At 42.8% G+C, this 144,179-nt stretch overlaps 2 protein-coding genes across 3 annotated transcripts; one reads left to right on the plus strand and one right to left on the minus strand.

The window, feature by feature from the left end:
• Nucleotides 1-281: 281 nt before the first annotated feature.
• On the minus strand, nucleotides 282-76,130 carry RRAS2 (RAS related 2). Of its 2 annotated transcripts, none has more exons than XM_029582433.1 (6): nucleotides 75,826-76,130; nucleotides 17,890-17,977; nucleotides 13,777-13,879; nucleotides 12,341-12,449; nucleotides 2,604-2,722; nucleotides 282-1,765 (listed from the first exon to the last, which is right to left on the minus strand). In XM_029582433.1, the coding sequence occupies exons 1-6, from the start codon at nucleotides 75,925-75,927 to the stop codon at nucleotides 1,678-1,680; spliced, it is 609 nt and encodes a 202-aa protein (XP_029438293.1). In that variant the 5' UTR covers nucleotides 75,928-76,130; the 3' UTR covers nucleotides 282-1,677. The 2 variants fall into 2 exon arrangements, with proteins under 2 accessions (XP_029438293.1, XP_029438295.1); XM_029582435.1 differs by lacking the exon at nucleotides 75,826-76,130 and adding an exon at nucleotides 75,020-75,076.
• Nucleotides 76,131-103,590: 27,460 nt separating this feature from the next.
• On the plus strand, nucleotides 103,591-117,247 carry LOC115079331 (uncharacterized protein C17orf64 homolog). The gene is made up of 6 exons (XM_029582800.1): nucleotides 103,591-103,752; nucleotides 109,321-109,419; nucleotides 111,514-111,674; nucleotides 112,589-112,688; nucleotides 115,253-115,446; nucleotides 116,463-117,247. The coding sequence occupies exons 1-6, from the start codon at nucleotides 103,693-103,695 to the stop codon at nucleotides 116,812-116,814; spliced, it is 966 nt and encodes a 321-aa protein (XP_029438660.1). The 5' UTR covers nucleotides 103,591-103,692; the 3' UTR covers nucleotides 116,815-117,247.
• The last annotated feature ends 26,932 nt before the right edge of the window (nucleotides 117,248-144,179 follow it).

Consider the following 144,179-nt stretch of genomic DNA (forward strand, 5'->3'; position numbering starts at 1 on the left):
TGCCCAAAATGCCTCATTAAAAGTGCTCCTTTTTTGTCCTTCAATGCAGCCTCAGCTCCAGTTCTAAGTGGTGAATTTTTTTTTTTGTAGTCTGTCCAGATAGCCATTCACCTCAGCTTCTTCAGTAGCCACAAAAGTAAAATGATCTCCACATTTGTTTTGTTTTTTTTAATCTTAAGCCCTACCTGGTGCTTTCCTCTTTTCTAATTAAACCTAACCATATCCAGCCCCTTAACACACACACAACTGATACATGAAACATGGGACCATACTAGGCCATCTACAGGTAACAATTTGATCATCTTTAATTCTAGCACCTGAAGCTATACAAGGAAATGCTTTATGATTAAAGCTTCATGAAACTGTTAGGACACACATCCAAAAGGGGTAGTGACAATACTGCAATACACTCTGTATTTCAAATCAGGAAGTTTACTTTTGAATTGTTTAAACACATACTCTGCTGAAAACTATCCACAGCCAAATTAGTCATCAGTTAAAAGTTTCTTACAGTTTCTAATTTTCCATGTATTGGGTAAAATCAATAAGAATGGACACTAAAAGTATGCATAGTGGGACACCGTGTGGGTGTATTTGACAGGCAAGTGCCACTTTTGGGCACCACCATGACCCATCTGGCAAAATGAGACTTCCTACTGCAGTTCCGAAACAAACATGATCTTTACCAGCTAAAAGTGAACCCTGGGAATTAAATACTCATCTTTACATATACACAAGTTATGCTTTGAAAACATATCAGCTTACAAACATATAAAAATACTTGTTAACTAGTCTGATAAGAAAATAATGTATAAAAGTATATAGCAAAAAACATTTAATCATCTCTTAACAATGGAGAGAGTAATTCCACCTTTTTTTTTTTGTATATTACATGGAAAAAAAACCTACAGTTTTACTTTTCTTGTATCCCTTACCCAGAAATAGTAATATCAAAGGAAGACGAACAAAACATGGATTCCCCCCCCCCCCACCCACTAACATGAAAACTCAAAAGCCTAAATCCAGAACGACCCCCCAAGTATTTGGCCACACACACAATATCATACCTGTAGCCCTTCTGGATCTATAAAATAAATACAGTATATGTTTTTTGGCCACTGGAAAAAAAAGCTGCAGCATTAATGAGAGCTGAATCCAAATATTCTCACTGAGAGCTGAACCCGGCCTTAATCTTGTAACTAAATTAACTTGGTAGACTGCTTTATTTGATGGATAGAAATGTCAATCCCAAGACTGGATTAAAGAGCTGTGCTGCACCTTCCTTTATACAGGTAGCTGACGTAACATCAGAAGTGGGGAAAAAACATTTGTTTCACAGACGACACCTTAAACTCAATTTGACCACCTTGGGTCCCAAGTTTGTTATTCTTTTAATCTTCATTTCAGGTTCTGAATGGCACAAACCACATGATCGTTAAAATAATAATGGCATTCTGTGGCATCAGAGCAGCCTTAGTGTTGGCAATCTGTATTTATTTGCCCGGAGATGACCAAAGCCCTCTCAAATACTGTACTTAAGCCAGTTTGAAGGATTAAGGCTTCCACGGTGACCCCCCCTTCCTAGGGCATGAACACAACAAGGCTACACAGAAATCAAATGCAATGGGATGAAGGGGAGTGAGCTGGCAGTTGACAGCTGGCTCAGTTGGGGGACAGTCAGAAGATGACACAGTGACAGCCTCTCTTGTCTTTTTCTTTCCGTGTTGGCTCTGGTGAAGGAGGGCATTCTTGCTCTTGAAATTTCCTGCAGGTGTTAAAAAAAAAAAAAAAAAAAAAGTCAAAAGAAAATTGAACAGCAATGCAATTTCACAAAAACGAAGTTGCACATAAGCAGAGCTAAAATTGTTCAGCAGTCCACAACTGTACTCTATACAGACACAGAGCATGTGCCATATACACCAAGAGAGGCACAGCCATCTCAAAATAAACCCTCACTTGTAATTATTTCATTGGACAACACACTAAATCAGGGTGCACACTTCACTGTCTTGCTTTGTATTATCTGAACTCTTCAGTCTTGATAAGCTGCGATGTGTTTTGGTACCAAAAAACACGATAGTGCTAGTACATGAGTTTGAGACCATACAGATCCCCTTCTGATAGATGTGGTCTTGAAAGATCACGATATTATGTTTTTTGCTTTGGTTTTTTTTTTATTGCTTCAACAAGGAGGTACTACAGCCTACAAAAGATTCCAGTTTAAGTGATGTCATTTATGTTGTAAGCTTGACAAAAAACAGAGATTAACATCTTCCATTCAGCCCCAGCAGCAGACACACCCAGATCAACACCAGGCAAGCAACTCCCCTACAATATCAAGTCAATTCATCACAACGATTTTTCATAGAGTCAACCAACAGCCATGACAGATTAAGAATGGAGAATGAGCCAATCTGTCCTTGGACTTTGTGGAGATTGATTTTTGTATCAATACGTACCCAATTATACTTTGATATGGACACGTCTACTGTGAACTGCCATCTCATTCCACAGTACTAGAAATTTGAAATAAACTATATTCTCAAATAGATTCTAACAAAGAGAAGGAATATCTTATTAGTATACGGCACTTTTCCACTCACCTAATAACTCTGACAAGTTCATGAAAAGCTTGGTCTACATTCATTCTAATTTTTGCTGATGCTTCCATATAGGTTACTTTAAGTTGTCTTGCTAGTTGCTGTCCTTCCTCCTGTGTTACCTGAAATCCAAATGACATTTAACAAGTGAGCTTCATATCAAATTCTAGAGAGACGTCAACACATTTTGTTTCAATCTGGGAATCAATGATCTATCTCAGGGTCATCTAACTCCAGTCTGAGAGCTGCAAACTGTATGCAACTCTCATGCATATTCATAAGGTTTATCCTGAAAAACCAGAGAAGTTTGCAGCCCACAAAGACTGGAGTTGAACCCCCCTGGTCTACATGATCAATTACTCAAGGAGAGACACAGTCCCAATAAGACAATATTAAATACGAACTTGTCTGTTCAATCCTGTGTTTTCCCATAAGTATGATTTGGGTAAAGGTGGTTCTGTGGTATTTGACTGCACAAATTCTTGGATGAAATCAGTCACTGGTGCTTACATTACTCTACATAGTTTGCACTCTTTGGCAAGATAAAGAAATGGTTAAAAAAGAAACCAATGTCGGGGCGTTCTAATGCCGCGTTTCAAGATGGATGCTTAATCTGTGAGCTCCCTATCACCACCCTTATAACCTGCCACTTTGCTAAGTTTTCTACCTGTTTTTTGCATGTTTCTTAGTGTCACTACTTGCATACTGAGCTATACCTCCTGCGACTACAGCTATAAGGAAAAAACAGACTTGAAACAATTTTCCTTTAGCAAACATGCTTTGGAATTGCACGGTGATGGCACCGAACAGGCCGTGATACCTGAGGAAGAACCCGGAGGCTTCCCCTGTCACCATTCAGCATGGTATGGACCCAGCTGATTTCCCATCACGGTTGGAACTGCATGAGTGGTTCCTTGAACTTCAGGCTGATATGCGACAGCACAAGTCAGACTTACTGGCTTTTATTACGGAAGTTGAGGATGATCTAGAGTCGATGGGACACAGTTGATGAGCTGGATTCCTGGGTTGAACAACATGGCGTGGCGCTCAACAACTTGACTACCTAATACAAGTCTGTCCTTCTTGAATGCTCTCTCAACAGATAAAGTGGAAGATCTAGAAAACCGCTCGAGGCACTCTAATAAAAATTCAGGGGATTCCGGAAACAGAGGCGTTTAATGACTATAAAATAGCGGCAGCGATCTGCATCTCTATACTTACTGGTTGAGAAGGCACTCCAGAAGAGGCTTCTGGCACCGACCCAGCTGTTAAAATAGAGCAGGCACACAGGGCTTTAGGGCCCAAGCACGACAACCAGCCAAGAGACATTGTTATTTTATTTATTTAGGTTTTTTATATACCGGCATTCATGAACAAGTCACATCATGCTGGTTAACATAGAAACAAGGGGTGCATAGAACAGTAGAACTAAACTTGTGCAAGGGGAAGCAGTTACAAAAAACAGGGGTAAGATAACTGGGAGAGAGAAAAAATAAGGAACAGTGGGGCGTAAAGATTTGTAAAGGGATAATTACTTAATAACAATAACTTAATGAATATTTGTAGTAACATTGTTGCAGTAGCAGGTGATGGTTATGAGTTGTCCGGGAAGGCTTGTTTTTTTTTGCCTGCACAGCTTTGTTCAGACATCCAGCATTGTGGACACAGCCCGGTAAAGAACAGATTGGAGCTGGGAGAGGCATAAATTTGCTATATACAATGACTTGGCTTTGGTCACTCTTCGTCATTGCTACGAACTGTGGGAGGTTACTGGCTTACTTCACAAGGCAGGCATACAATACAGATAGGTTTTCCCATTTGTTCTGTTTATGCATAAGGGGACTTCCAACCGGATTAGATCTCTGACTGAAGTGGAGACCATCTTCAAACAGGCTGGCCTGCCTATCACCTTCTCTGCCTCGTCTACTGGATCAGTTGAGACAACCAACTCCGTTCCAAGATGGCGCCAAGTGGGGTAAGGACAAAGACAGTAATGCCATTCGGAGGACTCACATTCTGTGATCTCCGATCAAGGATGAGGACACTTCTAATTTAGTTTAAGCATTTATTCTATCTGAATGGAAGATATTTAATAAATTGCCTTCTGTTCTAAATTTCTGTGAGTGAGTAGCAGCATGTTTATATCATTGTGGCAACACACTTTACTGTGGGGTGGTGGTCAGTTTTAGTTCATTTTTATTGCATTAGTAACTGGAGGGATTGGGATGGGCGTTTACCTTGATATGCAAACTAGCCCCTTTAGATGGGAGGATTCGCCATGTGGGAAGGGCGGATCAGTGGTTTGTAAGCAGGGTCTTCGGAATTTAGAGTATTGCATGTGCTTGTCTTACTTTTTTTATTCTCTGGGAAGCATCCCAGCATTTTTTCTCTCTTATGCAAGAATGCTGGATTTATGCTCCTTAAGATCCTGTGGTCCTATTATTAATCATGGCTGTTAGGCTTATATCGCTTAATGTTAAAAGGACTTAACTACCACAAGAAATGTCATCAGCTTTTATCAGGAATTGGCCTCCCATAAAGCGGCTATTGCTTTTTTGCAGGAGACACACTTAAGGATATGCTATGAGCGTTTGCTAATGATTAAGGAATACACAAATTCTTGGTTGCAGGTACCCATGGAGCAAAATATACATGAGTGAGCATTCTAATTTCTTCTCATTTGGTTCATGTTTTATTTCAACTTCTAGACCGTCATGGTAGTTGTGTCTTGTTGAAAATTTTTTTTGGGTTCAGATGTCTTCACCCTGGTGTCTATCTACACACCTAACCAGAATCAGGAATCTTTTTTTTTTCAATCTATAAGCCATTTATTGGATTCATACAGGGAAGGCTTCATTATACTGGCAGGGGATTTTAATTTTACATTATGGCCCTCTTTGGATACCTCTCAGTCTCATTGGAATAGCCCACCTGGTACAAGGAAACTGCTATCTATTATGTCAGATTGAAACCTTGACTTATGGAGGCAAAGATTTCCGCATTCCCGTGCTTATACATTTTACTCATCCCCACATTCCACCTATTTCCGAATTATTTCCAGTTAGACAAAACCCTACAATCCCGGGTGACCGCTGTGGCTATCGGCAGCATTACATGGTCCAACCGGTGTAGCTGGATCTACTTTGTGATTTAGATCAGGGGTTACGTTATTGGTGTCTAAATGAAACCTTACTCAATGATGATACTTTATTAATAGTCCTAGGAGATCAATTATGAAGAGTCTTCAGTTGAATAAACACTCAACTTCCAAAAGGAGTAATTTGGAAATATTCCAAAGCAGTAGCGAGAGGAGTCCTCATAAGGCTGTTGCTTGTAGAAGGGCAAAGGAGCAGAAACATTTATCCTTACTGGCCAAAATAGATAATCTTTCCCGTCAACATGTGCATAATCAGTCCCCTTTAGTATATCGCAAGTTACTGTGGACTAAATCTGAACTTCAAAGGTTAGATGAAAATACGCTAGTGTTCCAATCGGAGCTGGCCACCTTTTAGCACAACAGCTTAATGCCAAGGTTGAGCAAAGCTCTACCAGTAAGGTTAAAGATTTGAATGGGAATATCAGTAAACCATCCCCCGATCTCAGTTGGGAGTGTTACAGAGTTTTATGCCTCTCTTTATAGCACAAATGCCTCTATAAATGACATGCACGTTGACCAATATTCTCCAGGAAACAACTTTGCCCTCACTAACACTGGAACAGCAGCAATATTTAGATGGCCCTCTCTCTAAGCCGGAGGTTCTTGAGGTTATTAAATTGCTCAAGTCCAGCAAATCGCCAGGGTTAGATGGGTTTTCTAGTGGCTACTACCGTCACCTCTCACATGTATTAGTTGCCCCTTGACGGAAATGTTTAATATTTTAAGGGATGGGGGGGATCCTTCGCAGAGCATTCTAATGTAGCAGGAATTTCAGTTATAGCAAAGCCGGGGAGGGACCCTTCTCTTTGTGGGTCATACCGACCCATTTCATTAATAAATTTGGACTTTAAGATATTAGCCAGTGTTTTATCTTTGCGTTTAAATCATTTTGCCTTCATAATAAAGTATTTTAAGGACTTTTGGATCTATCTTTTTTCGTTACCCAATCTGTCCTGGTATTACACTGCCTCTCAGCTTAGAGGCTTAATTGATTTCTACAAAAGTCAGTCAGTGAAACAATGGACAGTTATTGAGCAAGCCTTGATTGGTGGAATGCTACTGGGCGGCTTGCTGTGGCAGCCTCTATCTTCCTGGCTCCCTCTGCAGTGTCTACCCTTTTCGTTTGTTACAACTTTGCGGGATTGGGCACAGTGGAAGTCCAAGTTAGTGGGCTCCAGGGCCTATTTCCATCACGCCTTCCTCTTCCATAAAAAGCATGTTCCAGCTGGTCTCCTGTCTAATTCATTTCTGCCATGGAAGACAGCAGTGGGGGATAAGTACTGTGGGGCATTTACTAGGGCATAATGGTTTTCTTTCTAAAAAGGCCATCACATAGATCTATCACTTAGATTCAGTGAATGTTTTGGCTTATACTCAAGTTATAGAGATGACCACATAACTTACGGGACGGCAAATGTAAACTTGAGAATTTTTGCGATCAAGCGGACACTCAAGGGCATCGCGTCTAAATTGTATATGCTTAAGAACATAAAAACATGCCATACTGGGTCAGACCAAGGGTCCATCAAGCCCAGCATCCTGTTTCCAACAGTGGCCAATCCAGGCCATAAGAACCTGGCAGGTACCCAAAAACTAAGTCTATCCCATGTTACTGTTGCTAATAATAGCGGTGGTTATTATATAAGTCAACTTAATTAATAGCTTCTCAATGGGCCAGTAGCGGTCCTTTTCCTTATACACGGAATTGGGATTTGGATCTGGGAGGCCCTCTTAGCCAAGCAGACTGGGAACTTATTCATGTGGGGGGCTCAAAACTGTTCTATTTTGGCCCAACTGCAAGAGAATAGTTATAAGATGGTATACCGTTGGTATTTTACACCTGTTAAGCTAAACCAGTTCTATCCCCTTCTTTCGGATGTTTGCTGGAAGAAGTGTGGGTCTGTGGGCAATTTCTACCATATTTGGTGGCAGTGTGATAAAACTGTGCCCTTCTGGCAGGTTTCAGACTAAATAACTGAGCTGCTTGGGGGTGGACATCACTCCGGATGCCCGCTGTGTCGTATTAATTTTACCAGTTCCTAACCTAAGAAGTCTTTTGTATTCGGGTCTATATAGCAACACGGTGTGTGGTGGATATGGGTTGGAAACAAGCTATAGTACCTCCTCTTCAACAGGTCAGAGAGAGACTGATAGTTCGCCACCAACTGGCTTAACTGCAGTTTGCCAGAGCTGGTTGGCATCTTTTAGGGCAGTGTGGGGTCCTTTTACAGAATTTTGGGCCAAGGAGGGCCGATAATGTAGTCATATATATGGGGGGGGGGGGGGGGGGGTATTTTTTCATTGAACCTATGTTTTCGGGAGAATTCTCTCTCTGTGGTCAGAGATATTACTTCATCTCTATTGCTTTATTTATGTAATTTGTATTTCATATCCAGTATTTTGGCTTATTGGCATGTATTGCTGTTAAGTTTTAGTTTTTGATATCTTGACATGTCTTTCACTAATTCGCTTAACCAAGATATTACACTTGCACAGTTTTGCTATCTTTTTGCAAACTCTGTGAGAGCGCGGAGTGGGGGAATTGGGCTTTTGCCCTTGATTTTTACAATGCGGATTTTGCATCCTCTGAAACACAATAAAATTTCCAAATACAAAAACAAACCAAAACATTTAAATCTCCAAAGCATTCACATCCAATTTAATATTTTTCCCCCAATATCACCTTCATTTCACTTGAATGTTAAAGCCAAGCCAGAAAATTGTCAATCTACAAGACTGCTTCATAACACCCATGTACCCTATTGAAATTCCAATCGCTTTAAGATACTGTGGGTCACACAATCCCCAGTCTTGTTGAGGCTGAATCAAGCAAACCATTAAGGGTCATCAAGCTCAAAGGATACTTCCCTCTCTGTCTGCGGCACGGAAAGAGTGCAGACAGAGAGAAGCAACCCCTTCATTGTGAAGTTGATGAACTTTAATGTTTTACTTGCAACAAAAGCCTTAAAAAAATAAATTGGACAAGGCAGTCTCAGCAAGACTCATTAAAGGTGACCCACAGTATCTTAAAGCGAATGGAATTTCAAAGGCTACATAATGAGCAGTCTTGCTGTATTTTACAGTTTTCTGGCTTGGCTTTAACATTCGAGGGAAATTAGGACGATACTGAACAATTTTTTTAAAAATATGCATGAATGCTTTAGAGATTTAACATTGTGCATTTCACAAATTTCTGACTCAGTGTCCTGGGTAATTTTCAAAAAGAAATCCTTCATCACTTATATGCTGAAATACCCCATGGTACTTTATTAATGTGTTTTTAATGCTACATAACCTTATAGGAAAAAAACACCTCACTCCAATATACACACATTACTGCAACATTTCAAAATTAAGTCCTAAGAAGTTTTGAGATATATTCAAACTTGCCCTCCCATGAGTTTCTATACTCAAAATATTCGACAAACCAGACACTTGGATTTTTATCAACATGTCACATGGCCTTTGACTGTGTTTTAACGCAGTCGAGATGTTCAGTGAAATCCATTACTACCCTGTTTAGAGCTTACTTGTTGCATCCCGACTGGGATAACATTCAGCCAGGACATGGCGAGTCTTCGCAACGAGATACACCAAGTTTCACCCATGGTCATCAACGGAAGCCCACTTAAGTGCCATCTGCGACCTTGGCAGGGAGGGGAAAGGAGTCTCAGTCCCTGTGTGTAATGGCAAAAATCTAGTGCTCAGATTTAGGATCCATGATTGCTGGGTTCCACAAGGACCCCCTGGGTCATGGCCCCCACTCAATGACCAGGGCTGCGATGACTGGACTATGTTGAAAAGGAATATAAAAGAAGGGAAAAATCCTTGTGTTAGTTATGGCTGAAGGTCAACGGTGCTGGAAGCCCAAAAGCTGCCACACCCCTAACAATGTTCCCATAAAGTGTCCCATCGTGTTTCACAAATTATTCTTTTTTGAAGTTGTTTCCCCTCGTTTGAGGGTGCAGTGAGATTCTTAACCCACTTTTTACAGGACAGTATGTCCAGGCAACTGCAGGAAATCTCACCAGCCTGAGGGCTACTCTCCTACAAGGCATAGTGTTTGTTGGTTGGCCAGGGCCACCACTATAATAGCAATCTCCCCCCCCCCCCCCCCCCCCCCCCCCCCCCCCCCCCCCCCCCCCCCAAGCTAGCCTAAATCTGACCAAACCTCACTCCTATGCTCCTTATATGCTGTACGCCTAAGCCTCAGGAGCAGCCCTAGGTTTACATTTTATTTTAATTGTTTTAAAAACAATTTGTCTATTTCAAAATATGGATGCATATTGTGTGTTAAAAGTAGTTTATTATTTTAGTTTGTTTACATGACATAATGAGGAAGCTAAGTTCTATCCAAACCTGGACTGGCTGCACAATTAGAATTTTCCACAATGTCTGCTGACAGAGAACATCCTGTGTGATAGCTTAAATTGATTCAGGAGCTATCCTGGGCAAATCATTTTACTCTCGTTGCCTCAGGTACAAACTCAGATTGTGCACCCTCTGGGGACAGGGAAATAATCATAGTAGCTGAATGTAATCCGCTTTGAAGAGTCGACAAGCAGAATTTAAAAAAAAAAAAATTTTTAGAAAAAAAAAAGCGTACACCCCCCTTGAACATGGTTCACACTTTGCTATGTGAGTACAGACTTGCATACACAATTCACTCCCCCCACCCCAATACTCCACACCAGTGTCAAAATATGCATATCCAAAAAAATAAAACTGAAGTTACAATTGGATAAGTCTCCACTGCCCTGAAGCAATACTTGGTAGAAGCACCTTCACTAGTCCTTCTGTATGTGCATTCACTGGTCGAATCATCTCATTCGTATTGCTATATACTTATCTCTCACGAATGTAGAGTAGGCGTGCAAAACTGTTGATATGCGTGTATGTGGATGGCCTACTCTATTTGTGAGAAACGAGCATACTGCCGAAACGAACCAACCAACGAATGCACATCCACTTACAGCTGTATTGGGATAGGTCTTCATCAGCTTTACATACCTAGATTTGTCTATATTAGACCTTTTTTCTTTTCAAAATGGTCCTTAGGGAGCAATCTAAATCATGCCACAGATTTTTGATTGGATTGATGTTGGGGCTCTGTTTGGACCTTTATGCTTCTTAGTCAAGCCAGTGTAGTTTTGGCTGTGCGCTTCGAGTAGTCATGCTGAAACTGGTAGTTTTAGCTTTCTTGCAGAGGGCAGCAGATTTTCTTTAATGCCTTTTTTTTTTACCTTTCCTCCATTTATTCTCTTCTATCTTGACAACTGCCCCAATCCCTACCGATGAGAAACATCCAATAACATGCTGCTGCCACCACGCTTCACAATAGAGATGTCTGAGTGATGTGCTGTGTTTTGTAATTTTGCCATAAGGCAAAAGTATGCCTTGAGTGTTCCTTTGCATATTTCAAATGGGATTCAAGATGGGCTCTCAATAGCTCGCTTCTTGCCTCCATACTACACAGGCCAGATCTGTGGAGTGCTTGAGATTGTCACACGCACCCTTTGACTAGTCTTGGCCAACGGAAGCCTGCAGCTCTTTCAATATTACCATTAGATTCTTGGATGTTTCCCTGATCAGCCTCCTTGCTCAGTCACCCACTTTTGAGGGATGGCCTGATCTAAGCAGGGTCTAAGTGTCCCACCCTTTCCACCACTTAATCAACTAACATGCCCTGAGGGACAATCAAGGACCTTATAGTTCTTCTATGCCCATCCCAAATCTTGCCTTCCCACAACTTCGTCCCAGAGTTCTTTTGACAACTCTTTGGTGCTCATGGTTGGACTCTTGCTTTAAAATGCACTACCCCAGCAGGGGGAACCAACAGGAACTACTTCATTTATCCTATATTCATGTGAATCAGTACAATTTAACACAGGTGGGTGCCACTTCACTTGGCATGTGCTTTTTAATGTTTTAATTATTTAGAATTGCTAAATATGTACAAGGGGGGTGGATATTTATCCAACCAAGCTATTCCATATTTTGATTTCTACTTCATTTTCTAAGAAATTCTGAAATATATTTTTCCTTTAGCAATTATGGGGTTGGATGTATTGATACTGTACATGAAACAAAACACTGGTTTAATGCATATTACTTCCAGGCCATAAGGCAACAAAAGATCATTTTGAAAGAGCTTTAGTAAACAAGTATAATTCTCCTAATATTAATGTCACTGACCAACTAGAAATTAGCTTGTGCTTCTAGTATTTATATTTCTGCAAGCCAGAAAAAAAAAGCAAATAAAAAAAAAAAAAAAAAAGAAACCACACACACTGCCCTCTAATATCTAGGATATTCTGGCAGAGTTTAGCTGAATACCAAAGATGCTCAGTGTTACAGGATGAAATAACTCCTCTACTGTTAATAAGCAGTCAAAGTCCAGGTAGTGATAACTTAAAGATGCAGAATTCACATAATGGCTGAAGATTTGTTTCCAGAGATCCAGCAAGATATAAGATTGCTGGATCTCCGTTTCTTTAAAGATAATACTAACCAGATTTGCACACATTACACTTACTGCACGTCTCTACAAGTGTTAAGACCTCCCTTTATTGTCCTTCCTTACCTGCCTCTGATGATCGAGATCAGCTTTGTTGCCCACTAAAATCATAGGAAACTCATCACGGTCTTTCACCCTCAGGATCTGTCTTTGAAACTTGTAGATTTCTTCAAAACTGAAACACAATAAAATGGAAGACCATCTTCAAAACCAGTCGAGTTCACACTGCCTCGCAGCTTCACCCTCCCCCTTTCCAATGGAGTACAACACCATCAAGGTACAAACATTGCTCTGTTTGGACAGGGTTCAGAGACCATGGAATCCGTTCGTTTTTACACTGGTCGCACGACAACATGATCATGTCACACTTCTCATTACAGTCTTTTCAACTTCTGCATGCAAACCATGGAAAACCATTCAGGCAGCTGCTACTTCATCGGTAGACATCCTTCACTTGCATCTCACATGGTTCCAGGTTCTCAGCTGCTGCACTGACTTCCTCTCCAAGTCTATCTCCAGTGATGAAAATGAAATTGCCACAATTGATCTTATTTGCTCACCCATATTTTGTGTGCGAGTAGTTTCCTAAAGCTTCTTCTTGGGTTACAGAAGTTCAAAGGTTTGCATAGATCGCTGGTTGTTCAGAGTTAAGAATTTTCCTGAGCTTTCCATCACTACTGCAAACTCTGCTGTATCCCAGCATGCACGGTTTACGGTAGCGATCCTACCCTGGCCTCTAGGGTCTCAACGTCTTCCTTGTCTATTTGGGGCGTCTTGCGTATTCCACACTATTTTATACAGCGAACTAGACCCTTTAAGTCTCTTCTGGGATTCTGGTCTCCTCCATACACTGCCTGTTGCAGTTTTTTTCCATTGGGTTATTTATTTTTTATATTACGCTTTGCTGTTCTGCTTTGCACGAAGGAAAAGCTTTAAATAAAAGACATTTAATACTTCACTTCCATAAATATGAAGTTTCATTTTGGTTTTTAAAGAACAAAGCAAAAGTGGAATTTTTAAAAATCTGACCATTTCTTTTCAAATTAAGACCGAAATCCTACAGAATATAGTGTTAGGCAAATTAGAGAGCAATTTTGTAAAAACCCATATAATGTCAGCGAATATATACATAAGTTACACCAATTTCCACAACATACTAATGTGCATAGGTTTGCTATGAAAATGATCCACATACACTTACACCTGATATGTAGGCAGAAAATTCAGGAAAAACACTTTTGTATTTTTGAAAATCCAAAGTTACGCGCTCAAACCTAACTACTCTAGTTCCTCCCCCATGAATGCCTCTACTTGGTCCTGGTGAATATATGCAGGTCAAAGGGGCACAAAAGTTTACCTGCATGTCGGGCAGACGAGTTTTAGAGCATTCTTTTCTGTGCGGTTTCAAAAACCAGCTCTCTGCTGTGACACAGAATACGCTACACACGCACAGACACGCGCAACATTGGGAAACCTTACAGTAACAATCAGGGAGGCTGTACCTTCCTCTGTCGGTGACAGAGAAGACTAAGAGGAAGCCTTCTCCCGTCCTCATATACTGTTCTCGCATGGCTCCAAATTCTTCTTGACCGGCTGTGTCCAAAACTATGAGAAAAGAAAAAAAAAAGAGGTCTGAAATTTGAGAAGCATAATAATTAGAAGTATTAATAATAAAAAAATAAAATTGAAGCAAATCCATTTAAAAAAAATGGAGTATTATATGCACAATATTTTAAAGTATCCCCCACCCAAAATATGGAAAATATCTTCCAAATATCAGATAGAAGTCAAAAACAAGCTCACTTTTCTTTACAGTTTGGGGGTCTCATTTACTTCTAAAAAGCATGACAACACTTTCACATGTGGATGCGATGAATTTGACTGCTAAATCTTAAACTATAGTTGAAACCCCCCATTGGAGTGATACGGTCTCCTGAGCAATCAGCTGATGATTTCTAGTGAAGTATTTTGGTAAGGCCCGACTTCTGAAGACACAGAGTCATGTTTTGCGGAGATTTCCAACGCATTCGTCAGCCGCAAGGTTTTTGTTTCTCCTTCCCCTCGCACCAAGAAACGAAAGAGGCTTTTTGGGTTCCCTCATTTCAAGCGGCTATGCTGGAATTCCTCATTCGAAATACTTCAAATTACTTTGTACGTAGACAGTGCCTTCCATCCAAGGGGGGGAGATCCCAAAACATTTCACAATCCTCAATCGGGGTGAAAATATTCTAGGCATCTGCCTAAACCTCTGCATCTGGTGCCTGACACCGGCCCAGGGCAGAGACACTATACAGAAGAGCAGAGGCAGGAAAAAAGAGATGGGAAGAAAGCAGGGAAGATAAAGAGCACAAATTTAAAAAAAAAAAAAAAAAAAAATTCAAAAAATATATAGCCAGGAAAAATTTTCTTGCTATAACACCTACATTTTCTACATATTTTTCACTTCCCCTGCCATTGCACAGCTTTACAAACAAGCATTTTACGAAAAGGATGATGAGGCTACTAGAATTGGCGCCATGTCTATGAGTGAAAAGAAACCAATGGAAGGTAAACCACCAACCTCCTCTGGACAGGCCATGGACTTCATATTCTTACCATGTTCAGAGGGAGCGGAAGGTTCAGGGAGAAGATGGCAGATCACTGGACAGAGGGGAATGTTGCTATTATAAGTCAACATTTACTTTTGGATTGCTTATTTAGCACTGAGCCAAAAAAAAAATGCCTAAGAGGCAAAGATAACAGGATATTCACCAATAACTGGGTAAAGCCAAGGCAGGAGGACTTGGAGGTGCCAGATGTACTAAAGCAGAGCTTCCCACAGCCCCCCGCCCCCCCAGTGATTCTCCATGGTATGCAAACTTATCCAATGCATATTCATTGTGCATATCCGGAAAATCCAAGTGACTGGGGTTCCCCAGGACAGGTTTGGGAAGCCCCACCTTAAAGGGTGCTCATGAGGAAAGTCACTTCATAAGCACATCTGGCACAGAGTGACTGGCACTGAGAGAGAGCCCGATCTGAACTGCTCTGCTCCACGAATACATCCACTCAGCCGAGCCAGGACTTCCCCATCGCAAACATCCACCCTCCCACAACTCCCAGAGAGAAGGATCTGCTGCTTGGACACCCAAAATCCGGTTTTCATGTTTCTTACCATTTCGGTATAAGTCAGCAGTGAGCTGACTCAGAGCAAGGTACTAATTTAGCACCCATCTGCTCAGCTCTCCTACAGAAAGCCTCATCTGTTGATTGCATGTATTGTGTGTGTAGCGTTTAAGCATTTTAATGCTCAGAGCTGCCATTTACGCTTTAGAGAAAGCCATTCCTTCCAGAGAAGTTCAAGGCTTATATAACCTTTGTTACTCTACCCTCAAGCCTATACGGAAACAGGCTGCTCTTGCTACTAGTATATCCAATTACTAAAATGTTTTAATAACGGTCAGGCAAGCCATTCTTAGAAAGTAACATTCAGCAATTAGAGAAGCTGTAGTGCACAGTGACAAATGGCAGATGGCATTAGGGTTGACTTTGTGTATCCCTCTTAACATATGGTGCTAATTACTCACCCTGCATGCAAGAATAGTTTTAAACCTGGTCCATAAATTACTATATCAAACATGGCAGGGGCAGTGAAACGGTAAGAAATCCATGGCCGAACCCTCTTGGAATTGGAGTCTGGTCTTCCCAAATATGAGACCATCAGAGACGCAGTACTACCGCACAGCCTAAAGTAAAGCAGGGTTGCTTACCTGTAACAGGTGTTCTCTTAGGACAGGAGGATGTTAGTCCTCGCATATGGGGGTGACATCAGATGGAGCCCGGCATGTGCCCCATATGCGAGGACTACAGTCCTGCTTGTCCTAGGAGAAATAATACGTCCTACTCTACCCAGGAGCAAGTTTCACCAACCCTTAAGTAATTTGATCAAACCCGATCATTTGTTTACTGTAATCTTCAAAAGAAGCAGGAGTCCAAGCTAACTGAACACTGAATGTCTACTATGGGGGGTTTTTTTGCACAAGACTGAAACATGCCAAAACCCAGGACAACGATGCACCATTTGAGATTCCAGCAGAGAAGCGAGGTGGCCCTTCCAAATAGCAGAGAGGTGTGTGCAGGCTTCGGTGGCAACGTTTCCTGTCCACAGATGCCACGTACTCTTGCCGCTGCAAGCCAGGAAGCAGCTTGTTGCCTGATGGAACCAGCGGGCCATATTTTGCCCACCGATGTTGTACACGCTCAGTTTGTCCCCCTTGTCCTATGGGCACCCCGGCCAGGGAACTCCCCAGTAGACAATACTGAACGCAGCACACATTAGGTATAGGAGTGTTATGCTCAGACACTGTATGTACTACAGCATCCTCACCTGAACACCAAATATAGACTTCACTGTATAATCTGACTATTCTGCATCCCTCTGAGAAAGCACTTGGGCGGGAAAAGCATCAGCAAACAGACCTGTGACTGCTCGTGCAAAGTGACGATTAATGTAAAGAGATAGCTTTAACATATCGTACGAAATGACATTTGTTCTTAAGGGCAGGGCTCCTTGCACTTTTTGTTTTTGTTAGCCGACCACTGGCTTCTGCATCTTTGGGTTTCCAATTCAGTCAGAACCAGGACTGGAATCTTGGCCCATGAGCCTTCACTCACACTTAGCTGGGGGTTTCTTCATATATAACCTTCCTGACTTTTTAGTCCAGCCATTGCAATGAAAGTCCTTGGCTGCAGGATAGGTGGCTCCTTCTGCAAGGCTGCAATCCTGCCTTCTAAAACCCAGTCACTTGGTGTCTCCTTTGCACAAAGACTCCCTCCTCACCAGCTAGTCCTTTTTGCTTTTTCTCAAGAGTTACTGCCTCCAAGAAATCCCTTCTTTGGCTGGATCTGCTAAAACCCTTTCTACAAATCTGTGGAGCCACCAACTAGCTACATGAATGAATGTATTTCCATTATATTCCCTTGCCATAAAAGCATTTCGTCCCATGATCGGAAACAGAGGAAGCCCTCACAGCCCTACAATGGCCAAAGGCTAGAACGGAAGCCTCAGACAGTGAATCCCTTCCTACTTCTGATATGACAGAAGACACCGCAATCATCCTGTCTTCTCTTCCCATCACTTCAGTGAAGTACCTACAACTCACAAGTGTTAGACCTTCCCACCACCCACATATGCCTCAGTGGTACAAGTTTGATGTAATTAAAATGCTACATCATTTAAATCTAACCAGGAGACCTTTAACAATTTATTCATGGTGAAATTTGTAAAAAAATTATATTTCACACACTATTACATTATGAAATGTGACTGAAGACATTGTCTCAAAAAAAAGTGTGTGTTCTTGCTTCAACTGTGGCAGACAATCTTTTAAAAAACTCAACTTTACAGTGAAATTTTATTCATTTTTAATTTAGTACCATATATGAATGAAGGCCCCCCTGCCCTAATGTAGTAAGCTGCACACATATTTCTACCAAGTATGTACATGAAAGAACTAAAATTGCTTATATAGACCCAAAAAAAAAGGCAAGAACCAATGGATTGTCGAGGACATGCCGCCTGGTAATTCTGTTCAAGCCAGAAACGTTTCCCAGCTCAGCAAGGCTTGCATACTTACTGTCCAGCCTCGCCGCTCGGTCATCTATCACACACTGCTTGGTGTAGGAGTCTTCGATTGTTGGGTCATAATCCGTAACAAAGTAGGACTGCAAGAACAAGAATTAGAAACAGTGGCATAAGACTCCAGGAGCAAATGCACCTTCAGATCTCAATTAAACAAGCTAAGTAGCCATGGATACCCAGTACTCAGACTATATTATGGCTCGTTCTGCAGTTTCATAATAGGAAGAGTCATTTCCTGTGACCCATATAGGAGTGAAGTCCATGGGCACTTTATCCACAGTCTTTAGCCCGGATTTTAAAAGCAAAAAAAACTTCCACGCATAAATCCGCTGGGAAAAGGCGCAGGCGTACACAGAACCTGTCTCATCATACATGCACACAATGACACCTGCTTGAGAACATGCATGGGGATTTACACACACACCAAACTGATTTTCTAATGGGGACCAAAGAATTTCTGCACATTTATCTGTTTGATTACCACCCCATAAGGAGAAATGCCAAACTGCAGCTTGTCGGCTAAATCCTATCAGCCTCTAGACTTGTCACTGCAAGCCTTTTCAGCACAGGCACGAAACCTCAGAAGCCCTGCGAGATCAAAAGGGCCCAAGAGAAGATTTAACACATTCTAAACCTGAAGACAGCAACCTAGAACGCGCCAGGAGTCCCGAGTTGTGACTGGCCGATGCCCAACCTTCTGTGCATGTCGCTGAAAGTTATTTTAATTCAAAAGTATTAACATCTAAAGTGTACGGTTTAGAGTGATCATCTCCAGAGTCAAGGATGTCCTAGCAGATTAAGGGCCCTCAGTTTTTCCTATAGGTGCTGAATTCCTCCCACCTAGAGATTAAATGGCTACAAATGCGTTTCACTGTGGGGCATTACTTCTTAAGTAGACATGGCTCAAAAATAAATCTTCAACCCCTTTCAACCAGTGTGATTTATAGTGAACAGTTTCATGTACCTGACCAGAAGACATCAAATACGACCTTATTCCATCCACACAGGAGCACGTGCCAGCTCCAGAGAACCCCAAGTGAATGCAAAACCTGCTGTGGCTCGGGCCCCTGATAGAAGGGCTGGCCAGAAGGAAGAGCAATGAACAGCTACCACACGAAAAAGTAATTAAAAAGACAAATGCAGGGGGCGGGAAGGAGAGGAAGATAAAGAGAATGTGTATTCCTGGCACCTGCATTTTCTAAAACGTTTCAGCCATTTATGACTTCTAATTGCTCTATCCAGCCACCAGATGTCAGCATTACTGCTCTCACCGATACCGAATGGACCATAACAGTAAATCCAGTCAACACTCAGTGCCATCAGCAACTCTGGTGTTTTAACAATATAAAGTAACAAAACATTCAACTGGCTTTACGTTTTAGGTCTTAATCATTTGTGCAGTTATAGCAAGTCGACAAAAAAAAAACCACCCAAATTTAAAGAACATTACATGAACAACATCAATAAGGAAAGCTTTGAAACTGGCAGGCCCTTCGCATGTTTCGTGTTCTAATGATTTAGATGCATTTTTTCACATCACTGCCCATCCAATTTCACACTGCATACGTAAACCACGCAAGCAAGTGTTTACTCTGGGAAAACTAGGATTGAAAATCCAACTAAGCAAATGTAGCAATTCCAGAGATCAGGGAGAGACCAGATTGGAATTCATGAACGTAGAAAAAGATAGGCTTCTATTTATTCTAATTTAAGTTACCAACTGCACGTAAAGACATGGTTATAAACACCACCGCCCCCATACGCACACAGCGGTGGCCCTTTGGGGTGACAAGTGCTAGCCCCCTCTCCCTTTGCCACCCCAATTAAATTTACCCCCCTCCAGGTGGGAAGACAAGAGCAGGGCCAGCCCCAGCTGCCAAATCTTCAGGTCGCGACTGCAGCAGAAATAGCAAACAGAGTGGGAGAACCATTTTGTGGAGTCTTCTAGAGCCCCGGCACACTTACAGACACCCCCCCCCCCCCCCCCCATGCACAGACCTCCCATTAACAGGAAAACCAACGTGAGAGTTGGGACCATTGTGAGCCACTTGATGTCTAGAAGAGGAGACTTAGGGGCCGGAAGTCAACAGAACCCATTCTGCCGGGCACAGGACACCAAAGCAGGCAGTCCAGCTACCGCAGGCAGAAACGTTGAGAGGGGCCATGGAGGATGGGGAGTCAGGAAGAGGTCACAGGGAATGGTGGGGAGAGGAGGGAGAGAGTTAGGAAGTGCCTAGCCCGAGGATGCTGCAACCCTAGCCCCGCCAGGTTATTTAGAGATGCCTTTGACTGCTGTGATTTTTCATCTGTTTTAAATAATTTTTATTCTGAATGTATGTAATATCTATTTTTCATTGAGATGTTTTTGTGTGTGCACATCTGTAATCCTCACTGAAGAGAAATCACTTTTTGAAAAGTCAGAAAATTGTGAAATACATAAAATAAGAGTGTTTGTTCCCTAGAACAGCAAGCTGACACCTAGTCTGTTAAAAGCAATGCTGGGTCAGAGCAAGGTCCATTGAGCCCAGTACTCCGTCTCCAACAGTCTCCAGTCCAGGCCGCAAGGACCCAGCAGATGCCCTGTGGTTGATCTTGTCTCTCACTCCCAGGGATAAGCGCTGGCCTTCCCAAGGCTACCCGGCTAATAACTGCTTATGGACTTTTCCTTCAGGAACTTGTCCAGTCTTTTTTTTTTTTTTTAATCTTTATCGTTTGAATCTTAAAGATCATTTACAATGAAATATTACAGCATTAAACAAAGGCAAAATTAAGCAAACAATTAAAACATTACATTCTCTAGTCCACATTACAAAACAAAGAAATGCACGGACTTGAGGAAAAGATAAGGGAAAAAAAAAAATTAGAGATCCAACCCTTTTTTGAACTCCTCTCTGGTTAGTTGCCGTGACCACATCCTCCAGAAGCAGATTCCATAGCTTGATTGTGCGCAGAGTGAGAAAAAAAAAAAAAAAAAAAAAGCTTCCTATGATTTGTTTTAAATCTGCCAGTTGCTAGATTCATTGTGTCCCCTATTCCTAGTGATGTTTGAAGGATAAATAACAGTTCCCCCACACTCAATTTTTGAAATTTCAATGACCCCAGTACTCTCTTTTCCGAGCTAAAGAGCGTTAATCTGTTTCGCTCCTCTCCATCCCTTTATAATTTTTTCGCCCTTCTCTGTGCCGTTTCTATGTTCACTGTGTCTTTTTTGAGAGGGGGGGGGGGGGGTAACCAGAACTGCACACAGAGTCTTCGAGGTGCGGTCACACCATAGATCTATACAAAGGTATTATGATATTCTCCATTCCTTCCCAAATAATTTCTAACATCCTATTTGACTGCTGCTGCAACTGAGCTGAAGATTTCAAGGTACTGTCCCACAAGGACTCCAAGATCCTTTTCCTGGGTGGTGACTCCTAACATGAAGCCCAGCATCGGATTATTTTAAGATGCATGCATTATTTTCTACTTGTCCACATTAAGTTGCATTTGCCATTTAGAAGCCCAGTCTGCTGGTCTCAAGGTCCTTCTGCAGTTCTTCACAATCTGCTGCTGTTTTAATGGCTCGAAATAATTTTGTATCTGAAAGTTTGGTCACCTCACTTGATGCTCCTTTCTCCAGATCATTTATGAATATGCTAAATGGCATGTCCCAATAGAGACCCCCCTGGGGCACTCCACTAATGACCTTTCTCCATTTGGAAACCTGACCGTTTAGTCCGACTGTTTTGTTTCTTGTCTTTTATCCAATTACCAATTCACAATAGGACACTGCCTCCAATCCCATGACCTCCCGATTTCCTGAGGAGTCTCGTGAGGGATTTTGCCAAATGCCTTCTCTAAACCTAAATACACTATAATCAACTCGCTTAACCTTTGTCCACATTTTATTTACACACACAAAAAAAAAATGTAGTAAACTAGTAAGGCAAGACCCCTTTGTAAAATCCATGTTGACTCTCCCCCATTAAATCCTATTTATATGGCCAGAAATTGTTTAAGAATAACTGGGACCACTTTGACTGGTTTACAGTTTCCCCCGATGACCCCTGGAGCCATTAAAAAAAAAAAAAAAAAGCATCAAACTGGTCATCCTCCAGTCTTTTGGTACCAGGGCTGTTACATGTCACCAGAAAACAGGCCTGCCATTTTGTTTTATTTCCTTTAGAACTCTGGCGTGAATACTATCCGGTCTCAATGATGTTATTCTTTACTCTGTCAGCCTGAGTTATGCCCTCAGGTTCACAGTGATTCTGATCATTCAGAGTCATTACATCAAGAAAAAAATAGTTTCTGGTGGGGATATGACCCTGATATCTTCAGTAAAGACAGGTAAAGAATTAATTTAGTTTTTCTAATTCCTTGTCCTTCCTGACCACCCCTTTTACCCCCCTCTCAACCCACCTAACGGCCCAACTGACTCACAGGCAAAAAAGTTTATGGTTTTTACCTCTATGGCAAGCTTCTTTTCCCAATTCTCTTGAGCCTGCTTAATTACTTTTGAGTATCTAACTTGCCAGTGCTTATATAGTCTTCTATTTTCCTCATTTGGGCCTGCTTTCCATTTTTTGAATGATGCCCTTTTGGCTTTAACTGCCTTCTTTCAATATTTTAGAATGCACGGAATACATTTTGTCTGGGCCTCAGGGATGGTAATTTTAAACCATGTCCATGCCTCCTGCAAGTTTTTAACCTTGTATTGCATCTTTTAGTTTTTCCCAATCAAATTACCTCACTTTTCCCTTAGTATTTGCTCTCTAATCATGTCAAATTTTATTACATTATAACCCTCAATTGCCAAGCAGATTGGAGAAGATACATACCTGATCATTTTGTTTTCCTTAGTGTAGACTGATTCAGCATCCTGCCCAAGAACGGCGCCGAGGGTTCACCCATGGAGTCCATATCAATTCCAAGAGATTACAGGTGAGCCGTGATCCTTATCCTAGCTCAGGGCATCTATAATCTTAATGGGGTTCAGTGTTCCTGTTGTTGAGTACAGTTACGGTTATCCGTTTTTAATCAAGCTTGACAGTATGTCCACAGTGGTTTTTGAAGAGAAAACTGAAAGGCTGAGGTCATTGCAGGGGTGTATCTGTCTCCATCTGCTGGCAGGGGAGCATAAATCCATTGGTCCTGAGTCCATCTGTCTACACGCTAGGAAATCAGCACCTCTCTCTTGCACCAAGTCGTGCGTTCCACTGAGAACTAACCCTAATACAGTTCTCTCATCCATTCCATGACCGACTCTTGCTTGAAGCAATCATTGATGGCATCTATGAACTTTACCTCCCTTGCAAGTCCTGATGAGACATTTACCCAATCATTACTCAGGTAACTGGCCTCACCCATTAATTATTCCATTGCTCATTTTACTAGCCAGTCTAAACTCTTAGCATTTAGAAGTCTGTTTCCTCATCCAGGCCAGGCAGGCAGTAATCTACCCCTACTACTATACTCTTCCCTTTTATCCTTGTAACTTCATGCCATAAGGATTCCAGAGTGCCAAATGTTTCCAGCTAAAACTTTTTATTCTGCTTGACTCTATGCCACCCTTAACATACAGTGCTACTCCCTACCAGTCTTATGTCTATATAATTTGTATCCTTGAATCCCAGTGTCCCATTGGTTATCCTCCTCCTACCTGATCTCCAAGATGCCTATTTTGTCTTTATCTTCCTTTAGTGCTATACATTCTAGCTCTCCAGTCTAATTTTTCAGACTTCTGTCATTCACAGACAGAGACATTTTAGAATAGTTTTATTTCTATTTGTATATGTACCCACAATCTGATCATCAGAAGATACATACAGTTTGGCATCTTTGTGTGCGCTCTGCATTTAAATACATCCTGGGGAGGGTGGGTTAGCTTTTACAACCACCTCTCTCTATCAGGACATTCTAACTTACTTTGTTTACCCTTATCCTTTGAAGATATCTGCTCCAAACCATGCACTGCTGAGCAACTGTCTGCTTCCCCCCACATTTTAGTTTAAAAGCTGCTCTTCCGGGTTGTTTGGTTTGTTTGTTTTTTTGTTTAAGTTAGCGATAACAGCTTGGTTCTACTTTGCTTGAGTTGGAGCCCATCTTGTCAGAATAGGCTTCCCCCTCCCTAAAATGTTCCCCATAAACCTAAAACCCTCTTCCCTGCACCACTGTCCCATCCATGCATTGAGATTCTGAAGCTCAGCCTGCCTCTGGGATCCTGTACATGGGAGGGGGAAGCACTTCTGAGAATACAGCCCTGGACATCAAGGATTTCAATTTCTTACCCTGCACCTTCCTATCTCTCTGGTACCCACATTTACCACAGACTGTTCCTCCCCAGCACTCTCTAAAACCTTATCTAGGTGGCACGAGAGGTCTGCTACCTTCACACCAGGCAGGCAACCAAGCAATCCTTACATCTACCTGGCACCCAGCTATCTTTCTTAATCAAATCATCTACTACAATGGCAGTACATTTTTCCACTAAAGAATTTTTTTAATGTATTAATAATAATATCATACATAATAGTTATGTATGATATTGTTATGTATGATATTATGTTCTAGCAACTATGCATACAAACAAGCGCTAAACCATGTATATAAATTAAGAAAACGTTTACAAATTATCATGAGGACTGCTCCTTGCCTCCCTCGCATTCTCCAATGTATATTATAATCTTTCGTCCCCCTTCTTATTTCCTACTCCAAGTTTACACATCCTTGTTATAATGTAACTTTATACTCCTTCAAATCGTCTGTTTGGTTGGTTATAGTTTCTACTTGTTCGATGTAAACCGAGCTGATTTGATTTGTATCAAGAAATTCGGTATATAAAAGCCTTTAATAAATAAATAAATTATGTATGATAACTATTATGTATGATATGTAATTTGTCTACATGAATATCGGTATATAAAAAAGTGTTAAATAAATATTATATTTACTTCATATTCTATACCACTTAGTCATACCCAAAGCAGAACTAGTTGATATATTTTCCTCGTTAGGCTTGGAGAAACTGCCTCTAATGTATGCTTACAGAGAGTTTGGGACAGAGACTTCAAAAATTGTAAAAGCTTAAAAAACACAAAAAAAAACTTACAGGTTTTATAAAATTTCCAGTCTTCTCTTTTTTAGAAAGCTAAAAAAAAAAAAACCCAACAAAAAACAAAGTGAGGCCTCCGACTGAAACCACGGGCAATCAAGATAATAACTGCCCACTAATGATCAGGTTTATAAATGATTACACATAATTTAACTTGAGTCAGAATTCCAAGAAAACTGCTGCACACTGCCTTATGAAAGTTAGGCAACCCCCTTTGGCTAGAGCTTTCGACAGCAAAGAGAAGCAGAAAGCATTTCTCTTGGCAAGTTCCCTTCTAGTGCAGCGGAGCTCATCACTTCCTGAAAGAACACATCAATAAGCATTAAGCCAGGGGGGCGGGTTCTGCGCCTGTGATCGTGGGTAGAGAAGGTAGACTCACAACAGCCTGGCTTTATGGACTGAACTCTGTCAATGAGTAACTTCCACTGCTGATCATGAGGATCAACAATCCAAGCCAGTAGTGGGACCAGGATTAAACGCTTACACATGTGCAAAGCATGGGTCCCAGCTGCGTTTCATTGAGTGTTCACAGCAGCCTGGGCACTTGAGAATTTATACGTAGTAGTACTATGACTAATCTGTGTCAGAGAGCCATGCTTGCACATGTTAACACTGCAGTATATATGGGTTGGTTTTTGTTTTTTGGGGTTTTTTTTGTGATCCGTTGAAGTTCTGCAGAACCACAGACCCATGGATGGTGTAGCACAGCCGAGAAGTGTGTGCAAAAAGGTTCTCATATATGTAGAAAGTGTGCAGTGTCAGTATGAGTGTCTGACACAGCAAGTGTGAGAAAGGGTGTAAACACTGTGACAGACACAGTAACATGAGATGATGGCAAACCAGAACTAAAATCAGATCACCCAGTCTACCAGACTAAGCTCAAGCAATGATCTATGCCAGCTGCCAGGGATAGAAACCTGGATATCCTACAAGTGGTCGAATCAGATTGTCTCATCTTCTCTCCACACTCCTCTCCCATTCTGGGTAGAGGAACATACAAGCTCCCAATCTTCAACCAACATCCTTCTCCCCCACCTCCTACCAGATCTCATCTCCTCAACCTTGTTCTCACCCACTGCTCTCCAGCAGTCAAATGTTTGAATTCTAAAAAGGAAAAAAAAAAAAAAAAAAGACAAAATAAGATAAACCTAGTGTAGGCATTCAGGTAGGCCAAGGTGGTTTCCAAAAAGGCTAGTGTCACAATCACATCACTGGTCCTTTCAAAATTAAAAAATGAAAACATTAAGATTTTGTGATGTTGACTTATTTTTAAACTGTTCTTACATTACTCTCCCCCCTCAAGCATATATAAAAAAAAATTAAGAAGTTTCCAAATTGCTCCCACAGAAGCCATGGGAGCTGTGTGGCTGTAGCAGCATTCATGCCTGGACCTCCAGCGGCCTGGAATGGAAGTATTAGGGCTACTGGAGACAAATAAAAAGGCATGTATATACCTGGGTGATTAAGACACTGTAAGCAGATCTACGTAAGCTACGGTATGCTCCAAATATCTTTGAGGGTCATGCAATTTTGAAGTTGATATTCAGATGGTATGCTGGCTAAGTTCAAAATAGCGATTTTAAATGCCAATCTGAACACCAGATAAGCTGGAGGCATTCCAAGGCACAGTTAATGTTAGCTGGATAACCGAATCCCTTATCCTGCTCATGCAGGTGGAACAGTCCTCAAGTTAGACAGATGGGTTTATCCAGCTATACTCAGTGGCTCATCTAATCAACAGCCTTCGAGTATCAACTCGTCATGCTATGCTAGTAAAAAAGCTTTTTTTGGAAAATGCTGTAAATGAAATCCATATTCCACCAACGTTGAGAATTGGAAACCCTACGAAGACGGCAAGGCCTGACCTTGAAGATACCATTCCAAACTTATCATGCAAGTACTCTGGACCATCACTCCACAACAGCAAAAAAATAGTTCGTATTTTAACTTTATTCTCTCCAAAACCAGTAACCAACGGAGGTAAACTAACAATGGAGCAGCATTCTCAGTTTACCTTGCTGCACTATTTTGAATACGTTGGATATTTTTGATCACAGCAATTGGCATCCCTAACAATAACACATTACACATTTCGATAATCTAATGCCCCAAGAATTAAAGGTGAAGCCACTGTCCGGAAAGTGAAATCATCCAAATAGGGCTTCAGTTGTCTAACCATTCATAATTGCATGTAGGCACGCTGAGCCATCTGAGAAAAGTACAGAAGAAGAGAAAACCTGGAGTCTAATGTGACCCCCAAGCTTTTAACACTATCCAAAATCTCTAACACAGCCATCCAAATACAGGCCGAACCAACTGGCTCTCCAAACCAACAACCAACCGCCCTATTCCAAGAATTTCGGATTTGGCTTTTACTATTATAGTCAGATAGTAGCTATGCTTGAATTGAGTGTCATCCGCATAAATATATACAGTGATATCCAGCTCCTGAAAAAGATCAGCTACAGGATGTATAAAAATTTTAAACAAGGGGATCCTGCAGGTACCTGTGACCTGGCTTGGGCACTATTGGAAACAGGATATTGGGTTCAATGGACTAAGACTTGCTATACTCAGTCAGACCAAAAGGGTGAAAGACTGGAGCCCTGAGGAACCCCTTCCATCTGCACCACCTGTGTCTTCCTTCCAAAAAGGCTAACACCTCCTCACATCTCTCCAAGAGTAATGTGATCTACCAGATCAAGTGCACAGGAAAGATCTAACAGGACCAAAAATACTGACCGACCAGCATCAAGGTAGCAAAAGACATTACCAATTCTGTACCATGTGCAGGTGTAAAGCCTGACAAACCAGCAGAACCTTCCAAAAATTCTGATAATTGACCAAGGACTACTTTTTCCACAATCTTTCCTAAAAATGGCAAATTAGAACTTGGCCTATAGCTTTCACATTTTGTTGGATCCAAAAGATTTCTTCACCAAAGACCCTTTCCAATTCTCTGGAAGACAACTGTCCCTCAATGACACCACTAGTCAACCTTTCTAATCCTCTTCCTAACTATTATTAAATATGGACTACCTGCAGTCTTCATTTCCAGCAGAATCTTCTGCACCCCATAGCATTAATTCGATTCATCAGAACTCCTACAACTTTTCAGCTACAGATATTACAAATATCCCCCCCCCCCTTCTGCTCCAGCTGTAACTGTTAGAGCAAAACCTTCATCTTGTTACTAAAACACAATTTGGCATTCCCATCAAAACATTTTTAGACAAAAAAAAAAAGTCTACACTACCCCTAAAGATCTCCCCTACCTGCTTCTTCCCTTTCTTATTGTGGATTGGGCTTCTGATTTGGATATATAGTTTTGTTATATTGGATTGGATGAATCTGTTTAACCTTGTTGTAATTTTCGTTCTCTCTCTATAAGCAGCTCTCTTGATTTGCATATTATGTGAATCTGATTGGGACAATAATTACAAATAAAAAAGATCAAAGCGAATTTGACTGCAAAGGGCATGTTCCATTAAAAATTAGTTTATGAAGTAAATTATCCACAGAAAGAAACAGACAAAATTATGAATTTTGCACTCACATCACTGAAATAACCTAAAAGAAATCACCCTGAAGCACTAGATAAAAAGTTACAGGTTACAGTCCCTTTACAGTAATGCATTTTTCTCAGAACAAATTACAATCTGAACAAACAAGGTTGCATGCTTCAAAACAGCCAGCGAGAGAAATGGGCAAGATCCCCTCTAAGGCTGGGCATACCACACAAGACCTGGACCCACCAGTAAGATCTGTTCCACTCTCCCTTTTGTGTCTGTCCTGCAAGCAGGTTCGAAATTTGCAAGGTGGGCACTTCCTGTACGCCAACCTTGCCGTACGCAAGCGCCAAGTCCTGAGAGTTTTAAAAACACTGGCAGGGCTCGCACAGTATGGGAGGAGCGGCAGAACGGGCCCCCACAGTTGAAAGTTTGTTTGTGTTTTGCTGCTATCTGCCCTGATCCTCAACTAGTTCTTCTGCTAATGAACACGAACTCCAGAAACTGGCCCAAACGTCTATTTCAATCCAGCTATGCACTACTGCCCTTGACGATGTCCAACAGTAACTGCCACAGATTCAAATTAAGAAGGGTGTGGGATTTTTTTGGTCAGTGCACAATCACATGCATTTTAAATTTACCACCAGTTTCATGGCACGTCCCCTAGTCCTAGTACTCTTTGCGAGGTTAGATGACCATTCCCTTTTAACTTGTTCCACACCGCTCATGGGGTTTTATAAACTACAGTACCTGTACTTTAACCTCTTGCTTCGGAAAAGTTGAGCAACTGAATCTAAAATCCAAGTCAGATCCCCCCTCCCCCCTCGGTCATGTCTTATCCAAGCTGAAGAGCCCTGTCCTGTTTAACCATTCTTTGTAAGGGAGACGTTCTACCCCCTTTATCATTTTTAACCCTCCTAACTTTTCTAGTTCACTGTAGGTAGGGCAACCAGAACTGCACCCAATACTGAAGATACTGTCGCAGCAAAGGTCTCTAGAGGCAGGATGAGGCCCTAAGTTTTGCTCTCTAATCCTTTTCAGATCATTGCAGGCATTCTATTTGCATTTTTTACCTCTGCTATGCACCGAGCTTTAGGATTTCAAATGTGCTGCCCACAGTGACTTCAAGACCCTTCACTGAGTCATAGCTCCTAAAGTGGAAGCCAGCATCGCTGCCATATAGAGGATAGCTTTCCAGAGAACTCCGCATGGCCCCATGGAAATAACCGGTGTGAACCTGGTACGCGCAGATTATAACACATTATGTCTAGCCACCCAACACATGCGCATCTATGGTTATGTGCGAATACCTGCAAATGCACTAAAAGCATGTGCTTTTCCTACCGATTTTATAAAACAAACATGGACTTGCTCACATAAAACTGATTTATATGCAGAAAGTAGGCATATTTTTAAAATGCACATATACTTGAAATCACCATATTGCCGATACCCCTATCAGTTCGCCCAGTCCGTTCCCAGTTCATCAAGACTCTCCTAGTTCTTCACCCTAAACGCCCCCAGTTCACCCAGACCTGCCACCCAACCGACAATGGACAAGTCTGATATGAATTGCATTAGCTAATTGGGTGTCAGCTTGTGCAAATAGACTGCCGAATGTATTCATGTAAATTTCTCAGAAATTAGCAACTTACACACGTTCCTCTTGACCCCTTAGACCATCCCTTTATCGTGCAAGTAAATGTTTGTGCAAAACCAAAAACACAGCCGTACTTTTGAGGTTCCTAAAATAGCATGTGCACGAATACAAGCTGTGTACGTGTATATGCTAATTTTACGCACACAACTCCTTCAAAAAGTCACCTCTATTCTTAGGATTATTTTTCTCCATGTGGATTGCACGCGTCCACTTTAAATTTCATCTGCCATTTAGGATTTCCTCTTCCCCAAGGCTCTGCTGCAATTCTTCAGTTTTCACTGTTTTTGATTAAGCGTGTACCACCCGCAAATTTGATCCCCTTGCTTTCTGCTCTTTGTTAAGCACTGGTCCCAGTACAGATCCCTGGAGCACTTTTTCTACCCGTCTCCTTTGGGAGACCTTATTCTATGTCCTATCCTTCAACTAGTGACCAGGCCACAATAGGATGTTACCTCCTTTCTTATTAACCATTTAACTTGAGGACTCTGAGGAACTTTAAATGCCTGCTGAAAAATCCAGATAAGCACATGGCTAACGGGGGAGCCATGTTTATTTTATGCCTTCAAAGAACTCTAAATTCATCCTGGCTCTCATTAAACCAGGCTTGTTAAGGATGCACGCGTTTGAAACAAAATCTATTTTATTTCACTTTGAAAACAAAGTTTTCAATACAAAAGCACTCCCCACCACCAATCCCCTCTGCCCCCGTCACTCCTGCCCTAGCAAGTCTCCCTCTCAAAATGGCACCGACTGGTCTAGAGGCTGGCACCATTCTGTTGTACAGAGACAGCATGGGCGGACTGCATACATTTTTCTTTTTGGATTTATTGGAAGGGGCGGATGGTACGTTGGAGAAATAGCAAAGGAGAGGGAAGAAGAGGCAAAAGGAATGGAAGGCTAGGGCAGAGGAAAATGGACGGGCGAGGTAGCCGATAGCCAAAAGATACGAGAGAAGAGGTGCTAACAAAGAGAACAAAATGAGTTAGCAAAAATAATAGAGAAAGGCAACTCTGGTCCCTGCAGGTGAGGCAGCAGCGAACGGCGCCAATATGGTGGGAACAGCCTCTGGCCCCCCACCCTGGATAAATCTGAAGAGATTCTGTTCACACAGACTACGCAAGCAAGCTTCACACACTAGGCAAGGCAGCTCCTCAACTAAGCCAAGAAGTTCATGGACTGGAAGTCTGATTCCTGCTTAGAACCCACTATCATTTTCACTGCAGTCCAATCCTCATCCTACAGGCAAACACATCCTTGGGGAAAAATGATTTTCCTTTCACGGTAAGAACAGCAGGACCATGGCTTTCAATTCCTCTGAATACCAACTAATTGGAGATTTCCATTGTTGCTTAGCAATAAGCAAGGCCCCCTCCATTTACAGTACTTCCTCCTCTTCTGATGGAAAAGCAATGTTATTACAATCCCTCTAGACCAGGGGGAGGCATATTCGTTTTCCAGATATCTTTATAACTGGCTGCAGAAATGAGTGTATAGCAAGAGGAAGGAAAAAAAACCCCCAGAAGGGTGGGATACAGAGGGGAGAAAGCGCAGATGGTTTTCAATAGCCAATAATTTTACACACTCAGCAGAATGTGTTCCCCATGGGTGGATTCCGCTTGTCGAGAGGATCTTTTTACGACAGTGCTTGGATTAGAGGGATTCATGGCCAAAGAGAGCCTGCTGGCTCAGGCTTGTGCAATGGGGGAAACCTGGGTTCCAATCCCGGGTCAGATTTTTTTGTTCTCTGGGCCGGTTGAGGATACCGCACACACCACCTTCAAAATCTAGGGGTGTGGGGGTGAAGAGAGACCTCGCTACATATTAAGTTTTTGGGATATGCTCCTGCCAGAAAAGCAGAAACTTTCTCCAGTTTGGTCTCTGTCCGTCTTAGCTCTCGACTGCTGGAATTTCTCCCTCGGATCTGTTTCATAGCCCACCCATGCAAACTTAAGCAAACTTAACATTTGCTGCCTTTGCCTTCTGATTTTAGCTGTTTATTTCTTTACACACATTGCCTGGATTTTGATTTCAGTTTTATTTTATGTCTTGGGCCTGGTTTTGAATCTGTAGTTTGAGTTTTTTTGGATATTTATTGAATGTTTAGATTTTGGCACTGGCTGTGTTTTGAACATGATTTTCGTTTTATTTATATACAATTTGTTTTACTACTCAAACCCTGTATCTAATTTGTAATGTTTGCAAGACGGAATATAAACATTTAGAAAGTGTGATTTGCTATTCTGTATAATATATTATATTTGATTATTGCTGTACTCCGCTCAGAACTTATACTGAAACGAGGGAATCTAAATTCAATTATAAAGAAAAAAGTAAACACTGCTCAATGGTGACATCCAGAAGGGCCTGACTACTCTTCAGGGAGGTGAAGAGGGGGGGGGACGGATGAGAATACCGAACAGCACAATACACAGAACTCAGCCCGGGAACCCAACTGGAAGAGAAGGAACCGGAGCATTGGCCCACAAGGGTGGGAGGAGGAAGAGGAACGGGAAGTATCGGCCACATGAACGAGAAGAGAGGGCATGGGGAGCCGCACAGGCAGCAAGTGCCAATGCACTCACCCGCGCGGGCAAAGGTGGAGAAAAGCGAGGGAGGGGGGGAGAACTGGGGCAGCAGAGGGGGGGTTTGACCCCCGAGAAGGGGAAGGAAGAAAGGTTGCTGGGGAGTCAGAGTATGAGGGTGAGTGGAAGGAGGGATGGAGTCAAGCCTGGGAATAGATGAGGGGGAGGTGCCTGGCCTTGGGTGGGGAAGTCTGCACCCGAGTAATATCTTAAAATGCAGTAAGGAAATATTTTTAAAAAGATTTAAAAAGGTAATGATTGTATTGTGCTATTTTTGACAAAGTCTGAAGGATTTCCAGAATTAAGATTTTCCTACAGATTTCCCCCAGGAGTAAGACTTGGTCTACATTTACTGAGCTCTGAGGAAGCTGCAGTTTTTGCCCCCCCAGCAGAGGACGATTGTTGGGTTGAGTTGGAAAAGCAATATAAAACGGGGGGGGATTTGTAGAAATGGGAAGTGGTTCTCCATCGATATTAAACATTTTGTAGCTGGAGTTTCATCCCGATTTGATTATAAATCGGTGGAAAAAGCTGTAATACCTCAGGAGATACGTCAGATTGCCCCCTTGGATATGACTTGAGCCTGTTTGATCTAGCGGGGGCTTCCTTGATTCCAACGGTCCTCAATCAATAGTGAGCCAGAGTCATCTGCCTATGACCTTTGAGTGTTCAACGCAGTCCTGTTTTCTCCTATGTTTTGTTTTTTTTCTGCCAAGCAGCCGGTGGTTCAGCAACACATTCGATGGTCTTTTACTTACTTTTCCTTTTTCTTGGTGGACTATTTCAGTGGTTTGATGGTGGACTTCCCTATTGGTAACGAGGGGGGGGGGGGGGAGGGGGAGTTATATACCTAAAAACAAATGGGGGCACTCACTAGCCGAACTGTATCATGGACTTTTGGTATGTTGTTCTTTCTGGTTGTATTTTTTCTATTTGACTGTTCCCAATAAAAGATAATTGGAAAAAAAAAAAAAAAAAAAAAAGCTGTAATAAATGTCTTGAGCTGCATTTATTCACAGAGAAACTGAAACCTCCCTCCCCCACCTTTAAAAATGGATATTTAGAGCAATCCCAATTCTGCATCACACAATACCAGCTTCATTACAAAAACACACAGCCCTCGTTGGTCCTTTTCCACAATGCACGGCGGCAACAGCATCTGGAATTCAGCAAATGAAGATCTTCCGTGCGATGACAGCTTGAACTGAGGGCAACGACTTTTACACAATAGGAGCCATCTCCAAGAGCTCCTATTATGAGCGCCATCCCGTGCAGATGTTACAGCACAGAAACCATGGCAGATAACACAGGCATTGCTCTCAGTAACACAGTTATTGGATATCTTCCGCTTGGAAAAATAAAATTCAAATAATTGTTAGAGAATTAGTAAGGCCACTCCTGGAGCAGGCCAGCATGTGGTGTGCAGAGGGTTATAAGTTAGCATTCATTTTACACTTCCGGTCAGTGATTTTATTATTTCGAGGAAAAGGTGGTGCGAGAGTTCTGCTGCAAGATGGTCCCAGGGGAAGGGAGAAATCAGGGCAACCACACAAAGATCCCCCACCCCTCATGGTGCCCCCCCCTGCAATTAGCTACAGATTGCATTCACATTATGAACCTCCCTCCCGCCAGCAGGAGCCATAAGAGCAGTGCGAGATGCATCACTATTTGCTCTCTCTTCTCCCTCCCCCGAGGCGTTTCTCAGATTTAGATTCAGGAAGCTTGGTCATAAAATGTGTATGTGTTGTCAAAGTAATATATAAAGTGGTTAAAAAGTGTAAAAAAAAAAAAAAAAGTGATACAAGACAGTAACATTAATAACAGTAATTAAAAAGTTACACCTTACAGAATACTAGAATGCAGCTCTGTACTGTCCCTGCTCCCTACTCTGCCCAGCCCCTCCCAGTCAACAGCCTACAGAGATCAGGAGAGGAGGGGCTGAAGCTGTAGTAGATAGAAAGCAGAGTAGCTCTTCTCTGCTCTATTCCATCCCCTCATCTTCTCAGGGGCAGATGAAGGGGGAAGGAGGGGTCAGTACAGATCAAGGATTGGCAGAAAAAAAAAAACCTGCTTTCACTGCTAAAATGTAAGCTTTTTTTTTCTCTTTTGCCCTCCATTCTCATGCCATTGTTTCTTCATACACCTGTGCCAATCAGCTGGCTGTGACCAACAGGGGCTACTCATCTAACTGCTGCTTTGTTCATAAATCGCTACTACTCAGGAGCGGCGAAATTTAACGTCCATATGTGGCATAAAATAGCCAAAAAAAAACAACCTACGGTGTCTTCAGAGTTTCTTTGATTAGGCACAACAGAAGACAGCAACTAGCTGGAAACAGACGGCAAAACTGGCTTACAGGAGGAAAACCAAGCAGTGCAAAAATAAATAAATAAAAAGCCCAGTCATTTAAAGATGAGTAAGATCTCTTGTTTGTAAATCAAATTAGTGTAATGTTCTTCAGCCATAAATGTGCTATTATAAAAGTATCTCTCTTTGCAAGCCTGATGGCCTAATTTAATAACCAATTTCCATTCAAACCATAAGCCAGGGCAGGAGGGAAAACATTTTTATGTCTTAATCAGATTGTGTGTGTGTGTATGCTAGCTTAATGGATCGAGAGAAACGACGTGTATCCTGAAGCAAGCCTTTCCGCCACCAGGAGCCGTTTAAGAGTCGCCATACTCTTGTCCTTGCTAGTTTGGGCATGCAGGGGGTACAGAGCCACAAGCTGGCTCAGCACATCAATGCCAACCTTCTCAGGTAGCCATCACTTTCCTCTTAGGAGCCCTTCAGTTGCTCCATCATTCTGTGCGTTGATCTGCTGAGGCGAAGGAGCCATTTCCTCAGGCTATAAGGCCCCAACCTTTGCAGGTCAACGGCTCCCCCAGTGCAGTTGGGGCGTGCCACACAGCTAGGCCTCAGCCATAGCTACCCAAACACCAACATGATATGGTGCCTATGGCAGAGATACCAAGGGGCACCAGCACTCCCTGCCAATGTTGCTGCTGCTGCTAAAAGAGGTGCTACTCGCCTCTTTTTACTCTTGGTGTGCTAAGGAAAAGGGGTTGTTCCTGCACCCTCTCCTGAGACAACCTGCAGAGCCAGAGTCCTACCACTGTTAACTCCTGGCCCCATGCAGCCAAAAGCCAGCAGCTTCGCACACCCCACTTCTCCAGCAGCCAAGCAGACCCAGAAGCCATTTTTAGCTTCTCCCTCTCCTGCTGTCGGCTCTTCTCCCCTCCCGTACAGTTCAAAAGCTGAATCCAGGCAGGCAGGGAGTCAAAATACAGGGTGAAAGCATGGAGCTCCAGCTTCTGTCTATCCACCATGGGGGGGTGTTGAAAGGTGAAAGACAGAAGGATGAAAAGCAAGAGAGGAGGACAGGGCTGAGGATGACCAGGAATGGAGGCAGCTATTGAGGAAAAGGACCAGAAAGGCAGGAGACGGAGGGCTGAGAAGGGGGTAATGGGAGGGAGTTGGGGAACACAGAGCTAGAGGGGGGAGATGAAACCCAGCTAGTTTATAGCGGGGGGGGGGGGGGGGGGGGGGGGAGACACACGATTCTGGGACTTGCGGACCCATTCAGGTTTTCAGGACATCCCTAATGAATATGCATGACAGATATTTGCATACAACTGAGGCAGCGTACATACAAGCCTACCTAATGCATATTCCTTAGGGATACCCTGAAAACCTGACTGGTTGGTAACCCACCAGTGGTTATAGTGAGGCAGTGAAGAAAGAAAAAAAAAGAGACAGGGAGTTTAGATAAAGGGAAAGATGAACGTCCGGTATAGGGGAAAGACTGAACATTGTCCATTTTCTATTACTATTGTTTCACCAGAGACCCTGGAAAAGGAGTTTAGGAGACCAGAAGAGGTCTAAAGCGATTAGAACAGTGTCCACACAACAGGGAGAAGAAAGCATTTGATTTTTAGCTTAGTGAAGGGAATGTATCAGTTTTAGTAATCTGCATCTTGAGATATAGATAGATATATCTTTGTATTTTGTACAAATATTAACTTTTTTTCCTTTGGCATTACACTGCATGCAAAGCCTTGCTTCTTGTGCTTTCTAGTACCGTTTGTCTGCATGTTTTTCTAATTTGTAGTCACTTATTTTGTATTTGATGAAAGTCTATATGTGAATGACATCATGGCTTAAAAAGGCACACCCCTCCTTTTTAACTCCTACTGTTTAATCAAGAGGTTCAGAATCCCATCCTTACAGACCTAAGGGACCAAGTTCATACCTGTGTCTACTTATATAGTCTTACATTTTCAACAATGCTCATGGTGGTGTGCGATGTATAACGGATGAGGGCGCACTTTCACTGGGCTCTCGTTGCAGTAATCACGCAGCAAGCTTGCGAGGAGGCTACAGGTCTGAGGTCCCAGGTCCAAAGTGACTACTGCTGTTTTTCCTCATGGGACCAAGCATAAATACCAAAGGGATAGGGGGCAGAGGCTCCAGGCCTGAAGGAATAGGCAATAGCCAGTAAGGTTGCCCCCATGTCTGTCTCCTGAAGGAAGGGACTACATAGGAGCACACATACAGTTTCAAGCATCTTGTACCAGGAGCCAGAGCAACAGCCAACATTTCATCTCAAATGCTTTTTGTTATTCTCTCAAAGAAGAAAGGGGGTCATCTGTACCCAGATTGAAAGGAATAGGTGTATCCCTCTAGTCCTGGATCAATAGGCTTGGTCTGTGAAGAGTCAGATCGAGTGAGCAAGAAGTCACACCTGGATGCCAGAGGGCAGGGAGCAAAAGCCACCAGAGACTCACAGGAGCTGAAGTAAATATCAACAGAGACCTTAAACCACATTGTAGGCTGACTCAGTAACCGTTTCAAGACAAATCCTGATCTTCTCAAAAGAGCTCCAGCTCAGACACCTTCCCCTACCAAAGAAAAAAACAACCCAGGAGGGGGTGCTAGGCCTCAGTCTCTCACAACCTCAAACTCCATCCAGAGAAGGGTATCCAGCATATTTCATGAAGCTACCCTCCAAATCAGATAAAGCCAGAAGGCCTTTGTTATTTACATAACCGATGAGAAGGTCGTTAACCAAATGAATCAATCCTGGCACTGGAGACCAAAAGGAGCCCAGGGTGGCACTAGCAAGGCAGATACCATTCTCAGCTGGTGTGTCGCCACACTTCTTGGTCCCCTGCCCCAGCAAAACAGGAACTTAGCTCTCCTGCCGCATTCCGCCCGGGCGGAAGATGAGTCGGCAGCACCAGCAGGGTCTCTACTTCCTGTCGTCCCCCCCTCCTCCTCGCAGCACGGAAGAGGAAGTTGCGTGCAGCAGGCTGCACGCGCGAAGAGACCACACTAGTGCGGGTAGTATCAGCCCGAAGGGGAGAGGCACGGCCTGTAGAGCAAGCAGCGCGGTGCAGAGCAACGTCAGCCCCCGCAGCTGATGGGGCTCCTTTCTCAAGGCCGCAAGGGTCGGAAGTGGAGGAAGCTGCTGCCACTAACTCAGTGGGGGGGAGGGGGGGAAGAGTGTGAGGGAGCAAGCACGCATGTGTGAGATCCTGTGTATGTGAGACAGCATGTAAGTAAATGAGGGACTGAAAACCTGTGTGTGAAAGTGTGTGTGTGATTGAGAGCCTGTGTTGGAGAAATAGCATGAATGTATGCTTGAGAGAACCTGTAAGTGTAAGAGAAAGATCATGTGTATTTATGATTAACAGCCTGTGTGTATAAGTAAGAGCATGAGTTTGTGATTGAGAGCATGTGTGTAAGTGTGTGATTGAAAGGCTATATAAGAGAGAGAGCATGTGTATGTGTGTGATTGAGAGGAGAAAGTTGCAAATAACCATCCTTCCTCCTGTGAATTCAAAACAATCTCAGGGCACCAGGATATCAAACATTCCCAGGTATGCAGAGCAAAGCTTTTTTATCCTTATTTTTCATTATTGGTATATGTATCTGCTATTTTGAAATATTTTATTGGTATCTAGAAATTCTTTGTATGAGTTTAATTGGATATTCCATTCATCAGCTGTTTTAAAATAATCTGTTTTGTTAGTATGGTTTTACTGCTATTGATTTTATATTTCTTGATTTGTTTTATAAGAACTGGTGATTCTTTCCTTTGTTGCACTTCATACAGTCTCTGGCTTGTTGCTGTTTCCAGTTCAGTTTTTGTCTGCATTTTCTGGTTATGCTTTATGTCTCTTTATTCAGTGTCAGGTGAGGGTCAGCACATGTGACTAAGGTGAGGTTTTCTGCTGGCGTGTAGTTTCTGTGTAGGGCTCTATAGTAGCCTGGTCCGTTTTCCTCATAGGCGATGTATTGGTGTCTTAAGGCCTGGTGTAATATTTTCAGTGTTGCCTTTTCTTAGGTAAGGTGATTACAGTTTGAGTGCTGGAAATTGGTGTTTTGTATGGGATATTTACTATTTATGCAACTTCTGTTCAGAATACTTATCTCTCATGTCATTCTCAAGTAACACTGGACCTTTATTTTATTTCCGCAGTGTCACATGAGCGTGGTCTGTCAGATGTGTCACGATGGGAAAAAGGTTGAGAATCACCGCCCTAGAGACCCTTCAAAGGTTCTAAATGCATCTTCTATTCACCCAACAGAAAAGATTATAAGAGAAGTTATACAGTCCCAGTCTACCAGAAAGCTATTCCAAAGCGGAAGGGGTGGAGGAATGGACCAATTCTGGATCAGCATGCACAGCCTTTTTAGAAGGAGCAGTATCCCTGGAGGATAGGATGGTTTGCTGCATGGAAAGCTACTGGAGCAGACTCAAAATGGGACCCAAGCCCTTAACTCTATGACTTTCCATACAAATGCTACTTGAGGTGCGAATTAAGAAAAACTCCAGCATCTCGTCCATCGGAGTGCTACAGGCAACGAAAGCGCAAACCAAAAATGAAACTTATTAAAATTCACATTACAGAGCTGTACTGCAGGACAAGCATTCAGTGTCATTATGGTACTAGAAACAGCAGTACTGACCCACAGACATAAAGTTATCTACATGCAGTAACACTTGTGAACTGTATTCTCCAATCGGCAAGCCCCAGATACAAAAGGAAGCTTTTAAATTGATGCACCTTTTCTATCGTTATGGGAGATCAATTACTAGCAGCAGCAAACATTTCAAGCTTTAGACCCATGCATCAACAGTATATATCACATAAAAATAAAAATAAAAAGGTAGCTCATGTGCCACTGTACAGCTGAACACTGGACATACGTTTAAGGCAGAATATATTAAAAATGCTTTAACATAAGAACATAAGACTTGCCACTCTGGGTCAGATTTAAGGGTCCATCAAGCCCAGTATCCTGTTTCCAACAGTAGCCAAGCCAGGTCACAAGTACCTGGCAGGATCCCAAGGGGTAGACAGATTCCATGCTGCTTAACTTATCCCAGAGATAAAAAGTGGATTTCTGCAACTCCAGCTTGGTTTATGGACTTTTCCTCCAGGAACTTGTCCAAACCTTTTATTTTTAGATAAAGCTACACTAATAGCTTTCACCACATCCTCTGGCAATTCCAGAGCTTAATTATTCATTGAGTAAAAAAAAATCCTCAGTTTTAAATGTACAACTTAGTAACTTAATTGCGTCCCCTAGTCTATGTACTTTTTGAAAGAGTAAACATTCATGTTTACTCATTCTATGCCAATCATTTTATAGATCTTTATCATATACCCTGCCATTTCTCCTCTAATCTCTTTAGCCTTTCTTCATAGGGGAATTATTCTATCCCCTTTATTATTTTGGTCACCCTTCTCTGTACTTTTCCTAATTCTGCTACATCTTTTCTTGAGATGTGGTGACCAGAACTGCACTTAATACTCAAGATGAGGTCGTACCATGGAGTGATACAGAGGCATTAGGATATTCTCTGTTTCATTCTCCATTCCTTTCCTAATAATCCCTAGCATTCTGTTTGCTTTCTTGGCTGTTGCTGCACACTGAGCAGAAGATTTCAATTTACTTTTACAATGACGCTTAGATCCTTTTCCTGCACAGTGACTCCTAATGTGAAACCTTCCTTGTGCAGTTATAATTTGGGTTAGTTACTCTTACCTAAGTGCATCACTTTGCACCTGTCCACATTACATTTCATTTGTCATTTGCATGCCCAGTCTTCCCAGCACATTTATGAAATTATAGAAAAAAAAAACCAACTCAGAAATACTAAAAGTTAACCAAAAGCACATCTAATTAGCCTTTAATTCAATTAAGTGCAAAGTTAAAGGACAGTATCTCTAATTCCAGGCCACTGCCAACAGACAGCCTGTCCGTTACAATCTCACTGCCTCTCAAGTGAATGTGGCTGCAGACGAGCACTTGGCCAGCCTCCATGGAATCTGCCTAGCTTCCAACAGTTCAAGAAGTGGCAGATCCAAGTCAGAGCATAGACTTATCAGCGATGTGTTAACCCTCGACCACAACAATCTACATAAACTATTGTGACACCAAAGGGAAAAGAACAACACAGATTGAAACCTTGCAGAAGGACTAAAATGTGTGACATTTTATTCAGTTTTTCAGGCTGGAATACCAACCTTGCGCTCTAGGTATTCCTGCTTGGACACTATTGGTAAGTGGACGTCCCATTATCTTGAGGGAACTGCTGTGGAGCTTTGCTATATTCAGCACTCTTTTACATCCTACCTAGAAATGCCTAAATTTTGTATTTTGATATTCTAAAATGTTCCCTTTCAAATTTTTGTTGCATTTGCTTGTTAGTTTCTATCAAGAGAATATCAGGTTTTACCAATGACGGCCACAGACACTGGCCTTTATCCAACCTGCCTGCTTCTTGGTAATCGGATTTTATCACTGCACTTGCTGTGGCTCGAGCCCGTTGCTGCATGTCTGTGTACTAGAGGTGTCCCATCACAGACCGAGGAGCAACAAAAACCTCTAGTTTTTGGCAGGTTTGTAACTGTGCGAGCATCAGAGGGCTAGGCTGACATCAAAAGGAACCACTGACCATCTCACAACAATGTCCCTAGCCAAGTCTGGGAATAAGATTGATGGATGCACAGCATGCCCACACATATCTAAACTGCAAACTCTGACATTAACTCTCGCTACACAAAGGGGGCAGTAGAAACATTTTAAAGAAAAACAGGTATTAGGTAAAGTAACTGGACAATATAAAAAAACAAACATCAAGAGAAAACTTAATATGCTCATACAACAAGCCATTAACAGAAGAAAATCAATTGCAGCCAACATGTATATCAGCGTATTCAATTATGGAGTAAGCCCACGTTTTGAAAATTTAGGAACAAAAGCACCCATGAGAAGTCTTCCTAACCACCATTAGGCAAAAAAAAGCTGTGGTGATAAAGTAAACAGTTCCTGTAATTCAGATATAGGGTATGTGAACCCCCTTTCCAAAACACAAATATACTTCATGCCTTCCCAGCAGGGCTGGAAAAATCCCAAGAGCCAGGTCACTTGGGCACTTACGTTTGGCATCTGGTGCCTACAATTCAAAAACCAAAAGAAAAAAAAAAAGTAGCAGCAAAAAAGCTCACGTTTCCCCCCAAACACTACCTTTAAACATAACTCTGAAACAGAGACTAAGCCATACTATTCAGTCTAGCATTTCACCTTACAGATATTTATAAGTGCTTCTGTTGTGCATATTCATCGGCTTCAGCTCAGAGAGAAACCATAAAACAAGCTCCTGCTTTCCCCACAAAGTGGTACATTATCCAATAAAGGAGGATAACTGATTCCATTTACGGGCCTGTGTCACACACACACACCATTTCACCCCTAACTGACCCGGGCTACTTCTGCTGTCCAAGCTGCACCATCACTGCCAGCACAACAAGTGAACAAAATTTAAAAAGACAACACATCATCCCCGCTCACGTCCTGAAAACGCATCCAAAATGTCTCAGAGAAACCGGGGCGCACATGCTGGATTCTCTCTACTCCTCTGAAGGCATGCTCCCAAACTAGATATTTAAAACGCCGTGCTGTCAAAAATGGCTTATAAATTAGAAAAAGAAATAATCAACCCTTGAACGAGGTGGGTTAGTAGCACTACATACGCCCAGGAGAAGAAGCTCGAGCTGGAACACACCATGCCCTGAAAAGACCTGCGTGCAAATCCAACAGCGAGGAACATCCAAAGAGGACGCCACCCAGCTCCCTTGTAGCTTTGACCCATTCCTCTGCTCACTGTGTGGTCACCCTGAGCTCACCGACAATCCATAAGCATTCGCCAACGCCACCATGTATTCCAAGGGTTCAAATCGCAATACTTCCAAGCAGTTCTAGCTTAAGCACACCGTTTCTGTAGGACAATGAATTGTGTTTGATTTTAATGTGATCTACAGTATGGCTTCTCAAAACGTTAATTGAATTACTAAGATATTGGTGAGCATTGCCCATGATTACTTATGCTTCCCCCCCCCCTCCCCAAAATTGCAACAGTATATTGCAATTCAATGTTGGACTTTTACTACAAAAGATTTAGTCTTCCTGTCAGCTAATGGGAAACCTGATTAAATATATTTAGAGACCACTGTGCAGAATGTCTATTTTAAGCAGACTACAGTCTCTATGGGGGGTTTCCAGCCAGGTGCTTTCCCCCCTTGTTCATTTCCAGATCTAATTCACTCAAGTTATGAGCCTAATTTACATACCAAACAGTCTCTTGAAATTAGAAAACCATTTATTTTAGGTACAAATAGAAAATGATCTACATATTTGCTAATCACCGATTCCAGTACATGAATACACCATTCCTGAATGTCTGTTTTTAAAAGACATGTCCACGAGAGCTTGCAAAGTTAGTGCATTTTAATTAACCCTATACAGAGTAATTCTCTGAATCATTAAAAAAAAAAAAAAAAGTGTGGACACCAGCTATTGGCTAAGAAAATTTGACAACTACCATCTTAACGCTGATATTTAATTTAAGGGAAGAGGATCAGTGGAAATCTCCACATTAAAAGAGGAAAAGCTGGTTAAGACATTGGCCAAAGTACTGTATATGAAAATCAAAGGAATAGAGAAGAAAATTGGATGGATCATTTCACTTTTACCATCAACACTGGAAAACCGTCAAGGGAGGAATGGGCATTGTAAATATTGCAGGTGCCTTAAAATAGTCATTAATTCTTACATAAGACTGTCTGCAGAAGCCACAAGATTCAGCTGAAGAACAGCCGAGATAATAGCTCGTGTGTGTCAGAATCACTGGAAATTCCAGTCGTAATAAAGACTGAACAGTAAGCACACGTGATGAAGGGATTTAAGTAAGTATCTAGAGGGTATGATGCCCGATACTGAATTTAAGCCAATGCTGATCATAAAAAAGCAACGGTGAAAATGTTTCGTTACCAGAGCGGGGAGAAGTAATTCATGCATACGCCCCAAGTCTAGTTTTGGGGACATGTCACAATTAAGATATCTTTATGGCTATATCGGTATTGGAGGTCGGTAATCTGGGGACACAATGGTCTGCATACTGTTTGGACTGATTTAGGACTCTGTACATAACTGGTGTTCAATGTATCATTGCACGTCCTCAATAAATATTTCAGAGTACAAGAAAGGGAGAAGGAGGTGAATCCATCTGGTACAGTGTGGTGCCGACAGCATAGCAAGGAGCATGGCACGAGCCCAACGGGACGCCCCCATCTCTGAACGACGACATGTAAGGGAAATAGAAAAAAAACGTGATTGCTCTTGTAGACACAGCCCTCAGAACCTGGAAAGTACATACGTCTTGCCTATGCCTCTCTGCAAAAAGGCCGGGCTAGATGGGAGAGGAGAGCAGGAACGAAGAAAGTGGGTCAAAAACCACCAGCAGTCCTGAAGGAAGCCCCCCCAGCCTCTCAGGAGGACAGGTTCCCATTGGGCTAGAAATCACAGGAGCAGGGGGGGGGGGGGAAAGGAAAATCCCTCCCCCCCCCTCAACTTGAATAACTCCCCGGCTGGAAAAGCATGTCAAATGAAGATACATTGAAAAAAAGCCAATCCTGAATCACAAATCCAGAAATTTTATAAGAAAATATTTTGAATTCTATCTAAAACGGTTAAAAATCATAAAATATGCTTGAGAAATGTTATTTGGAAGCATCTGTTTAACATCTTACACCCATCCAAACATGATCAGCATTAAAGTTATAGCACAAATGCAACCTCGACCCAACACTGACGCTGGAGTTTATGCATCGTCTTACAACGGGTTTTTATCAGGAGTGATCCTTTCACACTGTAGCACTGGAGGAAAAGCAAAAAAGGAAGCAAGCAAAATAAAAAAAAACTAAAATAAAAAAGCCCAGCCCACTTGAACTTCTCAGTTTGTTTACTTTCTGCTAAGGCATCCGTTTCACAGCGCATCAGAGGTGAACTTAACTACTGCCATCTCCTGAGTAGGTCTGCGAGGAAAAAACCCGCAACGGAGGAGAAAACAACCGACTGCAGAAGTTGTTGGCAGCCAGGCTCATGTGCACACACCGAAACCACACCAAAGAGCAGACTAGGTCTTAAGAGAAAAACAGGTTGTTTTCTTGAATTGCAGCACGTCCCCCACAACATGGGCTTGGGGAAGAGCCGGCGAGCATCCACACGCACCTCAAGCAAGCAAGCATAGGAACGGGCATGCTAAAGCTGATTTTACAGCAACGGCTTCTCCAAACATGGCACCCACTTTTGCCAAGTTTGATTTCTACCGCTAAGCTATCCGCCGCGGCCCCAGATAATTAGGCAGTCTAAACAAAGCAAGCTGGGCTAAAAGCACTTTAGATTAATAGCTAGCACTATTATGTAGTGCTGCGTGCCAGCGGCAAGTCATTTGAGAACGCGACCTTTCCTCCGCAGTTCGCCTCTTCGTGGGGGGGGATTTCTCTGGCTGCCCTGCTCACACACCAAGGGTGCCAAGGAGAGTGGCCAGAGTGGCTGGGCAAGAAGCTGCATCATTCCAGCTTTACACTGGGCAAGAAATTACAGAGGCAGAAAATAAAAAAGTCATCTGAGGCTGCACGCTTTCCTTATTATAAACATTCTTTAACTCAAATTAAGAACATAAGAAAATGCCATACTGGGTCAGACCAAGGGTCCATCAAGCCCAGCAACCTGTTTCCAACAGTGGCCAATCCAGGCCATAAGAACCTGGCAAGTACCCAAAAACTAAGTCTATTCCATGTAACCATTGCTAATGGCAGTGGCTATTCTCTAAGTGAACTCAATAGCAGGTAATGGACTTCTCCTCCAAGAACTTATCCAATCCTTTTTTAAACACAGCTATACTAACTGCACTAACCACATCCTCTGGCAACAAATTCCAGAGTTTAATTGTGCGTTGAGTAAAAAAGAACTTTCTCCGATTAGTTTTAAATGTGCCCCATGCTAACTTCATGGAGTGCTCCCTAGTCTATTATCCGAAAGAGTAAATAACCGATTCACATCTACCCGTTCTAGACCTCTCATGATTTTAAACACCTCTATCATATCCCCCCTCAGCCGTCTCTTCTCCAAGCTGAAAAGTCCTAACCTCTTTACTCTTTCCTCATAGGGAAGCTGTTCCATTCCCCTTATCATTTTGGTAGCCCTTCTCTGTACCTTTCTCCATCGCAATTATATCTTTTTTTGAGATGCGGCGACCAGAATTGTACACAATATTCAAGGTGCGGTCTCACCATGGAGCGATACAGAGGCATTATGACATTTTCTGTTTTATTCACCATTCCCTTTCTAGCACAAAAATACCCCCCCCCCCCCAAATCGTAAAATGCTCACACTTTTGAAATAAATTACAGAGATTTAAAACTCTTTAAAAAAAAAGTTTAAAAACATGGCTTTTCAAAAAAGCATTTTACAGTGAGAATGGAGAATATGAAGTCTAAATGAACAAGCAAAAGAACATCTACACACAGCAAAAGTCACCTAGTAGCGTACTTGTATATTTTATTATTTTTACTCAGACTAATTTAAGAGATCTGCAGTATAAAGTACAATTCTTGTATGGTTTTTCCTATCATATAAAGGACAAGATCCAGTTCATGCATCATATACCTTATATTATGAAAACGTTACCGATAAATGTTTTTGCACTTGGTTAGTAAGATTTTAACCAAATATAAATTTACGTGCCTCTCTGTAAAGAGTCGTGATGGTGCATTACTAAACAACGGTATAGAAAAGATTTTAAATAAATCAAACTGGTGCAGCTTGGGGGGGGGCTCTGTGCCAGCTAACATTAGGATAGGTCTACTGGGTGACCAGAGTCAGTGCCCTCCCCTCACCATGCCCCCAGATAAAAACCTTAGGTGGCAGCCGCTGACTGCAAGTGAACATTTAAAAATTCCTACTTTCCGGTCCATGCGCCTGTTCGACTGAATGCAGTTAAGTCTAAGGACAGATTTAGTAGAGTGGTGGCTTTGCTTGCCTGTCCTCCTGTCCTAGCAGTTTGGGCGGACCCCGCACAAGGTGCCCTCGGCCAGAGCGTGGTTCCAGAGGCTGGCGTCGGTTCTACGCATGGAACGTCTGGAGAGCGCAAACCGGACAAGGGGGTACGGCGCTTGCTGGGCTACACGTGTTCAACTGTTGCCTGCGGGATAGCGGATACACTGAGGGGTGAACGTGGGACGGGGGGGCTGAGGATGTATGCGAGGGATAGGGGAGTGAATGTGTACGCATGGCTGCAGGATGAAGATGGGAAAGGGATGCAGGGAAGGGGGGATACAAAATTGTTGAAATGATGGGTAAGAAATGTCCCTGCTGTTGATGTGTTATTTTCCTGTGTAACATGTTCTGCACTTTGCAATGTTCGTGCTGTGGTTTCAAGCAGCATGGTGGTATTTCTTACCAATAAAAAAGTATTTTGATAAAAAAAATGCTAAACTTAGTCTAAGTTGGAACTTAAGTGGCGCTGAATACCAGCCTCAAGGTTTTTAAACCCTCATGTGTTCTCATTTGTTTCATTTGGTTTGGAAAGGCAGTTGGTATCCTGGGAGCCAACGCATGCCAACAAGCTCGCTTTCAAGCAAAGTGGCTGCCCACCTGGCCTGTGATTTCTTTAAGAGGTGTAATGTTCATTTTACGCAGCTTCAACAAAAACAAAGATCCACCTTTAAAAAAAAAAAAAAAACCAAACAAACCGCACACACCAGTTCCAAGACGTTTCATGCATTTCTCCCTTCCAAATTGGTTTGCATTTTAATTATGTGGGTGGGGGTGTTCAGTTTTGTCAGGCCCTACCATAGATCAACTAATAGGTCCAGCCGTCTGTGGCTTCATGCTCCACCATGCAGGAGGAAGGGCGAAGCAACAAGCCTGAGAGAGATGTGCTGGGGCCATGTTTATTACAGCAAATTCTTCCTGATTAATTTTTGAAAAGGTTGAGTATCGAAGCTTCGAGACTCATTACTAAGGCCCAGACCATCTCTTCATTCAGATTTGAAAAGCGTCTCACAGCTCCAAGTAAACTGCTCAAAAACGGAACATAAAGAACACGCTTCCATGCGTGTTTCAACTATTTCTTTAAAAAGTACATACATGCACACATCTGAACTACAACTAGGACCTCTCATAAAGACGCTTGGCACCTCCCCTAAATACCAACAAAGAAGAATTGCCAAATCACTAAATATTTAATCCCCTGCAGGTGGAAAAACAAGTTAAAGTTGAACAGAAACTGCGCCACCATCCAGCCCAGAACAACATGATCGCGGTGAATGGGGTAAAGCAGAAAACTATGCAGCTCATTCTGAAGGCAGCCGCAATGCCAAATGCTTTCGGAGCAGCACCTATTTGTCTGGTTTGGCCCTTGATCTTTGAAAGAAGATATAAGGGGAGCTGACCCGGTTCTGGGTTTACTCCCTTTGCCTCTATGGACCAACACTTATGCTCTTCTTGGAATAAGTCTTCAGAGCCTGTGGCACGAACCCAGGACTGGCTCCTTCCGACAAGGACCTTAACCTACAAGGGTCCAAGGAACGCTCTTGCCCAGTTGCCCAATCTTTTTAAGATGGTTTATTTTTTGAGTCTGCAAGTCAAGCTATTCATGTTAAGCCTGGCAAATCGTTTTCCCTTCTCCTACCTTATCAGTCTTGTTCTCGCTGCAAATTCCATCTTTACAATGAGGGGGAAAAAAAAAAAAAACAAACATGGCCTTAAAACAAATGCCATGTTGACCAGAAAAGGCAAAAGGCTCTGCAGATAAGAGCAAGGGCTTAAATGCGCCCTAACGCCAAAGAGATGACGTCCAAATGCTTAAGAAGAGAAGAGCATCTGTGTGCCATTAAAGCTTCCATCTTTTCCTACAGAATTCAACGGCATATTTGTATTTTGTATTTGCGTAGGGAGCGCAGGTCGGTATTTACATCTTCCGCTTGAAAGAAATTCAAACAAGTAGTCGAGAAACGAAAGGCGTTATTTACAACATGAAGGGTAGAAATCTAAAAGCAAGCTAAGCAACCTAAGAGGGTGGACCACCAAGAGCGTGCCATCAAATATCCTAATACCCTACGATTCCATCCAAAAGCAGCAGTGAAGGTTCTACGGTGACCACAACGCCCACCATGCTACTGCCAACAGTAAGTCACACCGTACTTACCCAGGGCCTTAAAAGTTTAAATAACTTAACACTGAAATTAAGTTACCAAAGGAACTAAGGGTCATAGCATAGTATGCTGCTGTTAAACTAGACAGCGGTGATCGTGTTAAGTCAGCACAGGAAGCCATTACGGTGCACTTGTGTTGTACTCCTACAGGAGACAGCACAGAAAAAAAAAAAGGACATGAAAGATTAAACATCAGGACAGCTACTACACTTAAGAGCACTCATGCAAAAAGATTCTCTTACATCCCTACAAAGCTGTTCATTGTCCTCCTAGCCAGCAGCACTATTACTGCATGTACTACCGACCAGCCCGTAAGCCCTTGGGAGATTTTGAAGATGTTAATAAAAACCAAGATCAGGTGGCTACATCAACTAATGGAAAACTTCCGAAGTAACCTGAAATCCCAAACTGTGAGAACAAAATCAACTGATGGAAACCTGCCTATGTACAAGTCAAAAGTCAGGTCTGCAAGAGATTTGCAACTAACTTTGCTCTCCAGTCTCTTATCTAATTTCAACATAAGCTTGGCTGGAGTGGAATTTTCCTAATTATTGTTAATGCATTTGAGTAGATACTGTATCTGTGACCATAGGTGCCAATTTATCAAAATGATCAGAGGCACAAGGTAACGTTACCCTGCCCCACGAAAAAAAACACACATAAGGATGGTGGTCATTGGCACAATTGGCCAGCCCATATTTAAGTCATATAGAATGCAGTCCAGGACTTGTGACCAAAAGAAGAGCTAGCGAACCATGTAGAGTCCTAACAGTATCTTCTCTCCTCACCCCACCCACACTCTCCATCTCTCTTCACTTTCTCCTAAGCTCTTATCCTATTTTCGCCTCCCTCCTCTCAGCATAAGCCTAGTTTTACTCTTATTTGGGAGGGGGAAGGAGAGTAATACCCATCCCTGCCTGCCCCATTCCCCTATCCTAACTTGCTCCGCTCCCCTGCCTGGCTACTCTCCCCACTTGCCTCTCAATGTACGATTCCCCCTCCTCCATAGGCTTGGATCACTTCCTGCTCCACCTTCCCAGAGCCCCTGGTTCTGGGGCCACGCTTGTCTCCCCATCCCCTGCAGCACTTCTGAGCCTGTCCAGCTGGATAAGTAGCTTTGCCTCCCTAGTGAGTCCTAGTTCTACCTCTGGCCTATTAACTTATTTTGTATTTTATTGATATCTTACTATGCTGCATTTGTTCTATTTATCTTGTAAGCCACTTTGGGTTGAAGTGCATTCAAGGAAGGTGGTCTATACATGTAATGTAACATACAGTAGCAAGAAAAGAAAAAGTTAGGAGGCTGCGGTATTTCAAACAACCTCAAGAGCAAAGGCAAGGGCCAGATAAAGGATGGTCAAGGTAGCAACACTGCAACCAGGTGTGAACCAATACCCTACAACTCCCTAGAAACCAATGGGGTCATGCAGACAGATCAGGGGTGGTCAGGTTTTGGGGGGCCCGTTTAGATTACACAGCTTGATGGTACAGTCTGGCGTGTGGGAGGGTCTGGCTGCAGAAGTAAAAGGAACTCGTGTGCCCATCAACCCAGGAAGGTGAAGAACAGAGAAAGATAATGGAAACTGACTTTGATAAGGAGCGACATCACCAGAAAGCTGGACGGGTCAGTTAGTCATGCTCCTTTATTACACATGACAAGCCCTGAAGACCACCAGAGATAGGATCTTAGCAATCAAAGCAGTTTAAGACTGCTTGTTATCAGCAACAATGAAATTGGGTGGTTTTGTTAAGATGGCATTTTGCATTAAGAGAACAAAAGGAGAAGAGGAAAACAGCCCGCTGATCTCCATAAAATAGACAAAGTACTACCATAATTTATTGAACTGATAATCTCATCCAGGTTTCAGTTCAAGAGAATGATGATTCTGTTGAATTAATCTGTCAGAGTGTCATGACATTTAACAGATCACTAAATGGTAGACAAAGGGAGTAACTACAACATACTAGCATTATTTTCAATACTTGCCTTCACTCCTAAAATACTAGTCAGTCCCACTGACCTTTACTGAATGCAGAAGGAAAGAAAATGCAACGAACAAGGGCCTGGTTTACTAAAAGTTTTCTCCCATTCTGTATCTATTGGCAAAGACAGATTAATCAGGCCCAAAGAAGACCCCCATTAAAGAAGCTTGTGAATGCCATCCTGGGCTTCTAGTAACATTTTACACTGGCCGATTTTTGTTCGCCTGAATTAGAATGGGTTATGCTGCTGTGAGAAAGTCTGTACTTCCATGCCAACCCAGAGAGTCAGCCAACTATCTACCGGTATTATTAGTTGTGTTTTACTATAAGAGGCTCCTATATAGCCTGGACATATAAAGAGATTGGATGCTTGCCAGCAGTCAGAACAGAATGGCTACCTTCTGTCACCTACTAAAAACAGTAATATGATTTTTGCTGTTATGTTTCGCATAGCAATAAAATAATTTAAAAACAAAAAGGAATCATACGGCTCTGTTTATAATATTTATCAAGAACACAGTATATTATGCATAGAGTACATCACGGAGGGCATGCTCCAGTTTGACAATAAATATGAACACTTTAATAGGTGGTCTGACTGGTCATGTTAGGACAGGCACTGACCAAAGCAATTATTTCTAGTGCCAGTCAAAGGGGGTGCCAAGAACAGACCGTGGCAGCTTCCACTCCAAGATGCCAGTTTAGGCAACCTCAAATAAGATCCATCTATAAATAGCATGGTAAAAATATTGAACTATGAGCAGCATGAGATAACCGGACTTTTTCTATAAAGGAATAGTTTTAAAAAGAGAATGATATATATATATTTTTTTTTTAATTGCTTTGGTGCAGACTGATGGTTTGGCGCGTTTAACTTTGAAATCAACCACACATTCTAAACCACTGTATGGCCTGCGAAATGTGCTGGTCAGGCGAGTCCACTGGCCGTGCGTGCCAAAATACCTGAAGGCCCATATTCAAAAGCATGAATATTTAGGAACATATCCGGCTAAATTCTAGCCAGCTAATAAGTTCAGAGCTGACTTCGCTGGCTAAGTCTGATTGGGCCAAATAGCTGCCCTAAATTTAACCGGATAAGTTTTAAGATGGCCAGCTGCACTACCGAATATACCTCCAATGTTAGCTGGGTAAGTGGGATCCGGCTAACTCTGCTATCCAAACTGTGCCCTGGGTTCCTGTAATAAGCTGAGCGCGCTGCAGAGATGGCACCCGCCAGTTCCAACTGATAAAAGCACTCTTAGCCGTAACTCTCCTGCTACCATTTATGCTGGCTCAAGGGCACGCACTTTCCAGGCTCTGAAACGCGATGCAACCCGAGTACCATCACGTGATGCCGACATACAAGCAGGGGGCTGCCACCTTGCATGCCATGAGCTGAGTGCAACGGATCATCATTTGCAACCCCCTTTCAGATATTGGGCACAGACACCCACATCCTCATTTTTTTTTTTAAACTTATAGCACAGGTGGGAGTTATCAGAAGATAAGTGTTTTAAAATGTTATTGGAAATGAGCAGAGTACAATTCTGAAGCAAAAAAAAAAAAGTGACTTCAAAAGAACGGATTTTCAGAAATGGAAAAATTTAAATTAGAAAGAGAACATAAAAAGTAAACTGGCGATTTGATAGAGCCACCTAAAAACGTGTGGGCAGGAGCCAGAGGATCAAAGAAATATGAAAGTTATCACACGTTAGAAAGTGCTGTGGGAACTCTATTGTGTCGTTTGACTTCTTAGAACAGGGGTGGCCACATCCAGTCCTGAAGAGACCACAGAGCAGCCTGGTTTTCAGGGTATCCTGAACGAACACGCACGAGATAAGCTTCTATATTTATTTTATTTATGGACATTTTGATAAGCATTATTTTACAGGTTTGGCCTTGAAGCGGATTACAGAATGGAGGCAGTGCACGCAGATCTCGCGTATAATGATGGCGAATCCCGAAAAATCAGATCCATTTGTGGCTCTTGAGGACTGGAGTTGGCCCACCCCTGACTTAGAAAAAAAACAGCTCAGGAGTATTTTACAGTTACATAGATCTGAAAACTAGAACTCCGATCTTAGTTAGAAATCGCGTTTGTTAAAGGCTTACAGTGTCCTGCACAAGGTTCCTAGTTCAATCAGGCAATGACCACAAGCCCCCTTGCCCCAGCCTACCCTAGGGTCTTCTGCTCCCCGAGTAGCTGGGGGAGGGGAGCATGGTCATTGCCTAATGGAGGGATTCAGGACCCGGGGCCTAATGGAGGGATTCAGGACCCGGGGCCAATCACTGCACCCTGGGTGGCTGCCAATGGAGTATATGAGCAAGAGAAAACATCTAAGGACAAAAGACTGACTTTTTGTGTGTTAATAATCAAGAAGTAACTCAGGATAAGAAGGAAAACAATTTAATATTAACAGGATGGAAACACTGCAAAGTGAAATATCAAAAAAAGGGCATACATAATATATTAAAAGGTTAGGTCATGTGCAGCGGGCTCTGAACAGATCTTTGTCACTTCTGAAAAAAGTTTGAAAACTATTTAGGAAGACACAAGGTAATATCCAGTTTAGAAAGATAAAGTGCTCGATAAGATGGTGTTTACAATCCCAGTAACGTCAAAGCAGCATTGCTAAAGCCTCAAAGTCTTTGCTGATGAACGTCTAGGAAGGAGAGGAAGATTCTTCCTATAACCTGTGGTCACCCAACAGGACAGGGTGGGCTAGGGTGATTTACTGTCTTGCTCCAGCCTCTCCTCCTGCTGACCCCCCCAGGCACAGGCCTCGTGTGCGCCTGTTGACAAACGCAGGCCGGAGGATGGTGGTCCCTGTTTAATGAGCTCAGTTTCTGAAAGAATACAAAATTCACTCCGCCACAGTTAAAATATAGTTAATACCGGTAGAAGACGCGACGTTCCAGTTTGCCTCAGTTCAATCCCCCCCCCCCCCCCCCCCCCCGCATGGGTTTCATACGGGAAAACTGTCAATTTTGTCTCCCCCCCCCCCGTCGCCAAGTCTGAACACAAGAGAAATCCAATGCCCTACCAGGACACCAAGTCCAGCTATTCAGAAAGTGAAGGGAGGCATGGGGGAGACTGAGACACTATGTTCTGTTCCTTAAAAACAGAAAGGTAAAAAAGTTTAAGCACTAAAAACGTGCGCAGCCAGGACCTGCAAGCAATAGCCTAACCACCATCTGGAGTGCAGAAGACGTGGTCTTGCAAAACATCACCACCACAGGGCCTCTTCTCTCCGCTCACTCAGGAGGAGAACGCTTCCTATATTTAACCTGCCAGTTACGTCAAAAAAAAAAATCCTTCCTACACATTCTCTCTCACAAAAGAATTCAGTACAAAGACAAGGATATGGGTCATCAGGAAACAAAAGACGTTCTCAACACAATGTTTATTTTCTGCTATTCCTACTTCTTTCAGCGCTTCAAAAGGAGATTACATTCAGGTACTGTAGGCATTTCCCTATCCCCCAGAGGGCTTACACTCTCAGGTAAGCAACAATTCTTGTTTGAATTTGCTGAAGAAAAACGTCAATATCCCTTGGAAACGAGCCTTCGATCCCAAGAAAAAAAACAACATACTTTCAACTTATGCTCATAGAACACACCCCCCTGCCTTATAAATTGACATTTTCAAAACCATTGTAAAGATGTCAAGGTGCAGGGGATTCTTCCATTACCCCAGCGCAATGGCAGAGCACGACGGCAGACCAGCCGCAGGCTGGGCGCCATCAACCCAAGGGGCCTGGCTGGTCCCCGTGCAGCCACAGGTCGTCCTCCTCCCCCGAGATCAGCCAGGGCCACAGCACCCAGAGTCCTGCTCGCCTCCCTGGGGCTTCGCCAGGCCCTGCCACAGTATCCAGTTCTCCTCTCCAGCATGTTGCTCGCCTTCCCCATGACTGAAGTCTGCTCTCCTCATCTCCTGACTACACACACACACACTTGCAAAAGTATTCAACCCCCTAGAAGTCAGACGTGTGGGATTAGAAATGACACTTACACAGATTGTTCCAGACACTATGCTTATTGCAAACCAGTATGTCCTCAAAGTAAGTTTTCTAAGTCACAATTCATTATTTTTCTCTGCATTTTCTGTAAAATAAAAGTTAGAAATGGAAAAATGTTGCTTGCAAAAGTATTCAACCCCCTGTTCTGTAGAAGCTCCAAGTTTACGCAGATGAAAGATATTGCCCAACCTGGCCTCTACCTATGAATTATTAAAACAGGCCAGCTTCTCTGAATAAAAGACCCCCTAATTCTAGTACCACTGGTTATACTGTGACTGAAGGAAAGCTGTGAAAATAAAGACCAAAGAGCCTTCTAAGGAACTTAAAGATACAGTTATAGTCATAACTGTCAACCAACCTCAAACCCTCTCTCACTAATTCCTGCTGAATATTTATCATACTATTACCATTCACAACTGTGTCATATTTATTCATTTGATTACCTATGTACCGTTTCATAGTCTTATTTTTTTCACTTGCTATTCTAATGTATCAATAGGCTGAAATGTAAATATTGTGCTGTTCAATTTCTCCCCTTCCATCCCAAGTTTATTTTCCTTGTTTTTTGTAACTTTCCCTCTCCCTTTTTCTGATTCACTGTATTTAAAGTTCAAGGTTCTTATTGAAAATATTGTTTTTTACGTTACGTTATGCTTTACACTCCTTGTTATTTGTAAACCGGGTTGATGTGATGCCTATCATGAAACTCGGTATAACAAAAACAATAAATAAATAATAAATAAATAACTAAGATAGGAAAAGGCTACAGAATAATATCCAAGTGCTTGGATATCCCAGTGAGCACTGACTGTGAAGAAATAGAAGCTGCATCACTCCACCCAGACCCTGCCTGGACAAAATCGTCCCTCCAAACTCTGTCAGAGCAAGGAGGAGACTTGTGAGAGAAGCCACAGAGGCCAACAATCACTTGAAGGAGCTACAGGAGTTCAGTGGCCGAGAGTGAGGAGACCGAAATGGAGCTTTTCGGTCAAAATTCAAAAACGCTATGTGCGGCGCAAACCTATCACTGTCTGCAACAACCTGTGTAAGTGTCACTTGTAACCACACAAACCTGCTGATGTTTTATGGGGTCAAATACTTTTGCAAGCCACGGTCTATGTATATAGAATAGATTTCTACATATACACACACTGAAGGTTTAAGGAAATCTACAATTTACTTGTATAATCCTTAGCTCTTCCTACACTGTCCCGATGATGGGAATACAACTCAAAGTATAAATGTATTCCAACAAGCACTTCCCTACAAACTTGTTAATCTACTTGGATACATAGAAAGGTCATCCACCACCACACAGCTTTATTCTAATTTAAAGGAAATACCATATACTTATAGTATTTGGTTTAGATTCCACTTTTCAGGCACCTCAAAGCTGATTGCAATCAGATACTATGGAAGCCTTTCTCTGCCCCAGAGGGCTTGTCTAGAAATGGTCAGAGATGAAGGGAACCTCGAACAGATGTCTACATACACTTGCACTGTACTATAACATGTCAGGTACAAAAGGGGCAACCAGCACGGGCAGCATTTCAGAAGCTGCGGGCTGAGTGTTAAATCACAAGCTCATGGTCTCATCAGCCTGCAGTTCCTTGAAACCTTGCTAATGAAAACGTGTGAAAAGAACGCAACCATCAAAGCATCCTGTAAATAACACTCCACTCCACCTACCAAAGAAAAAACATTTTCAGTTTCCAAATTACATTACACTTTATAGTCTTGAGTTCCCAGCTCTGCATAACCTTGTTTTGGTTTTTTTTCCCAAACGTCCCGTTACAATACAGAGGAATCCAAACGTAGAGCCACGCCATCCACACGTTCTTGCACAAAGCGGGTGATCCTTTACCGTACAGAAGCGCGCTGGCAAACGCGTGCCGAGGTTGCACCCATTTAGAAAGCGGACTTGCACACCTTTGAAAACAATCCCAGCAAAACCACGGGCACACAGTTACACCTGCTGCTTGGCATGTGTGGCTTTGCTGACCAAATTTGCACTCACACTGATTTGAAAGAACATGTCCGTGCAGACCCTGCCCAGACCTCACCCACTGAAACGCACAGTGCCCAAGAGCCCAAATCTTACACCGTGCTATTTGCTAAAGGGTCATTTCTGGACAGGTCCTTTTGGAAGTTACCCTCAAAAACGCAGAACGCAATATATTTCTACACCTTCACTTTGAGCTCTAGCAGGTTCAATCATTTACGATGGGGTCGTAAGTTTTGCCAGAGCTACTATTTTTGCTTGTTTAAAGAAAAATATTAAAATAAACCTTTAAATTAATTTTACACTTAGAGCATTTGATTTATATTTAAACAAAAGAAAAAAAATACACCTTAAGCAGATTCTATATTGTCATTTTGGACAGTAGTCTGAAATGAGAAAGAGCTGCAGTTCTATTTTAAATTTGTTTCAATAATCTTGCCTATAGCTCTTCTGACACATGGCAAGATCCAGTGGGAAAGAGGCTCCACCCACCCGCTTCTCAGTACAGTTTCCCCATTGGCTCACATTGCAGACAACTGATAAGTGAAATTGAGTAGCAACTTCTTTATAGGTCTAAAACATGGACATCTCCCAGATGGGAGGAGAGCCTGTTACCACACGGGAAAGCAACAGTAGTAGCAGCAGCATGCGACAGACCAAGACTACCACCACCCCCCCCCCCCCCCCCCTAGGGTCACACAGCCTGCTCAAAAATGCATAACCAATTTGCAACAGAGCTGGTCATTCCAAGGCAATCATGGACGTCAATCATCCCCGATTGCAAAGGGATTGCCCATCACAATAGGTCTGACCAATACGTGGTTTGAAGCTCAGTGACCTGGTCATTTAAAAAGCATTCCTTGAAACAGGTTCCACAGTACCAGTACAATCACCACGATGCTCCATTAGGAGTCTGAAACTCACTCTTCATGGGGAAGTCACCACCCTCTCGTGCAAGGCCACTCACAAAAGCTCTGCTCTCCCATCCGCCCACACATTAGAAACCTTACCAGCATAACAGAATACTCCTTCGTCTCACATCTAAGAAGCAACTGATCTACTCATCTCATCATAGCATTCTTTTTATTCTGTAAGGCACAAGCATCTTATGCACTAACACAGCCACTCAATTGGCTAAACATTCAATATATGAAGTTTGATACATTTTAAAATGTTGTCTATTTGCTCAAGAGTACAGTAAACTTAAAACCACAAAAGTTCTAACTTCCAAAGCAACGTAATACATTGAACAGTTACACTAAGTCACCTTCTAGAGAAGGTTTGACTTTGTTGAACGTAACTCACCTTGAGCTAACTAATAAAATCAGATGCTTCATCTAATCCAACAGTTCTAACGTTACCATTGCTCCAAGTAAAACATTTATTGCACCAACCATTGGCTAAGTAGCAAAAGGATCCAAGTTAGCACAGGTCTAACTCCTGTGAGCAATAGGACCACAACCCTGCAGATGTTCTTTGGCTAAGTTGCTGGTTACACACAAGTCACCCAGAGGCACACGTTGCTTTCAGGTTCTTTAAAGAACATTCTCTTAAAAAAAAAAACCCCCACACACACCAACTTCTCTGCCAAATACACTTTTACTACTATTCAGGCTGAAGTGTCCTGCACATGATAAAGCCATGAAATGGCAACGGTGCCATGTAAAGCCTCAGAAGTCCCTGGCACTACAACCAAAAGTGGGAAAACTGTCTGTTGCCTCTTTCACAGAGCCTGACTAGTCCGCGGGAATTCTGCGCTACCGCACCGTACAGACTTTTCCCCACAGATTTCCCCCTTGGTGCAGATGTTCATATTTACCTCAAACGCAGGCTGCATCGCGGCAACGGCGGCTCCGCCAGCCTGTTGGGAGAGGAAAGGGGGCTTTATCTGCAGTCCTCCCCAAATCCCGGAAGCACGGGCCAGGACTGCAGGAGAGGCAGCACAGCACCCGATTATTGCTCAGCAACGCGAGCCTGCCTGAAGAGTTGGGTCGGGGCCTGCAGGAACACGGCACAGCCAGGCAGCTTGAAGATCACACTCCAGTGTTTCCCCAACCAGGTACATATTATTCCTGCCCTGTCAGGAAGTAAATAAAACTCCTGTGTGTGTGTGTGGGGTGGGGGGGGGGGGGGGGGAAAAGAGAGAGAAAGCTGGCAACAGGAATAGCCTTCAACCGAACGTTACCTCCTGCTGCTGCTGCGGGGTCAGTCTCACAGCTCTCATCGCAAGACCTGCCCCGCGGCAGTAGGAGATGACGTTTGGTTAAACGTGGCCGCTGCAGCACACGCCACAATCTGGCAGGCCACAAAGAAAGGTTAAGCATCGGTCAAAAAGTAGGCCCCATTAAAAAATCCAAAACTAGATTAAGACTAGAGGGCACCAGTAACAGTAAGGAGGACAAAGATGCTTCACTCCTTTCAAGAAACAGGCCACATCCAGATGAGCTGATGAGAGCTGCCACCAGTACCTTTAAGGAATTAAGGGCCAACCCTTTACTCAATCCATCCTGCAAAAAAAAAAAAAATTCCAAAATGAACTGGACCTTAACCGAACAAGGAAGAACCCTCGATCACACCAAATCTCAAAACACGTGCCAAACCGGCACATAGGCTAAGGAAGTGGAAAACTCTCTCACTCACAGCAAGGTGGCAATAACCGCAGTTGAATATTCATACTTTAGCAACCGAGCCTTCTCAAGGGCCATACATAAGACAAAATAGATTCAGATCTTCGTAAAGAACAGGACCCTGCCGTGAAGGAGAGAGAGAGAGGACCTGGGGGCTGCCAACGGACCTCGTCCCGCTGGCAGCTGATGAGGCGGCCCAGGCTCTGGGAGAGAGGAGCGTACTGTCTGCCAAAAGGAAAATCACCAAGTACCTGATTCACTAAAGGTTTTTCCCCATAGACACAAAGATGGAAGAAAAGCGTCAATGAATCTGGCCTCAAGTGACAAATGTGAAGTACTATTTAAATGAAAATACTGGCTTGCACTGACATGTAGGATGTTTTGCAATACTGTGGGTTTTTTTTTGGGGGGGGGGGGGGGTGACAAATCTGCAGAATTTTGCAAAGTTTACAGAATGTGCGTGCAGAATTTTCAATTTTTTGGTGCAGAATCCCCCCAGGAGTAACAGTAGTAAAGTGCACGGGAGATGGATGAAAAAAAGTTAATGTGAATCATGGACAGCTGGAGAAAGACCGTTTGTTAGCTTAACAGCTGTGTGTGAAATACAGATCTAACCACAAAATAAGTCTCCCATGGACAAATACCTTCGTGCTTAAAGCATTATTCCTTTCCACGCGAACTGGGGGCTGCCTGGTCGATCCAAATACATCCGGCGAGGACTTTGTCTAAACCACGATATGAAGTGTTTAACATACCATTGTACCTTTAATGGCCGCAAGCAGGAATTTAAAATTTCACTTAATCTTTTAACAAGCGTTAGTAATGCTGCACTTTTTTTTTTCACACTTGACTCATTTCTATGCCACGTTACACTTTTAGTACTGTTTCTTAGACCTTTAAGAGACATTACAGATCCATTTTCACTGGCTTAAAAAAAAAAAAGTTCAGTGTGGGATGTTCCCAATTTGTCATTTAATTTGTTCTTAATAAAAGCCATCAGGTTAAAAAAAAATCCTACACAATTACTGTAATTAAAAAAAACCTCCTGTAACCAGTAAGAAAAACCACCATCTGTAATTGCAAGATTTGAGCATTATCTTTGCATGCTCTGTATTAGTCAGTACAGCCAGGGTATGAGAGTGCTGGCTGAAGAGAAGTAACACGCCGCGCCTGTTCACAGGAGACAAATCAAACATTTGAATTCTGTGCTGGTAAGAGCCAGTGCATCCTCTGGTCCTCTTTACTGCAGGAATACTAAGTGGCATGACAAGGAGAAAAGGGCACTGAAAAGAGATAACAGCAGAGAGACCAACTGGCCCCCCTCTGATCTGCCCAGTTACTCCTGACCATAGGATCTTGACTGTTCCTTATCCAGATCCAATTGGTCCTCTGTCATCCTATTCCGAAGCTAACACCCAGCCTTCCCCAGAGCCTACCACCAAAGCTAGGGAGGCTGTCACCCAAACATTCATCCTCCTAGGTCAATGTGGCATTGGATAGTTACCAGCCACCACTAACCTGCTGGCGAGCGAGCTGGTTGGTTTTAAAATGTATGCTGTTGAGGTATTTTAACATCTATCATTACTCCCTTGTCTCTCCTCTAGGGCATACATATTAAGGCCCTTAAATCTCATAGGCCTTTTGGTGTACAACTTGCACAATTTTGGTAGCCCTCTTCAGGACGACTGCCAGCCCTTTGGTGGTACAGCCTCCAGAACTGGCTACGATATTGTAGGTGAGATCTCACCAAATGCCCTATACAGAGCCATTTTCGTAATAGAAATATTTCCCTATGCATCCCTCTACCACCCATCAGCTTATCACACTGCTTCACTATCTCGAGATTTCTCACAAACCAGCAGAGTTCTGGGGGTGAGAAGAGATTTCTGTCCTTCAAATCACAGAGTAGCTCTGAGCAACTGAAGCAGAGCAATCCACGAGAATCTGCTGAAGGCCTGAAGCAAGATCAGCAATCCCACCCCTTGAGGAAGCAGATCGGTCCTCAGCGCTTCTAACGTGGTGCAGGGATGCCAGGAAGGCATGCTCAGCAATCAGATGGTCAGAAGGGCCATGCAGAGAGATCACGGAAAAGAGCCACGAGCTCTGGTATCTATTTTTAAATAGATGAAGTGCTGATTTACTCTGTGACCAGCCCCTGGGCTAGATAACTGTTTTGTGACATTATGGATCTAAGAAAGTGCCTGTTTGAGTTAGTTGCCTGCAGAGTGTAAGTCAAGTCTTGTTTATGTTATTGTAGATACTTGTTAAAAACTATTACACACATACACGTCTGGAACTCTGAAACAGGGAGTATGGACGACACTCCCCCACCACCACATCAGCATCTCACCCTCCAGCCTGTACTGCTACCTCAGCTTTCAGCACCCCAAATGCACAATTTTACATTAAATATTGACTGCCAAGCACTTAAGCATGCCTCAGACTTTTAGATCATTTCTTACTGTACACACCAGTGGAAGTAGACATCATTGCAGATCTTAGTGTCACCTGCAAAAAAAAAAAAGCTAACTTTTCCTTCTAATCCCTACACAATAATCACTTACAAATATACTGAAAAGGACCAGCCCTAGGAGAGCGGAGGCATTCCATTAACCATCCTTCTTTCTTCTTCTTGCACTCTATGTGCCATGACCTTCTGTTGCCCTGCACCCAACCCAGTCTACCATGCTGTGGTCCACCCTAAGACTGTTCAGTTTATTTATGACAGCACCAAAAGCTTTGCTAAAATCCAAGAATACCAAATCCAGTACATAACTGATCTCATTCATTCATTTATTCTCATTTGATAATTTGCTATTCGTATTTAAACATTATAGCGGAGCAATAAATATGGAGAAATTATTACTTACCTGATAATTTCCTTTTCCTTAGTACACACAGGTGAATCCAAGACCAGTGGGTTGTGCACCTCTACCAGCAGATGGAGTCGGAGCAAAGTTGACACCACAGTATATATATGACCCTGCAGTGACATCAGCCTGACAGTATTCTCTGCAAAAGCCAACTGTGGACAAACTAACAAAAAACTTGATTAACAGATAACCATCCAGCACTCAGCCAACAGGAAAACACCAAGCTCAGAGAGTATAACACCACTAATCTATGGAGTAGATTGATACTTATCAGTACTCCCTGGAACACACAGCCATGCAGGAGGACCATAGCACCACCATTTGGTAGCCAAGGGTGGCAAGTTGGTTTTATCTGTACTAAGGAAAAGGAAATCAGATAAGTAGTAATTTCTCATCTTAATGTACAGACAAAAACCAATGGGATGCATCAAAGATACTCCTGAACAGGGAAGGAAGCTGCCTTAGGTCCAGTCAAAACCGCACGTGTGAAGGCTGCATCTTCCTGGGCCTGCACATCCAGGTGATAATGCCTGGAAAAGATGTCTAAGGAGGACCATGTCGCAGCTCAGCAAATCGACGGGAGACAATCTAACCTCCGCCCATGACACTGCTTGAGCTCTAGTGGAATGAGCCCTAACATGACTAGACAGCAGCTACTCAGAATCCACATACACCGCCATGACTACCTCCATAATCCAGCGGGCTACTGTAGCCCGTGTTGCCAGTTCACCCTGCTTACTCCCACCATGGAGTATAAACAGCCGGTCCGTCTTCCTGAGAGAGTCAGAAACTTCTAAATACCTCAAGATATGCCTCTTTGACACCCAAGACCCGTAACAGGTGCTATTCTTCAACATCTCTTTCCCTGTCCAGAGATGGCAGGAAAATAAATTGATTCAAGTGAAAACCCAAAACCACTTTTGGCAAAAAAGGAACAGCATAGCTATATTGCTCCTGGAGTCATGCGTAGAAATGGCTCCAAGCAAGACTGAGCTTATAGTTCAGATACTCAACGAGCAGGACAAATTGCCACAATAAACAGTTTTTAAGGTCAGTGTCCTCAAAGAAAGGTTACGCATCCGTCAAAAAGTAGGCCCCATTAAAAAATCCAAAACTAGATTAAGACTTGAGGGCACCAGTAACAGCAAGGACAAAGATGCTTCACTCCTTTCAAGAAACAGGCCACATCCAGATGAGCTGATGAGAGCTGCCACCAGTACCTTTAAGGAATTAAGGGCCAACCCTTTACTCAATCCATCCTGCAAAAAAAAAAAATTCCAAAATGAACAGGACCTTAACCGAAACAAGGAAGAACCCTCGATCACACCAAATCTCAAAACACGTGCCAAACCGGCATATAGGCCAAGGAAGTGGAAAACTCTCTCACTCACAGCACGGTGGCAATAACCGCAGTTGAATATTCATACTTTAGCAACCGAGCCTTCTCAAGGGCCATACATAAGACAAAATAGATTCAGATCTTCGTAAAGAACAGGACCCTGCCATAGCAAATCCCTGTGTGCCAAAAACAGGAAGGGAGATTCCACAAGGAGCCTTCGTAGATCTGCATACCAGTTCCCTGATTCAGTCTGATGCCACCAGAAATACCATCCCTCTGTGACTCAATCCTCCAAACCATTCTGCCCAACATGGGCCACAGGAGAAAGGCATTCAGCAGCTTGCCCTCCGGCCACTCTTGAAAAAGGCCATTGATGCCCAAGGACTTTGGATCTCCTCTGCGACTGAAGAATAGATCAACCTTTGCACTGTGAAAAGTTGCAAGCACAAAAACAGAAGGCTCTAGTGATCCATTATTAGCTGAAACTCCTTGTTTGACAATTCCCATGCTCTTGGATCCAGACTGACTGCTGAGTTAAGTCTGCTCTCACATTATCTTTTCCAGCAATATGCGAGGCAGAGATCTCCTGAAAACACACTTCCACCCATTCCATAAGTTGGACAATTTCCTGCAGCACTTACTCTTGGTTTCTCCAAGCAAATTGATGTACGTCACTGTTGCATTGTCTGACATTATTCGGACCACCTGACCCTGCAATCTGTTGCCGAACCACAAGCATGGCAACCAGACTGCATGGGCTTCCAGCCGATTGATGTTCCAGAGAGACACTTCTGCACTCCAGCGCTCTTGCACTGTCACTTCCTGATAGTGAGCATGCATCTGGCGAGAGTACTTGCCAGTCCGGTGATGTTAGGGCAACCCCTTCTCAGATGACCCGCTTTTAGCCACCACTGTAGTTGAGAGCAGACCTCCATGGACAGGTGAAGCCAAATTGAATAGTCTTGAGACTGTGGGCTCCAATGACAGAACAGTGCAAGCTAAAGAGGACACATAGGCACCCTCCCCCACAGCACCACCTTCAAAGTCGTCACCATCAATTCGAATACCTGAAGATAGGACCACACTGTCAGGCAAATTGTGTTAGTCAATAGCTGCACCCGCGCCATCAGCTTCTGAATACAGCTTTCCGGCAGGAAAGTCGCTAGAGTTACTCTAGCGACTGTGCTGGCTGAAGATTGCTCTTGGCCAGTTTCACAACCCAACCTAGCTCCTACAACAAGGAGATCTTGTGCGAGACCTGGAGGCTCTCTTCCAGACTCTTAGCCCAAATCAGCCAGTCGTCTAAGTATGGGTGTACCAGGATCCCATCTTTTCTCAACTCCACCACCTTGGAAAAAGTTATGGAGACTGTGGCCAAACCAAAAGGTAGCACTCAAAACTGATGATGTCCCAAAACCGCGAAACACAGAAATAGTTGATGCTCTAGTCAGATAGGAATATATGCAGGTATGCCTTGGACATATCCAGAGACAACAGGGACTCCAGACTATACTGCCATTATCACCAAGCACAAAGTTTACATTTGAAAATAAATCTTTGAGATGCAGAAATGGAAGAAAAGATCCCGCCCCTTCTTGGGCACAACGAAATAAATGGAATAGCGGCATGTATTTTCTTCAGATGTGAGCACAGGAACCACAGGCTGAGGAGTCTTGATCATGTACACTCCCCTGCCCGTCTCTTCTGTGGAGAGTTGCAGGGAGACACCATGAACAAGTCCCAAGCAACACTGCAAAACTCCAGCACAAAGCCATTCCTTATCACCTCCAGAACCCACTCGTCTGTCGTGATCTCAACCCACCTCCAATTAAAAAAAAATAAAAAACCAAGAGGAAACCTCTCTCCTGATCCCGGAGGAGGGTCGGCACACCTTCACTGGGAGGCTCAGAGTGCTCTATTACCTGAGCCCGCGCATCACCTGGGCTGCCTAGGACGAAAGGACTGGGATCTACCCAAAGGTAGAGTCTTCTGAAGAGCTGCTTCTCTGTAGGGTGAAAAACATCTGAACCTCTTAGTACAACCTCTTGTGCTGAAGGGCTGCAGCATCTGTTTCTTATCCTATAGCAATCAAGGAACTGAGGACTCATCCAATTTATTGGCCATTTTCTCCAACTTACTCCCAAATAAGGCAACTTCGTAAGGTTAGACTTCAGTTGTATCGGCAGACTAGTTTCTCAGCCATAGCCAACACCGAGCTGCTATTACTGAAGCCACTCTGCTGGCTGACGTGCGGACCAAATCACAGCCTGAATCTACCAGAAAGGCAACTGCTGGTTCTATCACTGCCATGGAATTTACACCAAATTCAACCACCTCCTGAGAAAGCAGTAAACAAGAGTGAGCCACCAGGGAACAGGCCTTTGAAGCATTGCCATTGCTTCAAAGGCCTGCTTAAGAATAGCCTCAATTCTGCTATCCTGTGCATCTTTTAGGGCCACTCCCCCCTTCTACAGGAATAGCTGTCCGCTTGGTGACAGCGCACTGGAATTGTACAAGGCCTGGTTATTTGTTTTAAGTCTTGATTGGTTGAGATTTGATGGCATTTTCTGTGTATTTTAGCTGGGGGTCTAATGAGTTGTATGGTAGGGTGGTATGTGAGTTTTATCAGGGATGTTTTCCAAGCAGTTGCATGTGTAAATGTAACATACCATCTTAGCAAATTTCAAAAGCCCATTTATGTTCAGAAAGTGCATTTACATGGGTAAAACCTATGGATAATTCAATGGCATATATTGTAGCAATTTTCAAGAGCCCCATTACACAGGTAAAGCGCATTTACACACACACACACAACCCAGTTTTAAGCATAGAAATGCTTTTGAAAATCCGGCCTTTACAGACTGGTGAATCCAAAACCAGTGGGTTATGCACCTCTACCAGCAGATGGAGAGCGCGCAAAGCTGACATCACAGTATGTATACATACTGTGATGTATGTATACTGTATACATACTGTATGTATACTGTATACATACTGTGATGTCAGCTTTGCGCGCTCTCCATCTGCTGGTAGAGGTGCATAACCCACTGGTTTTGGATTCACCAGTCTGTAAAGGCCGGATTTTCAAAAGCATTTCTATGCTTAAAACTGGGTTGTGTGTGTGTGTGTAAATGCGCTTTACCTGTGTAATGGGGCTCTTGAAAATTGCTACAATATATGCCATTGAATTATCCATAGGTTTTACCCATGTAAATGCACTTTCTGAACATAAATGGGCTTTTGAAATTTGCTAAGATGGTATGTTACATTTACACATGCAACTGCTTGGAAAACATCCCTGATAAAACTCACATACCACCCTACCATACAACTCATTAGACCCCCAGCTAAAATACACAGAAAATGCCATCAAATCTCAACCAATCAAGACTTAAAACAAATAACCAGGCCTTGTACAATTCCAGTGGAAGACCAGACCACAGTGATAGTCTGCTTTGTTACACTGGTCATCTGGTACCCTCTAAAACATACTTTCCCCCAAAACCTGCAATGCCAACCACCCCTGGTACGAGGACCTTGGACTCCTTCCTGGTACATAGTTAAAGTATCAGACAAATACCTTGTACTCCCATATATAACCAATAAAGCAAGGAAATGATTTTTAAAAATCATACGCACATATCAACTGGCAACAAATGCAGGCTATGCAGGACTGATGCCTGCTTTTATCTCATGGTCAATAAGCTTGCTGTAGTGTTTTGCACCAACTGAAGTCACTTGGTATTACCTAGAGATAAACCCTAATAGAGTGAATCACAGCAGTGTAACCTAGGTAGTACTAACACATGCACTAAGGTCAATAGATCCTTATGATCTAAAGTGGACTGGCCTCCCCTAATCATTTGCAAGTGATTTTACTACAGCCAACAGCTACAGCTATTTGGTATTGCTACACCTCCTTTCCAATTTTAACATTTTGTACAGATACGATAGAGAAGGTACAGAGAAGGGCAACCAAAATGATAAAGGGGATGGAACAGCTCCCCTATGAGGAAAGGCTAAAGAGGTTAGGGCTGTTCAGCTTGGAGAAGAGATGGCTGAGGGGGGATATGATAGAGGTCTTTAAGATCATGAGAGGTCTTGAACAAGTAGATGTGACTTATTTACACTTTCCAATAGAAGAACTAGGGGGCATTCCATGAAGTTAGCAAGTAGCACATTTAAGACTAATTGGAGAATATTCTTTTTCACTCAACGCACAATAAAGCTCTGGAATTTGCCACCAGAGGATGTGGTTAGTGCAGTTAGTGTAGCTGGGTTCAAAAAAGGTTTGGATAAGTTCTTGGAGGAGAAGTCCATTAACTGCTATTAAGTTGACTTAGAAAATAGCCACTGCTATTGCTAGCATCAGTAACATGGGATAGACATTGTTTTGGGGTACTTGCCAGGTATTTGTGACCTGGACTGGCTGCTGATGGAAGCAGGATGCTGGGCTTGATGGACCCTTGGTCTGACCCAGCATGGCAATTTCTTATGTTCTTAAAGAGCCTACGATCTAACAGGCCAATGCAACATAGTGCACCCAGCCTATGTAAAGAAACATCGTAAACCGGTGTGAAGGTTCACACCAACATCGGTCTAGGAAAAACCAGGAAATAAATAAACAACACACAAATTACGGGTCCAAACCAGTGCGCAGCTAATAGCGGTCATCACATGTAAATGCCATCTCGATGAGGCTATTAGCTAGCACCCAGATGCAAAAAATAAAAGTCACCATGCACCAGACATGCATGTTTTAACCCACAAAAAATTAAATGCCAGCCGAGCTGGCGTTAAGTCTTGATGAGCCTCAAGCCATCAACAAAAAACGCAAAAGATACTGTTTTTTCTATGGTTCCTCCAACTTAATATTGTCACAATATTAAGTAGGAGGAACCACAGAAAGCAGCAACATGAAAAAAAGAAAAAAAAAAAGTCTTGACAGCGCTCAGGTTAGGAAAATGGATGCTCAATTTACCAGCAACCATTTTCCTAACCCATGCACAGCCACGTCTCCTGGCCGCCCAATGTTTAAGAACGCGCTAGGGACCCACAATTGATCTCTAGTGCATTTTTTTGGCATGGCACCTCATTACCATACTGCGTCATGTGACCAGGAGAGATGGATGGGCTCGTGTTAGGAAAACACGCGCTCAATACGAGCGCCCGTATTCTACATGCTTTTATTGAATTGGCCCGTAAATGGGTAACTGAGACAATGAGAGAGAAAGCAGACATCAGTGGGAGGAAGATTTTGAATCCTGGTTTGCTTCCTCAGTCACCCAAAGAAATTGACCAGATTTGCTCCCTCAGGTAAAAACCATGCTGCTTTGAGTGCTTCAACTCGCTGGAGTCCAAATACTTTGCCACCTCCACAGATAGTCCCAGCACAAAATGTTTAGACAGACCAGCCTGTAATCTCCACCATCTGCCCTTCCCCAGTACCAAAGAACCACTCCCATCTCCAAAGACCTTCAGTGGCCAATGACCTGGATTGGCCACTGTTGGAAACAGGATGCTGGGCTTGATGAACCCTTGGTCTGACCCAGTATGGCATTTTCTTATCTTAAAAGCGTTCCCTTTTCAGTTCTGCTAGCCCTCTCATCTGTACATGGTGTGGCATTCGCCGTACTTCCATACTGACCTTCTCTAATCCCCTTCTTCGGTGAATACCGAACAGAAGTATTTTTCGCTCCTCACCCTCCAGCATCCTTTCTTCCTCTTAACCCTACAATCCCCACCTCTGGCCCTCGTACCTTCACTGACACCTGAAGAGAGTCGCCCCCTTGCTTTTCTGCCGTAACTAGCTTTTCTTTGCTGTCCTACCATTCCTGCTTCTTTCAGCATTACCCGGCATTTGTCCCTGTGCTCTTTATTCTGAGATTCCTTCCACTTCTTCAAGGCTCTTCCTTTTGGCCTTTTTTTCAGCCACTTCTTTGACCAGTTGATAGAATGTACCTTCATTTTCAGAAAGCATTAGATAGGAGTCCCTCATGAGAGATTCCTCAAGAAATTGCCTCCTATCCCATGACTTTTCAATGTCCTATTGTGGATTGGTAACCAATTAAAAAAAAATAAATAAAAATCAGCTTTCCCAATGGAGAAAGGTAAATAGTGGAACGCCTCACGCCTGTACTTACTAGTACCGTTTAATATATTCATAAGTGATCTGGCAAAGGGAGCAATGAGTGAGGAGATTACATTTTGTGCTACATGCAAATCTGGAGTTGATTAAACAAGCAGACTACAGAAGACCTTTGGGGGACTGGGCCCTCAGACAGCAGATTAAAGATAACATCCGTAGGGAAAATTATAGCTACGCACTGCTGGCTCCCACATTAGCAGTCCCCACGCAAGAAAAGGATCTTAGAGCCCGTGGACAATGCACTGAAGTCCTCAGCTGTGCGTGTGTGCAAGCAGTCAAAAAGCAAACAGAACGACAGGAATTTGTAAAGAAAAGGAGACAAACCGATATATCCATGGATCCATAAAGTGACCACACCTTGAGTACTCTGATTGCCCTACCTCAAAAGGATAAAAGTGGAATTAGAAAAGGCACACAACAGGACAATGAAAGTGATAGACCGGTTGGAGCAGCTCCCTTATGAAGGAAGGCCACATGGGTTAGAGAAGACATGACAGCTGATATCAGAGGTTTCTAAAACCCTGAATGGGATGAATCAAGTAAATAGAGAAGGGTTAATTACCTGTTCAGATACTTCCATGGAATATCTCCTCATTTTAGTTCTAACAGGTAACAGACAGACAAAGCAGATGCGGAGAAAATTGTTTTGCACTCAATCATAATCATGCTGTTGCCAGAGAATTGTCGTCAAGGCATCTAGCATAGCTAAGGAACTCGTCCAAACCCCTTTTAAATCCAGAGGAAACGTACATAAACTATTATCAGCCAGGGAGACTCAGAAAAAGTCATCGCTTATCCCTAGGGGTGGATCTACTTTTTGGGATCTGCCACCACATGAGGCAGAATGCTGAGCTCTACTCTACAGCTGTTTGCCAATGATCAATACTTTCAAATTAATTGGTTCTGAAAACACAATTCCTTTGAAACACTATACTAGTGTGGAAGCACAAAGGGAACCTTAAAAGTTAAGTTCACGACCTCTTATAAACTTTTTATTTGCAACCAAAAACAAAAAAGGAGGATGGATATATTGACTGACCTAGGATTACAATCATGGAAGCACACAAGGTAAGTCACACACAGTTTATGTGCAATCACTGCATTATATGATGGTCAACCTTTCACACACATTTTTTGAGATATATCATACTAGCTTTGTTTGAGGGGGATCTTTATTATGAAAACCAAACCATTTTTTTTAAAGCCTATTAAAGCCATTTCAGGAAACTCAAGAATCATGTGCCAGTCCCTGCTTAGGAGCAGGGGAGAAGCCCCTTACTCTACAGAAATAAGCAGTGTTGAAGCAGTAACCTAAGTGAGCTCCATTTATTTCAGGAATCCAGAACTGCTTCTTTACCAGCGTGCTCATTCTAAACTTACTTTAGGAGGCAAAATACATAACATTTCACACAAACAGAACAGTCTCTCTATTGCAAAGGATTTAAGAATGACAGAAGCTTGCAAGTTAAAAAAAAAAAAAACCACGACACTACAAAAATGTGTTAACACAGCATTTAAGCACCGCTGTAAGCTACACTGAAATGCTCCCGAGCGTATGATAAATTACTTACGTACACATTCCTTGGATGTAAACGCATTGCCCTGTAGGATGTTTGGGATGAGGAATTACCTCATGCTAAGAACTATTTGGTTTCTCCCCACTATGTTGCCCTAGCATGTGAGTCGCAGCTTAAAAATATCCTCCTATAAAATTCAGTGTGAAGCCAGGGGCACAGGATCCAGTCCATGCTCAAACCCCCAAGAAAGGAACACCCGTTAAAATCCTAAATTCTCTCTCTGAAGGATGCGTAGAACTAAATATACATGGTCACACACACACACACACCCATTAGATAAACCTTTCCCCTTCGGCCATCATAAGCAATGGGCGGAGAGGAGTAAATTCACAAGCAGTGAAGTCCCACAGCAGATCTGGAAATCCCTCCAGCGAGCCATAAATAAAAACACAGGAATGAAATCCAATGGGCAAACAAACATCCTTTTGCTTAAAAAATGCGTTAATAGCTCAAGTTGTCATTGCCGGCCGCTTTAAGTTTGCCTAGGAGTTGCCTTTGTGATGTCATCACGCCCCAACAAAAGGAAACGTCAGCGGCATCCGCCAGCAACAGCCCAACACGCATCAGCGCATGAAGGTTTTACATCGCATGCAGATGTTTACATAAAAGTACTCCAGGAAATGTAAGAGCCGCTCAAAGCTTTTAATGGGAGGAGTATGGGGGGTCTGGTATTCCCCCCAAATACTGTGGTCACCTGGAGTATAGCACGTCCCACCTGCGGATCTTAAGAATAGTTTCAAGGGAATTTTACTGCTAGAGAAAGGAAGCTGCTCGGCTTTCCGATACACCCCAAGCCCGGGAGTGCTTTGACAAGCGAGGTGGCAGCTCCTCTATTCAAGACACTTTGAGTCTCATCTTCCCTGATAGTGAGAAGGGGTTTTTTTTTTTATTTTTTAATAAAGGCAATCACAGCACTAAATTGAGAAATGGCCTGGAACTATCGAGTCCTCTGATAAAGGCCAATGATTACCAGACATCTGCTGTACCAGCTTCTATACCCCCCTCGCCTGGACCAGATACAATCAAAAAAAAACCTTCAGATGCCTTCTATAGCATTTGCAGGTTTATTTATTTACTTATTTGTTGGTTTTTTTATATCCCGTTGTTTGGAGCAAGCCTTCACAACGGTTTACAGGAACAACAACTGTTTACATTAAAACAGAAAAACTGTTTACATTGTAACTGATTACATTATAACAATAAAACTTGGGAAGGATATAATTTGAAGAACATTATAGGTAGGCCAAAGAAATACAGTTATCCATAGAAATACTGAACTATAAGTAGATTAAATTAACAGAAAAATATGTATTATAGGAGCATATGAGGAGATTCAATAAAAATTTGGATACATAGTTGATTGTTATTAGAATCTCTATAAGTTGAAAAAGTGTATTAATTCTTATTTGTCATTGCTGTGGATAGGCGAATCACGTGTTATGTGAAGGGAGAGTTTGGGAGCTTGTGGATCCGTACTGGTGGAAATGTATCTTATCCTATGCCTTCTCCATACGTTGGCTCGAAAAGCCAAGTTTTTAGGAGTTTTCTAAATAGTTTTAAGTTGCTCTGTTTCCTTAAGTTTTCTGGTAGAGTATTCCATAGGCTTGGTCCCGCTAGGGCGCTCTTTCCCATACTGAGGTGAGTCTGGATAGTAATGCTTTATTTGTTGTTCTTGGGTTGCGTGGTGGGGTGTGTATATGTGGATTACAGCATTTAGCCAGTTAACTGTCTTGTGTAATATGGAGAGTGTACTTTGAACTCAATCCTTTTGTCAATGGGTAACACAGCTAAGCACAGAAATGAAGTTTTATTTTTAGTATAAATTACTATCTAATAAGACTGCAATATCTTCTCAAGGGCTGACGCCATCAATTGGTGACATCGGCATCTGAAAGAATCACCCATTTCTGTATTCCTTACTTCACCAGTGGGCAACCGTTACATCAGTTACTTCAAAGTCAAAAGCTTTAAATGAATATTCAGATCTGTGCAGACATTACCTAAAAATGACTTAAAATCATCCATAAGTGATTCCAAATACAAAAATAAACTCAGATTTTGAGTATTGTAAATAGCAACCTTTTATATACTTATGCATTGTAAAGTGCTCCACATCCTCTCCTGACTGCCAAATCAAGCCTCCTGTCTTAATCTCACCTTTGTCAGGGAACTTGTGTCAATAAAACTGACAGTCAGGGCCATTTAGGTGCCAGAAAACAACTTCCACACAGCTAGTTGCAACCATAGCAAAAGCATCAGCTGATGAACAGTACAACACTGGCACATACACACACAAAAAAAAATATGGGTCTCCTTACAAACATTGGTCTGTGTCCATGTAAAGTAAAAAAAAAAAACGCATCACGAGGGCTCAGTCCAGAGGGTTTGAAAATCTGATGTATGCTCTGTTCTCATGACAGATTCCCTTTGGCCTCCCCATTCACCGCCTCCAAAGCTGCAGAGTTAACAAGGGGAGCACTTCCTCTCTTTCTGTCACGTGCCGAGCGTGAGCTCTCAGCTCTGAGTGGTGGGGACCGGGGACCGAGCCGATCCCACGGGTTTACCCGGCGAGGGACGCTGCTCCGAGTCCTCCCCTGCCCGTACTCCTCATCTCGTCTGCTACAAGGCACACCCTGCTCACATTTGCATGTATAACAGTATTTATTCTTTGCACACCAAAGTCACTCAGCTCCAGCCTGCTTTATGTCACACACAATCCCATCCCCCCCCCCCCGGCTCTGTGATCTAAGCGCCATGGGGCACGGCCAAAGTCAACACAAACTATTTAAACACAATGGGTGCACACAAAAAGGTCGTCCGTGCCGTGCCCATTCCCTCCCCCCCACCCGCGACTGCTTTTGGCTCACTCCTAACAAAACTACGAGGGTGCCCTGCACCCAGTGACGATCCCTACCCCCCGGATGAGAAGGGCATCGCAATGGATTCACTTTTTACTGAACCCGGGCAGCCAGACAACATGAAACCGCACATTAACTTGTAGTAAACAATGGCAAGGACTCGCTCTGCGTTCGCGCTGGAGAAATCAGGAACTGCTAAGCAGGGGAAAAGTCAATGCAACAGCAACTGGAGTTAGACAGGGCCCCTCGCAGCAATGAGGCGGCGACCTTTAACTTACTGCTGGGGTCAGCTGCTTAGTGGCGTGGATGGTCAGCCCCATTTTGCACTTTCCAGCCCCCGTTCAATCTTTTTTTATTATTTTACTGTACACTGATGCAGTTTAACAGATTTACGTTTCCCCTAAGGAGAGATCACAGGGCTCACCAGTCCCCCCCGAAGTCTGATCAGCCCAGACCTCGCCCAATTCAACAAACTTAAGCTCGCACGTTTACGGGGGGAAAAAAAAAAAGTGTTGCAAGCAGCAAAACAGAGAAGGTAAAAAAAAAAAAAAGACAAAACCCGCACACAACTGTTCCCGCAGGTCAACAGCGCACGCAGAAAGGGAGCCGGGCAAGAACCGGGCTAATGGCAGCGGGCAGCTCCGCCAGGCACGGGGCTCGCCTCCGAACCGGACCGAGTCCGCAGTCTGGGGCAGGCAGGGCCGGTTTCGCTTCCCTGCCGCGGGAAGGAGTTTTAACTTCGGCTGGAGGAGGGAGGGAGGAAAGAGGGAGAGAGGGGATGGTCTGGGATTTCTCAAAAAGCCACAAGGCAAGCGCAGCAGCACCGCCAACCTGGAAAACGGAGAGGGGGAGGGGAGAAAACTTCGGCTCGGCGCTGGGGGAAGGGGGGGGGGGAGCCCGCCTGCCCGCCTCCTCCCCGATCGCCTCGGCCAGCCACGACGGGAAGGGGGGTGGACGAGGACGGGACGCCGAAGCCCCTCTAGGCCGGGAGCGCTGAAGTCCCCCCGTCTCTGCCAGGCTCCGGGTGAGGAGAAGGACGGCGATCGGGGGGGGGGGGGAGGGAGAGGGAGAGGGGAGCACCCACCTGGATGAACTGGATGGTGAGAGCGGATTTGCCCACGCCGCCGCCTCCCACCACCACCAGCCGGTACTTCTCCTGTACCGCGCCGTCCTTCCAGCCTGCCATGGGCGGGGGGGGGGGAGGAAGGGGGCACCCAACTCCCGGCTCCGGGGCGCTCTCCGACCGCGGGCGGCGGGAACGGTACCAGGGCGGAGCGGCGCCTTCCGCGGCGAGCCCGTGCTCCTGGCTCTTGCTGCTGCTGCTGCTGCTGTCGTCGCCTACCGCCGCCACAAATGGCCGTCTACGGGCAGGGGCGCCGAGGCGCCGGGCGAAGCGGGCGCTGGATATTCATGAGGGGGGCGGGGCGGAAGCGCCATTTCTGGCGCATGAGCGGCGGGAGCTTGGGCGCGCGCGCGCCTGGTGAGCGCGCGCCTGGTGAGCACGCGCTGCTGGCCCTGGAGCACAAACAGTACGGACGGGAGCTTCAAACGCTCCGTCCGTGTCTGCGAAAATCTGTTCTGCAAGCTCTATACTCAGTGGGGTATGGGTCCAAATTAATAAGCGCCCCACTTCCAGCGCCAGCACGGGAAGCTGTTCCGTCAGTTTCAACCGATTGTTTTTACTGAAACAAAAACCCTGCGTGTTTTCCAAAAAAAATAATGGGGGCTGGTTACCAGGTTCCACTGACATTTGTATCTCTCAACAAGCAGATTTTACTTTTCGTTCTACGGAATTGGTGATGCTGAGAGTGATAGACCTGGGGTCATTCCTCATCCCACTCACTAAAGGCTGCATATTTCCCTCACACAAATATCTCCTCTGTTCTCCCAGTTTTCTCACTCTTTCTCCCTTCTAGGTTTCTCCTTCCCTCCATTTCTGCTCCCTCATAGCTTCCCTCCTCCCCCTATCTTATTCCCCTTTCCCTCCCTTAGTCTTTGCCTAATTTTTCTCATTCCTCCCTCTCACCTCCTTCTGCCATCCCTCCCAGCCTCCTCCTCATTGCTATAGTGCTGCTGGACACAGGCAGTGCTTGCCCCTCCCACCTTCGCTATTCCTCAGGAGTTCTGCTAGTGCAGGGAAAGAGACCACAGGTAGAAGGGACATTGACTGGAAAGAGAGAGGAAGCAGTAACAGGCGTTCGCTGGAAGGAGACGGTGTGAGGGAGGCTGTGCTCTGCAACAGGACATTTCCAAGGGGTGAGGGCAAGAGACACCCCCCCCCCCCCCCCCCCCGAAGCAGGGAACTCGCTTTGCTAGAACCCCAAGCTTTGATGCAGGGAGAGCCACATGTACCCTAGCATTCCAGTAGTGATGGAAATTGAAGGGCTCCAAGAGCAAATGGAAAATGCAGTAGTCAAAGGACTGCCTTGCTCAGTGTGACTGGGCCGTGAATGGGTGAGGTTTGAGGTACTGTTGTGAGGAAAATGAAATTGCATCCTGACAAGGGCTAAGGCCAGAGAAGTAAGGGAGCCCAGGCATCCCCTCCCTTGCAGAGATATTCTGCTTTACACAGCGCAAGTTGTATTTGGTGCCGAGGTGGCTGTCCAAAACTGGTCGGGAGTACTGAGTGGAGAAAATAAAGTGTGGGGAAGAGGGAGACATGAGGGGGCTACCATGACCAGGGGTTCAGGATATCACCTAACCCAGAGGTAGAGTCCAGGGGTTTAGGATCAGACCTGCTACAGCGATTCCTATCCATCCACAGGAGCAGAGGGCTGACCCCATGTTATGTTGCTTGTTTGAGAAGTTGTAGATCCAAGAAGAGGTGCTGATTAATAAAGAGCAACCGCTGAGTTACCTGTATTTTGAACCTCAGGATGGCCTCTTATACCAACAGAATAAAAGACAAGTAATGGGAAGGGGGAGAAGGCACATGCTGGGCTCCTGGGTATTCTAAGTGGGGCACAGGGAATTTACACGCACTAGGAGCAGTTTGTACACTCACACACATGTTGCTACAATTCTTTTGGTCCAGTATATACCAGGGGGTGCACATCTTGCCCAGAATGCCAATGCAAGAAGGGGCATGCTTCACTCAGCCTGGATCCCAGTTCCCTTTCAGTAGAATCAGGATGGATTTTAGAGGCCCGCTAGAAAAGCGGCAGGGTATTTCAATGGTTGAGGGGATCTCCCAAAGTCCACTAAAGACTGAGGTCTACCAGATAAGCTATACCAGACGACCAAGGCACAAGGGAGCTATTTTAGATCTCATACTTCGTGGAACACAGGATTTGGTGAGAGAGGTAACGGCGATGGGGCCACTTGGCAATAGTGATCATAACATGATCAAATTTGAACTAATAACTGGAAGGGGGACAATATGTAAATCTACAGCTCTAACACTAAATTTTCAAAAGGGACTCTGATAAAATGAGGAAAATAGAAAAAACTGAAAGGTGCAGCTGCAAAGGTTAAAAGTGTACAACAGGCGTGGACATTGTTTAAAATACCATCTTAGAAGCACAGTCCAGATGTATTCCACGCATTAAGAAAGGTGGAAGGAAGGCAAAATGATTACCGGAATGGTTAAAAGGTGAAGTGAAAGAGGCTGTTTTAGCCAAAAAAAAACTTCAAAAATTGGAAGAAGGATCCATCTGAAGAAAATAGGAAAAAGCATAAGCATTGTCAAGTTAAGTGTAACACATTGATAAGACAAGGTAAAAGAATTTGAAATGAAGTTAGCCATAGAGGCAAAAACTCATAATAATAACTTTTTAAAATATATCCAAAGCAGGAAACCTGCAAGGGAGTCGGTTGGACCGTTAGATGACCGAGGGGTTAAAGAAGCTCTTAGGGAAGATAAGGTCATTGCAGAAAGACTAAATTAATTCTTTGCTTCTGTGTTTACTAATAAGGATGTTGGGGAGATCTCAGTTCCGGAGATGGTTTTCAAGGGTGATGAGTCAGATGAACTGAACCAAATCACTGTGAACCTGGAAGATGTAGTAGGCCAGATTGACAAACTAATCACCTGGACCGGATGGCATGCACCCCAGGGTTCTGAAGGAACTCAAAAATGAAATTTCAGATCTATTAGTTAAAATTTGTAACTTATCATTAAAATCCAATGTACCTGAAGACTGGCTCCAGGGGTGATCCAGGAAACTATAGACTGGTGATCCTGACTTCAGTGCCAGAAAAAATAGTGGAAACTATCCTAAAGATCAAAATCACAGAGCTTATAGAAAGACATGGTTTAATGAAATACAGTCAGCATGGATTTACCCAAGGGAAGTCTTGCCTCACAAGTCTGCTTCATTTTTTTTGTAGAGGTTAACTGTTAACCCTCAGTGTGTGGACTCTTGGTCTGACTTATGATAGATAAGTCAGAAGATGGATTGAAAACAACAGTCTTTGAAACTGACCTTAGAGATGATATGATTTGACCACGTAGTTAAACCTCAAAAAGGTATTTATTCAAATAACATAGTTCAGGAACAAAGCACTAGACTTTCAAACAAGTGAATACATGGAAGAAACAGGTAATATTCAAACAAGGCTAAATAAAGGCAGAGCTCTAGCTGCAGTGAGGCATTCACGGTTGAAGACAGTTGCCAAGACAACCAAACGCTTCCCTGCAGAGCATATAAGGAACAAACATAAGATGAGAATTCTAAGAACACAAGCCTCTTGAGAATTCTAACAGTACATAACAGCAACATACCAGCAATCAGAACAGACAGACAGCGACAAGTGTCCCTGAGATGATATGCACGCACACATACCCCGCATGCGTTCGCATGTGCGTGCACACCTCCCGACGTCAAGGACGTCAAAAGCCACGGGTCATCATAACACGTAGCGCCGGTAAACTTCCCGGACGCTGCGATGATGAGCCAAACAATTACCACCCACCCGGTTCAGCGGTAAAGTCACAACAGTACCCCCCTTCTTACGTCCTCTCCCAGAAGGTCTGGGTTTATTTGGATTGTCCAGATGATACTGACATAACAAAGATTTGTCCAGTATATTGGAAGCTGGTTCCCACGTGTTCTCTTCGGGTCCAAAACCTTCCCATGAAATCAGATATTCCCAGCGTCGTTGATGAAAACGTACATCAAGAATTTCATGCACTTGGTAAATAATATCCGCATCTGCAGCAGTACTAATAGTTTTCAATGTATTACTATGGAACTTAGAATAAATAAATGGCTTTAGTAGCGAAACATGGAAAACATTATGTATTCGAAGGTTAGATGGAAGTTTCAGCCGATAAGAAACCATTCCAATGCGTTCCACAATTACAAATGGACCAATAAATCTCGGAGCTAAACGCATTGATGGAAGTTTAAGGCGTATATTTCGAGTACTTAGCCATACCTTTTCTCCCGGTTGAAAAATAGGTGCTACTCTACGATGTTTATCTGTAGTTTTCTTAGCTGTAGAAGTTGCCCGAATTAAATTATCTCGTGTAGCATCCCAGAGTGATTTTAGTTGTAATGCAGTAGATTGAGCTGCAGGTGAATTAACCATTAATGAGAGAGGTAATGGGGGTTTCAATTGTTTTCCATAAACAATCTGAAAAGGTGAAAACCCTGAAGCTGAATGAACGTGATGATTGTAAGAAAATTCCGCCCAATGCAACAAGGACACCCAATTATCCTGTCTTTCACTTATAAATGATCGTAAATACGTCTTTAACGATCTGTTAACTCTTTCTGCTTGACCATTACCTTGAGGATGATACGCTGTAGTAAAATCCAATTGAATATTGAATTTTTTGCATAAAGCCCTCCAAAATCTTGCCGTAAACTGTGTTCCTCGGTCTGAATTTATATGTTGTGGTAAACCGTGTAATCGAAAGATGTGTTTAGTGAAAAGTTGTGCTAGTTCTGGTGCAGAAGGAAGCTTTTTGAGTGCTACAAAATGGGCCATCTTAGAAAACCTGTCTACAGTGACCCATATAACTTGTTTTCCCTCAGATAAAGGTAAATCCACAATAAAATCAGTGGAAAGGTGAGTCCATGGCTCCACTGGAATGGGTAAAGGCTGTAATAATCCCCATGGTCGTCCTGGCAATGGTTTTTGTTTTGCACACGTAGGACAAGATTCCACATACCTTCTTACATCCAATTTAACATTTGGCCACCAATAATATCGGGAAATTAATTCTAATGTTCGAAGCCTCCCAGGATGCCCGGCAGTTAAGGACTCATGGCCCCATGAAAGAACTTGTTTCCGCAGTCGTGAAGGTACTACCATTTTACCATCACAAGAAAGATTATTACTTGCAATTAAGATTTTAGCAGGGTCAATAATAAATTGTGGCATATTGTCTGAATCTTCCACTTCACAGCTACGTGAAAGAGCATCAGCTCTGATATTTTTTGTAGCAGGACGATACTTTAATAAAAAATTAAAGCGACTAAAAAATAGAGACCATCGTGCCTGTCTTGGATTCAAACGTTGTGCTTGACACAAATATTCCAAATTCTTATGATCCGTATACACTATCACTTGATGTAAAGCTCCCTCTAACCATTGCCTCCATTCTTCGAAAGCCATTTTAATAGTCAATAGTTCTTTATCTCCAATACTGTAATTCTTTTCAGAAGAAGAAAATTTTTTGGAAAAATATGAACATGGTAACGATGCTCCGTTGCTAGATATTTGACTGAGTACCGCTCCCACAGCCACATCAGAAGCATCCACCTCCACTACAAAAGGCCTAGTGGGATCCGGATGATGTAAACAACTACCATCCAAAAATGCTAGTTTTAAGTCTTGGAATGCTTTGATAGTCTCTGCTGACCAATCCTTAACATTGGCTCCCTTCTTTGTTAATGCTGTTAAAGGTGCCACACGTGAGGAATAATGAGGGATAAAATTACGATAAAAATTGGCAAATCCCAAAAATCGTTGAAGTGCTCTCAGACCCACAGGTTGAGGCCAATCACGAATAGCAGAAACCTTTTCTGGATCCATGTGAATACCAGTAGTGGAAACTATATATCCCAAAAAAGGCAAAGATTCCTTTTCAAAAAGACATTTTTCTAATTTAGCATACAGATGATGTTCACGAAGTCTTTGTAAAACTTGACGTACATGGAAACGATGTTTAGTAATATCCTTAGAATAGATAAGAACATCATCTAAGTAGACGATCACTGAAGAATAAAGTAAATCTCTTAGAATTTCGTTCATAAGATTTTGAAATACTGCGGGAGCATTACATAATCCGAATGGCATTACTAGATATTCATAATGTCCATCCCGAGTATTAAAAGCTGTTTTCCATTCATCACCAGGCTTAATTCTAACCAAATTGTATGCTCCTCTTAAATCAAGCTTAGTGAAAATTTTAGCTCCCTGTAAACGATCCAAGAGTTCAGTAATTAAAGGTAAAGGATATCTATCCTTACGAGTAATTGAATTAAGTCCACGATAGTCAATGCAAGGTCGAAGAGATCCATCTTTTTTCGCCACAAAGAAAAAACCAGCTCCTGCTGGAGAGGTAGATGGACGAATAAACCCCTTGTCAAGATTTTCTTGTATATATTTAGACATTGCTTGTGTCTCAGGTAATGATAATGGATATACTCTTCCACGAGGAGGAATAGCACCAGGAATTAAATCTATAGCGCAATCAAAAGTCCTATGTTCTGGAAGAATATCTGCTTTTTCCTTTGAAAATACATCAGCAAAGTTCATATATTGTGAAGGTAAAGTCCATGAGACATTACATAACTGAACCTTTACTTGAGGTCTATCAAGCAAACAAGTTTTAAAACATCTTTTACTCCAAGCAGTTATTTGTAAAGTATCCCATGAAATGGATGGTGAATGTTTTTGTAGCCAAGGCATTCCTAAAACTAATGGATGAATGGATTTTTCTAACACATAAAAAGAAATCTTTTCTTTATGCAGTATTCCAGTTCGTAAATTCACTGAGACAGTTTTATGTGTAATAATACCAGGTAATGGAGTTCCATGAATGGAGGATATTCGAATAGGTGGAATTTGAAGTATCAATGGAATCTGTAATTTTCTAACCACATCCATTAAAATAAAATTTCCTCCAGATCCAGAATCTATAAATGCCTGAATTGAAAAAGACTCTTCATTTCTTTCAACTCCTTCCAAAGTTACTGGAAGTAAAAGTAGAGGAGCAGACGTAGTGCAGCCTAGGAACAGCTCCCCTGAAATTCCTAGACTTGAGTGTTTCCCGGCTTTACTTTACATTGTGCTAACATATGATCTTTACTCCCACAATAAAAGCAAAGACCCAAAGAACGACGTCTTCTTCTTTCTTCAGGAGTGAGAGAGCTTCTTCCTAATTGCATTGGTTCCTCAGCACGAGTGGTAGAATTTTCAGTTGATGGAAGCAATGGACGAGAAAAGGACGGAACCAAAGAAACTTGCTTCCTAAAAGGTTTTATTTCACGAAGTCTTTGTTGAATGCGTCGATCAATTCGTCCCGAGAGATCAATCAGTTCCTCCAAATTATCAGGAAGATCCCTAGCTGCCAATTCATCCTTTACACGAGAAGATAATCCTTCCAAGAAAATGCTGCGTAAACTGTCCTCTCGCCATCCCAATTCAGTGGCTAAAGTTCTAAATTCAACTACATAATCCACTAAAGGACGAGAACCTTGTTTAAATTTAAAATTTCAGTTGCAGCTGTAGATTGACGTGCAGGTTCGTCAAAAATCTGTCTAAAAGTCCGAACAAATAATTGCAAATCTCCCAGTAATGGATCTCCTCTCTCCCACAAAGGAGATGCCCAAGCCAAAGCTCTGCCATCCAACAAGGACATAATATATGTAGTCTTGATTTGATCCGATGAAAATTGATTAGGTTGTAAGGCAAACCTCATAAAACATAAATTCAAAAATCCTCGACACTGTTTTACATCACCAGCATATCTGGGCGGAGGAGGCATAGAAATGGGAGTTAGAGAATTTGAAGCAGTATTCACAGTAAGTGAAGAACTAGTTGAAGCAGCAGAAGAATCCTGACGATTTGCTAAACGTTCTACTGTTGCTGCTAAAATATCTAATCCCTGTTGTTGCTGTTGAATCCGCTGAGCTAATCCTGGAATGGCCTGAAGTCCAGATAAATCCATCGAGTCCATGGTCTTGGCAATCTGTTAACCCTCAGTGTGTGGACTCTTGGTCTGACTTATGATAGATAAGTCAGAAGATGGATTGAAAACAACAGTCTTTGAAACTGACCTTAGAGATGATATGATTTGACCACGTAGTTAAACCTCAAAAAGGTATTTATTCAAATAACATAGTTCAGGAACAAAGCACTAGACTTTCAAACAAGTGAATACATGGAAGAAACAGGTAATATTCAAACAAGGCTAAATAAAGGCAGAGCTCTAGCTGCAGTGAGGCATTCACGGTTGAAGACAGTTGCCAAGACAACCAAACGCTTCCCTGCAGAGCATATAAGGAACAAACATAAGATGAGAATTCTAAGAACACAAGCCTCTTGAGAATTCTAACAGTACATAACAGCAACATACCAGCAATCAGAACAGACAGACAGCGACAAGTGTCCCTGAGATGATATGCACGCACACATACCCCGCATGCGTTCGCATGTGCGTGCACACCTCCCGACGTCAAGGACGTCAAAAGCCACGGGTCATCATAACACGTAGCGCCGGTAAACTTCCCGGACGCTGCGATGATGAGCCAAACAATTACCACCCACCCGGTTCAGCGGTAAAGTCACAACATTAACAAACATGTACATAAAGATGAACCGGTAGATGTAATGTATTTGTATTTTCAGAAGGTGTTTGACAAAGTCCCTCATGAGAGGCTTCCAAGAAAACTAAAAAGTCATGGGATAGGAGGCAATGTCCTTTCGTGGATTACAAAAGGCAGGAAACAGAATGCAGGATAAAATAGTTAATTTTCACAGTGGAAAAATGTAAACAGTGGTGTGCCTCAGATCTGTACTTGGACCGGTGCTTTTCAATATATTTATAAATGATCTGGAAAGGAATATGATGAGTGAGATAAAATTTGCTGATGGTACAAAATTATTCAGAGTAGTTAAATCACAAGCAGATTGTGATACATTACAGAAGGACCTTGTGAGACTGGAAGATTGGGCATCCAAATGGCAGATGAAATTTAATGTGGACAAGTGCAAGGTGATGCATATAGGGAAAAATAACCCATGCCATAGTTACACAATGTTAGGTTCCATATTAGGAGCTATCAGGGAAGATACATTTCAGATAACTGTTTCTGGTTTTATTTAGTAGTTGTTTCATATTAATCTAATAAACACCATATTTTTTTTGCATTATATCTCAAAAAAAGGCAAACTGACAACAATATAACATGACAACAGAGGACATATGATTATATATTTATTGGATGCAACAACACCACGTAACTAAATTTGTTACAATAAGACTTTTTTACGAAGTTAACCATTATTAGTGAAATATAAAAGTTTGCAGTCCTGTATGTATGAGGTCCTTTGCACTTTGTCAGTTTAAGTTTTCCGTATGTATGGTTGTTCTAATCACTTGGTAATATAAACCATACAGTAGTCAGTTTTTGTGATTCATTGAAATGCATTCACAGCACCAGGCACTTTGGCTGGTTAGACAGTGAGGGGGTGGAATTTGAAACACGACATGGGTGGCACTGGGGGGGTGAGAACTTTCACTGGTGGAGGGTGGGAGTTGAAACCCAGCATGCGCTTTGGCCCAGCAGTGGCTGGAGGCCTTGAAACGATGCGTCTGCAGCTCTGGAGCAGCTTTTTAAATCAGCCCAAAATTAGAATGAATATCTGTTTAAACTAATTGTCAGCTTTGGAAAAATCCGGGAATTTATAGGTAAAAATCAGTTTAAACTGAAAACGAAGGACCCTAAACATAACATAACATCATATCAAAACTTTGTGGCAGGAAGGGGTGACAGACATCCCTGTTCTAGTTTTGGTAGATATCACTTTTGGCAGGATGACCCACTACTCAAATATTGTTTTAGAGAAATGAGAGGTAGGGGTCCCAATCAGCCAATATTGAGTGGCAGATGTTTTAGACTAAATCTAAGCCCCCCACGTCTGCTTTTATCTATGGAAAGAGTATCGGAATAATAAATATTCTTGTCATCTGTAGCATCTTCTAAAACTGGGAGAAATCCCGGATGCAGGAACTTTGTGATAACTTTTCTTTCCTGTAATCCCATTTGCACTAGAGAATTGTCAAGCAAATGAACTAAACCAGCACATTTCTCCAGTGAAAGGAGGCTGCGTGTATGAGAAGCTGTTGTCAGTCATTCATAAAACAATCGCTTTATCTGCTTTCAGGAAATAACGCATGAAAGGGTGTCATATTGTTCAGCTACTGTTGGGGGGGGGGGGGGGGGGGGAGAATTTGGCAGCCATCATGCAGCTGGAAACCTGCTCCTTCCCACGGCAAGGTGCATCCGTGGCAGCCAGCTAGACAAATTGAGGATTTTGCTAATGGATGAAAAGCTTGCCCCTTCAGAAATATTTTACCTATAGTCCCTTATGAACTGATGCATGAAGCAGCATTACTGAAAGACAGCAACTTCAACCAATGGCTCCCATTCCACAAGACGTTACAGACAAGGAAATATGCGAGAGGGAAAGATAATTCACCTATTCCTGAAGTAACTGTTTTAAATATATATTTTTTAAAATAAAAGTCATGTAAGGGAGGCCTTTGGGTGAATATAGGGTTGTTGTTGAGGGGTTTGTTTTTTAATTGTTATTATGTTACGTTTCTGATATGTGTATGTGAAATTGTAAGCCGCCCACAACAGATGTCTGGCAACTGGGCGGGTAAGAAATGGCTGTAAATAAATAAACAAATAAATAACTTTGCGGTCCTGACATCACCAGCATCTGGAATTGGGTGGAGAAAGTGCTCTGAGCATGCTTTGACCATAGTGTCACCTCAAACGAGCTCAAGAAGCTCATAGCACTTTCCCACCCATCGGACAACCATGGTGACTCATTTAAATATGTTTAAAAAAAATGTATGTGGGCCTACACCTCATGAATCAGCAGGGAAACAAGGATAAAGAACAGAAAAATAGAAATATTTCATTTTATGGTGCAGAAGACACCTTTATGGGGGCAATTTTCAAATTGTCTGCATTGGGTAAAGGCCATAGGTGCTTGTGACCCATGGATTTTGCACCATATTTCAAAGGGACAGTACGCACATATTTTGCTTGGAAACTTGCCATACAAGCATTAAGTAGCACATTTAAAACTGATCGGAGAAACTTCTTTTTCATTCAAAGCACAATTAAGCTCTGGAATTCATTGCTGGAGAATGTGGTGAAAGCTGTTGTCGTAGCTAGATTTAGAAAAGGTTTGGACATGTTCCTGGAGGAAAAGTTCATAAACTGTTATTAACCAGGTAGACTTGGGGAAAGTCACTGTTTATCCCTGTATGTAATCAGCAAGGAATCTAATGATAGTTTGGGATCCTGCCACGCACTTGTCTCCTGGATTGCACTATTGGAAGCAAGATACTGGGCTTGATGGACCTGCTGACTGACCCAATATGGAAATTCTTATGATACTCGCATTTCTTTTTGGGCAGATACTTTTTTCATGGAGAATAAGGTGTAGAATTGAAAATGCAATCTGCACGCATTCTTTTCCTCCCCTCCACCTCCTGACCTAATGCCCTCAGGAGCACCTCCTCTAAATGCAGTGGAACAACTTACAAAAACTTTTGGCCATCAGAAAGAAGGGCAATTTTCAATCAGTTTATATGCACAGAAATGGTTTTGAAAATTGCCCTCAGACCAAATAAGTAAATAATGAATAATATTATGCAGCTATTGAGCAAGTTTCATACATGTGGAAGTCAAAATAAAATTAATTTGCTGATTTTAAATGCCACATTAAGGCACAGAGTCGTAAGGAGAAGAAAATAACTTGGCCAAGGTCACATTGCAGTGCTCAGTCTTGAATGAATCTGCCAGGTATTCATCTGAAGCATGAGCTATATTTACCCACTCGACCATGCCTTCTTCTAAAAAAAAGGCATGTCACATTAGCAGGATTCAGCAGTAGAAAATTCTGCATTGTGATTCACATAGCAAAAGTGGGTTTTCAGGAGGCTATACATACACTCTAACATCTCCAGTGGACTGATAGACACAGTTATAATGCTGTTGTACGCCAGAAGATGGATATAGGAATGGATTAGAGAAAGAGAAGATACCCTTCTCAGTGGAAAAGGGTAAACAGTGGAGTGCCTCAGGGACCAGTGCTTTTCAATATATATATAAATGATCTGGAAAGGAATACGATGAGTGAAGTTATCAAATTTGCGGATGATACAAAATTATTTAGAGTAGTTAAATCACAAGCGGATTGTGATACATTACAGGAAGACCTTGCAAGACTGGAAGATTGAGCATCCAAATGGCAGATGAAATTTAATGTGGACAAGTGCAAGGTGTTGCATATAGGGAAAAATAACCCTTGCTGTAGTTACACGATGTTAGGTTCCATATTAGGAGCTACCACCCAGGAAAACGATCTAGGCATCATAATGGATAATACTTTAAAATCATCAGCTCAGTGTGCTGCAGCAGTCAAAAAAGCAAACAGAATGTTAGGAATTATTAGGAAGGGAATGGTTAATAAAATGGAAAATGTCATAATGCCTCTATATCGCTCCATGGTGAGACCACATCTGGAATACTGTGTACAATTCTGGTCACCGCATCTCAAAAAAGATATAGTTGCGATGGAGAAGGGCGACCAAAATGATAAAGGGGATGGAACAGCTCCCCTATGAGGAAAGGCTGGAGAGGTTAGGGCTGTTCAGCTTGGAGAAGAGACGGCTGAGGGGGGATATGATAGAGGTCTTTAAGATCATGAGAGGTCTTGAACGAGTAGATGTGAATCAGTTATTTACACTTTCAAATAATAGAAGGACTAGGGGGCATTCCATGAAGTTAGCAAGTAGCACATTTAAGACTAACTGGAGAAAATTCTTTTTCACTCAACGCACAATAAAGCTCTGGAATTTGTTGCCAGAGGATGTGGTTAGTGCAGTTAGCGTAGCTGGGTTCAAAAAAGGTTTGGATAAGTTCTTGGAGGAGAAGTCCATTAACGGCTATTAATCAAATTTACTTAGGGAATAGCCACTGCTACTAATTGCATCAGTGGCATGGGATCTTCTTAGTATTTGGGTAATTTCCAGGTTCTTGTGGCCTGGTTTGGCCTCCGTTGGAAACAGGATGCTGGACTTAATGGACCCTTGGTCTGACCCAGCATGGCAATTTCTTATGTTCCCATAATCTACAAACTCACAAGAAGAAAGACATAACTTCACTTACAATGTTCATTTCATACTTCCATCACAACACTAAATACAGGAGATATTCTCTTCATCTACCCAGTGGAATGGCATTTTGAGGACTCGGACCACATATGTACTCATACAGCTAACTCTTGTGCACTCATACAGGCTGCTCTGTATTGATAGATGAGCATCAAGCATACCCAGGATAGGTCTCACTTGGCACTGTGTGTGTGATATAAAGAAGAGGTATGAGTACATATATGTACATTAGCTTGTGTGATTGAGAAATAACTGTATACAGTAGTGCTAAATAGTGCTATAAGTAGTCAGTGTGAATGAGCCCTGCTTGTCAGAGTGGTAGTTCAGTATGCTATTATTATATGTGTCTTAATATCCCAAAATTCTACACATCCATTGTCACATGTCTAGAGCCTTTCATTTTCAGTTTTCATTTTATTTTGCCTGGGAATTTCAACGTGATAAAAATCAGTGGAAAAAATGACTTTGTTATAACATACACGAGAAAAATTAGTGGAAAAGTAATTTTTCCACTGATTTTTGTTATCACATTGAAATTCCCAAGGAAAAATAAAATACAAACTGAAAACAAAGGTCCCTACATGTGTAAGTACATGAAAGCTGTATATATGTAAAGGATTTGCGTGCATACAGAAAGCCTATGAAGTGCAAGTGTGAGGTGCGACTGAATAAATATAAGAGAACAATATGGAGTAAAATTGTGACTGCGAGTGAAACTAGGATCAGAATAGGATAAGAGACATAGCATGTTATATAGACTAATGATGGCATAAGATTAGGAAAACTAATTTTTAAAAGGCAAACAGTCTGATTCCTAGTCAGGAAATGTATACCTGGCCCTTTAAAAGCAGCTTTTGCATAGGGAACTTTAGCCAGTGTTTAAAAATAAAGCAAGATTGTTACAATTTTTTTGGTGGGGGAGAGGGGGTGGATGAGAGGGTATCATCTAATAGAGTAAAACAGGAAGGATTATTTAAACCAGCTTTCCTATTTATGCACAACCACAATCAAATTTTACATATTAAAAGAGCTAGGAAGTAATGGAAGCTTCATTGTTGCAACATTATTCCAATCCTGATTTACAGCAGCCTTGAACAGGATTAAATATATTTTGGTTCAAACCAACATATTTGGGCTGCCAGTGATACATAAAAAGTGCACACATATTTGGATGAATGGGTCTTTGTGGATAAGTTTCAGAGTGGAGTGGAGTGGAGAATAGCAATGGAGCATGTATGCCAGAATACCTTTTCATAGACCATGACTATTTTTTTGCCCGATATTATGTGAACTTCTTTTACAATAGTTACTATTCAGAAAACCCTGAATGTTTCTTATTTTCATTCCATAAGCCAAAATAAAATTTGGGGTGAATTGAGTCCAAATGTGTACATGTAACTTAGAGATATGTCCCATCAGCTAAAGTTTAACAAGGATCAAGAAACAAAGCAAGTTGCTGTTGTTGTCGTCAGCTGTCTCAGGAAGTGAAAAATAACCAATTCATTGGCTTTTGTCTTTGATTCTGTGTGTTTATTTTATTACAAGTTAGGTACAAATGTACCGTATGTGTTTCTGCATGGATTTAAAGATTCAGATATCCTACATTTTGTGTAGCTCCCAAATATATTGCAAACTAATCGGGTCAACCTTGAGTTTATGAAAGTTGATCCTCACGCCCTATAATTTTCCTGGAGTACAAGAAAATGCTGAAAGACTAAAGAAAATGACATCTCTTTTCCTTGGAGAAATGTGTATTGAAATAGGACATAAAGTGAAGATGCGATCCTTTGTTTTGATCGAAAGACACCATTGGTCAGTGTAATTTGCTAAGCTCCACGAAATTGAGGGCTCACACCTCTAATTTCAAGAGTCCTATTTGAATGGAATCTTCCAAAATGAAGCTTAGAATGAATATCACAGAATCCATCAGGATTCTTCTGCTGGAAAGAACATAGAGAGGACACTAATTACTGGATATACAATCTAAACTGTACAACCAAATTTACTTTCATGGTTTTGCATCAATAACCAATGCCAACTTGCGTTCTCAGGATACCATATAATTTACATACCAAACACGGTTTAAGTGCAGTGTCCCCAAGAGAACACAGCTTGAAAATAATTCTTTTTTTTTTTTTACTTTTTAAATTTACGCTTACAAATTTACTAACATGCCATTTTTCTAAATGCCTTTCTTTCTCCAGTGGTTGATTGCTAATACATTCATTCAGGAACAAATATACAGTTGTAACTTAGGGATCTAAACAATCGAAAAAAAAGTAGTACTTTGCATAATTATATGTTATGGTTTTAGCTTTGCCCAGTTTCACAGTCATAGACATTATCTTGTACAACAGCCTGGAAGGGCATAAAGAGATGGTTGTGTACTGACCCCGAAACTACATGATGATAGTAGACCTTGGGAACTTAGGCATTAAAGGATGATGGTCCAAGCATCTGAAAAGATTTAAAAGCTGCATGAAGGTGTAATATCTTTTTCTCATTTTTACAGTATTTACTTAAGAAAGCTCCAAAATGTTCTTGCCTTTCATAACTATTCAAAATTGAATACACTGATTTTATTTTCCTTTTTTCCCTTTTATTGTTCTCTATGTTTGATCCCTCTCCCTCTTCATATCCCAGATAGCAAGAACTCTCGCAAGCCAAAGAGTTGGAAGGTCACTTTCTCTGAGGTGAACCCTCAACATTGTCTACTGGTTTATAGAGCTATCTTTCCTCTCTTCCCATACGTGAGGATCCATCTCCATTGCATGCTTTGATCCAACTTGCCCTGATGGATTAGAATCCAAACCCTTATCTATTGTACCAGTGGGGCTTGAACGATGGATATTCTGCCTTCGCTATGTGTGTCTTATGCACAGCTTAAACTGCTTATCTCAGTCCTTACTCACAAAAAGAGGAGGCTGCTTCTTCAACTCCAAACTTTATTAACAAGCAAAACAAAAAATACTGTGCATAAACTGAAAATAATAGGGATCAGTGTAGCCTGGGCCTAGGAAATAAGGACAGGTAAAATGAGAATAATTCTGCAGGGTTGGCCAGGTTAGTTGCTGATGCCACATAGATTGACCAGAGATGACGTGAAGAAAATCTCCCAGTTATCCCTGCCCTATAGAGCCAGCTGTGCTGAATATAAGAAAAGCTGTAAACATACAAGTTGACAACCAGTGGACAGTATAACAGTAAACACAAACTGTGCAGAGTAAAGCATGAACAGCATAATCAACAGACACAAAGGCTGCTGTAGAAGCAAGACACTGAACAAAGAGAAACTCCTGTGGTGACAAGACCATGGGGACTAGCCCGGGGTGGGGTTTAAAAAAATTGTAACTATAAACGGCATAATCATTATTTCAGAAAATTAAAATATGCTGAAAATCAAATATCTTTGAAGCAAACAGAAAAGAGGCCCATAAATAAGTTCAACAACAAGAAAAATAGTGCCAAGAAATAACCAAGTTGATATTTTGAGGGTTATAGTGTTGCTTCTCTAAAAGTCTGCCTATTGGTGAGAGGTTATATGTGTGCACCTGATGCAAAGAGTTCTTAGCTCTTAGAGAATGAGTCTAATCTATGGATGCCAGAGTGGCAGACCTGGAGGAGCTGAGGCAGACAGAAAGGTATATAGTGGAGACCTTCAGTGTCATAGTAGCATGGTCCCATTTCCAGGATGGCAACTCCTGTGCTTCCTTGGAGGAGCAAGGTTACCCGACAGGAAAGCATCACCCTAATGTGGCAAGAAATGATCCTGTCACTAGGACCTGCCCTCTCACACCACGAATGCGTCTCCAGGAGTCTGTATCCATATACGCGAACGTGGGCCTCATGCAAGCAGCGCAAATTTTAAAGAAGCTACGAAGTACATACTCGTGTCATGTGTCCAGAACAAGGAGGTGGAAAAGGGGTGGAGCCAAGAGTTACACACAACTCCATATTTTAGAAAAGCTGACCATGGCACATGTCATGCGCGTAACTTTACTGATAGTCCTGATGAGGAGCAAGGGTGGTTTACAGGATGAAAAACCAGAGGGGTCTTCAAGACTGCTGAACTTCGTGAGAGAAACAATATGACACAATGTAAGAGAAGCACTTTCAACTCAGGGTGGGTTTGAATTATAAGAACCTTAACCAAACCTTTTTTTTTAACCCAATTACACTAACTGCCATAACCACATCCTCTGGCAATGAATTCCAGAGCTTAATTATTCATTGAGTGAAAAATAATTTTCTCAGATTTGTTTTAAATGAGCTACTTGCTAACTTCATGAGTGCCCCTAGTCCTTCTACTGTGTGAGAGAAGAAATAATCGTGAGCAATGCTTTTAAAATTTATCTGATAGGATTTAAGTGGACATGCTACCAAATCGAGAAAAATCTGCATGTCCACTGTGTGCATGTTTTCCTTAACAATCCACAGGATCTTTGCTTCGGCAGCATTAAATGCAAATTTATTATGATCCACTGACATCACCATGTGCAACCTCAATTCTGTCCTCACTGTCGCATACGTGTGACATCCATTCTATCTTTACTATATCCCTCTGACATAGCCACATGTGGCATCCATTCTACCCTCACTATAACCTACTGATACAGCCCTTTGTGACATCCAATCTTCATTGCTTTTGGGGGGGGGGGGGGGTTTAGTTTTGAAAAAGGGATATTTTGCATTGTTTTTGGTTTACCCAGCCAACTTTAGGACTACTCTACAGTACAACCAGAGTTAGCCAGATGGGTTATACCTTGACAAGACGATTGAAGTTTGGATGTTAGGTCTCTCCTGACGCAGTTTCTATGAAACACGGTACATATCGGGGGATCGTTGACATATATTAAAGAATCTGGCTGCTCTGTTGACACATTATAAGAACTGCTTAATAAAAGATGAATAATGTTTTAAAACTCTGGTAGACATTCAAAACTGTTTAACCCTTCCTTTATTCTTGGCTGGTGCAAGGGTATTAGGCGACCTAGGTGAATCTTCTGCCTTGTGCTCCCCAAGTCCAGGCCCCAGCCCTGACCTCCCCAGTCCAAACACACAAGCAAAAATTATACAACAATAAAATGAAGAAATATAAAACATCAATAATAGTAAAATCATACTAGTAAAAGGAATATTTCAAAATAGCAGACAATTAGATGATATCCAAAAACAAAAAAAAATAGAAACACAGAAACATATAGAAACATAGAAATGATGGCAGAAGAAGACCAAACGGCCCATCTAGTCTGCCCAGCAAGCTTTCACACTTATTTTTTTCTCATACTTATCTGTTACTCTTGGCCCTTATTGGTAACATTTTGGTTCTAGTTACCTTCCACCTCTGCCATTGATGTAGAGAGCTGTGCTGGAGCTGCAAAGTGAAGTATCAAGCTTAATTGGTTAGGGGTGATAACCACCGCAATAAGCAAGCTACTCCCTCGCTTGTTTACCCAGCCTGTGCAATTCAGTCCTTGTTGGTTGTTGTCTGAATATAAATCATCTTTTCTTCATTCCCCCTGCCATTGAAGCAGTGAGCTGCACTGGATATGCACTGAAAGTGAAGTATTAGGCTTAATTGGTTAGGGGTAGTAACCGCCGCAATAAGCAAGCTACTCCCACGCTTATTTGTTTACCCAGCCTGTACAATTCAGTCCTTGTTGGTTGTTGTCTGAATAGAAATCCTCTTTTCTTCATTCCCATGTTCCAGCCCCAAAACAAAAATTGAAAAACAGTGTACACATCAAATATTAACACCCAATGATTAAAACTAATAAAACTACCTGGGAACTTTTGATTTCCAGATGCCCTGAGATTGTCGTGGATTAGCTGATGGGTTGTTCTGCACAAACTTTCTCCGTTCTCTCATATACACACTCATAATTATACATGTTTGTTCTGTCTCACACACAGGCTCTCCCACACATGCACACTCTACTAGACACACACACGCACACACGCGCTCTCTCACTCTTACACTCTTGTGCACAAAAATGGCTATTTGTACACATAAGTGGCCCAAGCAGGATTTATGTGAATTTTAAATAACTGGGAAGGGTGCATGTACATCAATGTATGTGTGCCCAGCAGAAGTGGGCAGGGCATGGGTGTTCTGGAGGCAGAACCATCACTGATACACATAACCTCTAATTTTCCTCAGCCAGTGCACGTAACATATGTGTGCCATTTTGCTACTGGTTAGGTGCAGGAGTCCATGGGGGAGGGGGGAGAGAGAGCAAGAGAGAGAGACTCTTTATAAAGGCTCAGTCAGATACTCTGTATATGGACCGTTGTAAGTGAGCATTTTGATTCGGGGTGAGTTTTCGAGTGGTGGGTTGGGGTTAGGGGCATGTTGTTACAGACACATTCAGAGGTATCCATTGTAAAACTGACCTCATTAAAATGTTTTTGACCTTATAATTGATGAAAAGGAGTTGATTTGTACACTGCAGGTTATAAAATAGTGCTGATTTTTGTGCTCGGCGAGATACGCGCGTTTATGTGTGCACATGCGGCCCTTTTAATATCTACCTTTTAGGTTCCTTGTCTTATTCGCACACGTACCCTTACATAGACTTCCTCCTTCTCACTAACACCAATGCTCGCTTGTACACACACAATCCCTCTCACTCACACACACACCCACCCACCCTCATACAAGCTCCCTCTCTCTCACATTCACATTCCCTCAAAGGCTCCCTCTCTCTCACACGCACATACACACCTTCCCTCTGTCTCTCTCTTTTTCACTCCTTCATGCAGACACTCTCTGTCTCTTGCATATACACAAAATTCCCTTTAGACAGGTTCTATTTTTCTCTGGCACATACACCCTTACACAGGTTCCCTTTCTCTCACACACACACACACACACACACACACACACTCGCATGCCCTCTTACTTCCTCACACAGGCTCCCTCTCTCTCTCTCATACACACACACACACACACACACAAACAGAGGCGCTGCTCCTGGCCTGCTGAGTCTGCTTCTCTCAGCCGCGAGCAGTATAGGCGCTGTGATCAGGATGGATGTCACTCGTGGTTCCTGAGTCTTCCCTCGGCCGCGACTGGGATGGGCTCCGCTCGCGGCCCGCCGAGTCACTTCCCTTGGCCACAAGCAGGATGGGCGCTACTCACAGCCCCACACGGCTGCCCTTCGCCACCCCCTACTGGTTGGTGCCCTAGTTTGCCTAGTGGACACACCGGTCCTGCCTCTATTGAATGACGATTGTGCTAGAAACCTACCCATCTCCAGCTTGTTTTTCTTGTAGCTCTTAAGTTTAGAGAACTGCCTGTTTTCTGAGTAGAGAGACCTCATTTCCTGGCTCACATTTGAGATATAAAATCTCTATCCCCATAGGTTTATTTGAAATTATCAAATGCTTTCACTGAGTGTAATGATTTTGATGCACTATTAATAGAAATTTCACTAAATGCTAGAAACTATTTTTTCTTTTAATTTTAATGCTGGCTGCAGGTTAGCCGTATCATTTTTTCAGTGTTAGGTGGAATAACTTATTTCAGGTCATACCAACACTCACAGTGCACACAACACTAGTATATATCTCTGCAGCTGCACACCCTGCCATGGATTATCTTCTGTATATTATTGTAAATATTTAAGCCTACCTGAACCTGTAAAGCTACCTCCCACTATTTTTATTTATTTATTTTTTTGCAGTATATCCAAATTGGTTCCTCGTTATTTTGCACAGAAGGAAGAGAAGAGCAGAAAACATTGTTTGATGTATGAAATGTTTTCCTACCCACTTGAATCATGAATTGTAGTCACAGTGGCCAATTATCATGCCCCCTCCTGGCTCACTTTCCACCCCTGCTGCAAGACTATGTGTCTTCCTTGTTGTTACTAATTGTTTATGATTATTTAATGTTAATGTCTTCTTTTGGAGTTTCCACTCCTCTATATCTCACCAGGAATCAATAATCTCTCTTTAATTATCATCAGCAATAGTTTGCAATCAATCATTTCTCTGACACTAGATGGTTTGGGCTGCTTTTTTAATCCGTTAACTCATCCCATGAGTCAGAATCCATATAAATGACAAGGCTGTAGCTAATGCTCTTAAGCCTGGAATTGAAAACCTTATCTCATAAACTAAACTACATTTGCAGTTTGATTTCTGAGTAGTGGTAGATCTCAGAGTTCTCATAAAATCAGGAAAAAAAAATGCCCTACGTGTTCTAATGTTCTTCAGTTGTTAGGATGAACAACATATCCACCGAAAGGACAAATGCATTATTATCAGTGCTGTTGTGCTCATCCCAAACCTGGGAAGTTCAATTTCAGTAGGGACTGGGAGTATGTTGAGTCATTATTTTAGGAAAAAATTGCAAAATTTATAAACCTTGGACAAGATAAAGTGAAACAATATGTTCTACTGAATATTTCTTCTGTGTTAGAGACAGATGAGAGCTTTAAGTCCATCATGGTTTCATTTATTAATAACAATAATAATTAATAATAATAAATGGGGATGAAATGGTAAGGCTGTGGTTCTAGATTGTATATCAGTACTGTGCATGCTGAGGCATGAAAACTCTTATAGAAGAGAGAGAAAACATAAAACAACAATGTCTTGAACCGTCTGACTTCTGAAAAGTGACCCTGGCTCCTGGATCCCCTATGTCCCTATCCTTCACTGATCCTCCAAATGGAATGAGGGGAGATGGGATATGAAGGGCCAGATTTAGGAATAGGCAACACAGACAATTGCCTTGTGCAGCAAATTCTGAAGGGGCCCATAAACTGGGATTCCCTCTGCTGCTCTTTGATTTCTGGGGGCAAACTAAGCTCAGGGTGGGTTTGGGGAAGTGGAGCAAAGTGCCCCTCTTACAGTGGTAGATATATATATACATACACACACATACAGTGTGCTGTCCTCTCTCTCTCTCTTGGTATTTTAAATATGTCTTAACATGCAATAAAATTGCAGCGTGCTGATAGGCACATGCTTAAAATTAGCCGGCTAGTCAGGAGTCTAGACGTGAGCAGGGGGTAAGAGCAGAAAGTCAGTGACTGGAAACCTGGGGACTCGGGAGGGCAGGGGATCTGAGATAGTGTGTGGGGGAGGGGGATGGCAGAACAGGGACTTGGAGATGCCGAGAACAGGGACACTGACTGAGCAGTCATTTGGGGCAGACAGTAGGAACCTGGCAGTTGGGTAAGTGAGGGGGGGGGGTTAGGTGAGATGGAGAGAGTATGAGTGAGGGTGTGAGCAATGATCTGCAGTACTGGAGAGAGTATGGGAGGCAGTGGGAAAGGAGATGGGTGTTGGGAAGGTGAGAGAGAGAGTGGGAAAGGGGCTCAGAGGGCAGTGAAACAGGAGCAATAGAAGGCTCGGTAGGAGGCAAGGGACAAAACAAAGGGGCCAAGGAGGAAATGAGCTGAGGGAGGCAGAGGAAGGTAGGTAAGGTTGGGTTGAGTATGAGTACAGAAGGTGAAAATGGGGAACTAAGGGATGGGTGAAAAACAGAAAAGGAATAAGAGTTTGGGGACTCATGAAAGATGGAGGGAATGAGAAGGGGTGGGAGAGAGAAAGCTGGTAGGTAGGTGACAGGTAAAAAGAGGGAGACTGAGGACTGGAGGATCAGAGGGGGAAGAGGAGAGCTGGAAGTTATGTCTGAGATTAGAGGGCAGAGAAGAGAAATCAAGAATAGTGTCAGAGACAGATGTAGGAAAGGAAAGGGAGAAGACAGGAGAATAAATGGAAAATGGGAAGGAGATCCTGGAAAAGAACTTAAGATCAAAAAGAGAAGAAGGCCAAATTAACTGCCCACACAAAAGGTAGAAAATATAACATTTTTTTTTCAGTTTAACAAGAAAGGATGTGTCAAGCTTGGGGAAAGCGCATTTCTTATGTCTTTATATGTTGCATTTCTCTCTCTCACATTTTGCACTGTGGTTTCCATTTTGGTTTTTGTCTGCATGTTTCTGAATCTAATTTGTGGCCCCTTATTTTGTATTAGGTAAGGGTCAGCCTGTGCTGCGCTTGTATGTCTGCACTGAGGGATTCTGTTAGCATGCACTGTCTGAGTAGGGATCTATAGCTTGGTCTGTTTTTCCAGCAGGAGGTATATTGGTGTTCTAGGGCCTGTAGTAGTAATTGTAGTGCTTCTCTCTCATAAGTAAAGTTGTTGCTGTTATGGTATTGCAGTTTGCTACAAAAGTTTTGAGTATGCTTTTAGCAGGGTTTTGTAGTGCGTCACAATGCCCCAGGTAGTGGAGAGAGTGTTTTGTTGTCACTGAAATCTAGACCCTAATTAGTTTAATATAATAAAAAAAATACCATAATTCAATAGAAGAGAAAAAGGCATGATATTTTGGGTTAAGACACATACACTTTTTCTATCCCTATTTGCTTATACAAAAAAAGAGATTATTTTTGTTTTAGAATATGTTGGGATGGATTGTGGATGTAATAATTGCTGTGTACAGGTTAGAGATTTTTTTTTTTTTTATAACAAGTGGTATATTAAAATGAAAGAATAAATGAATGAATAAATAAATAATCAGTTGGATAAAGGTTACGGGTCACATCTATACAGACCTATGGGTCACAGTTTTGGGATCAGGGTCACACTTATATCTACTTTTAGATTATAAATACTAATGTTAAATTTTAAGTTAACATATCACAAAAAAGGGAAAACAGTGATATGAGTTACTCGAAGGTGTTGCACACCCATAAGCTTATAAACTACTGGATACATTTTTCTATACAAATTACTTTATTTTTTCTTTCTTTCTTTTTCTTATTTTGTATGTATTAGACTTATTTTTCTTATATAAATTTTTTATATGTGTTTTCCCTTTTTTTGTGATATCTAATTTGGGGGGGGGGGGATTTCTTTGCTCTTTTTTTCGTTCTGTTAAATTTTAAGTTAAAACATTTAAGAGAGCCTTCGAGCTCACATTGTGTATTGAGTGAGGGTGAACTTTTTGTTCTTGGCCATAGGCGCCAAATTGCCCGGCAACGGCTCTGGCTGCTGCAACAAGGCCGGTAGGATGGAGAGCTGGGAAATAACGGCGGGGGTGAGAGGGGGAGCCTGCCGGAGCTGGCACAGACCCCCCTGAGCTGCTGCCCGGGGTTTGGAGGGGGGGATGGGAAGTCCCTCTCCTGATTGGATGAAGGATGGTGGCGATCGCGGTATTCATTAATGCCACGGACGACCCACGGAAAAAGCTGGAAGCAAAGTGGCTTGGTGTGCAGCGTTGCTGCCGCGTGAAATAAAGTTTTGAGGTGTGTGTGTGTGTGGAAAAGGGAGAAAGGGGGCAGTAGGGGGCGCAAGGGGCACCTTCTCATCCCTCACCTCAGGCAGCAGATTGCCTTGAGCTGCCCCTGGGGCAAACCCCATCCCCAGGCTTCTGCCTGTAGGTACTATAACCTGAAATCCGGCCCTGGGGAGATGGTGGCCTTTACTGAAGTAGACATAGTCGCCTGATCTTTGCAGTCTGAAGCGAGAAATTCGGAGCCTTTTGACAGCCACCATGGTATTGACTTGTGCTCCCACACTTGTACATACCATACAGCAGAGTTAAAATGCTCTTCCGGATAGCTGAGATTTAGTCCCCAACGTGACTTAAGGTTGGAGAGTAATACGTTAAATTGGAGCAGATGAGCCATTTGCACTTCTTTTGCTAATAGCTCTCTTTCTGAAGGGTAGGTTCCTGAGCTCCTGGAGCTTCAGTTCGGCTGTGCTGAAAAAACATCTTGCCTAGACCCTGTAAACCCAGCCAACCATTGTCCCATTTCAAAGATCCCATGTACTATCCAGCTTCTAGAAAAAAAAAATGTGTATCGACTCAGCTTTCTGATTTTTTAACTGAGCATAACACCCAGGACAGCTTCAGGAGAGGCTTTCAATCTTACGACAGCACCTGGTTACATCTGCCTTCAATGCTCTTTCGCATTAGATTCTGTTAAAAAGGCTACAGCATGGGGGTTTCCTAGGTTTACCTCATTCCTTAATTACAGACCAGTAGGTCAAAATAGGTCATCGTTCTTCTTGGAAATCAGTTTGTCCAGGTGTCCCTCAGGGCTCTGCCCTTTCTGCTATGCTTTATAGGGGTCAAAGAGTTTAGACTCCTAACGTTTGGAATTAGGCTCCTTTTTTGAAAATATTCTTGGGCTACGTGCCTCTGGTTAGACTCCTAGTTTCACTAGGCACCTAAGTTTAGGATCGTAAAAAGTAGGTGGCTACAGGGGCAGAGTTGGAGTTAGGGCAGGGAAACAAAGTTCAGAGCTTAGCACTGATTTTCAGAACTAGGTACCTAACCTAGAAGCCTAAATCTAGGCAAATGAATAACAGGTCTAAATTTAGGATTCTAACTTTTAGGTCCTAAATTTATGTACATTTTCAACTGAAAACTTAGGCATCTACATTTGGCTGAAAATATGTGCCTAACTTAGTTAACTAACTTAGCAGCCTAAATTTAGGAGCCCCCTTTTTTTTTTTTTACTATTGGCCTTTTAATGTCTATCTTCAACCACTGGGATAGCTGATAACCTCTTTCCATGTCAATTACATGACTGACACTGATGATATATCCAACTGTCTATGTCTGTTGGATCCGGTCTGTTTAAAACTATGGCCCGTATTCAAGTGTGTGGCCTAGCCATTAAAGACTGGCTCCTATGCAATAAACTTATTTTAAATTCCAACAAAACCAAAGTCTGTTGGGTGAGTCGAGTGACCCCAGTACCAGAATGTCATCTATTACAAATTGATGATGTAGTCTTTCCATTGAAGTGCATGATTTGAGTATCTGGTGGGACACTATACTATCACTGAAAGGTCAGATAAGTAAGCTATTAAAGTCAGCTTTTTTTAAGGCTTAGATTGTTGCATCATCTAAAGTATATCCTAGATCAGAAAGATTTTCATATGGGTTCTGAGTACTGTAATGCCTTGAACGTTGAATTCCCCAAGTCAACACTGCAAGTACTGCAGCTGTTGCCGAATGCAGTGGCATGCTGTATCATGGGTTGTGCTTTTTGTGACCATGTTTCTTCATTTCTCAGCACACTTTATTGGCTTCTCATGAAATAGAGAATAAATGTTAAGGTCAGACTGTTGGTTTTTAAAGTTTTAAATGGTGAGACCCTGAGTTATCTGATTGACCTTGTACACAAATATGTACCATCATGTCCACTACGTTCTCCTCCAAGTCCCTATTGGTTATACCCTCTTTCAAACTGGTTTGGCTTCAGGAGACCAGTAGGTGAATATTTCCATCACTGGCCCTACTTTATGGAATAACCTCCCTCAACTGATTAGAGAAATTTCTGATATTAAAGATATATGTAAACAAGTCAAAGCATTTTATTTTGTTGAAACCTTTAAGTAAGAGTTTCATTTTTCTTCTTTTTTACCTGTTATCGACATATTATAGTTTAGAATGAATTTTATGTTTCATATTGACTAATCTGTAATATTACCGTTATATGTTTATTGGCTTGTAACATGCCTATAATGATTGTATTGATTATAGTGGCATATATAAAAAATTAACATAACTAAATAAATAATAAATAAAAAGGTAAAGCCAGAGATTATGAGGTCTCTAGTATTGCAGGAAGAATGAAATTAGGAAAACGATGTGGCATTTATGGTCCTTATTTGTCTTCATACTCTGTGTTTCTATGAGTTGCAAACATACAAGACTACTATAAGTTAACATTCCATGCCAAGTACTTCAACATTGGATAGTCAGAGCTGGACTTCCCATTAAACATAGAAGATACATGTTTGAGAATATTATTGATGTACCCGCCTGGGAGTGCTGCTGTGCTCAAGGACTTCCTGGGTATTTCGGTTGGACGGAGCACCCTCTGATCATTGTTGAGAGAGGGCCAAGAGAGCCTGCCACTTCACTCCCCCCCCCCCCCTTCCCCTCTCCTCCACCTCCCACCCCACATCTTCTGCTCTTCACAAGAGGATACCTTACCTAAGGAGATGGAGGGTTTAAGTGATATGAATTCTGGTCCCAGGAAGGGTATTACCACATGAATGCTGGGAAAGGTGCCTGAAAGATAAGTAAATCAACCCAGTTCTAGAACGATATCGCAGCTGTTTCACTGTGTGGGTCAAGGGTACCAGAGGAAAATAAGTGGGGAGAGGGTACCACGCAACTGAACAATTTGGTTGGATGAATTCCCTTGGTGCTTTATAATAGCTAATGATGATTAATGTCTTTATCTGTTCACATGTTCAAGTTCCAATCAGATCATAGAAAGGAACATTTTTGTCTTCTGTTAAAAATTGCATAGATGTACAAGATAGGTCTAACACCAATGATTTTTTTGCCATGTCAAACACAAAGGTGAAACTTCAGGCTCCCCGGGAGGATTATTTAGGTTTGAAGAGTTGAGCAGTTTGCTGGTGATGTCACAGCCACAGGCCAATGCTAGGGTTCCAGAACAGAATTGTTTGCTTTTGAAGAGATTGACTCAGATGTGAAATCAGAGGTTTGTAAGTCAGACACTTAGGTACTGCAGGAGACGAATGTCTTCTTTACTAAAATCCCAGTGAAAGACCCAGCTATTGTTGGCATGGAAGGGAGTGATGATGTGGGAAAGAGAGAAAAAAGTTTAGCTTTGAAAAAAAGGCAGGTAAGTGAAAAAATGTAAATATGGTTACTTGCAATTAAGGAAAAGCCATGAGATTTGGAGCCGTTCAAGAATGTTGTCTCCCGTCCATTATCACCAACATGACATGCAGAAGAAAAAATACTGGCGCAGTACTCTTATAACGAAAAGGAGCCTCATGCAGAAACTTTTATATATGTGTGTGTGGGCCACTACTTGTCATTTGGGCCGAATCATATTTGATCTTGTTCAAGTATTACACTTTCCTTATGGGCCCAATGAGGTAGAAAAAAAAGCAAGTTCTCCACCAACTGTTTTTCATAAGCACATAAAATAAGCTTTTTTCCCCTCATTGTTGTTGGTGCTATGGCCTGTCATGAATAGATAGATGCATTTATACCATTTTTCCTGCATCTAGTAGTAAATAGGTTGATGGAGATGTTAAGAGAACATCTTCATTTACTTCAAAACAGATCTCAAGGACTGCTACAAATAATATTAACAGCCAACTAACGCTTCTGAAGCAAGAAGATATTTGACAATTGAAATAAAACTCTATTTAGTTCTCATCCACCCTTCTTATTTTGAGCACCTACTGAGAGGTGACAGACTTAGCATGGTCTCATACCAAGGAAAGAAGTGACCACCATGCATTTCATTGCGTGCGTGTTCTAGCGCTCTTTGACATTTCCCTGTTGAAAATGACAAGAACTCTGCCAGGTTCTGGTCATTTTCAGTGGCTGTGTTTGTAGGACCATGGTGGACCTTGGCCAAGTTTGAACCCAATCAAGTAAAGTTATTGTCCCTCCGGACTGCCAAATTGAAGTGCTTTTTTCATCTGTTGAAAAAGTACTAAAAATGTAACTAGTTATAGCTACTTGCTACAACAACAGCAAGCAAAAGAGTTACAATTGTTTTTTTTGGGGGTTTTTTTTGTTTTTTTTACTTTTGACCTACTTAAAATCAAGTTTTATCTAATTACCTCTGAGAAGTCTTATCCTAGTTAAATACGCAGGCCCCTATTAACTAAGCTGCATTAATGCATAAACACAAGCTAAATATCCAATTCAGCACATAACACTTGTTTAAACAGCATTAACGACCGCTTAAGCATTACCAATAATTTCCAGAAATTTGGAGTTCAGTGTGTGGCAAACATTAATGAGCTGTGTTGCATGCAAGCTCATTAATATTAAAATGGATTAATACTGATTGTGATAAAGCTTGTCATCCATGTTAAGTCTCATAAAGTTAACAATGCCTCACCAGATGCAGTTAGATTTTACTGAGAGCATGGGCAGGCTAACGAACCAGCTTATGCTCTTTGGCCACCCTTCCCACCCCCCGCCAACTCCCCAGCAGATCCTCTCCAGTAGGCAACCCGGCCCCACCTATGAAAGAGAACGTAACAACGCACTTACTTTTGAATTTGCAGCACTAGGCACCTTGTTTTTGAAGGGAAAACTATTCTCAGAAAAAGCAGGTGCAAACTGTGAGTGTTTTTGCCCTTGGGCAGTTCTGAAAGGGAAAGAACATGCATCTTTTGCCTTTGAAAACTGGAGCAAAATCCAGATCTTGCACCTACCCGCACAGTTTTGAAAATTGCACCCCTTAGGGTCTAGCAATTCTAATTCTAAATTAATAAAGCTAAGTTATTTACAGATAGGGGATTTAGTTATAGCCCACATGAAGTCGAATGCCACCTTTTAAAAAAATCTATACTTCTCTTTCAATGTCACCTTTTTGTAAACAAAGTTTTGAGTTTTTTTGTGACAATCTCTACTCCAAGGTAGTTATATTTCCATGAATTCGGGATAGTGACATCTTCACATTGGACAGTGTTTGCCATGCTAAGTACTTTGCACTTTTTGGGCCATTCAAGATTGTTTGCATATAAGAAAACTCAAAAACTAAAACAAAAAACATAACACAGATACTATTGTTTTCCTCACTGATGAATGTTTAGAAACTATGCCCAAGTTAAGATGTGTTTAAAGTGGCTTGAGCTATCCATTTTATGATACCAATCAGTCTGTGACATATGTATTGACCAGTGCCTTTTTTGTGTGAGGTTTGCATTATACAAGCTTAGGGGGTTATTTTCCAAGCTGCATTACAGGCTTTTCGCATGCAAAAAGCACCATAACACATGGTGCAATGCTAATTCAGGGTTTCTGGGCAAGTGGGCTGGCTTTGCAAGTTGCAAAGCCATATCACACAGTTTTAACGCAGCTAATAACTACACCTTTTTGATTTGCGTTAAGCTGTGTGATATGGCTTTATCACACTTTGCGATGTTTTCAGACATAGCATTGTAAGTCTTTTAAACTACCAACCACCACGGGGGGGGGGGGGGGGGGAAGGAGGAGGAGAGAGGGAGAGTGACTAGATATAAGGCTCTTCTAGTAGTTAAGTATTTATACCTCTATATGAGGCCCAGCTAGTTACTTGAGGTGAGGATTAGGTACTAGTGTAGGGTTAGGGGCCACTTTGACATTCAGAGTGAGACATACGAACAGAACAGTGCTCTCTGGTGAAGATTTGATGACCTTTGGAGTAAAAGCACTCACCCAAAGCTGAGATTTGTGCAATGTTCTCTCAACCTAGCTTGATGTTATCAGGTAGAGAGTCCATCAAGCTAGGCTGAGAGAACATTGCACAAATCTCAGCTTTGGGTGAGTTTCCTCACTCTGAAGGACATCAAATCTTCACAAGAGTGCACTGTTCTTCACAAGAGACTGTTCATACGTCTCACTCTGAATGTCAAAGTGGCCCCTAACCCCTACACTAATACCTAAACCTCACCTCAAGTAACTAGGCGGACCTCATATAGAGGTATAAATACCTAACTACTAGAAGGGCCTTACACCTAGGTGCTCGCTCTCTTCCCCCCCCCCCAAGTGGTTGTTGGTAAGAATTGTGCCACTTACCAAAACTAAGATAGTGCACTTTGTGATAAATAAGCTGCTACCATAAAACATGCCCCTCTAACTATAGTTGATGAATTTAGCCGTTGGTTGGTTTTGGACTACTTTGCTTTGATTTATATAATAAATGTTGCATTTTATTGTTCTGTGTTATGTTTTTGATCCTATAATCTGCTGAGAGAACAATGCTCATTAAGATCGTTGGAATATAAATAGTTCAATAGTGTTGTCATCTTGACCATCTGAAGATATGAAAACCAATAAGAAAAACAAGCCCCGGTACCATTTTGTTAGTTAAATCTCATCTCTCTCACTATCAAGCTGTACATCTTTTGATTGGGAGAGAGGATATCCACACCTTCTAATTTGTTGATTTTCAAAGGTTAAATTGTTTTTAATTATTAATTTTGCTGGGCATTCCTGTATGGTAGATGGGTTCCAGGTGAGGAAATTCTGGAGGATTCTCAATAGTACAAATTGCATGGGATAAAATTATGATGATTGGAAGATATGGTCCACATGTTTATTCTGAGAAAGCAGAAGTGCCACATGGCAGTGTAAAATTTGTGGACCCTTGTTGCTGTGGTGAGGTTGGCTCAACCTACAGGGAAGGCCTTGTAGGTTCTCACCAACAGTTAGTGGGACTAGGCTAGTTGGAGACTGGTTGTTATGGTTATGAGGTGTTAGAGTGGATTCTTTGGTACTGCGGTGATGGCCACTTCCACGGGGAGGAGCCCCATGAGGAACCGCAGTACTAAGCTCAACTCTATAACCACAGACACAGAGAAGTAGTATTTATTGTACAGCTTAATGGTACTGCCCGGGGCGGGCAGCAGTGAAGGTAGTCCAGTGAAGTAGTCCAGGGGACCTCCGCCGAGGAGACCAGTCTCACACTCGAGTAGGTGATAGGCAGCACGGCATAGCAGGGACAGGTCCTGGATGTAAACCCTGAGCGCTGAAGCTGAGACTGACTGAAAGGTTAGTACTCACTGAAGCAGAAAGCTGTATTGTAGAAGGTCCTGGCAGGCAGAAGTTGTTCAGTGGCAGGCACTAGATTAGGGAAAGCAGGCCCTCGAGGAACAAGTACCCAGTATCCCAAGATAGGTACCTGAAATAGAGCAAAAGGGCCCCTGAGGAGCGGGTACCCAGATTAGTGAAGAATTACCCCGAAGGGCGGAGAGAGCTTCCTGCGGCTGCTGGGTAGCGGCAGAGCAGCATAGACCGGAGCTGTTCCAATCCTTGCTAACTCAGTTTGTTAGTAAACGAAGGGCAGGCTAAATACCAGGATGTGATGACGTCACTCAGAGGGGACGCCCCCGAGGTTCCCGCCCTGACGTGGATATAGACGTCGGTGGCATACACGCACACACCCTAGGAGGCCGTCAGGAAAATCATGGCGAACACCGTCGCCAATCCGGGGACGCCGGAGAGAGCAGCATGAAAGAAGGAAGAAAGGTGAGGCACAGAGGTCGAAGCCATCTGAGACCGACAGATGCAACACTGGTCACAAGTTTCACCTATACCAACCTCTTTCTCCTTGGGTTGGGCCCTCGGGTTCCTGGGCCAGCAGATCTTAGGAGAGTCTCATAGGAGTTGCTAGGAGCATAGGTCCCAGGTGAAGCTAGGGTTGGAGGCAGACGGCAGTCAAAAGTGGTCAAGGTCCAGGCTAAAGTCAGTGGCATGTGGCAAGTAAGAATAGTCAGAGTTTAGGCTAGGGTCAAATCCAGTAATCAGCCCAAAGGCAGGCATAGGAGACATGAGATGGACTAAGAGAGCAGGGAAGACTGGGAGAGAGTGGCTGGAGAAGACAGGGTTGGAAGGACGAGGCAGGTTTGCAGGTTCAGAAACAGGAACTGGATGGCAGGACGAGCAGCAACTCACACTGCACAGGATGCAGGTGACCCATTGCTGAGGCAGAGAATGAAAGTCCTGGGAAGCCCTTTATAGGGCTGGATGGATGATGTCATCAGTGGGTGCCATGGGCATTTTCCCACTGTGAGCCCTTTAAGAGTGGCTAGATCTGGCCTGTTCATGCCTCCAAAGGAAGCAGGGATGGTGGCATCCTGTTGTGGAGTGTGCAGTTGGCGGCATCCCACCACATGGGAGAGGGACCGGCGGGTCAACGGCATTGGGCGAGTGCTGCGGCTCGTGGGTAAGTCCCACAAGCCACAACACATAACAGGCAGAAACCGCACCTTTTAAGAAAATGTTTAAAAAAAACCAAAAACAGCTGTTTGGGAGTGGAAGGGGAAAAGGGGTTAAAAGGTAAACAAAATGATATGTGTTTATTGTCAAAAAAGTAGATTTAAAAATGACACAAACTGTTGGATAGCTATTTGGGACTGTAGGTCCACAACATTGAGGTAGTTTGTCATCGTTTCATTGCTTTCTTTTGCGTTTATATTTCTAATGGTCCTTCTTGTGAACCAGTGCTTGAAGTTGTGGATTTTTATATGCCTGTTAAACATTAAATACAAAAAATACAAATAAAAGATACCAACTCCATACTCTGTGTAACAGAGCAGTGAGAGTGCAAGCCTACTGTTCAGCAGCAGACATTAGGTGCATTCATAAACAATTCTAAATAAAAGTATCGCCTATGTAATTTTTTGTTTTATCTTTTTTGTATTATGTGTGTGTGTGTGTGGTTGTTTTTGTTTTGAAGGCAAACCAAGATAAAACTCCCCAAAGAGAACCCACAGAAGAAGAGGAATCGCTAGTTCATCAAGCACTGAGCCCAAGCTGCAAAGATATTTTTTTGAAAGTAAGTAATTCAGTTATTGGTGATGCTCTTTGTCTTGCTTAGGCATGTTGGAGGGTATTACTTATACAGCAAATAGATGTAAGGAAGGACACAGCATCTCTTATACCAGGTAAATTCAGAGACAAAGTGCAAACAAGACACATTAAGGAAAGTAGAAAAGTGACTGCAAAAGAAGAAGAGAGGTAACCTGCATGTCCTCAGCGAGCTGCCCGTTAGGTACAGGTAACCCCCAGAAAGGTTGAGGAAAACCTGGCCACAGCTCCAGCTCAGGATTCTGCCACAGAGGACGGCAATGCTATAAAGCCCGAGGGGATCACACGCACAGTCTTGCAATAAACAAGTCGGCCAAATCAAGTGCGTTCCAAAACAATGTAAGACATTAATAAAAAGCAAGTAAAGCAGTACAAAAGTAATAAAGCAGCTCGCATTCGAAGGGTAGGCAGAAGAGAAAGCAATCAAATCACAAAAAGTCAATTTCTCAGTGCAGGAACTAAGACTTCCTCTCTGTTTCCTATGGGCTTTCTCTCCCTTAGGACATCATAAGGAATTAGAGATCCTCTTCTCTTGCTTGGAAAAGAAGCACTAAATAGTGGGTGAACACTGCAGCACGGACAAGCTTATATCCCTGAGACATGGGAAGATCCACCAGGACCATTCTTGAGGGGGGGGGAGGGAAAAGGGGCAACCACCCTGTGCCTTGCACTTTAGAGGGTTAGGGATGGGGGCTACCATGACAGTGTGGATCCCTCCAATTTCCTGTCAGCTTGGAAGTGAGCCCGTGCTCATTAGCGTTCCAGGGCCCCCACTGTGGCTGATTTGCCCTGCACCCTCCTGGGCGCTGCTCTCAGAGTCCCTCCTGCAAAGGAAAGGCAAATCACCCGTCCCCTTCCAGGAGCCCTGGAGAGCCACAGCCACCTGCTGTCTTCTCCCTTACTTCTCTGGTTGGCGACACCCCCTAATGACTCCTGGAGACGTCTACGCGTTTTAGGCGGAGACCTACTCTGTTTCACATGGATTAGGAAAAATCAAAGAAACACTCTACACCCCTGCAACCTCTGCTGGAATTTTCCCCACTTTAAGGATAAAACAGCCTTACATATATGAAAGAAATCTCTTGCTCCATACGGCCTCCATACCAAGGCCTTGAGTGGGGAAGGATCCATACGATCATTGGACAGATCCCCCAACTTCACATTTATGTCATCCAACTGGTGGGCTGCACTGTCGGCCTCCAAGCCTCATATAACTTTAATAAATAATGGCACCAGTCAATATACCATGTGCATTAAGGCTTAATGAATGTATATTTGCCAGAAAACCACAGAAGGCCAATGTCTAGTATTAAATCCAACAGCTGTCTCAGAGGGCATGGCCCAGGACCGCATCATGCCTGGTAAGTGGTGCATGTACCTGCGACAGCAAAGCCGCTATTCGTACTGGGGTCCGTTTTCAAAATGGCCTGCGCTGGTGCAAAGCCCAGGGGTATTTTTACTCCCAGGCCAGGCGCCAGTTTTCAAAGGGAAAACATAAGCACACTTTCCCTTTGAAAATCTGCGTGGGGAAAAAAAAAAAAAAAGCACCCACGGAGAGTTGCACCACCTTCTTCTGTTGGCGCGTTTGCCAACAGAAGCAACGCACACAGTTTTGAAAATGCAAAACTATGGGCATGGTTGCCTCCCCCACTCCTGGGAACGCCGCCGCACAATGACGGGCACTGAGGGCGGGTGATTTTTTTTTTTTTTCCTGGACTCAGGATGCTGCAGAATCAGCACTCACAACCCCTAGGGCGGGAAAGGGAGGTATTAGGGACAGACATAGGGCCCATGATGGCAGGGTTCCAGAAGGAGGTCCAAATAAATTGGGAGGGGGTATAAAATAGAGGAGGAATCATCGAGTAGTTGCCCAGTCCCAGCCTTGGTTCCGACTGAACTGGAAGCTGCGGGGTAAAAAAAAGACGTTGTCTTATTCCTGCCGAGTATTCTTACACATTTCCTCTAAGTAAGCAGAGCACAAGGACGTAACACCCTGCTACGACAGAAAGCTTGAATTGGCTCCCAGCTGTTTACCGAAATCATTGATTCCTCTCTTTCCCAGTGTAAGGAGTACCTGGCATCTGTGAAGGATGAACTGGCACAGATGAAGCTGCCGGGCACGCCGCAGGAACTATACAAGCAGAGCTTGGTCAGCATTGGAGACCACATTGCTTCTGTCGTGAAGGCATTCAGCAACAAAGAAGAGATGCAAACCTGGAAAAAGTAAGAGAACTCCCTTCCCGTGCGGCACGGGCCGTATTACCCGAGCCATTCCCCGCCTCCCGAGTCGCTGCTCTATCACGGGGCTCTCAGCAGCGGTCACTGCCTAAAGCATAAAAAGGTATGGAGCCCGGGGGTCCGGCGGCAGGCCTTCACCTTCCACTTTTTCCACCCCCAACGGGGAAATGGAAGAAAGTTGGAAAATATTTCTGGGTTCGTGGCCTGGCATGACCTGATAAAAAAAATCACTAACACCACTGGCCCCAAGGTACTCCCTACTCTGCCCTAAAAGCAACTTCGTGGCTGCAACAGTCGATCCAGAATGTCCCGTTTCGGCACCGTCCGCAGGGAGTGCCTGCTTGTTCTGATTGCTCTTTTTTTTTTTCCCCTTGCTCGGGTCCCTCCGCGCTCCCCAAGCCAGCCAGGGCCGGGGATGCCACAGGAGGCAGCACGTGCCAGCCCCCGTGGAAGGGGCGGGGGGGGGAGGAAGAGGAAGCCACAGTCGTGCAGCGGTGATACCCATGACTGCAGGGTTTTCAGAAGGAGCCCTGGGGGCATGGCCACCAGCCGAGGACTTGTCGCTGTGATGACAGAACTAAAGCAATCGGGGAGGAGATGCAAATCCCCAGGTAGTTCTGAATGAAATCTCACCGTGCCAGATCCCGGTCCCGCCTCCGCACGAACCGAAAGCCCAGAGTAACAGGAGGAAAACTGCCAGATCAAAAGCATTTCCATTCCCCACTCCCCTTTCCCCTCCTTAGAAAAAGCCTGACCGTTGCAGTTCTAGATCATGAACTGTTCCTCCCCTGCACCATCCTCCTCCTCCTCCTGCCCTCAGCTCTTTGCAATGCAAGACTTGTAGGATCCAGATGCTGACCTTGTTGTGTCTTGGGACTGGGGGTGCTCTGACCTTGCAGGAACCTGTGGAAATATTCTTCTTGCTTCACAAACCTAGACGACCGGAAACTCCACAAACTGTACAAGTATGCGGTGAAAAATGAAGACGAAAGATTCCAGGTGAAAAGAAGAAAAGTTTGAGTAGCAAAAACAAGACTGCTTGCCGTATGACCAGCCCGGGTATTGTTGATAATGGGATCCGTCGCTCTCTATTTAGGACTTGGTTAGAGCTTTGCTGCCAGCAGATGGGTCCAGAGTCTCTGCCCTTAGGCCGGAAGCAGGAGCCTCTCTTGTCTGCAAGTTCTTGGCTGTGGGGTCTGGAGTGGGAGAACTGTAAGAGGTCTCGGTGAACAGGAGCTTGGGAAGTTACCGGGCCTGCTGCCTCCTCGCATAAACTGAGAGTTGCTGTGCGCACGTAAAATATGCACCTAATTCTAATTGTACAAAATAGGTGCACAAACGATGCGAATCCCTGCATTAAAAAAACAACGTGCGTGCACTGAAGCCCGGGCAGTGAAACCCGGTATTTTATAAACTGCTTGGTTCCCACTGAACAGCTTATAAGATACCGGCATGATCTTAAGCCCCCTCCGTATGCGTGCAGCTATTGGAAATGGTACTTTATCACTCTCTTCCCTCTAGCCTTCTCTTCCATCCTGGTGTCTCTGCCTCTCGCCACACCCTCAACCGTTCATTTAGAAAACTGAGCCCTAGTCCTTGGCTGCCAGATTTCTGGTCTCTTTCCCCCTTCTGATTTTTCTCTCTCTGTCCCTTTTCTCCCACATTTTACCCTCTTGCTCTCTTTCACTCATTCTTTCCCTCACTCCATGCTGTCTTCTGCTGTCCTTCTCTCTTCCCCCCGTCCTCTCCTTTCCGCTCCACGCAGCGCCATGGTCCAAACCAGTCTGCAAAATTCTGACTGCTGCCCCAGGCCAAGCCCAGCTTCCGGGTCCTGTGGTGCCAACCTCAGCAATTTTGTGTACCGGGGGGGGGGGGGGGGGGGGGTTCACTTGTTGGTTGATAGATCTTGTGCCAAACGCCTCTGACCATGTGAATCTGCAAGACAATCGGAAGCCGAGCAGTCCTGTGTCCCATGAAAGCAGATGAAACAGTCTTGCAAAGCAAGAGGTGTTATAAAGCACCAGCCAGTTCACTCCCACCACTGTTTTCCCACAGGGAAATGTTCCCGCCAGCTCCCTGCTTTCTTATTGCATGCAGCAGCACTGGGCTGAATATTTATAGAAGGAAGTATGGCAGTCAGTCCAGCTATTTGATTGACTGAATGTCCCCTGCTGTTTTATCATAGACGTGTGGCTTTTGGAAACGCTGTAATCGGAAGAAGGATAGAAGCAGTCATTGTTTAGATGATGTATTCCAAAATGGCCCATAGAATAGCGTGTTACAGATCATGAAGAGGGCAGTAGCCAATCCAGTGCTCTTATTGCCTTACACAACAGCAATAAACCATACTATACTCCACGAACACAAACAAGTACAAATATTTGTGTTGAAACAATCACTACATTAGTGTGGTTTCAAGCAATAAGTATACTTCTCATACTTAGTTTCAATGTATGAAAAGATCCAACATTCAATACCTTGTAATTTTCAAAAATAGTGTGCTCATGGAAGAGTCAACAGATGTGGCTGATAAGCCCCTGAGGCAGCTCCTAGAAGAGCGAAACTCGGCCAGAGTCGGGCAAGATTCAATAAAAGTCTTTTTTTTTTTTTTTTTTTTTAACAGATCCTTCTCTTCGTGTTTATCGCTGCTAGCCATCTTGGATTGGCTTCTGCTTTGCTTTTTGGGACCATCCCTCTTACACAACAGCATCCATCACAATTTTCCTTAGAAATTCCAGATGTATTATAAATCAGCTTTAAAGATCGACCATAAGTATTTTCCCTGGTTTTTGTCAACTAAAGAAACACTCTAATTCATTTCAGTATATTCTATCCCCAACCTCTCATTCTTACTCATGACATCTGCATGGAACAAAAGATAATGGCTTGGAATGGTACCTACGGATGTGTCCTTACGGGTGAATTTTAAAAGCCCTACGCGTGCCACAGCTGTGTATTGGTCCAGTGCGTGCTGCATGGACTTTAAGAGGCGCCCGGGTACGCGCCCATCTCCCGGGACACAAGTACACATTTTTTTTTTCATAAAAGGGGCGAGGCGTGGGCATGGTCGTTCCAGGAGAGATGAACGAAACAGCGCATGAGTATTTACGCATGCCGGCGTGGGCCGGGGTCCCTATTCGTGTAACTTTACTTCTGCAATGGACAGCGTGTAAGACATGAAACAAAAAAAATAAAAAAAACCAGGCTAGTCAGTGGGGTTTTAAGGTTCGGGGTTAGTAGGGTAAAAGGGAGGCAAGTTAGCTAGGGGGTTTAGGAAGTCCTCTCCTATACTGGGGCGAACTGGGAACAAACTGGGGAAATGGGTAATTGCATCAGCGCGCGTATCTATTAACCCCCCCTCCACACTTATGCGATCAGGCGGCATTTGCCCACACAAGCGCACGTCAATGTAAAATTATGCGCACACGTCTGATCGACTAGCCGATTTTATAACAGGCGTGCACATACGCACACGTGTTACAAAAATCGCTGTTCCATGTGCGTGACCCAGCAAACCTGCGCTCCCACGCGCAGCTCTTAAAATTCACCTTTTGCATTTTTAGGATGCATACGAGGAATGGACTCCCCAGGCCCCTGGTGACCCTGACGTTTCTGGAGGCAACTACAACATGGATCAGCTGTATAAGGTCTGGGGTCTGCAGCGAAACTGTAAGGATGCAAGATCACAAGGGGAAGAAAGTTACGAGATACCACATTCCCCCGCCAGATCGCAGGCTGAAAAGCAGGAAATGAGAAGGTACTGTTCTGTTTAACAAAAGAAACGAGGAGTCAGGCTCCTCTTCTATGAACGGGAGGCATTGGTTACACATAGGAATCCTAACTCAAGCAAAACGCAGAGTTTAGAAGGAGCTGTACAGGGCATTAGGATATACACCTCATCTTTAGATGTACGTGCACAGCACTTCACCGCAAAAAAGAGTCATACCCAATATAATTCAAGAGGAGAGAGACAACTGAGTCCTCTTGGTCAAATAAAACTCTGAAAAATAAGCTGCAAGGTGCTAAAGCCTTTGAGGTGTATGAGATGACTACTGCCCAATTGAATTTTCAGCAGACGTGTAAGTGTGACAGAGTATCTGTGTGAAGCCTTCTTAGGTGGATAAGAGTGCTTTCATGCTTCTTCTTTAAGCATCAGAACCAAAAAGAAAATCTGAGCCATTCATTCCATGTTGATCCATGGTACCTAAACTGAGAGGGGTAGGAGGGAACCACTGGGGCTCCTTTTCTCCTTCTGAACCGGAACGTACCCCCCCCAAAACATTTTCGCAACACCCCAGACCCTTCAACAACCGCTACCATTATTCACAAGTAGCATCAAGTATCAAACACAGTAAACCTGGGGAACCTTGCACTCTGTCACATGAAGCTAACTCCCCTCCGGGAGAAGTGCCTGAAGCTTCTCCTTGCAGTAAGCCCTTCTGAATCCTGGCCCCTGGTCCTAGCTTTCCCTTTCACTACTAACGAGACGGACGACAGAACGAGCTTTGGCTGTCTCAACTGGATACAACCTACTGTACCACTGGTAATCAGTTGCTCCCCCTCTATTATACTGAGAAATCAAGCAATTTGTGTAATGCAGAGAAGGGTATTAGCATTATCACCCGCGCAATGGCAATGCAAGGTCGAGGCCAGAGAGCCTCGTGCCATACGAGATGGGCCTTATGTGTTTACAGCCGTGGCAATGTTTGCTTCCTCCACAGCTTTGGCAAAGGGTTCACACTGTAACACTTCTCCCTTTTTCTTTTTTTGCAGTGTCGATACTCCAGAGTTTAAGAAAAAGAAAACAGAAGGTCAAGAGGCTGCAACGAACAGAGACTATAAGAGACCCACCCTTCCCAGCAAAGCCCTCTCCTATGGAAGTTTCTACTTCCCGTATAACGATCCCAGCCTTCCCCATTACATGCGGAGCCCTTTGTTCCGCTCGGACTTCAACAATGATAAAATATGCTTGAAGGATTATATGTACGCGAAGGCCGGGCAGTTTACACCGAACCGGGATGTGTACAAGAGTCAGAGCGGCAGAGGTCCAGGCAGCTACCAGAACCATCCCTCGGCCATAGATAAAATTATGGGCAAGCGAGACTTGTGGGAAGGAATGTCATAGCAAGTGCCGTCATTTTCCAAACACGTTTGTCTTTGCAGCATATACTCTATCTCATCAAACCTATACATGCAAGACTATATTTACCAGCACTCTTATTTGCTCTCAGTCGATGAGTTTAATAAATATGAATCCATTTTTTATAATTCTTATTTTATACAAGTTACTGCCCAAGGGGACAGGGAAAAAGAGTATTTGCTTTGAGGATGTTGTGAATCCTGACATTCATCGTTTAAGGAGTAGTGTCCATGGCAGCAGACATTACCAAGCTATATTAGCCCCATGTAGATAGATGTCCAAAGCCAATGCGAGGGGCATCTATTGATAAGGCAAGAACAATTAAAAAGATAATGTCTTCTCCTTGAAAAGTATGCAAACAGAGAAAAAAAAAAAAAAAAAGATGTAATTAGGTTTCATGTTGGTAAATTTATTTTAAGCCACAACAGTCGTGGCTAAATTCAGTGGGGTCTGCCGGTCAGTTAATACATGACAAACCTATCTAGTCACTGGTAGGCTGGTGCTAATGTTCCTAGTTCTCTAATCCCTGCTGGGGGCGAGTGGGTAAAAAAAAGTAGCCAAACAGCAATGAAACAGATCTTTGCAATCTGATGAGGCAGGTTCTCTTTCCAGGATTAAACACAGGGCACGGCCCTGCTAATCGGAAAAGGGACTGTTTGCGCTCCTACCAACCGCGTGCTGGTGATAACTGCGCGTGGACGGCTTTGATGCAAGGGGACAGCGGACTTTGTCCAATCTTTTTTTTTTTTTTTTTTTTTACAATCCACGAATTGAAAAGCCACAAGAACCCAGAGCATATTATAACGAGGACTCATAATGCATCTCTTTCCAGATTTTTATAACTGTAATTTTATCTGTGGCTGCTGATCCCAATGGAGTTATTATTTGATTGTCACAAGGCTGCTTTGAGATCAAGTGTCCATTTTAAGGTCAGGCAGTAATTAAATCTTTTGAGTTAGCCAACTTCTCTGACACTACTTTTATTTATTTTGCTGTGGTTAGTATAATTTAGACCAGTTAATTTAAGTATATTATCTTATAGCTGCCCTTTTTCACACCATCTTTTTATCCAATAAACATGATGTATTACTACAGTGGTTATGTTTTTGCCAATTGAACACTGAAACACATCTGGCCTCAGTTCTGGAGAAAAACACAGCATCAATATCCACGTAGGTGTTTTAATATGATTCTATATATAGGGGTTTTTTTTTCAATTTTTATTATTATGGATCCAATTAGGAATATTGTCAAAAAACTGTTCATTCAAAACACCTCGTCTAAATGGCTGCATTGATTGGAAATTGTGTAAGGGAATACGTTGGAAGCATTTGTACTGCCCCCTGTAATATGTAACCCAGCCAGGTGTTTTCTCTAGGGCCGGCATGGCAGCTCATTATTTTAGGTTTTGTTTGTGTGCAGCACACCCCATGGCTTTTACTCAGGTCAGAGGCAAACCAGCAGGCCGACCTGCACCTGGCTCACCAATAACGGGCGCACGGTGCCATTCCCCGTCCTCTCTCCAGCCCCCTCGGGCCCATTTTTAACAGCTTCGCCCCACCGTGCACAGAAATGAAAGATACAATTTTGAAATCGGGGCCTTTTGTGTGTAGAATAATAAAGAGGGGAGGGGGGCAGCCTGACAGTGCATACAAGTTTAAGAGGATTTATGTTGTGAGTAGACTGTTATCTGTGAATCCTTAATCAGAAATGCCCATTACAGATGTCTGGAGAAGGCACTGCAAAATTATTCTGGTGCAAAGAGGCTTGATATATGTTTGCAAGAGTTTCCTCAAACACCATCCTGAACCTAACTTTCTGCGAAAACTACATGAACAATATTCAGAAGGTTCAAATGTCAACTTGCTGTGTAGTATATACTGTAATTTTATAAAATATAGTCTTTATCCATTAATAACAGTCACTGGGTTGTTTTATAATCCATTCACTATTGCCTTTTCTTCAATAAATTTAATTTTTTTAAATAAAATTACATCCAGTGCTCAAGTTGTAAAGAGTTAATAAGGGGAAATATAGAAATCTGCTTGCAGATACTGTAGATGTTCTCACAATCGGCTATTTGACTGTCACAGTTTTTGTTCAACTACATGTTATTATACAGTCTACAAAACGTGTTTCCTTGGATTCAAAATGTAAGTAAACAGAAATATTTGTGCTTTTCACTAAAAGACACTCTTCCATCCTTTCTCCCCACCCAGGGATGGCCATGAGTTTCCCTAGCTCTCTACCTTTCCTATACTACATTGGTCAGTATTGGGCTTTGTAGAGCTATCAGAGCATGCTACCCTAGTATAGGTGTGGTGGAAAATGAAGTTTCATAGCTGTGAAATGCTGACATGTTATTAATGAAAGGAATGGGCCTCCTTGATATAGTATTGTTCATACAGTAATGAGGATAGACAAATTATGCAATATTTATTTTTACCATAGTGTATGAGCCTTCTGTACAGCAGTCTGTGCAATTGTTCCCTACCTATGACCGTGTTCTTTTCTACCAAGAATGAAAAATGTGTTTTCCCTTTCCCCTGTTGATTCCTTTGGAGTTGAGCTGTGTAAGTGGTTTTAAGCACCTTGAATAAGAAAATGTGATTGAAGTATGCCTAATTTCAGATGTTGGTAACATCCAAAGAGCAACTCTGCATATCTAAACAGGAATGACGTTCATGCCTATTATAGTAACACTGAAAATGCGAGGTCTGCCCGAAAACCCAAATATTAGGAGTTAACACACTTCTCCTAAGTCATATTTTTTTAAACAGAGAATACAATTGTTATACATCAAGCCTACCAAATCATGAATTAGAGTGAAACAAATCCACAGTTCATATAGAAAGCTCAAAGGTCATCTTAGTGTAGGTTACCTTTCCATAGTGCTAGTGAAAGTTTAACAGCCTGCAGCTATCGATACCATTGTCATTTTTATAAAAGGGAACAGCCAGTTATTGCATGGACATGAAGACTTAGTAAAGAAGCATATACCTTATGTTATGCTGAATATTACGGCACAAAATGTATTCAAGGAGGCATGCCGTTGCATTCATTTTTCATCACAACCTTTTAAAAAATGCACAGCTAGTGTGAGCCCATAGTATCATGCTGTTTTTAAGACCTTTCTCATGAAAAGGCATTTCAAGGCTTTCTAAAGACACATACATAAAAGGTTATGTATGATCTTCAAAAAAGAAAAAAAAAAAAAACAACTATTGACAGGCACTGGTTCCACCCTAGGAATCAGGGGGCCTTATAACGTGAATAGCTATGGATCAAACACACCCGCTAGCCCAGGCACAGCAAGGGTGAAAATACTTACAACCCAACCACTTACAAAAGTGATCATTCATGTTGACCAACATCAGACATATTATTTGTCTTGTTGCTGTCATGAAGAGCAGATTATCTGGCACCAGGCTGAATTGCTACTGATGTATAATTCAATTGAAGGAGCATAAATGCAACACATAATATGCTGCTGTAGGCTTGAAGACGCTACGGTACTTCATCCTGCTTAAACACACAGAAGACTGAAAGTTCATGATCCTTTAAGCATCAAACATGCTTCTTTTTTCCTTGGCTGTTCAGATATGAGAGGTAGAAAAGGAGACTAGAGAAAAAAAAAACAAAAGAACGTCGGAAGATGACTAGAGTTTGCATAAATGCAGTTGAAAAAAAAGTGAGAAAAGAAGGTTATTCTTAAAATCTCATCGTAGTGCCTAGTAGGTGATAAAATGTAAGATTGATACTGACACAAAGGAATACATATGGCTCACCAAGCAAGTTTTAGTCACTGCTTGTGGCAGGGATGGAATAAAAGAGGCCTAAGTGAGTCATCCACAAGGAAAGAGAATGACTAAGGGTTACAATATTCTGTCCCGTGAAATCACTGCCTGCTTAGGTTTACAGAGCAAAAAGGAAAGACTGGTGGGGGAAGAGGACTGAAAAATCCACCTACAATAGTTTTCAGTTTATGAAAATCTAACAGTGGCTATAGCATAGCATCAGGTCCTTGAGATGTTGGCCTCAGAACAAGGGTTCTCAGCCTCGCCCTCACAATCCACTTAGCCAGTCTGGTTTTCGGAATATCCACCATGAATATGCATGAGATATATTTGCATACAAAAGAGGCCATGCTTATCTCATGCATATTCATGGTAGATACCCTGAAAACCAAATTGGCCAGAGAAGGTCCTGAAGGAACTATTGCTCCAGAGCAAACTGTAACCTAACCCCAACAAGAGACACAATATTTGAGATGCAAATAAGGAGGCTAGAAATGCTTTATAAAGAAGGAGAAAAAGCACAAATGAAGCCTGATTACTGCGTAATATCCATCCAAATCACCTGAAACAAGAATACACTTTTATTACCCATCAAAGTTCTTGCGGTAACCAGCTGGATTATTCTGTCAATATCAAAAAATTTTTGAAACAAAACAGTTGAACATATTACGAAAACTATTCCATCAACTTACATGATGCAGTCACAATCACTTGTTTTTTTGGTTTTGCTGGTGCACTCTTCATTTGCTATGCTTGAGCTGGGTTAAAATGACCTTTTCCTTTCAACTGTTAAGTTTTGGAGAATTGTGATCATTCCAGTCCTGGAAGCGATCTTTAAGAATGTTTTGGCAATCTGCAAATATTTCCTTGCCAAGTCATTCAAGTTGCTCATTTGCAGGTTGGTGAGTATATTACTATTTACATTTATCTGAGAATATGGCAAACTTGGGTTAGAATTAGAGTGGTTGGACTGGCTGAAAATTCCCCATAGGTTCTTTGTTTTGCTAAGATGAGGCTGGTACCGACAATCATGCAATTAGTTTTACCATCTTGAAATTCAACCATTGAAAGAACCATGACACTAATGTCTTATCAAGGGAATCTCCCCTCTATCAATTTCTTTTTTTTTTTTTTTTTTTTTAATTTTTATTTATGCAGTTTAAAAAGATTTTGACAGCAAATAAACATGTCAATTACAAGGCAATTTATGTATATAATTGATCAAATTGATCAGTACGCAAAACAAACAATTTAAAGGGAAATTCTTTATACATTGCCAGTTATAAGGAAAAGGAAGGCCCCAATTCAATTAATCTGGAGCATAAGTAAGCAAAATTACTTAAGGAATAGGTGCGTTTAAATGCAATTACAAATATATAAACCAATGACCAACCTGGTGAAAGTTCATTTTTTAACTCTTGAGTCTATAAATTTGAGTTCCAATGGTTCTAAAAATACATATCGCTCATTTAGATGTTTAACGATGCATTTACAGGGGAAATAAACTGTCATCTGGGCTCCCAGTTGCTTAACATCTGGACCCATCTGAAGAAAGTTTTTCCTCCTTATCTGTGTATTTTTTGTAATGTCTGGGTACATCCAAATTTTCCCATTAAGATATAGCTTTTCCCGGTTTCTTAGGAATAATTTTAACACATTATCCCTATCTTCTATCTTTTGAAACTTCACACAAGGTACCTCTTGACTCAATTTGATTTTCCATTGATTCTTCAATAAAGTCTGTAAGATTTACTAAAGGATGGGTCTGATTTAACACATCACAGTTTTCTTGTTTTTTTGAAACAATATAAAAGATTTTTTCTAAAGAGGGCATATTCTCAGAGGTAATTAATAAATTTTCAATCAAAAATCTCTTAAATTGTTCCAAAGGAGATATTAGTTTAACTGAGAGGAAATTCAATATTCTCAGATTTTTATAACGAGAATTATTTTCAAGTACCTCTAACCTTCTAGAGTTAGAGGTTTCTCCTTTTATCAGCCCTAGTTGTACTTCCTGAATCTGAACTAATTGTTTCTCTAATCAATTTCTTATTAAAGGGAGTTTGCCAGCTCTGCTGCACTCAGAGAATCTTTGTTTTCATAAAATAATTGAATGAGAGGCACCTTGAGCCCCGGGTGTGCACATTACAGCACTGGCATCATGGCTACTGCGTATTAGGAGTAACCATTACAGTGCTTTCAGTGGTTCTGTGCGATTCCCACTGCCTTCCTAGAACATCTTTGGATATTGTTAGCTCTTTTTTACTTATCTTCTGACTTCCCAAGTAACTCTCATGTTTGGATACTTGGAGGTCCATATTCAAAGGGGCTTGCCAGGAAGATTTTTCAGTTACCTGGACAAAAACTTTCAGTGGAACATTTTTCCCTTTTCACTGGTTAAATTGTATCAGGATAACTTCTTACCCAGGAAGAATTTAACCAGGTAACAAAAGGAAGGGGCATTGGATGTGCCATGGCAGGGCTTCAGTTTAGCTGGGTAGCACAGATATTGAGCATTGGGTGAGTCTGGTCCTAAGTGTACCTGGCTATAGTCAGTGGCAGACGCAACCAGATAAATCCTGCTGAATTTTAACCCAGACCAATTGTAAATTTTTTGATGTCTCTCAACATTTTGAATTTCCTTTTTTTTTTTTGGCCTGGCAGTTTCCTCCTACTCCTTTGGGCTTCTGCCTCAATTGGAACCAGAACCACAGTCTGGCACCAGGGATTTACTTTCCCTATTTTATATCCTCTCCAAACTTATTTTAATCTAATCGTTGCAGTCATGGTCCTCGGGCAGAAACCATGCACCGGTGATCCTACAGAAACCCTACAACCTGGCCACTAGGGGTTACCATTGTCCGATGACAGACTCCCCCCCCCCCCCCCCCCCATGATCTATGATTGTCAAGCTGGGGAATGGGAGCTGAGCTGAGGAGTGAACCCTGGTCCTCCCTACTCAGTGCAGTCCACAGCACTGCCATGGAACCACTGGGCTGCACCCAATCTTCCGTTCCTTAGAAAACATAATCCTGTGCCACGAGCACTGTGGACTCAATCTGCAAATCACACAAAGGGATATTGGAGTGGTCTGCCATTCCCAAAATATGCATTCTAAGTTTTAAAGTAGGGCTAGAAGGGTGCTGTGTTTTCAAACCTTTTCTTGCAAGTAGTTTGTGAGGTTTGTGAACTCAGCCTTTGGAATACATCTTCTGCCTCATATCATCATCATCCTCAATTTATCTATCTTCTAACTTACCCCTAACCAGAGCCCAAAGCGGATTAGAACAGTAAAAAATAGTCAAATACAAGCTAAAATTACAATAAATACATTCAAACAATTATTCATTTCCTCTTCCATTGATTATCCTTTTGGGGATACATAGCCCTTGATAATGTTGAGCACATTTGAAAGAGAGAAGAAGGGATGCAAATGCTGATGTCACCAATCACCATAGAGTGGCAGCAGTAAGGGTGGTTAATGAAGGCTTGCAAGTGTGACCTGAGCACATTACAGAGCTCTCTGGTAAAAGGCCTGGTCTGGTGGAACCTAGCAAGGCTGTCTTCGCTATGAGCTTTTCCACATTCAGTCTGGGTCTCTATATACATATATAGATCTATATATCCTGCTGTGTGCTCCTCAATGTTGTCTTAATCTTGTTTCCAATATGAAAGGCAGTGTCATATCAATGGAGCAACACATCCACGAAGGGTCCATCATGACAATGGGACGCAACACTGGAGCACGGGCCTTTTATAGACCAGGCTTATTAGAACTCTTAGCTCAATAAACAGAGTGAAATAGGTTGAGTTGGATCAATAGGACAAGGGTCATTTATTTATTTATTTAGCAGTTTTCTATACCGACCTTCATAGTAGATAACCATATCGGATCGGTTTACATTTTAACAAAGGGTAAAACTTAGGTAACAATTCTGGTAAATAATAGATAACAAAGGAAAAAGGAATAAGTCAAAGTTACAATCAACAAGGTATGGAAAACTTGGAGGCTTAAAGACAAGCTGGAAGGAAGATAGAGGCAGGTAGAATAAATATAACATGATACGAATAATTTAACGGGTTAGAGCATATGCTTTAACCAGGAAATGCCAGTGTCCATTGTTCAGGAGGAAGTGTGTCAAGGTCCTTGTAAGAAGTGAGGCTCAAACTAGTGATTATCCGGTGGATCTGGGAAGGCTTGGTGAAATCATATTCCCTCTTTTATAATTTGGGCACACGTAGACTAACAGTCAAAGCTCACATGCATGTAACTCTTCATTGCTTGAATGGCCATGTTTGTGGCAGAAATGCAGCTTATCTTAGAAAGCATCCACAAAAGATCCCCAGACTCCTACTGTTCTTGCTATAGGATTAATATTGCAACACCCATGACGACCCATGGAGGATACCAATTCCAACACGTGTAAGCATTATTAGTTTGTTTTGCATAGGTCCAGCTTCAAGTGTAGTGTATAAAGGTGGGGATTATTGCAAGTTGTGTAGCAGGGGTAAAGAAGGGGAATAGGAATGGAAAGGTAGTGTGCAATATATAACACCCTTTCCTTTCTTTTTTTTTTGCATCTGTAGGGGTGACTTCAAATGAAAGGAACAGGAGTGCAAATTCCTTAATACATGAGGATGAGATTTAAAAACTAAAATCTTCCCCAAGAAACAGTCACTTGGCTCTGAGCAACAGCCCAGATTATTCCAGGTTACAGTTGTTTTTTTTCTATAGAAGCATACAGAATACAGTATCTTGAACACATTCTACCCACTGCAATCTCAATAGCACACACAGGTACAGTAAAGGCAGATGTCAAGGGTCTCTCTTAAAATTACTATTTTTTTTTTCTGTCTTAGTTCAAATCCCAGTGACTTATTAGGCTAGATAAACGGGTTTTCCATTTTCATACAAGACAGTGATTGCAGTGGTCTGTATAATCCAAGATGCTAATAATGCTGATTGGAATACCTCCAGCTCACATGAGAGAAGAAGCTTGCCCATGAAAATCTATAGTCTGGTCCCGTAAGATCCCTATTCAATAAAAAATGTGAAAGCCTGTAGAATTCTCCATGCAACAGATAAGATGAGCTGCAGATAAAGAAGAGCTAAGTGCAGAGGATTATTGCACACCATTTCTTCCTTTCTTGTTTATCCAAGCATATATCAGGCTGCCTTAAAAAAATATAAAAGAAAGGGGATCCATTTCCACTAATAAATTTAGGTATTTTCTTGTCTTGCTCAAACTCGTAGTTAAGATGATTATGATTTAAAAATTTTGCAATATACAGATTTATAAAAAGAAAGAGTGGATCAGTTAAATCCCTTGGAAAAGATCATCTGTCAAGAATGTTAAGGTGGAGAAAGTTAGAAAATGAGACTAAAAATCTGTGATCCACCATAGAAGCAATTTCCATTAGGCTGGGTCGTTTGAGATGGAACCTGCAGCAAGCTAATATTACAAAGGAACCACACACACAGAGCTTCCTTTGAGAGCCTCACCAGCAAGGTCAGAGGGAACGAAGGTACGTCCTGGGTATTGCACCTCTTGTTGGTGTAGGGTAGGTCTATAGGAAAAAAGTATCTATGGGAGGTCTGCAAATCAGATTTCCCATGCACACTAAGCCTGGTTCTGGAAAAGCACCATTTCCCCCGTGGCTGAAAAGCGAGCACGCTGTGAAATCACAAGTACAGTGTTAGCTGCAGAGAGAAGCTCACTTTTCACCTGTGGGGATTTACTCAGGTAACTCCTTTGAAAGTTGTATCTCCCGTGTGATTGGTACAAAAGCAGATCGCATGCCTGTAGGCAGTGGTGACTGCATTATAGTAATTTTAAAATACACATTGGAGGTAGCTATTCAAACAGGATCTGGCTAGCTAAGTTTGCCAGGTAAACCTATGCGGCTAACTTAGCTGGAATATACCCGGATAGGTTTAGAGTTTGAACATCGCTGTTTATCCAGTGTTGCATACCGCAGTCCGCAGGGCAGGCACACAAACCGCCGCTCTTACCTCCGATGTCGCCAGATGCGAACCCCCAAAGAGAGAGACGTGGCCGATCGCTGCACTGCCCCTGCTTCGGCCGTTCTGCTGGGCGGCAATGCTGCCTCCTCCTTACCCAAGGCTAGCCGCCGCACTTATGAACATACGAACATGCCATACTGGGTCAGACCAAGGATCCATCAAGCCCAGCATCCTGTTTCCAACAGTGGCCAATCCAGGCCATAAGAACTTGGCAAGTACCCAAAAACTAAGTCTATTCCATGTTACCGTTGCCAGTAATAGCAGTGGCTATTGTCTAAGTCAACTTAATTAATAGCAGGTAATGGACTTCTCCTCCAAGAACTTATCCAATCCTTTTTTAAACCCAGCTACACTAACTGCACTAACCACATCCTCTGGCAACAAATTCCAGAGTTTAATTGTGCATTGAACGAAAAAGAACTCTCTCCAATTAGTTTTAAATGTGCCCCATGCTAACTTCATGGAGTGTCCCTAGTCTATTATCCGAAAGAGTAAATAACCGATTCACATTAACCAGTTCTAGACCTCTCATGATTTTAAACATCTCTATCATATCCCCCCTCAGCCGTCTCTTCTCCAACAGCTGGCCTCCAACAGCGAGGTTGGCCCAGGCCCTCCCTAGGCGCATGCACACCTGACTTTGCCCTTATTAAAGGGCCAATGGCAGGAACAGGCAAGTGGCATGCATTGATGACATCACCCACTGGGGGATTACTTAAAAGGCCTGTGCTGCACTTGCTCCTTGCCTCAGCAATAGGTTGACTCCATTGGAGTAGTGCTGTGCCTCTGCATTCCTGATTCCTGACTCCTGCTATGTGTTCCTGAGTTCCTGTTCCAGGTTCCATTGGCAGTCTGGTTTGTGTTGAGTTCCTGTCTAGTCTTCAGCGTTCCAGCCTCCTCTAGTGGACCCTTGCTCTTTTTGTCCTCCTCTTCATTCCTTGACCTCTCGGATTGTACTCCTGGCTTTGACTTTGGATTGGACTTCTGGCTTGACCCTGGTTTGGACCTTGATGCTGCTTGACCTCTGCCTGCCACTGACTGCTGCCTTAACTACGACTGAGTGAACTCTACCTGACTTTGACCATAGCCTGTACTGGACCCTGTCTGCCCGCTGCCTGCCCTGATAGACTCTGCCTCTTCTCGTGCTGGCCTGCAACATCTCCCATGTAACGGATTTTCACCTCCATGGAGGCCCAAACCTAAGTCCAGCCAGCCCCAGCACCCATGGTTTCAACCTAAGGGGAATGAGGGCAGATATTGTTGAAGCTCCAGTTGGGCCTCTGCTTCGGCCAGCTCCACCTGCCGATGGCGAGGACCTGCAGGGCTCCTCCCTGCAGGTTGCGCCAGCTCCATTTCGGTCTAAGGGTCCACGCCCACAATATCCAGCTAAGTTAGCCAGATAAGTAGCTCCTCTCATTTAGGCCCCCGTACCTTCCATCACTTAGACAACTAGCTACTTATTCAGATAAGTAGTTATCCAGCTACATGGTAGCCACTAAACACAGGCAGATATTCAAATGTTGTTATTTAGCTGGATAAGTCGGAATTTAGCCGGCTAAGTGGTGCTGAATATCTACCTCATAATTTAACCTAGGAAGGAGATAGTTATTCAGTATGTTAATTATTTTCAAAATTAAGGTACCATCTACTGCTAGAAAAGAAGATTTAATTTCATTAATTACATTTCTTGCTCACCTTATAAACTAGTGCTCAAGGTGAATAACAATACTATAATAAATACAATAATTAAAGCAATAAATATAAATTTAATCTCATAATAAAATTAACTGTTCATCAATTAATTTGCATCATTGAAAGTATACTATACAAACTTTGCCACATTTCTCCGATAGCTGCAAAGATTTAATCAAAGACTAATTTAAATTAAAATTCCTTCCCCTGCATCCTTAAAATTCAACTTCTTGAACACAGCTAAAATGTAAACCGATGTGATATTCTATATTGAACACCAGTATATAAAAACCAATAAATAAATAAATAAAATAATTAGCCTCTGCGCATAAAGACATAGGAAGTTTATTCCACTGGATTGGTGCTACGTATCGAAAAGCCCTCCTAATTCTCACCCAGTGTCCTTCTTTTAAAGTCCGTTCATTCAAAAACGCTCCTTGTAATGATCCTAGCTGCTGTTTAGGGCAGTATCATCAGGGCCAGCAAAAGCACGAGCCGAACTAAGCCTGAGCCTAGGATGCTGAACATTAGGGGGCACGAGCCATGTGGGGCCGTGAGCAGTGGCAGCAAAGAGGAGTGGAGATCAGGCCGCGTGCTGCTAGAGGCCCAGAAACCGAAAGGTAGAGCCATAACCAGGTGGGTGGGCACAAGGCAGAAGGTGCCTGGGGTGCCTAATCCCCTTGCATCAGCCCTGAGTACCATGATATCCCATCTGTAAGGTAGGCTGCCTTCAGTAGAAGTTTAGTAATTCAGCAGAGCAGGTTGAGTCAATAGATCAATGTGTGCCTTGAAGTCGGAGGGAGGTATCTTCAAAAGGATACTAATGAAGCATTAGGGCATCCCAGAGAGGTTCCAATAATAAGAAAAGTGGTCCAAGGGCCTATAATTAAAAACTCACCTGAGCTAAAAGATTCCAATTTATCCCTGTCAACTGAAAAGCAGAATGTAAATACAAACAAAAAATACACTTTGAAATGTTTGTATGCTAATGCCAGAAGTCTGAGATGTAAGATGGGAGAATTAGCGTGTATAGCAGTGAATGGTGACAGACTTAATTGGCATCTCAGAGACATGGTGGAAAGAGGATAACCAATGGGTTAGTACTATACCGAGGTAGAAATTATATCACAATGACTGAGAGGAGCATCTTGGTGGTGTGTGGTGCTTTATGTTAGGGATGGCATAGAGTCCGACAGGATAAAGATCTTGCAAGAGACTAAATGTACAATCAAATCTTTATGGGTAGAAATCACTTGTGTGTTGGGGAAGAGTATAGTGATAGGAGTATACCACTGTCCACCTGGCCAAAATGGTGAGACAGACAGTGAAATGCTAAGAGAAATTAGGAAAGCTAACCAAACTGGTAGTGCAGTATTAATGGCAGAGTACAATTACCCCAATATTGACTGGGTAAGTGAAACATCAGGGCATGCTAGAGAGAAAGTTCCTGGATGGAATAAATGACAGTTTTATGGAACAATTGGTTCAGGAACCAACAAGAGACAGAGCAATTTTAGATCTATTTCTCAGTGGCATGCAGAATTTGGGAGAGAGGTAACTGTGGTGGGGCCACTTGGCCATAGTGATCATAATATGATCAAATTTGAATTAATGACTGGAAGGGGGACAGTAAGTAAATTCACGGCTCTAGCCCTAAACTGTCAAAAAGGAAACTTTGATAAAATGAGGAAAATAGTTAGAAAAAAACCCTGAAAGTTCAGTTACAAAGGTAAAATATGTGCAACAGGCGTGGACATTGTAAAAAAAATACCATTCTAGAAACATAGTCCACATGTATTCCATGCATTAAGAAAGGTGGAAGGAAGGCAAACCGATTACTGGCATGGTTAAAAGGTGAAGTGAAAGAGGCTATTTTAGCCAAAAGATCTTCATTTGAAAATTGGAAGAAGGATCCAACAGAAGAAAATAGGATAAAGCATAAGCATTGGCAAGTTAAATGTAAGACAATGATAAGACAGGCTAAGAGAGAATTTGGAAAGAAGTTGGCCATAGAGGTAAACACTCACAATAAAAACTTTTTAAAATATATCCGAAGCAGAAAGCCTGTGAGGAAGTCAGTTGGACTATTGGATGATCAAGAGGTTAAAGGGGCATTTAGAGAAGATAAGGCCATCGTGGAAAGATTAAAAGATTTATTTGCTTTGGTGCTCACTGAAGAAGATGTTTTGGAGATTCCCGTTCTGGAGAAGGTTTTCATGGGTGATGATTCAGATCAACTGAACCAAATCACGGTGAACCTGGAAGATGTTGTAGGCCTGATTGACAAACTAAAGAGTAGTAAATTACCTGGACCGGATGGTATACCCCCCAGGGTTCTGAAAGAACTAAAAAATGAAATTTCAGACCTATTTCAATTAATTTTAACCTATCATTAAAATCATCTGATGTACCTGAAGATTGCCTATGCAGCCCCTATATTTAAAAAGTGATCCTGGAAACTATAGACCGGTGAACCTGACCAGTGCCAGGAAAAATCGTGGAAACTGTTATAAAGAATAAAATCACAAAACATTTAGATAGACATGGTTTGATGGGACACAGCCAACATGGATTAACCCAAGGGAAGTCTTACCTCACAAATCTCCTCCATTTTTTTGAAGGGGTGAATAAACATGTGGACAAAGGTGAATTGGTAGATGTGATGTATTTGGATTTTCAGAAGGCGTTCAACAATGTCCCTCCCACATGAGAGGCTTCTAAGAAAACGAAAAAGTCATGAGATAGGAGGTGATTTCCTTTTGTGGATTGCAAGGTGGTTAAAAGTCAGGAAACAGAGAGTAGGATTAAATGGTCAGTTTTCACAGTGGAACAAGGTAAACAATAGAGTGCCTCAGGGATCTGTACTTGGATCAATGTTTTATGATATATTTAAACTATCTGGAAGGGGGTATGATGAGTGCGGTTATCAGATTTGCGGATGACACAAAATTATGTAGACTAGTTAAATCTTAAGTGGATTGTAATGAATTGCAGAAGGACCTTGCGAGACTGGAAGATTGGGCTTCCAAATAGCAGATGAAATTTAATGTGGACAAGTGCAAAGGGAAGCATACAGGGAAAAATAACCCTTTGTCGTAATTACACAATGTTAGGTTCTGTCTTAGGAGTTACCACCCCAGGAAAGAGATCTAGGCGTCATATTGGATAATACATTGAAATTGTCTACTCATTGTATGCAAATCTATCTCAAACATATTCATTGTGAATATCCTGAAAATCTGGCCTGTTTGTGGCTCTCAAGGACTGAAGTTGGCCACCCCTGCACTGGGCTATTCCTCTGTTCCAGGCCAGTTCAGTGCTTCTAATTGAGCTAATCAGGCATGGCTTGCCTCTTCTTCTTTGCCATTCTGTGTTCATTAGGAAACCACCATGCAGTCTTCTTCAGCTTCTCAGGTTTTCTTCCAATATGCCTCTATAGATAGATCTAGAACTGGTCTGACCTTCTGCCGTCTTGAAAACCCAATGCAGCCTTCCCTTAGAACCTCTACACTGCTGTTTGGGCAACCTGTAGGTGGTGCTCCCAATGAAAGATTTGCCAGTTGGCACCAAATTTACAGGAAATGTAGATCCACCCTGGTTTTACCCCATTACATGTAGGGACTTGCTTTTCACAAGGAATGCACAAGTAAAACAGAACTGCAAGATTACAAGGTTGCTGTCCTGAAAACCTGGAGCCAGTTGGCAACCCTGTCTCAGTGTAAAACCTGACTCTTCCTTCCTCATCCTGAAGGCTGTACATGGCACCTCCGAAGCTCTCGGGCTCAAAAGTCCCAAAGAACATATGCTTGATGCAGATATCAAAGTCATCTGTATTAAGGATGGACTGAAATTGTTTGAGAGTTCAGCATCCGCATCTTTTCAGTACTCTCCAGGCACAGTATCCTCTTTTAATGCTCTGCTCTGTGAAATGCTGATGCAATGCTATTATACTGCTCTTTCAGTGTTAGTGCAATGTAATTTTAGTGTATTTTAAATATGTAAACTAAGCGTGAATTCATACAGTGTTTGTTTCTTTATTAAAATGTTCTAGGGAACTTAGTACTTGTGAAAGCTTCTGGATTGACAGCACTGGAGAGTGAATTCTCTGCTTCATCTACAGAAAAGGAACAGCACAAATATTGACAGTGCAAACTTCCCTACACTACCATGTTCATTTGCCTGTTCCATCTGCGGTCTCTCTGCTCACCCTGCCAACAAGGGTGTTGAGCACTGACAAATTCTGCTGGGAGGAACTGGACTGAGATCACCATTTCATATAGCCTGCCAAGTAGCGTTTATATGGTAATGACTTCCAGTCACTGCTGACACTTAATTCATTCCAAATAAGTGCCACTTTGTGTACAATTACAGAAATGCATGTGCATACCTGGGAACATTTGAGTTGTGGTCACCCTGAGATTGCTGTTGATTAGACGGGGGAAGGGCAGAATGAATAATGCATATCATTTTTCTCGGTTCCACTCTCCCCCCCCCCTGCTAATCTACACTCTCTTTCTCTGCCTCCACCACCACCACCATCTTTCTCTCTCTAGGAAAGACTCCAGAATTCTTCCTCTTCTTCTTTTTTCCCCAGACTTAGGCACCCTCTTTTCTCCCACTCCCTGAAAGTCACAGCTCCCTAACTTGTGCACCCTCACTCTACCCTCAGAAGTTCTGGAATCACAGCTCCAGAGCGAGCCGTGCGTGTTGCAGCCCCTCTCCAGTCCCCGTCCCCCCCAAGCCTCCTGCTGTGTGTGCTCCAGGCTCACCCTCTTCTCCTGCTCCCTTCAGGCTTACTGACGAGCAGTAGCTGGAGCAATAAACATAGAGGCCCCAGCTTTGCTGAAAATTCCCTGAGACTCCAGGTGAAATCTGAAGAGTTCCCAGCTATGAGCATGCATGTCCTGTGCCAGCTTAGGCTGGGCAGCCCTGGAAGAGATGTGCAGATGTTTCAAAAACAGGTATAAGGAGAATTTGTGGATTTTCCTATATAATCTGCAAACTCCAGCTCAGCAATTCTGTATGGAAGACCTAGGCTCAATTCCTGGCCCCAGCTTCTGCTCACCAGATCAGCTGGGGATGGGGATGCTGCAGTCATTGCTCAACGGTGACACCTGTTGGCAGGATTCAAGGTGCACGCATACGGGGTTCTTGGCCAAGGACTGTTACTGCAATGGCTGAGCTAGGTGTATGGTTAAATCATTTGGGGAATAAACGTCTGGGTAGCAGTGATGGTGCCTGCCTAGTCCAGTACAAGCCTGCTCCGACTGACCCGAAAGCCCAAAGGGGAGGAAACCACTAGGCGATAAAACTGAAGAGAGGAATAGGAGAAATTCCCAAAGTGTCACACTTTCAAATTACTGTAGCTCTCTGAATTAGAACACAGACTTCAAACTTGCTAACACATTTGGGCGGCTTGTATGGATTCTGCACGTTCCAATCTTCAGGAAATCTGAAGTGGACGTCACCAGAATTTGTTTGGATCTGCTTCAGAATTTTCCAAATCCATTGGGAGGATGGGGGTGGGAGAAATATCGCATGAATGTTTCCTTCTGATAAAAGGAAAAGTCTGATTTTCTTCAGAAACTCAAAGCAGGCTGAAAGCCTCCTGTGTTTGAGTTCCACATCCCTAGCCACCGGGCTATCAACCTGGCCTGACCGATTCATTTCAATGCTCTCTCCTGCCAGCCAGGATGAAACGAGTGCGCTGGCAACCATTTGCATAATGGCAGTGACTCACAGAAATACTCATTGGCATGTTAATTAATGAGCCTACAAAAAAAAAAGAGCAGAGGAGTGAATGTAAATGTGTATTCACAGTTTCTCCGGCGTTTAGGTGAACATTGCATCTGAATTATACGAGGTTTACCTTTGAAAATTATCTGTCAAGTTAAGTCTATTTAAGAACTCTCTCAGCAAGGTAATTTGGAACGCAGCTATAACCAGTTGATGGAGTTTCAGGAAGAAGCTCTGTTTTTTGACTGCTGAGCTTCCACATAGGATAATCAGCTCCAGGTTAAGTTTGTATATCCAAAACAACGTAAGCACAATGGAGTGCCAGCCTCAAATCAATCCTCTTCTGGCATTCGTCTGCTATTAAGGGGAGCCATTCTGAACAGCCCGCGTAGCTGGCAGTGCGCGTGGACATTTCTAGGCCTCGTACGTCGCAGCCAGTTTGTAAAGAGGAGTCATCTGATCTGGATAAGGAGTGGGATCTTATCAGCTGTCAAGCTTCTCTGGCTGGCAGCTGGGAGATATCCTGAGCAGAATAACCGGGCCACTTCATCTGTACCTGCCTTTATTTACTAAGCTGTTTCCATTTTCAACCGTGTGCACGTAAATTTACCCAGAAAAGGCACCCACACATAGCGGGTGCAAATTTTTTTGCTCATACTTTTCCTTAGGAGGTTTGCAAAGGGAAGTTTTTCCCTTTGAAATAAGGTGTAAAGTCTGCAGGCAAGCAGTATTCACTGCATTTGTACGCGTGAAGGTCTTTTTAAAATTTCCCGATAAGTGGGTATTCTCTCTCTAGCAACAAAATTTCATTTCATGGATTTTAATTTGCTACACTGGGAGGCACTATTGTTTCCTCAGGACTTTTTTTTCTTGAGGCCTGGAGTCATGAACTGGTATATGACGTCCTGCTTCGGCGAGGTGAAGGGTCACAGTTGTACACACAACCAGCCTGCTGCCCTCGGATGGGATTAGCTGCTCTGGTCCAGCTTACATACCAGTTGCCATCCAAATCCAAGTTTTCAGAGATAAGTTTTCAGATGGGTTTGGATTTTTTTTTTTTTTTTTTTTTTTTTTATTGCAAGCAGCTCGGCAGGCAGGAAAGTTTTCATTATCTCAACCTTTTGCTGCCTTCCCTATATTGTTCTGTAGCAGTCTTACAGTGTTAAGCAAGCCTCCAGTTTGTGATTCATACTTCAAGAACCGTGAGCTACATAAAAAATGCTGATCAAGAGCTGAGTCTTGTTTGACTCAGATTTTGGCACACATTAATCCCTTGGGTCGCATATGGCTCAAATGAAATATAAATTGTCTCTCCCATTCCTACAAGGGCCACAAGCTACTACGAATATATTCAAAATGTAAATGCTTGGAAAAATAACATGCAAGTAATAATGTAGTTGTGACAGTGGATTACACTGATTTGTGTGAATGGCCAGCATGAGCAACCAGGCAACATAGGGCAGCACAATCAAAGGAGCAATAAAGGTTAGCCTCGTCCTGCCAGTCCTGTGCTGTAGCAAACTACATAGGGCTGAGGTAGAGGACATGCACCGGGGTCTTTGCACCCGTGTTCCACTCTTTTGTGCCTTCTCATGGTAGCACAGTAAATGATAACTGAAAAAAAAAAAGACCAAATTGGCCTATCCAGTTGTGCTCAGAAGAGATCCTTCCATTTTGGGTAAATGAGCACATGTTCCCATACTCCACTACCACCCCCCCCCCCCCCCCCCACCAATGTCTTTTACCTGAACTTTCAACCCTTTTCCTACCATTGCCCTCCCTCTCACTCCCAAGCATGCTCAGAATCTGAGAACATACTGCCCTCCACCAGTAGGCCCATTCAGGTCTTGTCATCTTCTCTATGATTCTTAAGAGACCAACACTAAATCAACACCCAGGTCCCCTTCCAGGTCTTCTTTTTATTTGTTTGACCTGGTGGTTTCCTTCTGTTCTTTTGTACTTCCACCCTCACTCAGAACCAGGGCTGGGATTTTACCTTCATTCGCAATGACCCAGGGATTTTTGGTTTTCTCCTATTTTATATCCCCTTCCAACTTAAGTTTAGTCTGGTCTTTGCAGTGACACAGTCCTGAGCTGGGACCAAGCACGAGCGATTCTTCCACAATCTGGCCCACTAGATGTCAACCTTAGGAAATGGCCATAACTCCCTGCTCCAGCCTCCCCAGGGCAGTGAACATTGCCTCCACAACATCCTCAGCCCCAGCTGACCTGGGAAGTAAAGGACTCAACCCAGGGATCACGCCTGGGACCTTCCACCCTTCTGCATGACCGTGTGCGGCCCTGAGCCCCTAAGCCACTGGATAGGCCCACTCCCAAGTTTTCTAATAATCCACACAGCTACCAAAACTAGCAAAGTCATTTTCCAAAGATCCGACCTCCCAGTCTTTATTGAAGTTTAGGCTTTAATTATGGTCACTCCTGATAGGTAAAGACAATGCAGCTATACCTCTGCTGTTAGCAATATAATTGCCATTCCATGCAGGTCCTCCAATGCCTTCTTGGAAAACCCTATGCAGTCTTACGTCTGCTGTTTGGGTCATATCTGCCACTCTGGGCAGTTTACCCCTGGCTACCCCCATGTCCTATGCTGCTACTGGGTCATGCTTCTGTGATCCTTCTCCCTCCTCCCTGCCAAATTCCAGCCCTCTGTTCCTTCTTCCCCTGTCACTACTTCTCCATTCCTACCACTCCTTTATTTTTTTCACCACCCTCTTACTTAGCACACTGAAGGGAAGCTAGAAGTCTTGCACCAGTCCTACTTGTATGTAGTATCTGTGGAAGATGAGAACTTCCCAAAGTCTTAATTCATTATTAATAAAGTGGCCTCGACCTTCTTTTGAATTCCAATTCAGTTCTCTTTTTTTGAAGCATGTTGATTTTGTCAATAACATAAAGGTCCCTCATCCCAGGTGCTATTTTTATATATGGCTACAAAGGGCATTTCTAAAGGCAGATATTTTGTACATAACATGACTGTGATGAATTCTCTCATTGTTTTAGAATGATCTTTTCTTATACTGCAATTAATAAAGCTATGATATATACAAGTAGGGGTCTGCATGTAAAATATATTTGTTTCAGAATTTTGGTATGGTTTCCTGTTTCATTAGGTTCATTCGATTCAAATTAATTCATTTCCATTAAAGCCAATGGGGGCAGCAATGCATCCTGTTTTAGGGCCTTTCCATCCAAGTTTTATGAAACTTGCTAGCAGCCATCGGCAGCAGAGGCAATAGCACTCCCAAGACACCAAGAGTGGCATGAACACCCCAAGTCACCAAAAGAGGAGAAAAGGGCACCAAAAGTGCATCAACCAAGGAGTGCAGTAAGGGTCATGGCAGCAAGCACAGAGGCATGAAGACCCCAAGGCATAGATGAGGGTAAGGGAATTAGAAAGGGAATGGTGAATAAAACGGAAAATGTCATAATGCCTCTGTATCGCTCCATGGTGAGACCGCACCTTGAATACTGTGTACAATTCTGGTCGCTGCATCTCAAAAAAGATATAATTGCAATGGACAAGGTACAGAGAAGGCCTACCAAAATGATAAGAGGAATGGAACAGCTCCCCTATGAGGAAAGACTAAAGAGGTTAGGAATTTTCAGCTTGGAGAAGAGACGGCTGAGGGGGGATATGATAGAGGTGTTTAAAATCATGAGAGGTCTGGAAAGGTAAATGTGAATCTGTTATTTACTCTTTCAGATAATAGAAAGAATAGGGGGCCCTCCATGAAGTTAGCATGGGGCACATTTAACACTAATCGGAGAAAGTTCTTCTTCACTCAACGCACAATTAAACTCTGGAATTTGTTGCCAGAGGATGTGGTTAGTACAGCTGTGTTTAAAAAAGGATTGGATAAGTTCTTGGAGAAGAAGTCCATTACCTGCTATTAATTAAGTTGACTTAGAAAATAGCCACTGCTATTACTAGCAACGGTAACATGGAATAGACTTAGTTTTTGGGTACTTGCCAGGTTCTTATGGCCTGGATTGGCCTCTGTTGGAAACAGGATGCTGGGTTTGATGAACCCTTGGTCTGACCCAGTATGGCATGTTCTTATGTAGTGTTGCTTCAGTGTACACCCTAGTGTGGCCAGAGCACAGGGAACTGCTAATGCTTGTTTACTATGTATACTAAAAACTTAGTACATGCGTCAGGCACACACAGGGGAATTAGTATAGTGTCACTGACGCCTTTACACAGAGAAAGCAAGTTGTGCTGTTATAGTCAGTCATTGGCCACTCTGATCAAAGGGCCAGATTTAAAATGTTCCCCTCCCCCCAGAAATTATTGGGGGGGGGACGGACCTAGTTTACAAACTAATAGAAAAAGGGGGGAAGAACAAAATATCATTGTGCAGGTTAGCTAGCCTATAATATGAAGGTGTCAGCAAGCCTGTTGTATCTGCTAATTCAGATGCAGATCACCCGGACTTTTCAATCAATCATTCACCTTATATAACAAATGTTTTAGAAAAAATGTTTAAAGATGCAACAAAAAATGTATAGTATCGGACAGCAGTCACATGAATTGTCCTAAAGGAAACCCAACATGGCCGATGTTTTGCAATAATGCTTCATCAGGAGCAAAATAGCAATATCAGGAACCAATAAAGACTGTTGCCTAAAATTATAAACAGCACATTAAATCATATTTAGAAAACATTTAAAAACAAAGTTCTTATACTTATCTTGAAATATGGCTACCATTCAGTGGGTGACTAAGTGTCTCAAAGTCTCTCAAAACTGGAGGAACTGAAGAGAACGCAGACGTCTTTTTAAATGTCAGGTAACGTCAATATTAATGATGTCATCGGGGATGCCGCATTCAAATAGTCTGATTGGATAATTCAGAAATCCAATTTTCTTAGTAAAGATGTCAAAAAAAAAAAAAAGATGTCAACTTACATCAACGTATGTGACATTATCACAGATACCACCAAAAATTAAAAGAAAACATGAAAAATTAAAATATAAATAAATCATCCTAGAAAAATACTCAAATCTAGTTAAGTCCATTCAGGATCACAGTCTGCAATTTATAAATCCACCACTGTTCAAGACGTAACAATTTTAAATCAGGGTTGCCACTACGCCAATTCACATGAATTTGATCTATCGCACAAAAACGAAGATCTTCAAGAAAAAATGGTTAAACTCGATACAATGAGTAACCAGAGGCTCATTGTGATGGCTCTGCTGAACATTAGAATGATGTTCAATCATTTGTGTTTTTAACATCCGCGTAGTCTTTCCGATATAAAGCAGATGGCAAGGGCACTCGATGAGGTAAACAACCATCTTGGATAGGCACGTCGTGGTGTGTTTAATTGGAATTTTGTATCCAGAAGACACTGTAAAAGATGAAAATACAGTCATGGACACTGCACAAACTGAATATGTACCACAAGGGCAATGTGAACCTGAAACACTAGCACTAAAACCAGAATCAGCAAAGCCCGAATATACCAAAAAGGTCCCGTAAATTAGTAGCACGATTGAAAGTAATGCACGGAAGTTCTTTAAAAACTTCATGCATTTGCACGATTCGCCAATTTTTTTTTTTTTAGAAGAGATGCCTGAATCAATCGTGCTTCCGGAGGAAAAGGCAAAATGCAAGTACACCGAGATCTATCATCTTCATGGGCCGATACAGTAAGGTGCGGTAGAAAGGGGTGAGTTAGTGCCAGGCGCACCCGCGTTTGCCGCACGCACAGTTTGAAACACATACCACTCGATACTGTATTTAAATGGCATGCAAATGCAAGCCGTGTCCAACGCGCGTCCAGGAAGCGCAATCCATTTTACTGTATAGGCGCTATATAGCGCCTATACAGTATCCTGGGTGCGCTGGTACCTGTCATTTCAAATGACATTTGAAATGACAGGTACCAGGAAGTGGATACAGGAGAAGGGCTGACAGACCCCCTAACTGACCCCCTAACCCCCCAAAACTTTCCGCCAGCCCCCGCTCACCTGCCCTGGCCGTGTCCATCTCCCGCACTGACAGCTCCAGAGCAGCCCCAGCCAGCCCCGCTTCACTGCCTGACCCCCTCACTCCCCCGGGACACAGACCGAAGTGAAATCGGGATAACTTTCCGCCAGCCCCCGCTCACCTGCCCTGGCCAAGTCCATCTCTCGCACTGACAGCTCCAGAGCAGCCCCAGTCCTCTCTCCCCTCCTCCCGGGGACAGCCGGCGGCGACAGCGGGGCGCTCCCCATGGTCCCTATTCTCTAAAAGGTAATGTTGCACGCGTGACCTCTGACGTCCAGCCGGTGCTCAGGTCACGGCGTGCGACGTCCGAGGTCCACAGTGTTGGAACATTTTGGTATAGAGAGGTGGTAAATACTGCCCAATCTTCTGTATCATACTGCACTTTATGAGTGGTTATCTGTAGTCTTTAGAAACTTCTGTGACTCAGGCCTGCAGGGGCTGAGGATGGGGGGATGCTGTGAAGACACTGGGAGGGAGAGAGTTCCAGTCGTCGATAATGATGATATCTACTGGCTGACCAAAGAGTCGTGTGCGCCATGTTCCAGAGGACTGTCACTACGATTGGAGGGGAAGGGGTTAAAACTGAAGGGGCAAACCCCCAAACTGCTGTTTAAGGGAGGCTCACGGCACCTTTCTCAGGAAACCACCACAAAACAGTATTTTTACAAGAACTTCCCTTTAAATCACTTCCTTTGGCTAAAATAATCACTTAACAGGTCTTTTTGTATTTCACAGAGCTTGTAAATAAAGAACATTAACTTGTATGCAGAGTCTATAATTGCCAACATTCAACTCGACTGTTAATGCTTGAGATGGGGCATTCTAGTAGAACTGCTGACGCAAGGTGAAATGTGGAGTTATTAAAACGATGAATGGGAGTCCCTTGTAGCGCAGGCCTTTGCAAAGCTGTGCATGCCTGGAAGGACCGACTGTGGTTATTAGTGAAATAACGCGAGCCGCCAATTCCCAAGGGATGGTATTACACGTTGGTCTCCCCCAAAACAAGCTCTGTGCATTTTGGCTTAGGTTAACATGTGCTCGGAGTGAAGAATTTATGCAAAAAAAAAAGAGAAAGAACAAAAAAAAAACGTACATATATATATATATATACACACACACACACACACACACACACACCACAAGCTGCCAACACCTTCCCTCCCCCCCCACACTCACCTTTTATGATTGGATCACACCCATCCTAAATGCAGTCGGCATTTAATCTCATCTGGTTGATCACCCTTGGGCCAGCTTCAATAGCTATTTAAATATTGTGCACGACACATACAACATGCCCAATGTGTAGGTGCCAGCACAATAAGAACTGCGTTTCATTAGGAGCCTATTAACGGCTCATATAATATTAATGCAATCTAATCAGAAACCTAATGTTGGCGATAATGAGAAAACTTTACTTTGATTACCATTTGTTTTATCCTTTAAAAAACTTGAAATGTATTGTTTGCTTTCTACATCCCTCCCATGGAAACCTGTTGGTGAAATCTGTAGAGCTATCACCAGTGCATTCGGGCATGTTTTAAGAAATTGTGATATTTTAATGCAGCTCCATCTGTCAAACATTTCCCCTTCCCATCACTGCTGACTGTTAGAGCAGCGGGAGGAGGGGAAATTCACCGACTGTGCATAACACCATAGGCACTGCAATGAGGAGACTGTGGCCTCATCCCGATTTTAACCCTCCTGCTTGTCCCCAAAGGGGGGGGGAAACATTGCAGAGAAGCCACCTTAAGAGAAATGTAAGTCCCCCACGAGGCGACCTAGGCCAGGGGTTCTCAACCCAGCCCCTCGCGCACACCTAGCCAGCCGGGATTTCAGGATATCCACAGTGAATGCGAAAGACAGATTTGCATGCAGTGGAGGCAGTGCATGCAAATCTACCTCATGCATATTCATTGTGGATATCCTGAAAACCTGACTAGGTGGAGGTGGGGGTAACTGTTTTTATATCTTTGATTTGATTCATATGCTGCCTTTCAGCCACTTTAAGGGGATTAACATTCGGGTCCTGTAGGTATCATTGCCCTGTTCCTCACTTTTCACACGCAAGTTCACTACGCACTATGCGTTATAAAAGCAATGACTTAAAGGAATAATGGGTGCGGATGTGGGTACTCTATAAGACAACTCCCATCCACTCAGTCTATGGCACCACATGGCAATCAAATTGCCATTCTTTGTCATTGCCAGGATATTCCGTAACTCTGCAGTGAAAAATCCGGCTGACGTGCTTCCTGGTGATGTCAGCGCTGACATACCTTAGGCCAGGGGTCACCAACCACCGGTCCGCGGACCGGGACCGGGCCGCGGAGTTTTTTCCCGGTCCGCGGCGCCGAGGCCCCCGCTGCTCTTCCTTCCCTGCTGGCCGTTGCCGCTGGGTTATCAGCACGTTCAAGCCCAGCGGGAACGGCCAGCGGTGCAAAAAAAAAAAAAAAAATGCTGTGGCAATCCGCGCTGGGCCTTTTCTTCTTCCCGCGCCTGCATCCCCCCCCCCCCCGTGACCCGGAACAGGAAGTGATACACAGTGCGCGGGAAGAAGAAAGGCCGTACCGCGTGATAAACTAAAAGCGGCCGCTGCAGCATCGGCCCCCAAGCTATTGCAGCAGACGGTAATCGGGAAAGGGGAGAGCAGCAGGAGCCTCCCGCGATCGATGGAATTCTTCCTTCTTGGCCTGCGGGGGCTGGAGGAGGAGGTGGTGCAGCTACAGTTTGTGCTCGGGGGGGGGGGGGGGGAGAGAGGAAGTGAGTGAGAGAAAGAGAGAGAAGCAGGCAGCCAGCCTGTGTGTAAGTGAGAGAATGTGTGTGATTGACTGGGCAGAGAGCTGATGTGTGTATGTGAGAGACAATGAAAGTGATTGCTCAGGGAGGTGACTGATGTGTGTGTGTGAGAGAGAAAAAGCATGGAAGTGAGACGTCTGGGTATGTGGGAAAGCATGGGCGTAAGAAGCCTGGTGTTGTGGGGGTGAAAGAAAGCATGGGAGTGAGAAACCTGGGTGAGTGTGCATGCATGAGAGAGAGAGAGACTGCTTGGTAAGGTGATGGTGTGTGTGAATGTGAGAGAATGTGATTCAGGGAATGAGAAGCCTGTGCACGTGGAGAGTGAGCATGGAAATGAGAGAGACTGGTGTGTGTGTAACAGAGAGAAAGTGATTATGGGAATGAGAAGCCTGTGCATGTGAAGAGAAGTGAGCATGGGCGTGAGAAACCTGGGTGTGTGTGAGACACAGCATAGGAGGGAGAAGCCTGTATATCTGAAAGAGAACATGGGAGTGGGAAGCCTGTGTGTGTGTGTGTGTATGCATGAGCGAGATCAGGTGACTGGTGTATGTGTGAGAGAGAGAGACAGAGAAATAAAGTGATTATGGGAATGAGAAGCCTGTGCATGTGAAGAGTGAGCATGGGAGTGAGAAACCTGGGTGTGTGTGAGACACATCATGGGAGGGAGAAGCCTGTATATCTGAAAGAGAACATGGGAGTGAGAGACTGGTGAGTGTGTGTGTGTGAGAGAGAGAGACAGAGAAAGTGATTATGAGAGTGAGAAGCCCATATATGTAAGTAGAACACGGGAGTGGGAAGCCTCTGTGTGTGTATGGCATGAGAGAAACTGTTCAGGAAGGTGACTGGTGTGTGTGTGTGTGCCAAAGACTGTTTGGGAGATGATTGGTGTGTGAGAGACAGAAACTGGTCATGGGGGCATGACTTGTATGGTGTGTGTGTGAGTCATGGGCACTAAGGAAGAGGACCATAAGTACAGAGCTTAGCTTCTACTGCTGCTTCTGGTGAGTGCCACGGCCTGCAGGGAAGGGGAGTGGGAGAGCTGCTGGAGGGGGTAAGTAAAAGTGGCTTTTTAAGTTTATTTTTCTTGACTGCCATTTTAATTGTGTGATGTCTGCTTTTTTAAAATATTTTATTGGTGTTTGGAGAATGTTTAATAGTTTTTATGAGTTTTTAATTGTTGGATGTTATTCTGTTCATAGCTGTTTTGAAACATTTATTCTGCTTATTAGTATAGTTTTACAATTATTTCTGTGTGGGGATCTATAGCTGCTTGCTAGTTCTGTTTTCC

Source organism: Rhinatrema bivittatum, chromosome 17, assembly GCF_901001135.1.
Source record: "Rhinatrema bivittatum chromosome 17, aRhiBiv1.1, whole genome shotgun sequence".
NCBI classification, from domain to species: Eukaryota; Metazoa; Chordata; class Amphibia; order Gymnophiona; family Rhinatrematidae; genus Rhinatrema; species Rhinatrema bivittatum.

What these genes read in the sequence shown, in the direction of transcription:
- RRAS2 (XM_029582433.1), bottom strand. Translation starts at nt 75,927, where the DNA reads ATGGCAGGCTGGAAGGACGGCGCGGTACAGGAGAAGTACCGGCTGGTG. An exon ending in TCTGTCACCGACAGAGGAAG is followed by an intron (nt 12,450 to 13,776) that starts GTACAGCCTCCC and finishes ATTGTGTTTCAG; the next exon opens with TTTTGAAGAAATCTACAAGT. An exon ending in ATCTCGATCATCAGAGGCAG is followed by an intron (nt 2,723 to 12,340) that starts GTAAGGAAGGAC and finishes TTTGGATTTCAG; the next exon opens with GTAACACAGGAGGAAGGACA.
- LOC115079331 (XM_029582800.1), top strand. Translation starts at nt 103,693, where the DNA reads ATGGAAGGGAGTGATGATGTGGGAAAGAGAGAAAAAAGTTTAGCTTTG. An exon ending in GAGATGCAAACCTGGAAAAA is followed by an intron (nt 111,675 to 112,588) that starts GTAAGAGAACTC and finishes CTGACCTTGCAG; the next exon opens with GAACCTGTGGAAATATTCTT. An exon ending in ATGAAGACGAAAGATTCCAG is followed by an intron (nt 112,689 to 115,252) that starts GTGAAAAGAAGA and finishes TTGCATTTTTAG; the next exon opens with GATGCATACGAGGAATGGAC.